General features: G+C 34.0%; 3 protein-coding genes across 7 annotated transcripts; 1 reads left to right on the forward strand and 2 right to left on the reverse strand.

Annotated features, from left to right (window-relative positions):
• Positions 1-2,371: 2,371 nt before the first annotated feature.
• LOC126828544 (cellular tumor antigen p53) lies at positions 2,372-53,134 on the reverse strand. Of its 4 annotated transcripts, XM_050558367.2 has the most exons (14): positions 52,941-53,134; positions 48,736-48,864; positions 32,599-32,736; positions 32,212-32,335; positions 20,279-20,374; positions 18,055-18,125; positions 16,743-16,821; positions 15,626-16,142; positions 14,199-14,293; positions 13,689-13,810; positions 8,215-8,442; positions 7,827-7,920; positions 7,318-7,600; positions 2,372-6,880 (listed from the first exon to the last, which is right to left on the reverse strand). In XM_050558367.2, the coding sequence occupies exons 2-13, from the start codon at positions 48,771-48,773 to the stop codon at positions 7,325-7,327; spliced, it is 1,878 nt and encodes a 625-aa protein (XP_050414324.1). In that variant the 5' UTR covers positions 48,774-48,864; positions 52,941-53,134; the 3' UTR covers positions 2,372-6,880; positions 7,318-7,324. The 4 variants fall into 4 exon arrangements, with proteins under 4 accessions (XP_050414324.1, XP_050414323.1, XP_050414325.1 ...); XM_050558366.2 differs by having other exon boundaries at positions 2,372-7,600; XM_050558368.1 differs by lacking the exons at positions 48,736-48,864; positions 52,941-53,134 and adding an exon at positions 36,432-36,551 and having other exon boundaries at positions 2,372-7,600.
• On the forward strand, positions 36,748-69,736 carry LOC126828545 (WD repeat-containing protein WRAP73). Its single transcript, XM_056102421.1, has 14 exons — positions 36,748-37,134; positions 41,421-41,516; positions 41,707-41,763; positions 43,391-43,507; positions 45,120-45,192; positions 46,152-46,255; positions 46,482-46,568; positions 50,360-50,494; positions 65,385-65,462; positions 66,403-66,493; positions 67,557-67,682; positions 68,191-68,274; positions 69,078-69,182; positions 69,508-69,736. Exons 1-14 carry the CDS (start codon positions 37,066-37,068, stop codon positions 69,621-69,623), a joined length of 1,338 nt encoding a protein of 445 aa, XP_055958396.1. The 5' UTR covers positions 36,748-37,065; the 3' UTR covers positions 69,624-69,736.
• A 675-nt stretch (positions 69,737-70,411) lies between these two features.
• Positions 70,412-81,294, reverse strand: LOC126828543 (tumor protein p63-regulated gene 1-like protein). 2 transcript variants are annotated; one of them, XM_050558365.2, is made up of 4 exons: positions 80,876-81,294; positions 78,939-79,024; positions 75,370-75,546; positions 70,412-74,673 (listed from the first exon to the last, which is right to left on the reverse strand). In XM_050558365.2, exons 1-4 carry the CDS (start codon positions 81,257-81,259, stop codon positions 74,328-74,330), a joined length of 993 nt encoding a protein of 330 aa, XP_050414322.1. In that variant the 5' UTR covers positions 81,260-81,294; the 3' UTR covers positions 70,412-74,327. The 2 variants fall into 2 exon arrangements, with proteins under 2 accessions (XP_050414322.1, XP_050414321.1); XM_050558364.2 differs by having other exon boundaries at positions 78,939-79,030.
• Positions 81,295-144,179: the final 62,885 nt, after the last annotated feature.

The following is a 144,179-nucleotide window of genomic DNA, read 5'->3' on the forward strand; positions in this document are numbered from 1 at the left end:
CTCATTATATGGGGCGGCGGGCAAAATGTAATTTTGGGTACAGAAACCACCTGGTTTAAAATAGACCTGAAAAATGTTTTCTCATCAGGCAGTCTAGTTGATGTGAGGAATTAGCCAATGAAATGGTCTGTTGCGGCGAATTCTTGGCGAGCTCTGCACGGAACTGGGTAAATCCCTAGAAACGTCATCACTGATTGATTAATCAATGTATGACGACATAGGGTCAAAAGCTGCTCGTATGACCACTGACGCGACCTCCCAGTACAACTGGCCAGACCTTCATGTAGTGTAGGCCATCGAAAGTATAAAAAAAATGAAACGAAATATTATACATCTGTATTTTAATCAGATTGCTTTTTCATTCAGTACTAATTTCGTCATTCCAAATATAAAATTATAATGGTACTTTTCAAGAGATCTGGAAATGTACATAAAAACAGTAAATCAGAGACATGTTTAGATATTAGTTTATTCTAGTCTTCATCAAAAAATTCAAAATCAAAGTTCATAATATGAGCGGGATAAATATCTTCTTAGTTGCTAATCAACAGCTCGCATATATTCTTTGGATATGCTTCAGATACCCATTCACATTGTAAATCTTCATTCCAGCCTTGTATCGTAGGGTCATCTTGTTCGATCATTGGTTTTGCAGTCTGTCTCCATATTGTTGCATCATATTTTTTTGCGTTTAATGTGCAGCAAAAGACTACTCAGACAAGATGTAATAAAGAAAGAAGGGTTTGTTATTTTGAATCACAATTAAAATTCCCCCAGAAAATCTTTCTTCTAGTGTAATCTGCTGGTGTAAGTTGCCTTCGCCGTACATGGTACAAACAATTTTTTCTAAACGAGCAATTACGTCATCAGAAACATCATTTGTCTCTCCCAGCTCTTTAAAAAATGTTAGAAAGTTGGAAAAAGAAAGACAGATAGTCATTACCACTGAAAGCATGTAGGCCAAGATATTCTCGAAACTTTTAATACTAATCTTGATTGGATCAAAAAATATATCAAGATTAGCATTGAAAGTGTCGAGAATATCCTAGACATAACAAACCACGAGGACACTCATCTAACACAATGGAAATCTTTATAAACATATTTAGAGATGTTTCATCAAACTCTTAAGAAAATCATCATTTAAATCGAGGACGTGAACTCATTTCCCGCCAATCACCACCACCCCCACCACCAACACACACACGCACACCAGCAACCACACACACCGGCAACCACCCACCCCACCTCGCCACAAATTAAAACAGTTGTCCAGGGGCATCATAAACACCTATTTAGAGGTTGGCAGTCCTAGAAATTTATGTTTTATTAATATATAACATGATCATCATTTATGTCAACATAATCACATTTTCACCCAATTGTAGACATTGGACCACCCATATCTCGAAAACGCCCCCTCAAACGTCTGATCACCACCCAGATTCGGAATCGACGCAAAAAACTGGTCTAGAAAAACTTGGTCTCATAAATTCACAGCTCGGGTGGCGATTCCCCCCCCCCCTTTAGTTTTCTCCCATATGGATTATGGAAATAGTCTGCTCTGTGATCTGCCAGCAACTACTCTTCAACGAATTCAAAATTTTACTGCAAAAACTAATTCTTGGTGTTAGTTCCGACCATAGCTCTATTGCTGCTCTGAAAGAACTTCATTAGAAGGAGAGTTATTGTGTTCCAAAGTCTCGATCAATCAAATTGCTTACCGCTCTGCTTACCCTGAGCAGAAAAGGTATTGATGTAATAAAACTACATGTATACACAAAATTTCTTCACTCCCACTTAATTAGAACTTAAGTTATCGTGTCCCAAAGCATCAACCAATCAAATCGCTTATCTCTGCTTACCCTAAGCAGAACATTCTCATCTTCGAACAACATCAAGGCATTCACCTAATAAACACACCAAGTTTTGAACATTCTAGCTCAATTAGGAGAGTTATTGTGTCCCAAAAAGTGTGAGGACAAACATACGTCCATTTTAATAGTCCTCTGCTTTCTTCGAAAGGCGGGGGGCAATAATCAATATCTGATCTACACATGTGACTTGTTCATATAAATATATACACCAGTTTAACAATTATCACCATGGTTTTCCGCCTACGAATGTACAGTGATATATATATACTATGGAAGATTGTTGCAGGCATTTCAAAATCCCAACAAGTTCAGGTCAAGAAATTGTTGTCGAGGGGGTGAGAAAACGCAACAAGAAATCATGATTATTCCCGACCCCCCTTCTTGCGTTTGTTACGTTTGAAAATCTGTTTTCTCTCACCTGGGACATTCTGTTTGTGAGAACAATGTCAGAACACTACAACCATCGTAGTGCCCCAATAAAATAAACATGAGACTGAACAAATAGTATTATTTTATTCTAAATTATGTTAATGTTTATGATATAAAGATATATGGATGGCACACGTATTATGAAATGGTAGATATATTTTGAACACACATCCCGTAGCCATTTATGACAAGAACATGAATTAATGTATAAGAGGGTGATGTTTCATCAAATATTTAAAGTTTGTAACAACTTATCAGTTATCTTGTAATTCAAATTTAACATACTTAAAAATAAAAACCTTTAGTAAAGAGTGAACTTAAATTAATTGTGAAAGTAGCACATAAATGCTTGTAGTACATTTCATTGCTCTAAAAATACACATTTTTTACTTTTTCCCTAGGAATTGTTACAAATGCCATTTAAATTATTTCATGCTTTTTTCCTGCTAGTTTTAAACAAAGATAGGTTGCCAGGCAACAAAACATAGACCCACAGCAGCTAAACCATCTGGGCAGTTAACAAGAGTTGTTGCATATTTGTACTTTTGTCGGTAATGAAACATTTATAATACACTTAAATCTGATTAAGGGTAACATTCAACTCAATTAGAATTTGTTTGGCTTCTAGTTTTGCTCCATGGAAACGTTTAGTATACAAAACATTTAAGTTCATGGGTTAGCTGTTCAAGTTCTCAAAAATCATTGAAAATCAATATACTTTTTCGTCTCAAGACCTTAAATTCTGTGTATCAATCTAAAGTCAATCGAATGATTACTTTGGCCTGTACAGCATAAGCAAGATTTTTCGAAGTAATCAAGGGCCATAACTCTGGCAGTAACTATTGGAAATCCTTCATAACATATAGGTGCTTCGTCTCATGACTATTAACACTGTGTATAAATTTAAAATCAATTGGATGATAACTTTTTTGTCTCATGACCTTAAACACCGTGTATAAGAAGTTTAAGACAAAAAGATATTAACTTTAGCCTCGAAAGCGTCCACAAGATACTTCAAAGTGATCAAGGGCCATAACTCTGGCAGTAATTATCGGAAATTGTGGATAAGCAACCGACTTCTTCCTCTCATGATAATAAAGTAAACAGTGTGTATACATTTAAAGTCAATTGGATATTAACTTTTGCCTCTAGAGTGTTCGCAAGCAATTGTGGACGACGGACGACAATATAAGACTACATTTCAACGTGGGCATATAAAAAGCAGTGAATAAATCAATATAAGAACAGCTTTAATTTGGTAACACTAAATCATAACATACATATACTTGTAGTTTTAAAAAAATATAAAAGCACATAAGATATTGCAAAACATTTATAAATTATAACTTGTAAGGCTACATATTTACTGAAAGAAACAAATATTTACAAATCATAGAAAACTTTGAAAATAAATAATTAGCATATATTATGCAATCTTTATAAATTAGATAGAAAAGAAACATTTTATCTATACAAACAATTGTTCTCTGATAAATAATCTGCAAATATAAACTATATTCAGACTGGTATTTAAAGCGTTCTAAAACTAAAATGTCTGATAAAGAACTTGACAGCCACAAAGACTTTATTATCTACATGTATTTTGTTCAACTAAAATCTTCACACATGCCACGATAACAGAACCCATTATGATTTCTTACATAATACATGCAATTTTGTAATTACAATCTACTTAGCCATATAGAAATGTTCCAAAGAAACACACATTTCATAAGTTTGTATCCAATTTTAAATTATTTTTTTTACCTAAAGTAAAGATGTGTTATACATGAAAATGATTTCGTGATTTAGATACATAGGTAAACAAATTCAAGAATTAGAGCAAGTAAATGAATGGTTACTTTGAAAATAATATAGGTTTTATATTCAAGCATTTATTTTAACAATGTTTAATAAATGCCTGAAGAGCCGCTATCGCAGTGAAAACGTTAGCATAAAAATGTAGTTTTATTTTGCCATCTTTAATTTCAATTATATATTACTAAAGAGCAGCTTTAATTAACTATTCTACTATATATATATATAGACATGTATTAAATAAATACTTGAAAGTTGAAATGTTAGAGCAAAATACTTTTGGGATATTTATAGGTATCGGCAATATGGCAGTGAATCTAACGGATATGTTCAACAAGTAGTGCTCTCTTATTTTTGAAATCACATGTTTGCTGTGACTACTTCCAGTGTCAATTTGATATAAGAATTGTTTTCCTGTTACAGGATGCTGTATCATAACAGAAATACTTCAGATGTTCAAACCGAAGCAATTATAAGGGAGGAAAATCACTTTTTGAACAGATCTATAGGAAGATGAAAAAGACAAAACATCTAGTTGCAAATAATAACCCAAAATATTCAGTTTCAGGTTTAAAAGAAATGCACCAATTTGAACATAACATTGAAAACAACACGTCCGGTTTGTAATACAATTGCTACAAACAATCTTCATATAAAATAATGCACACCGTTTTATGAACACATTAAAAAAACACTTTGCAGTGTTAAAAAGTTTGGAATGTTAAAAATTATTTAATAATATATTACTCATAGAGTACACAACACACATTTTAACAGGATATACATTATTCTAAGTTTCTGCTTACTATAAAGTAGCATTTAGGCAACACAAATAAAATAAGTTGTTTTTCGGGCACCGACTACACCCAAAAATGGTTGAGCTTGCAGTCTTTTTATTGGTTTTGATGAAATAAAACCCCAACCCAATTCCCACTCAACCATCGATATGCAAGTCGTAAAAGAAAAACACATGCCTTCATGTGTCGTACAGTATATCCATTCAGGTGTGTTAAAACTGGGTAATATGAAAATACTTATTTATGGGTCTTTATTATCGATATTGAAAGAACCTCCATTTTTGTATCATATATCAATTACCTTCCCTTAAAGATGCATTATGGGAGATTTTAATAGAGAGTTGGCCATTCTTGCTATAACAGTTCAAAAATAATCAAGTAACGTTTTCAATTCGTATCACATTTATTTTTACTACAAATTAAAAAAAAGACTTTTATTATATAGATAAGAAGCGAAAGTTTTAAAGGAATGGACCAAATCAATGAGGCATAATTATAGCCGACTTCTTCAATTGAAATAAGAAACATTGATCCAATGGCAATGGGGCTGCATGGGCTGCAATTCAACTGGGGTGATGTTAGCTGCGATGTTTATCAATTTCCATAATTTTTCTGTAAACGCAAGTGACAAAAGAGCGTATAATACCGACATCTAAACTCTCATTTTAACCACAAATAAACATAATATCAAGGCCGTATATATCGAACTTTCAATCAAATTGACCGACATATGCAGCCTCGCTCAACAGCGGCCTCGCTTCGTACTCTATCATTCAGCCTCGATCTAAAATTTCCCAGAGTATGACGTCAACGTAACGGTTAATCTCAGCTTACGATGCCATTTAAAAATTTAATCAATCAATGAAATCCTGTTTAAATCCAAGCCATCCGTGGGTCTACAGAGTTGATTTTGTGCTTGTGTAAATAAAGGTCTAATTTATAATTTCTATGACATCTGAAGCCTAAATAAAGACTTGCAATAATCAGATTTAGCTCTTGCATAATGTATGTTTCATTGTCCATACAAAACATTGCTGACAACAATAATTATAGTTGAATGCGTATATCAATATGTTAATTAGAAACAGACTTTCCTTTGTCATGACTGAAAACTTACCTTCGGCTAAATATGATTGAATGTAACTGTATGAACAGATCTGTCTGGGAGAAATTGTCATGTGAAAACAGGAATGAAATCATTTGTAAAAGGTCCTTGGGTGAAACGACTCACTCGTATTTGCATGCTTAATGCAAATTGTGGTCTCGCACAAGATTTACTTAGCTACAGGGACGACGGCGTTGACAAATAGTAAGTCTACAATTTACCACATAATTTGTACCACTTTTTGATCGTCAAGTCTCAAGTCCAAATTGAGAAAGGCGGCATATCCGTTTCCCTGTTGACTATTATTGGAGTTGAAAAGGCGAAGACAGTGACTGAAGTCATTCCTATTGCTTTGCAACAGTGCGATTATGGTGATCTGGAAACTGGCAAGAACATAAAAACAAGTGATGCTTTCTGTTCTCATAAAAAAAAGGACTGTCCTCCAGCCCATGCAATTTTCAGTAATAGCCAAATTTTATTTTGCACCATCCACTAGCCAGCAATGAATTTAAAAAAAAAAAAAAGCTGACCTCCCCTCCTACAAGAAGCTGTCAATTGCCCAAAAAACAAGACATTTATTTTGTGTGGCCTTACTTATAACATAAAATTAATAAATTTGCACATTATATGCACAGATGGATTACACCCATATTCCTTCCAGTCTAACACTCACATAATTCAATAACATATACTCTATAGTTTTAGTATTTATCTTACTTTAACAATATCACTAAATCTAGATTGTATGGACGGATATTGTCTGTAGCTAGCACAATATTATCAGACACTTAACAGACTTATCTCCCTTGAACATTACTACATTCTTTCTGTACACTGCTCATCTCTTCATCTCACTAGAAGAGCAAAAATTATATTCAGAACTTGACATTAACAGTTTCCCACATGCCTGGCACAAATAACAGATAATCTGACTGTGAAATTTGGATACTTACTTTCTCAATTGAGTATGTCAACAATTCATGCTATTTGATCTATTAAAATAATTTTATCTTCAAGTGATAGTATTAACAAAGCTTAGCAAATAAAAATTGCCTGAATAGCAAGTTTCTCTATAAATACGGTCAAGAATTGGCATACCATAATTTTCTCACTAAAAATACAATTTATGGAAATGCACAAAAAGAATGTAACAGAGCATAATAATATGCTACGATGATCGTAAATAGGAAGTATTGATAATAATAATCAGCAGCTAATTTGATATGATGCTGATTTTAAAAAAATCATTTTTAAATGATTCATGCAACAAATTTGTTAATTATTAGCTTACATTGGTATCAATCTAGTTTCGCTTTCTTACTAGATGTGGTTTCATCATTAACAGATATCGTGTGTTTAAAGGTGTAACGAGTCACCTCATAGTACCCGGGACAATAGGTACTGTTCTGTGAGATACTGGCCTGAGAACCAAGGCTGACTGTTGAAGCATTACTAGCATCTCTTTGTAAAGATTGAGATGTCCCGGATAATAAACCTTGTGATTGATGGAATTCAACTAATGCTTTCCATATTTTGTTTCTGTGGCTTGTACCTATCTTCATGTTTTCTAAATCCTGAAATAAAATAAATATACGATGTAAGTAGTGATACATGTTGTATTATACTATGTCCACCAGACCCGACAACTACAATTTTAATGTGGTAGAAGCAGAAACCAAAGTGCATGTCCAAATTTCATATATTTTAGTGTTATACTTTCTAATTTTTTTTATAGTAGTTAAACGCAAATTCTAAAACAATTGTAACATTTTGATAAAGTGAAGATTGTGTCATACTTACATCTAAAGTAAACTCATCCAACTGGAACATGTGGTTTAAACCTTTCTGTTGGAAATTATCAATATAGGCTGATAACCCTAACTGTGACAACCATCTACAACACAATCAACAACAAATATTATTTCATAGTTTATTAACAACCTTTCATGACATCAACCAAATCTGGTACACACATTGTAAAATCACCTTAAATCTAATACAGTGAATTCTTTATTGAATCTCTTCTTTTTATCAATCCAATTCTCTGGTAATATATTAATTCAATACAATGCTACAAGACAGACATACATATATTACGACAGGATTTACTTATAAAATCTTCCAAAATCTACTTGGAGCACTGAGATTTATCATGGTAAAATCAGAATCATATGGAGTAACTACATACCCAGCTACAGAATTATCCGATAACGTCAAAATACCATTTCTACCAGCTGGTTCTTCTTTAACTAAGACATTTTCACCAGATAATACTTGTACTTCTTGATTTAACTGTGAACTAGTAACATGGTTCGCATCTGTATTAAATGGTAAACTGCCTTGTCTTGTTTCACCATTTTGAGGTGTAAGAGCACCATCTCGGTTAGGTATAGATACCATTCTTGTTTGGGTTACCCTAAAATAATTATATCAAACAATAAGATCATTGTGAGACTGTTCAGTTATTTTTTCTACGGCCAAATGTCCAAGTTGTTCACTGAATGTGAATGACTAGGTAATAGTTTACTTGTCTGTCATAAGTGCAGACCATGCTTGAAAGAATGTGTTGGATAAACATGTATTTTAATACTGAGACAGAAAGAATTCCTGAATAGCTGCAGCTAGAGACAATCAAATTTATCTCCCCTTAAAAATCTTTCAAAGTCTTCAACTGTTTGAACTATGTGGTACGGTTACACGTCACATGATCATCAAACTATGAAATATATAAACAGGCCAACAGTGAGGCGGATGTGCCCCACCAAAATCAACACGACACATATTGATTAATTGCACATTTATCTTTTTCAAAAGTATTTGAGCAATTGAACTGATCATCTATCTATACTTAGTCTAAGTATAAAATGTTCACGATCAAATTCGGTCAAGGTTTTGAAGTACCTGGTAGTGAAACTATATTCACTAAGCTTCATCACTCTCCCTCAGTTATAATCAAAGTTATGTCCCAAGAATAAACCAATCAAATTGCTTAGCGCTGTTTAGCTTAAATGGGAAATGTTAAACAGTGAACTTGGTCAAGATTTCACCTAATGAACATCTACATCAAGTTTAACCATTCTACCTCAATTAAAAGTAGGGTTGTTATGTTCCAAAGTCTTGACCAATCAAATTGCTTATTGCTACATAGCCTTAGCAGAAAATGCTTATTATCGAACTTAGTCAAGGTTAGTTTCATCACTCTTACTTAAACATGCATTATGCAAGAGCTAAATCTGCCTATTGCAGGTCTTTCTTTGGGTCTGAACTGTTATCTAAATTATGAATTGGACATGAATTAACTTATCCAGAACATAATCATCTCTCGATGCCATTATTAGCCTGCGATATTTACTGGATTTGAATACATTTTGTGTTCCAAAGTCTCAACCAATCAAATGGCTTATCACTCTGCTTACCCTGAGCAGAAAATGCACATTATCAAACTTAGTCGAGTACTCATGTAATGAAATTATGCACAAAGTTTCATCACTCTCAATTAATTAGAACTAAGGCATCAACCAATCAAATTGCTTATCTCTGCTTACCCCAAGTAGAAATTGTTCATTTTCTAACTCCATCAAGGCATTCACCTAATAAACATTTTAGCTCAATTAGGAGAGTCATTGTGTCCCCAAAAGTGTGACTGGCAGACCTCGAAAGACAAGGGACAATAACAAAGATACTGTTAGGACAGGAATCAATCCTTCATTCAATGTAACTTAAGTAAATCTTTAATATATCCAAGATTATTCAATCACATTGAAGACCTCAATAATGCTCAAATAAATGTCTCAATATACTTTCATGGTATCTTGACCAATTTATTACTCTCCAATAAATGTCTCAAACTTAATTGGTACCTCGATCAATCCATCATACTCTATTACTACATGTATGTTCTGTAGTTTTAAGATTTGAAGTAAAGTAATAGATATGAATCTTACATAAATACTTTATTTTTCTTAGCTTTTGTTACAATTTTTATTTTATGCCTGTATAAAGTATAACTCCTTCATGTTCCTCCATTAAAAAATGGTACTTCATGATTTTATCATACATCAGGCCATATAAAAAAAAATATTTTGGTTCTCAGAAAAAAGGGCTGCATGTAGTGCATGATCTGTTTTTATTTTAAAAAATAACGAGCGGTTGCCATGCAAGAAACGTCCACATTTTACAAGAGATGGACAGAACAAGCTAATAAGCAAGTTTCGTTGTTATGGTCTGACATTCGTCAATATCAAAAGGAACCAAGATCTTTTCCGATTTTCAGGATATTTAAACACAATCGCAATTACGGTGTAACAGTGACATGACCTCTAGGGGGACCATAAGCTAAAAACATGATTTTTAGTACAATCAGGGACCACAAACCAGGAAGTTAGAGTCCGATACATGCCAATATCAAAAGGAACCGAGATCTTTGGGATTTGAACATATGTTTTAAGTTTCGTCAAAATTGTGACCTGTAGTTAGGGTTAGGGAGAATAAATACTTTTTTCGGAAAACCAACAAATGCCTGGTGGTTTTATATATCATTGGACAAAAAGTGCATTTTTAGGTTGGTGCGGGCCATTTTTGTTTTTTCAATATGGATAATACATGTATATACACTTTTAATTATTTATATCGCTCTAGTCTTCTGGTAGTCCATTGTTTATATTATACAATCGTGTATTGGTCAGTAAAATATTATAACATCCTTTAAAAATATAGTCTCCATAAGATCTTAACTATCATATCCTTCCTGCCAGTGCCATTTTTAATAGTGCATCAGTGTCCTCCGCTTCAATTCTGACTTTGTGAAGTTTTGAAAACAAGATTTTATGTCTTAGTAACTATCCGTTTCTGCCAAATGTCTGGAGCTACAGTTAATCGTAGGTAGGCTATCTCACCGAGAAATTGTTTCTAGGTTAATTAATCTGACTTATTGATGCCTCCGTCAGCGGACCTCTGTGTCTCTTACAAATATCCCCTAGTTCAAACATTTTGCGGGTTCTCTTTTCTCAGCTCTTGTTTCGTCCTTATAGATAGTTCCTTGGCAACCTTAACAGTTGCCAGAAATGCTTTCTCGGGTGCCTTCACTTTTTTACCTCTATTTACTCTCTCAACCATTTCCAGGAACTTCGATTCTCGCCTTTTTCAATAAACTCTTCGAATACTAGGAGTCCATTGCTAGCCACAACATCCTTCACTGACGTTATCTTGAACAGTGGTCATCCCACCTTATGCACAGATCTGATTTTCAGCTTGGCCAACTTGCATTCACATCTCAGGTTTGTCAAAGGAGTGAATTGAATTTTAGAGTCTATAATATTGCCGGATTTAAAACAGTCCATAGCTCCTAGTTGTTGGTCCTGTGATCATGGCACAAACTCAGATTTCCAAAGTCAGTTTTTGTACCGTTATGGCAAACATACGTTATTTTTGCAGATTTTGGCCGCCATCTTGGATTCATGAAAAAATATTATTGCTGGAATTGAAACCAGAGACCCCGAAAACACTATAATAAGGCATATAAGCCAATACCGAAACATTATGGTAAACACGTTATTTTTGCAAATTGTGGTCTCCATCTTAGATTCATGAAACAAATTTTTATTGCCGAAATTGAAACAGGTGACCCCGAAAACCAAATAAAGGACATATTATAAGGTATATAAAAGCTCACACCGAAACTTTACATATGTTAAAACCTGTTAATTTTGCTGATTTTGGCCGCCATCATGAAAAAAGTGGCCCGCACCAACCTACAAATCCATTTTCGTCAAAAATTCTTCCAAATTTGTGATTTTCAGCTTGTATTGCATATAAAACCACCAGGCGTTTAAAATTGACCTCGACACTACTGTAGTGTCCACAAACAAAATACATGTATGAACGGACACACGGACGAAGAGGCTCTAAAGGAAGTGGCTCTAATAAGAATATCTAAAGTACACAACCCTGATAAATGATACTGACAATCATAAATGATACTGGATAATCATACATTTCTGGTAAGAAACATGATGAGATAAATGTAGTGCCTTGAGTTGAAATGCTATGTTTATGAGAGTCATTTAGCCCAGTTGAGATCCTTTAACAAAATAAAAAAACCCACAAAAAACCCCAACAACTCCTTCCTGCATCAGACTTTTGGTAAGGATTGTCCGAGAACCAGAATATTATAGACATAATTAATATAGAATATGATAAAGCACTTCAGATTTTAAGGAATAAATTATGTTCTACATATATATACAAGAAATACAATTATAAATATAATAAAATTATGAAGATACTGGCAGTGAAATAATTCACATCATAACTAATTACTATTATACAGGGTCTGTAAACAAATTAAGATCTTGGGGTTTGTAAACAAATCAAGACCATATGGTTTGTAAACAAATTAAGACGTCAAATTCAAAGACTTTTCCTCGCCAAAATTGATTTATCATGGCCTTCTAGAACAGAGTATTGTAAAATATTACCAATTAAATTAGGACATTTCGGAGAGTTTTGTTGATATCTTTGAAAATTATAAACAAATCAAAGGGATTTTGAATAACCGAGGAAGGGTTTTAAGGCAGGGTTCAATTAAAAAAACTCGATGTTGCAAACCAGTTAGTAGTGCGACCCCTGTATAAAGCAATAAATCCATCTTTTTGTTTGCATGTACATCATTATTTCTCACGGACATGCACAACCGTAATCATTAAAAGAAAGTAAAGCATACTTTTAATACAAACAAATAATTCTACAGTCCTTACAATCCATATCCCTTTCTATATAAATGATCAACTCAAATTAAGCTGAATATAATGTACTTCTGTTTAAAATTCTATGAGGTTTGTTTCTTAAAAGTTTATTGCAAGATATTTGATCTATATATAACGAGATTTGAAAAAAAAAATATTGTTGAGCATGGACGGAAAACTAGCCAAGGGTAGATAAAATATCAAAAGACACCCAAACAATGAAACATCTATGGAACAATTTTTTTTTTTTATATAAAACTTGTGAATTAAGAATGATTTTTTTATCTTTGTATTTACTCTTTTATGTCTCATATCTAACTGACTACAAAATATTTTATTTAATAAATGATATGAAATAAATACTATGAATAAGTGAGAACAATGATAAATGTATAATACGATAAATAATAATCCAACAACATGGAGTAGGAAGCCATTAGGATCTGTGAATCTTCGGGTATTTGTTTGGTTTTGGATGTTTTTTGCGTTTAGCCATCAGTTTTGCCTTTGTTTGTTGGTTAGATAACATAGCCAGCCATCTGCAAATAGTCAATTTCCATTTTTTAGTTCTACTAGTTTTTCTCAATACCAATGTGTCTAATGCGATTTTTTTTTTTATAGAATTTGCAGGTGGCTGCTAGATTTCTACTCCCTTCACTTCAATAATATTATTAAACATACCAGGCTTCGAACTCCAATTCTTGATGGAAATAATAATTATCTTAATCACCTGAAATTTATCTTCTTTAATAAACACAATATTAGCCACAATTTCACACATTACAGAAAAGCTAAAGCCAAAGTAATCTCAAAGCAATTTAAAACTGAAAAGCGTATCTTGCAACCACCTACATAAATCAAGTTCCAAAGATTTCCACAACTAGACAATGTCTTCAAGTTAAATAAAGAATATACGTACTGTCGTTGAATCTCTACTTGATGTTGTTTGTAGGTTTCGACTTGTGTTGCAGGCACCATGGCAGACAGTTCCAGTGAATCTCTCAATTTACATAGTATCTCATAATTCTCTCTCCCTCTAACCTACAAAAGAAACATGTATAGTATAGATAGATCAAATTTATCTTATCGTATATTTTATAGCAATAATTTATAGCTACATAAGAGTAGGAAGTAAAAATTTTGTGTTTTCAAATTATCTAGAAAAAATTTGATATGGATGGAATTTGAGGCGTCCAGCAAATACACATGAAAAATATTAATCAAAATTCTTTAAGTATAGCAGGCAATTCATCTGAATGAATACATCCATCAGCTGAATATATCACAGCTAAGCCTTTTGAAGCAATGTGAATTTCATTGTACACAATGAATAAACATCTTCATATATACATCATGTCATGTATCCGATGATATACTGAAATTTCATGTTAAAAGCCTATAAATTGTTTAAAGCAATCTAATTACTTACTGTTAATGTGAATACTTCATCATCACCAATTTTACGTTTTTTCCCAGGACCTATACTTGTAATTTCTGTACCAAGTGTCATCTTGTGTGCAGCCACTGTAAAGTGAAAGTAACATTATGAAATGTTAATTTTTTTTAACTGAAAATCATTTCTATATCACATTGTACATATCATCACTTTTTAAAAAATGAATAGTAGTAATACAAGTAGAGAGAGAGAGAGAGAGAGAAATGGGGTTTAACACCCACTCGACACAGACTAGGTCATTTCGAGACAAACATGGTTTAATTTTATTTCAATAATTCACTTGCGCTTATAGATCGGAGGCTCAGTGCGAGGGGGGTGTCTATCAAATGGGCACAAAACCAGGCCCAACTTTTCTAGAGTAAAATTTTGCGTAGAATACGATGCCGAGTGGTAATCAGTCCACCGTTGGGGCGTTTTCGAGATATTCGGGGTCAAGAGAGAGAGAGAGAAATGGGGTTTAACGTCCACTCAACACAAACTAGGTCATTTCGGGATGAACATATGGTTTCATTTTATTTCAATAATTCGCTTGCGCGTAGGGGTCTTTAGCATTGGGAGGAAACCGGAGGACCCGGAGAAAACCCACGAGGTTGGACAGGCGACCCTACTCCTTGTCACGTACAACCGGGGATTCGAAACCACGCCAGTTGACTCAATCACAGGTCGTATGATACAGCACGCACATGCTAACCATTCGGCCATCCAACCCCCCCATTCCGGATCAAAGGTCAAATGAGTTCATTTGCACTGAAAGTGAATGCACAGCAATTCTTGTATCATGACAAGTCAACAGTGAGGCTGATGTCTCTCTTCCCCCCCCCCCCCCCCCCCCCCCCCCGAGAAATCCCAAAATAAATAGATGACACATATTAATTAATCGCACATTTATTTTTTTTTCAATAAATGGGGTCACAAAGAACAAAGGTGAATTTAGCAAATTTACATTTTTATTGAAAGTGTGATTACTTATAATCATTTTCAGCTTATTTTCATGATACAAGAATGACTGCACATTCACTTTCAGTGCAAATGAATCCATTTGACCTTTGACCCAGAATATCTCGAAAAAGCCCCAACGGCGGACTGATCACCACTCGGCATCGTATTCTACGCAAAATTTTATTCGAGAAAGGTTCGGTCTAGTTTTGTGCACAGTTGATGGACCCCCCCCCCCCCTTCGGCACTGAGCCTCTAGACTAGTAGGTTTCTCTAGCAGTGGGAGGAAATCAAAGGACCCAAAGAAAACCCACAAGGTTGGACAAGTGCCCCTAATCCTTGTCACGTACGCCAGTTGACTCAATGAGAAGCCTTATGATACAGCGCACACATGCTAACCATTCGGCCACCCAACCCTCCAGTAATACAAGCACAATCTTCACCATAAATAATTCATAACTTACTTTTTTTGTTCATGGGTTTAGGTGGCATGGCAGTTTTTTCATCGGCTTTCCTATCACGACCCGGGCAGGCACAAATCCTGACTTCAACAGCTCTCCTCCCTAGCACCGTACTGTCTTTTTCAAGGCTAAACACAATCTGAATGGGGCGACGATTGGGGCCACCAACACACGACCCTAGGCACATGAATTGAAATAAATTTGTCACCCATTCTGATCCAGCTTGTGGAATCTCGTGTGGAATGATGACGCTTTGTCTACTCGTGTAACTGTCCTCTACATATTTGGCCAACTTATGTTCACAACGAACGAGATGGGTGGGGGCAGGATGATGTTCGTTGTGTTCTTTTGATGTAGCATGATTAGGACAACGTTTCACTACTTCTTGGACATGTTCTGGTTTCATGAAGATGGGCATGGCTTTGATGACACATCCTTGTGGAGGACTGCGTAATGTTTTAAAACGTACTGGACAAGTTGTTGCCATACGAACATACAATTTCTTTAACAACTCTGAGTACTGAAATAAAACAAAAGATCAAAGTTTAATCTAATGTTAACAAAACATAATATTTGTGACAATGAAATTAACAATACCTATGAGAAAAGCTTGTTGTAAGTCCAAAATACTTTTTTTTTTACTGTGCTGTGCAAGTAGCAGATGATCTCTCACATTAGCAGTGACCTAGGGAATTGTCGTACCATATTTATTTATTTATTTAATAATTACAGCACTTATGTCATTAGTTGAGAAATGAAATGTGGTTGAGCATCCTACATGACAAGTGAAGATGGGCATGCACTATACAGTGTACTATGAGGTAAATTTGCCCTGATCACCGACAAGGGGGAATCATGTCAGAAAATTCAGATGTACTTTCTCGGTCCACACTGGGATCTAACATGGGACCTATAAGTTAGCAAGCCAATGTCTCACTCACTGAACCACAGCGGCTCCCTCTTTAGTTAATTGATAATAACTATTAATCACAATCAACTGTTTTCAAATGGCACTTCTTTTACTTTACTAATTTTGTCATTGTTACAGATATGGGTACAATGCTTAACAATTCATTCTTGTGAAAACCAGTATGTCTGGGATTTGGAATCTCGTACATACCGTCCATGTTGTTGATTTTGTTTCTTTTGATGGCTGTGTGAAGCTGATTTCAAAACCATAATCGCCAGCATAATTCGTACTAACAGAAAAAAAAGTGTAAATTAATTCAAATGTCAAAAAGGATTAATCATTTAGACTAATACTAATCATATTTATAATTGTATACATTTCAATGTTCAGTTATTACTGTTTATTTTAGGGATTGAGTTTTTTTCAATGGAGTTGATACCTGTCTATATATTGAAGTGGTGACGTTATTGGGGAGCTTGTAAACTGATAACAGTATTTATTTTGGTATTTATGAATTGGGCGGTCAGGGTCTGCATCTTAGGTCTATATCATTTTATCATATTTCTCCTTGATAATAGTCAACTTTGTCTGGCTATTTGCCATCTCTTATCAACTATTTACTATACTTACATATATGTATAGTAAATAAACTAGTTGACTTTACTTACTCTACTTATGTCAGATAACAATAATATATGTACAATATACTGTAATACACTGAAAAAGTGCACAGGATGTTTTGTTCCTCTTTCACTTTGAATAATTTTGTTATCTGTTGCAATCCGAAATATCAAATTATTATTATTATTATTACAGCATATTTATAGTGCGCCCTTTCATATAAAATGTTCAGGGGCACTTTACAAAGTGACAATGTAATTATAAATAAACAACAAGATAATGGACATGTTAACGATTGTATACAGATTCAGTTAAAAGCCTGATTAAATAAATGTGTTTTAAGTTGTTTTTTTTTTTAAAGAATTTAGAGATGTACAACATCTTAAACTAAATGGTAGATTATTCCATAAAACAGGTGCTTGATAACTAAAAAAGCGCTGACCATAAGATACTAGTTGAACAGTTTTGGGCTTTAAAAGTAGTTTATCTGATGTAAGTAATGTTCGGCCAGGTGTATAAAGTTCTAAAAGATCTGAGGGGTAAACAGGAGCTAAATTATTTAAACATTTAAAAGTAATAAAATCTTAAAATCAATTTGATATTTAACAGGTATCCAGTGTAAATTATATAAAACAGGAGTTATATGGTCACATTTCTTAGTTAAAGTAACAAGTCTAGCTACAGTATTCTGTACTTTTTGTAATTTATCTATAAGCTTTAAAGGTAAACCAACTAAAAGTGAATTAAGGTTATCTAATCGAGAAGTGACCAGAGAATTAACAATAGGTCCTTCAACATGGCTACATTCTGTTGAATATGTTTTATGCGATATTTTCCCTACTCTAAATTTACAAAATATTCATAATGATATAGTAATAAATAATATTGTGTTAATACTTACTTTGATGGGACGGTTGGTACAGGTGATGTAATGTTTCCATGAGGTGAATATGGTTGTGGTGATGTGATTGACTGAAATTCAACATAAGACAATGGCAATTTAACTAAGGTTAAATACAAAGTTTGATTGGCTTGTTGACCTGCTCTAGTCATGCTGGTGTCAGTCACTGTTCAATAAGCTGTTCTCAATTGTATATCATAAAATTAATTGAAACCTCACACATTTTGCATACATTCTGCTATTGGTCTAATGGAAAGTTTGACATAACTAATGTACCGTATATAAAATTTTGCTTAATTGACTTGTTCGGGGATTGCCACCAGCGAGGTGAGTACATGTAATTACTCACGCATAATGATTTGCGTGAGTAGCCATTTCCATTTCATGTGCCTAATGGCAATGATCCAAAAGAATTCTGTAGATCCTCTTCCCATGACAGGAAAGTTGCTAGGGAAACTGGATTTCCCTTTCCCATAGTTGGGCGTGCTGATGGTATTCGGATAAAGCAACAAAACCAGCTTGAAATCAAAAGAATTACTATAGAAACGATAACAACATTCTGCATCTGCTCCAGTCTTGATTATCCAGTAATTACTTGCGTCTCGTGGCAAGCCCTGCTTGTTAATATTACTGACAGTTATATCAATGTAAGTGAAATATGTATAAGTAATCTAGTCTTCAGTGATGTGATCTATTGTGTTTTTGCTTCAACAAACTGACATGACATTTCAATCATATATATCATGAAGTAGGGTTAACATAATTAATAAGTAATTTCAGTGATTAAACAGATTGTGAGTAATCAAGGTACATAGTGATATCACTGATCCACATGCGATGATACCAATTTAATTAATAGGTGTATCGTTATATTGCTCATAACATTGTCATTCACTTGGATTACACAAGATTCTTCAGACAACCCATTTCAATCTGTGTCATCTTTCAGAAACATATTCTTATCAAATCGTTCATTTATATTATCTATTGATGTTATCAACTAATATACATACACCTTAAACCAACTAAATATATCTTAACATGCTTATATTTTAATTCTTTAATTGAATTATTAGTTTAAAAAAATCTTTACAGTAGTAAGTAATGTATCACATGTTCTAAATCTGTATTGATTAAACTTTTCAATGGAAGTAAATCAATTAGTGTCTAATAAATGTATATTGAAAATAAAAAGTAACAGAAACATTGTGTAGCAAAGCTTTGTTTATTGTTAGGATCAATACTATAAAGTAAAGCCCCGCAGGAGAAGAATATTTTATTTTGAACATGATGTAGTTTAGGACTTTATAATACCAGACTAATCAATAGATAAACAATAGATATAGCATGATGTCTTATTTTACTCAATGTACCAAGTCAATACGCACCCTTTCATTAATTCTAGCATTTTTTTTTTCCTATAAAAGCCTTCCTGTTATAAGTGTTATATTCATTCCTTTTAATTCTACATGCTTACATAAAATTTAATACAGCAGAAAGAAGTACATTTTGCATGTGTATGCAGTCAGTCATTGGTAAAACCAAAGCTGACAATATTTTTTAACAAGGCATTGACCTAATCAACACATACACCAAGTTTGAACATTCTAGCCCAATTAGGAAGAGAGTTATCGTGTCCCAAAGCATCAACCAATCAAATTGCTTATCTCTGCTTACCCTAAGCGGAAAATGCTCATCTTCGAACTCCATCAAGGCATTGACCTAATAAACACATACACCAAGTTTGAACATTCTAGCTCAATTAGGAAGAGAGTTATTGTGTCCCAAAAAGTGTGACGGACAGACAGACGGACAGACAGAAGGACAGACAGACAGACAGACAGACGGACGAACCCATTTTAATAGTCCCCTGCTTTCTTCGAAAGGCGGGGGACAAAAAATATAATCTTTTATTGATAAACTAAATCGTCACCCTCAGACATACCAATCCATCAAAATTCTGTCAATATTGTTAATATTATATTTTTATAAAGTAAACCTGTCTGAATGACATTTATCAATCTGTGTAGTTATAACAATTCATTAGACCATGCCCATAGGGCAAGATTAATAAAACATTAACAACATGATTCAGATGGATGATATTCTGTTAGTGAGGATGTGTATCTGTTGGTTTTTTTTGTCAGGATTCTTAAATAATCAATTACTTTTGAATGTTTTAATAGTCTTAACTTGCAGGGATTAAAAAGTTTCAGATACTTACATCTGTATATGGACTGGAAGCTGTACTACCAATAATATTGGTCTGTGAATCTGGTGACATACCAGCTGTCGTTGTTTGAGCAATCAATGGGTTCAACTGCAAAAGAAAATTAAACATTAAATATACTAAATTAATTAAATTATACATTACAGCATGTTTTGAATCAACAATGTTTACCAACTACATAATAATGAAAATATTACCACTATTTCAACAAACTGGTCATCAACAAAGGTGAACATCTTGCATCTGTCATGAATGACATACAGCCAAACATTAAACTCAGTCTTATAAAACAACCAGTTGGTTAAGACGGTCAGTTAACAATGTACTGTTATTCTACACCTGTATTATACCACAACCCCACCAGGGATCTTTCTCTTTTAATAGGCTGAATTGAAGCTTATTATCACAAGTTGTACGGTGTTAATAATTAATGACCAATTGTTAGCACTTGTTATCTGTCGCCACTTAAAACACCTGGATTGGCCAAAATAATCAATATAGATCTCCTCATGACTTTTCATGGATCATATAATAAGGCTTTTCATTGATCATAGGCAGTTCTGGAAAAACCACAATAACGCCATTAACTGTCTCAGGCATTGTGAATCATCTAATGAATATAGGAATATTTTTTCATTAGTAATTATCAAATCAAAGCTTAAACCTGCGTCATCTTTATTAGAAAAAATAAAACTGTATTATCCCCTGAACTATGTGTACATATTCCAAATTCAAAGAAAAGGGATATATGATTTTTTTTTTGAAAAAAATGTAAATTCACAATGCACAAATTTAGTATTTGGTCATTTTCCCCATTTATTTCTTCTTGTTAGTGAATTAAAATTTGAACTCAATAAGGGGATTGAACACTGTGTGAGGTCTTATCTCTTTGTCATCTTATTAATTACATTGAGGTAATTTAATCAAGTAATTCTGGCAGTAATTAGATAATTAACTAAATTTAAACAAGAGATGAGACAAGATAATACTAATGAAAATTGTCTCACGAAAGACATTAACATGATGTGTACCTTGGTCATTGTTTACATTACCTTTACTCCTTGTTTACTAATAAAATCTCAAGATATACATGTATTAACTAACATAGATGTATGCAAGGTGTCAGGAACTTCATTCATTGATATAAATCTATAACAGGTTTATTTATGTGTATAAAGCCAATTTTCAGGGAATTCATTCAAATGTTTTCTCTAGTTTATATTCTGACTGAATGAAAAGTAAATCCCAAAATAAAGGTTAAATAAACTTTACGATCATACAGAAAAGAGTACATCAATACGCCCAAAAATGAATCAGACCAACCAGTTCGATGGTTCTGGACAGTATAGATGTCTATTTGCAGTTTAACTATTTCCCACCTCTATCTTTAAGCATTGAACACAAATTAATATATAATAATTCTATGCTATTTTTTTCTGTACAAGCCAGTCCATTCCTAATGAAAGCAATTTTTATGTTCATATAACAGTCCGTGAAATTTACCTCAAAACAATACATTTTTGATATCCATACTTTAATAAATGTGATACATGCACATTAAATTTTCATCTCACTACAAGGCAAATACCGATACCAGTTACATAATTTATTATTAAATTCTAAACACACTTAACCTACATGTATATAAATATGTTCTATAGAAATTATAAGAAAAGTAAATATACAGTAGAGGTAAGATTTATAAATAGACAAATGGGTATATCTATCTACTCTACTGCTTTCTTGTGACATACTACAAATATGTCTATATACTTTGTCACCTGTTCCCACATTTTAGAGACCAATATACATATCAACAATTAATTTGTTTATATATGTCAAAAATGGATTTTTCTTTTAAATTTATGGCGGTATATATTATTTTCTGACAACTTAAAAGTCATCAACAGTCAACACAAAGATGACTAATTTATATAGTGTAGGTCTTTATGTACTGGTACCAAAATATATTTCATTAATTGTCGTAAAAATATCCAATTAACTTGAGTAACCTGAATTGAACATCAATGGATGAAGATTATGTAACAATTAGAATCGAGAGATATTTTGTTAATTCATTTCACAAAACATTTGAGTTGATGATATTGATGATGTATCAGATAACAGTCTATATATTGTCATTATGTATATAAACTAAGGAATTTCAGATTGAGTCATTCTTCAGGAATTTTGTTATCAGTGGATGGAATAGAGAAAATTTACATTCAATATAAATACTGCAGGTACCATTATTGATTAAATGTCTCACTTAAAATAATAATTTACAAATAAAATCATGTCATTTAAAATGACTCCAACCATTGTTTTATTTTGAGTTGAGAAAGTAGGTACTGATTTGTATACCTTGACAACAGAAATTTTTATATGTCAAAATATACATGCCAACACATGATGAAAAGAACTTACCCGATAGGTTGTAAACCCAGTTCTCTCCACCTTGATCATTCTGGACGGAATTTGATCAATATATCCAAAAATTTAGTAAGAAACTTTCCCAAAGCAAATTTTAACTTTTATCTCAAACCATTTTCTATAAATTAATCACAAAGTCAAGATTGAAGGTAGACTGAATAACAAGCCTAATCATGCCCTGCGCGGTAAACTATTGAAACAAGTACAGGCATGCTGGATTACATTAGTATTGTATTATAATATATGTCATAGGTATAGGGGAATTTATTATGATAATGAACAGTCCAAGCAGAGTGCGCTTAACTTGTATAGAGCTTATGGGACAGGGCTGACTAGTAAACTTGTCAATAGGCCCGACTGTCAATAATCAATTGAGATCTCCATGACTACAAACACACACTGTAACGGTCCAATTCTATCCCAGGTGACAACTTAAACAGTGTATAAGAGGCCAAAGGCTCAATTACTGTAGATATGTTATGTTATGATTTGATCTTTATGGTACATGTAATACCCTATTATTATAAGTTGATCGACTAAAGAGGGTGAACAAATCTTTTTCAAACAATATACTCAATCAATTTGGCCTAATATTTTCACTGTTTTTAAATACATGTAACAACTCAAACTTTCAAAGCACATTTCCAGACCTCAGATAATAGTTTTACTTTCTTCAATTCATTTATTTCTGTAGAATGACTACATCTGCAAGCAACATATATGCACATTAAACACATGTACATTATACATCTAGACAAAAGATGAAATGACATTATTACAAAACAGTACTTAATTAAATATTGATCCAACTAAAATCAAATGATAGGCATGACTGTATGACATTATGTAGAATAGTTCAGATCTACTAAATAATTCATGTGTAAACTGGTACTAAACATGGTATAATAATCTTTCAAACTAATCCATACCATTAATATAGCTAACTTGGTTCTTTGAGAAAGATCGAGGCCCTTACTCAAACCTAGTGCATGTATTTTATAGCCACTATAAAATGCATGTACGTAACTTTTTTTTTTTACCAACAAAAGATGTTAACGAGGAAAGATTACTTTCACCAAAACAATAAATGTATTACAATATTAGTTTCGAATAATATTGTATTCAAAATTATATGGAAATTCCAAATACTGACCTAGATTACATAAACACTCACAAAAATTTATCTACTGTTGATACTTTCATTTTGTTTTCTTAAAGATGCATTATGTAAGATTTAGATAAATAGTTTGCCTTTCTTACTATAAATGTACTAATTCCAAACCAGATAATACAATATGAATATATTGAAAACTTCATTCAAATTACTTTATTCTCAGCAAAGTTATCACTGTTTGTAATTTTCACAAGATGTGGCATAGATTGTTTATTATTGTCTTCTTTGATTGGCATTTAGTAATTGAACATATTAACACAAGGTACAATTTTATGGATACACAATTATTGAGTTTGATACTAAGCGACGTTTCGACAAGTATACTCTTGTCTTTATCAAGCAAATGATTTAATTATAGGCTTGTCAAGTGAATAAATGTTTAAATAATAGTTTATTATAACATTTGAAGCCAAACTAAAGACCTACAATAGGCAGATTTAATTCTTACATACATGTAATGCATCTTTTAACTAAAAGTTAAAGGGGCATTATGGGAGATTGGATAAAGAGTTGACAGCTCTCGCTATAATTATAATAGTTAAAAAAAAGATAACGTAAATAGAATATGCTGAAAAATTCAGTCAAATTGCTCCACTCTGAACCAAGATATTAGCTTTTGAATTTCAGGCTAGCCTTGATCATCATTACTTAAGTCCAGATTAGATGAAAAACCGAGTTCCCGTGTATACATTGACAAGCACGTAAAAGATCCCTTGGCAGTTGGAATTCGATATAGGAGTAGGCCATTGTGCCGTTGCCCACACAAAATTTCCCTCATAGCACACTGTATGACATACGCCCATCTTCATTAGTCCACACGGAGCAGAACAGTAATTTCTTACTAAAGACGGTACGATAAAAAACAAAGTCTCTATTATCCATTTTTACAATTAATAATTTTTCAAAAAATGTATACCAATTAGGGCTGCAACAATACGTCAGGCCACGATTCGATGCGCATCATGATTCATAGCCTACGATACGATTAATATCACTGAAAATTCGAAGGCATACTTTTATGCAGTGGCGGCGCCAGCCGTCGGTGATTGGAGGGGCAAAGCTGGGCAAAGGCACGAGCTTCAACTAGGGGTAGGGGGCCTCTCCCAGAAAATTTTGAAAAACAGGTTGCCAGAAATGCAGCCTGGCAGTATTTCAGGCACTGATCGATGAGGTAAAGTGTCAAACGAACGGACTTGCGAATCACGACGAAGCCCACTCAAGAGCGTCAAAGTAGGGAGTCCTCCCCCAGAAAATTTTGAAAAATAGACTGCTGGAAATGCTGTCTTACAGTATTCTGTCAGGCACCGATCGTCGAGATAAATAGATCTGACCAGATACCGTCCGTCGCCTGATCACTAGTTTATCCGACTAGAGAACAGAATGTCAAACGAACGGACTTGCGAACCTCAACAAATTCCCCTTGTGAGCACCAAAGTAGCGAGTCCATTGGGGACCTAGCCAAGAAAATTTTGAAAAATAGAGTGTAGGAAATGCTCTACAACATGCAAGTTTATGACTGAGTGGGATACGCCCACATTTTCGAGAGATGGATAGAGAACAAGCTAAAAAAGTGATTTTTCGTACAATCAGGGGCCATAATTTAGGAAGTTACGGTCCAATATGCACGAATATCGAAAGGAACCGAGATCTCTGGGTTACAAACTTACATTTCAAGTTTAAACAAAATCGGATAAAAATTGTGACCTCTATAGGGTCCACAACCTTGATATACCATATTTTTACGCTATTTGAGAACGAAGGACAGCCATTTTGTCTGTCAGTTTTGGGCCGATTTTCACGAAATTCGAACTCAGTCATCCTTAGGGTCTAACGGTGATATAATAATACGTTTTTTTTTAAATCGGATAAAAATTATGACCTCTATGGGCTCCACAAGCTAAAATCGTGATTTTTCGTACAATCAGGGGCCATTATTCAGGAAGTTATGTTCCGATATGCGCGAATATCGAAAGGCACCGAGATCTTTGGGTTATAAACTTACATTTCAAGTTTCAACAAAATCGGATAAAAATTGTGACCTCTATAGGGTCCACAACCTTGATATACCATATTTTTACGCTATTTGAGAACGAAAGGCGGACATTTTGTCTCTCAGTTTTGGGCCGATTTTCACGAAATTCGAACTCAGTTGTCCCTAGGGTCTAACGGTGATATAATAATACGTTTTTCTAAATCGGATAAAAATTATGACCTCTATAGGCTCCACAAGCTAAAATCGCGATTTTTCGTACAATCAGGGGCCATAATTCAGGAAGTTACGTACCAATATGCGCGAATATCGAAAGGAACCGAGATCTTTGGGTTATAAACTTACATTTCAAGTTTCATCAAAATAGGATTAAAATTGTGACCTCTATAGGGTCCACAAGCTTGATATTAATATACCATATTTTGAAGCTATTTGAGAACGAACGGCGGCCATTTTGTCTGTCAATTTTGGGCCGATTTTCACGAAATTCGACCCAGCCATCCTTAGGGTGTAACGGTGATATAATAATACGTTTTTTTAAATCGAATAAAAATTATGACCTCTATAGGGTCCACAAGCTAAAAACACGATTTTTTGCACAATCAGGGGCCATAATTCAGGAAGTTACGGTCCGATATGCGCGAATATCGAAAGGAACAGAGATCTTTGGGTTATAAACTTACATTTCAAGTTTCAACAAAATCGGATAAAAATTGTGACCTCTATAGGGTCCACAGTCTTGATATTAGTGTTGAAAATCGATCAAGATCTGTGATCGAATACTTTTGTTTGCTATCCATATACTACATGTATTTGAATAATTCGGAAACGTGAAATTCTTGAACAAAATCACATCAAAAGTTTATACTCATAATTTCTTACTTATTTCAATGTTTATGAGTGTCTTTGTATGCCGAGTATGAAATCTTACTTTCGATTTGCAAATTGTTTGAGGTGAATAAATTTGTGTATAACTACTCCTGTAATCCGCGGCCCTCCCACTTATCATTTTTGCTCAATCAACACAAATGAAAAAAGTAAAATAAAAACATCTAACATTAATTCCGCCAAGGTTGTTTGCCTCATTCTGATAATCTACTGCTATTGAACCAATCAGTAAGTGTGAATATACATGACCTAGGTTGTTATGAATAAATTTCATTGCAGGAAGTCTAAACACAGTGTTAACTTGTATCCCGTAAACCCAAGAAGTAGCTTCTATCTAGCGTAAAGCAGCAGAAGGAATGAATGAATATTTTTTTTCTTTAGACTACTGTTTTCGTCTACAAATTGTGTCCACAAACAAATTGTGGATGGATGGACGTGCGGACGGACAGGGGCAAGGACAATATACGTCCACATGAAAATGTGGGCATTTAAAAATACTTGTTTGATTAATCCTTTTCTAAATTTTACAGCTGCAAGCCTAATTATTAGCAACACAAAAATACGTACCCTTATAGAATTTTATAGTTATTAATCACCATTAATTAGCTTATTATATTCAATGACAAATATCAGTAGCTAGACATAAATCCTATTACCCTTCAAATTATATCATATTAATCCTTCTTAATATTCTAATTTATTGATTAAAGATAAAGAACTGTCAAAAATATACAATGCCAACCTTAACAGATGAGACATTTTTATACTATAATAAGCCAAATTAAAGATCTACTGGAAGTCTGACTCAGAAAAAATAGTCTAAATTACATATACATGTAGGCTACTAAATTCACTAGATTTATTAGACACTTTGAAAAGTTTTCAATATAAGGAGCTGAATGTAAAATATTAATAATAATTAAAAAGATAGGTTGCCAGGCAACGAAACATACGCCCACAGCAGCTAAATCGTCCGGGCAGTCAACAAGAGTTGTCGCATATTTTTACTTTTTTCGGTAATGAAACATTTATAATACACTATAATCTGATTAAGAGCATGAAGTAATTATCAGAAAACCATTAGAATTTGTTTGGTTTTTATAAAGTTCTGCCCCATGCTAATGTTTTGTATACAAAACTTTTAATATCATGGATTTAGCTGTTCAAGTCATAAAAATTCATTGAAAATCAATATACTTGTTCGTCACAAGATCTTAAACACTGTGTATCAATCTGAAAATCAATAGGATTCTTCGTCTCATGACCTTAAACACTGTGTGTAAATTTAAAGTCAATCGGATATTAACTTTGGTCTCTAGAGTCAATCGGATATTAACTTTGGCCTCTAGAGTCAATCGGATATTAACTTTGGCCTCTAGAGCGTCCACAAGATTTTTCAAAGTGATCAAGGGCCATAACTCTGGCAGTAATTATCGGAAATCGCTGAGCATCAATAGGCTTCTTCGTCTCATGACCTTAAACACTGTATAAATATAAGTTAATCGGATATTAACTTTGGCCTCTAGAGTGTCTACAAGATTTTTCAAAGTGATTAAGAGCCATAACTCTAGCAGTAATTATCGGAAATCGCTGAAAATCAATAGGATTCTTCTTCTCAAGACCTTAAACACTGTATAAATTTAAGTTAATCGGATATTAACTTTGGTCTCTAGAGCGTCGACAAGATTTTTTTAAGTGATCAAGAGCCATAACTCTGGCAGTAATTATCGGAAATCGCTGAAAATCAATAAGCTTCTTCTTCTCAAGACCTTAAACACTGTGTATAAATTTCAGGTCAATCGGATATTAACTTTGGCTTCTAGAGCCTCCACAAGCTATTGAGGACGCTGGACTGCCGGACAGGGGCGACACCAATATATAAGGCCACATTTCAATGTGGGCGTATAAAAACAAGCCAACAGTGAGGATGATGTCCCCCGCCGAAATCCCAAAATAAATAGATGACACATTAAATAATCGCACATTTTTTTTTTTTTCAAAAGTATCAAGCAATCAAACTGATTATCAACTATACAATAAGTTTCATCCCTCACTATCAGATAGAATCAAAGTTATTTTGTCCTAAAGCATTGACCAACGAAATTGCTTAGCTCATTGAACTGTCAAGACATTCACCTAATGAACATCTACATCAAGTTTATACATTCTACATGTACCTCAATTAATAGCAGAGTTGTTATGTTCCAAAGTCTTGACCAATCAAATTGCTTATCGCTCCTTTGCCTAAGCAGACAATTCTCATCATCGAACTTAGTCCAGGTAATAATATGATAAAACTATACACCAAGTGTCCTCACTCTCACTGAATTAGAACTAAAGTTATTGTGTCCCAAAGTTTCAGAAAGATATCTTGAACGGTTTATGAGATATGCCCCGGAAACGAAATCGGGCGGACCCCATTTCAATATCCCTCCCTAACTTCGTTCGGCGCGGGATAATAAAATTGACGGAAAGATATAAATGTCTTTAAATTAGTGATTAAATATTTTATTGACGTGACTAGCACTCTGTGACCAACGGTTCCAAAACTGCTGCCTGAGATAGTCTCGATCATGAGGTAAGCCTATTGACTAATTGACACTACTTCACGGTATTTTATTAACCACGGCACTCTATAAACACAGTCTCAAAAGGATACAAAGATACTAATAAATGTGAATACTTTGATGAAGCGTACATTGTATTACTAATAATTTAGACCAATTACATGTATTATGATCAAGTCTTCCGATGCCCGGCTATTTTGCAACATATATTTTAATCAATAAATTTTTTTATTAAATGTGAATAAATCGAAAACGCCAGTTACCATTTGGTTTTCAATGACCAAAGTAACCGACATTAGAAGTAACTGAAATAGAAACAGCATTAAACTCAAAATTTTTAAATTCCATCTCAATAATAAATAATTACCTCATGTAGCATGTATATTTCACAAACACAGGTCATGAGAAACAAACAATTAATTAACCACGGCCTTATAGACAGAACAATTTGAGCCTACCTATCATAAAACAGGTGTTGAAAACCTGGATTTGAAAAGAACAATTTATTTATACATGTATCTACATGGAGAATGAACTCTGGAAATTAACACCTCCATCTTTAATCTAAGCATCTTAAAATTGATACTGTATGCATTAAAATAAACACAAAACAATAACTGAATTCAATCTATGTTTCTATAATTTAATCTAAATTTAAGACTTATGGTACTGATACTATGTATGGCATACTGCCAAAAGTTCTTGAGATATATTTTTCTTCATTAATTTAACATGGAACCACATAAGATAATTATTAGCCGTATTAATCGTCATTATTTCAACGGAATTTATCATTGATACAGTGATGAAATAAAATGGGTTTTAACATCCTACTGTTCTGCTCCTATAATACTAGACTAATGAAGATGGGCAAATTGATACAGAAGCCAGAGCTGTTTGCTGTCAATGCTCCATATATAGCACATCGAAACCTGGCATTCTGATCGATGCCCAGTGACCGCCCTAGACATTCGCCAATGGCGACAATTATTTTCATTGGCGAATAAAGTGATGATACTGCGAAAAATTTGGCGAATGAATTTTAGAGAGTGTTATTTCGTAAATATGCTAATATTAAACTTGAAATCGTCTCGTTCAACGCTTCTTTCGATAGACTCGATGGAGTGTCTATTTTTAGTACATTAATTACTCTAGTCTCAATCTTATAAGTCGCAAATCAGTCAATGTTCCAATGTTACGCATTAAAAAACGACCGAAAGATCGAGTCTCGAGACTATAAAACACAGTTACCCCCTTTTGTGTGGCACTGCGTTGTTTACATTCACTTCACTACAAGTTTTCTTTACTTACGCAGCAAATAAATAAAACGCACAATAATGACAACTAATACTAGTAAACCCAAAACAAGGATAGATTCCTTTTTCCTTCCTACGACTAATGTTAGTCCAGAATCTACTTCCGTGAGTGAGAGTGTCATCTCGGACGCAAGTCCTTCGTTGGCTTCATCAACATGTGGACAAAAATTAGACCTTTAACCGAGACCGTCGAGCTAACCCTCAATGACCTCATGCTTATAAAAATGGATGGACCGGAAAGCATAAATTTTGAATTTGTCAGAGCATTTGATCAGCGGTGTCTTAAAGATGGGTTCCCGCTTACAAACTGGGTGATTTAATGGTATATATGGACCAAAAACATATTCAAACTAATTAATTTGTCATAATTATGCTTCAAATATTGCGAAGGAATGCCCTGCTATTAAAATTCGATCAAACCAGGTCATGTTTACGTCACGTCTTGGGAGTCAGAGGAGAAATCATTGCATACATAAGTCGATGTTGTCTTTAATCGCTTACTATTTATTACAAATATCGAATCCAAATTAAATTCTCGGATTATCTACTACCCGCGTCTTTTTCCGTCAATTTTATCTCAGAAAGTATTGTACGTCTAACTCTTCATAAAGTTTATCAACTTGTACATCAAGCGCTCAATGTTCGCTTGTGACCTTTGACATCGTGCGTGCAGAAGGTCATAATCCTTGAGCTGTTGATTAGGGGAACCCTTACATTTTTGTCCTGTATACGCTCCATGAGTGTTTTTCGGGGAATCCAGTATTTTTCTAGTAAGATTGGATATCTCTACTTTCCATATATACCAAAATTGCAATACTTTTATTGGAAATAACCACCCATAAATACTTTTCTGGGAACCCATCTTTAAAAAGAATCGTTGTGTCTTTTCTGTTATGACGATGGAGTAAATTAAATCATCTGCATTCATTCTCTCAATAATGTGAACTTTTGCATGGACAAGGAGATAAAATAATATTCTTGTGTACTATATAAGTACATATTAAACATTTATTTTCATTTTTAATTAACAAACATATGAATAAAAATGATATAAAATATTTGGCTAAAACTTTCTGAATTGGCTAATAAAATTTTGATTTGGCTAAAAATTTGGCTAAAGGTTTTAAGAGTCTAGGGCGGTCACTGGATGCCCATCTCAAAAATCACTTTGTTGACGTGTTTGAATACATCCCCATTCCCCAATTATCAAGGCAATATTTATTTCAAATCAGGATACCTTAATTAGTGTTAAAAGACTATCATTAAATCTTTTGTCGATAACTTTCAAAAGATGTAATATTTTAAATCCAAATTAACATTGCAATGAGAAACATCAAACAATACAATAATTCTGGTTTAAGGAGTATATTTTGCATGTACATGTATAATTTATTAGTGGGAGAAAAGAGTGGGATGCGTTATGATGACAGATCTCGACAATGTCAAGTTTCAACTTCAGGGGTGGGAAAAATGTATCAAAAAATAATAATTGTAACAATATAATTACTTTGAAAATAGGGAAGTCTAAATTTACATCAACGTTAGGTAATTTAACTTACAATGTCTCCAATGGAAGAATCTGGATTTCTAATTGCATAGCGATCTACTTGAAAAGTAGTTCCTTCTTCTTCTTGTTCACCATAATGATAATCTAGGTCACGAGAACTAATATGGGTAAATTCTCTGCAATTTGATAGAACTTAGTAAATTTAAGAATATTTTAAATATATGATTAGAGTTGTCTCCCTTATGATAGCATAACATTGCAACATCTACAATACGGTATTTGTATGTTTTATTAAAATAAATAAATTCAAACTCAATAAGAATATAGATACATTAGCCGGCTCAATATAAACACTCTGGTTTCTCCTCATTTTTAGCGTAAATCTTTCACAAATTTCATATTATTTTGAATGATCATCTTTAATATATAAAACACATACCCATTTGTTGTAACATCGCCTAAAGTACTCCAGAGATAGTCAAATGTGTCCTGTGACATAGGTGGATGAGATGCAGCACTACCCGAGGATAGCTGTGAAGATGACATGGTGCAGGCACGGTTGAGGTATTTACCATACCTGAAAATAAAACAAAATAGAATTGATAAATCAATTTGAATCAGATTATTCTGATCATAAAATCGTGAGGTGCAATTTAAAGGTAACTCACTAAGTTTATTAATTGTGGTCTTCATCAGTAAACCCTATTTTATTTCACTGAGGTTATACTGTATGGAGTCAGATAAATGCACAAAAAACCCAACATATTTAGCTAGTCACCCAGACAACAGAAAATAAAACAGGTATTGTAAGCCACAGGAGCACTATAAACAAAGTGAATGATACATGTATGAGGGATGTCTGTGATATCGCTTATGTGGAAGCAAAAGTTAAAAAAAACTGTCGGTCAGATGTTTGAAGGGACCAGTTGAAAGCGTTTATTGGGTGGCTCATGTCTCTAGTGACACAGATTTAACTTTATTAATTCAATCTATATACTGATATTTGCAATCTCCAGTACATGTATGTGATCACTTTTATGGCATTTATAATAAAAGTGCAGGAAATATTTATAATTTTAGCTACATATGTACGGGTGCCAGTTAATTCGTCCACACGCAAAGTTTGCCACAGTTAAGTCGTCCACAACTAATGGTTAAATCGTCCACAGCTAATACTTAACTCGTACACAACGGCCGAGATTACATGTAGTTCACAACTGTCATATTTTTTGCTGGGCTATGAATACAAGCGAATCTCTGTATCTAATTCTTGTAAGAGCTTATGCTGCGAATCTCCAAGGATTCGCGTAAAAATGGTCTTAAAAAAAAAAAAATCTCAGTCCAACTATTAAATGTCAGTCATGGGCAGTGTTCTTAATCGGCTGTATTTTGTCAGCTTTAGCCGATCGATGTTTAATCTAACAGATTGGTAAAACAATGTACCGACCACTATTGTATCATAAATCAATCTACTTTGCTAAATTACAACAGGTTAATCATTACTCGTTGATTAAGAAGTCAATCAACTTGCTTGTCAGCCACAAGTCATACCTTAGTGAGAATCGGCCATATGTGGTTCACAATCCGAGTAATTAGCACATTTAACAGTGATTTTGATAATCCGGTTAAAAAAAAAAAGAAAAAAAAAGCTTGCTGATTATTTATAATAGGTTCAGTAAGACACATGTCAAATCAAGACGATCTTGGCATGCTTTGTGAATTGCACATCTTCCACGCTCTGTCCGTGTGTATTCCAGGTACCGGCAGATACTAAAATAATAACTGGATCATACATTGATGGATTCACTGACCAGTTGTTAGGTAAATTTAAATCTTCACTGAATATAATCCTCTGATGGAACACTGAATGCACAGAGAGAGAAACTGTGGATATTCCCCCCCCCCCCCCGACAGAATCTCCAAAACCATGTGACATATCGGTTGGAATTAGGTCAAAAAACAAGTTCTAAATAGCATTTATTTTATACACACATGCTGACAGAGGCTTAATTTTTAAAATATTATTGAAGACATTATTGAAGACTATATCATAGTCGTACAGAATTTTATTTTATAGCAATTTCAGTTATGGTTGTCACGTGATCATTGTGCCGTTTGTCTATCATCCACAATGAATAAAAACTTTTGTTAGTAATGTGATAAACAAAAGACTACAAATTGTGTTATGAAGAAATGCCATGTGGTGCTGTATCAGCTCATTTTGGCTATGGCATTTTCTTATACTGAGAATAGTAGAAAAATGCTAATATATTAGATCATCGACTGATAATACACGAATGTTTCATCAAATAAATGAAAACAGTAATTTTTTCAGGAATATTACCGACGTGAACTTCAAGTCGGTAGGTGAATTAAATATGGAAAATATTCAAAAGGCGTATGAAATGGAGTAAGGAACTAAATGAATACTACAAGTTTAGGTTTGATTCTGAAAATAAACGTGTAATTCACATCGTTCTTGAAGTGTTTACCAAAAATTCCATCTGATCGTTTTAATTTTATCATTTTGTTTTTTATACAATATTGCATGTATATGAGAATCCTCTTAGATTCTCGCAAAAAATGACGAATTTCTAGCCCTGGTTTGTTAATTGGGGTTATGAGTTTATAGGGTCATGGGTTAATGTCAGAGGTAAAATAGGCCACGAGTTGAAATAGCCGGCATCATTGCCAAAGCGAAAACTGCTAAGTCTAGGAATCAGACAACTGCGCATGTCAATTGCCAAAGCGAAAACTGCTAAGTCCAGGAAGCAGACAACTGCGCATGTCAAATGGAAGTGACAGCTAAATAGTAAATAAAGTAAAGAACCATCGGACGGCAAAATATACACTGCGAAGTTTATAATAACCAAAGTTAAGTAGTTTGTTTATAATCGAAGAAATCCGTTTAAAATTTATGATGGCTCACACACTAACGTCACTAAGCCGCATGGATTAGTCAATCAATGCTGTGTGGACAACTTCACCAGATTTTCGTGTGGATGACTTTGCTTGTGGGCGACTTGACTGACATTCATGTGTACAACCAAGCCTAAATAAATGAGAAGGATCTGGCCACATTTGTTCAAATATATATGCAGGTACAACAACTTCTGAACTTAAAGTAGCTAAGTCTCTAACTCAATATCATCCAAAATCTTCAACATTGAAAACACGATTTATTTGTCAACATTCATGTTGTGATCTTACCGGAAAAAGATGGCCTTTTGATATCCAATATACGACAAAATAAACATTTTACCATTGGTACACGAATCGTGTACCATAATGCGCTTCCAGCCCCAGCTGTATCAAGAGACTCGAGGGACGAGGCTAGACACATTGCACCAAATCAAACGGCGTATGTAGACTGGAATAACCAGACGCTAGGAATTTGCACTCGCTTGAGACTGCTGGCTTATTTCACCGAACATAACTGATTTGAAATTGGAGGAAAAACGGAAACCATTGAATGTAAATCAGTTTATATACATTCATATTACAGTATTATATGCGTTGCGACCCACTTTTGTCAATTTCTAGGTCCCAAATGTTAGCGATTTAGCTCCTTTAACTAGGCCCTAATGCACAAGTACAAAAAATTTTTTTAACCATGTGAAAACTTCATAATATGTAACCTAGTGGCATTATGTACTTTCCTAAACTGGCAGGTGGGCCAAATGGTTGCACTATGTTAGTCAGTGTATGACATCATCAAAACAAAATAATCCTCTAGTATAGTACTAGTAGTACAATTCGACCACCTAATAAGTCTCAAATATTAGATAAACATGACATGTAAATACAATACATCGTGACTATCATAATCATAACATATACCAATTCTGGCAGTAACTTGCTAAGAATAAAATTAAAACTCATCCAATAATGACTAAACTTTAAGTTTAAGACATGATTTTGACAAAACTTCGCATAAATTTTAGCCTATATTATTTTCAGTCATCATTATGAACGCAAGTTTGGAATACTGGGACCAATCTTAACAAATTAACTGTCAATGGATTCACTTAGGCAACGTTTTATTGTGATTGCAATACAACGCTTGGCGTAGATCATTCCGGTCTTGTTATATGACAGTACTCACTGAGTAGGGTTGGTGTCAGCCAATTTTATTCCCTTCTTGTCCTACTTGCTTACATTTTTCAGCTATATTCTGGCTTTCTCGAACATGCAATATAGTTGCATAGAGTTGAAAACATAACTTTGATCTGTAATTATTTCAAATTTTGAGATAAAAAATATATTTCTTACCCGATTATTTCTGTTTTTAGACACTTGAGCGTGACAACATTAGACCACGTGTTTTGATAATCGGCATGCTATGACTTATGAACAAATTCATACGCCACCAAAATGAAAACAAAACACTCATCTGTTGATCTAAGTAGTCAATATATTATTTTAAACATTAAAACAAATATATCGAAACAACAATAGCATCGAACAGTTTATAAATCATCACAGCAGATAACCTTGCTCGAAAAAATTTGGAACTATTTCGCACCACCGCCAACCTTTTACGCAAGTAGCCACGCGCTTGTCATTTTTTGGCGGGAGATGTTGCGCTTGGTCAATTTTCATTCAGAGAATCCCCATAAATGTATATAATGAACAATATGAAAGTTCGCTGACATCAAGAAAAGGCATCAGTATTTTAAGATTATGCTTATATTTACTGTTTGCATAAATAATTAAAATAAGAACAATAACTCGTATCACGCAGAAAAGAACATTGGCGCTGCTTTCAAAATGGTGTCATTCGCGTGTTCACACTTGTCAAAAATGTATATTGCCTGCATTAGCCTCTACTATTAATTCTCTACACTAGATTCTGTACTTACTGGTGACACTAAAACACAGACACACGACTATGTTTCTATAAAATATGAATTTCTCTGAACTCTTCCACCAATCTGGACAGTTATGTCGATTTTCGCCGGATGGAAAATACTTGGTAAGCACTGACTGTGACTGTTTTAACTTGAAGGATTCGTTTATTTACATATTTTTTACCAGGCAAAAAACAAATACTGGACATGTGTTGAGTTTTAATTATTTGGTATAATTAGGCCTAGTAACAGCCTGATTAGAAAAGTCCACCTGAGTCAGATATATTTGATTAAGATATAGAAGTTCAGTTTCAAATTCTTAAAATTAGTTCAACTTTTAAGTCTGCACGCAGTGCAAACCTAATAGCTAATCTCTGGTGCATGGAGCAGGCCAATCTGTTTCACAGTGTATTACGAAAGTCTTCTAATCTATACTAATATTTGTGCCTGTCGTTTGTCTGTCTGTCTGTCTGTTTGGGGTTGGCAGCTACACTAGGTCTGCCCCGAGTCTGAAATTTGGGGTATAGCCATAGGGGTAGCTCGGGCCGGGTAGTAACATAGGCCAGGTGGCGTTAGTCTACGTACCACTTCCGGTTTCGGGGTTATGACCCCCGAGCGAAGCCGGGTATCCTGCTAGTATCTCTATAAAAGATGACTGCCTTCAACACATGACGTCATATCACGCGGCATCAATCATTGGCTCAATGGCGCGTGCATTGTTTACATAAGATGTTACTGATTGGAGCAGAATGTGAGAAATTTGGCACCTTTTACTCATTTTTTTAATAATACCCATTTACACTAAAATAGGAAATAATTTTTACCTACAAATACTTCAAATGTCTTTATTTTTCTAATACATGAAAAAGATCTTTTAGAATTTAATTTGTTGAAGGAAAAAAGTTAATATTTGTGCCTCATTCAGTCATCCTTGTCAGTGATTGTCGCGGCCTAGCAAATATTCACTGCGGATCAGTGTGGGAGCAGGCATGTTGTTGGTGTTGTTTATTATATTACAGATTTAACCTCCAATAGTACAAGGAGGGGGGGTTGAATGGTTAGCACATGCGGGCTGTATCATAAGGCCTGTCTTTGAGTCAACTGGCGTGGTTTTGAAACACCGCTTGTATGTGTCAAGGAGCCTGTCTTAGAATATGTCTTCCATCAGGACTCCATATAGCTTTACTTAAACCTGCTGGTCCTTCATTTATTTTACATATCCATTCTGGTTGCTCTACTGACCATACCTACATTATGAAAACAGTATAATTTATGTGAAAAATTCAGGGCACCTTTTTCTAAAGGATGATCTAATATTTTTAAAGAGGCATTTTAGTCCTTTGCAAACCTACACAAGTAATATGTTTTTGAATTACTATTTGACAATATAGCTACACCAGTAGTATTAAAATTAGACAAATCTGCCATTACACAGCCTACATGTAGCTTTTTCAAGATTAATTCAATCTTAATAAAAATAGCCATTACTTGCATTCTATTTATTCTGGGGGTGGTGGGTAGCTGAATGGTTAGCACGTACGCGCTGTACCATAAAGTCTGTCATTGAGTCAACTGGCGTAGTTTCGAATCCCCAGTTGTACGTGGCAAGGAGTAGGTCGCCTGTCCAACCTCATGGGTTTTCTCCGGGTCCTCCGGTTTCCTCCCACTGCTAAAGACCCTTACGCGCAAGTAAATTATTGAAATAAAATTAAACCATATGTTAGTCCCAAAATGACCTAGTCTGAGTCGAGTGGATGTTAAACCTCATTTCTCTCTCTCCAATACAAGGAATATGATTATGGACAGGTTGATTTAATTAAATTATTTACACTTAAATGGGTTGAAAAATTGGTAAAAACACAAAAATAACTAGAACTGCGATGCAGTAATGACGGGTTTCACCGGTGCCCCGTTACCCTTGAACTTATGTCACTTTCCATATAAGCATTGCACACATCAAATAAAATGTACGCAGAATCAACCAAATCCAGCAGAATCAAGTCATTGTATACATTTGTTACATGTAAGTGATCCTGACACAATTACATTACTTCCGGTGATAATGAAAATGTTAAATTAGTTTTATGAAATCAGAAATAGCAAAAGACATCACATGGTGAAAATTTTATGTAAATCGAATAATAATTGCCACTTTTATAGACCAAAAACCTTGAAAAGTGACTTGTAGAAAATCGTCTATTTCCCTGCAACCGTACAAGTTAGAAACCATTTTCTGGTATTTGTATGATCGTATGGGTTCAATCTATTTGCTGATTGGAATCAAATATCATAATTTTAAAAACATTACAAATCAGACTCATTTGAATAAAATATCTGTTTCGAAGGCTAAAAATACAGTTTTTGCCAAAATGACGTTACTTCCGGTGATAATGAAAATCTTAAATTACTTGCATGAAATCGTAAATGGCATTAGGTATCACACACTGGAAATTTTATGAAAATCGAATAATAATTGAAACTTTTATGGACCAAAAACCTTGAAAAGTTACTTGTTGACAATCGTCTGTTTCTCCGCAACTGAACAAGTTAGAAACCATTTTGTGATATCTATTTGATCGTATGTGTTCATTCTATTAGTTAATTGGAATCAAATATCAAAATTTTAAACAAATAACAAATACGACTCTTTGAATAAATTATTGGTTTTAATGGCTCTAAATACAGTTTTTGCCCAAATTACGTCATTTCCGGTGACATTGAAAATGTTAAATTGGTTTGATCTAGTTAAAATTGACATTACACATCAAATGGTGTCACTTTTATGAAAATCGAATAATAATTGACTCTTTTACAGGCAAACTAGCGTAAAAAGTGACTCATGCAAAATTACCCATTTCTCGGCAACTGCTCATATTACAAACTAATTTTCACATACATTCTCTTCATATGGATTGTTGCTACGAGTTTATGAAAGTTACGAAGAAATATTTTAAAATATTAAGACGCTGAGTGGGTTGTAAATAGCTTAATTTTACACCTTTTTTCACCTTTTAATCGAAATAGCCCGAAAACGAAATCGAAATTAAAAAAAACTGAGTCCGATGTTTTGTGCGCCTTTGCATTGCGCATCGATTTGGTAATAACAAATTTTGAAAAAATAATATTTGCTTTCAAAAAGTGGTACCGAACTGTCAAAATTATAGTTTTTGTTGAAATTATGCCACTTCCGGTGTCGACAGGAAACTTTATCGGTAACAAAAAAAATGACATTTTGGAACACGGAGAATATGAACTTTGTTTCAAACAAATCGAACGATTCTGAATGAATCTAGGAGCGTAAAACCGAATTAGCCAATAGCGGCCAAGGAAAATTATTTAGACAAAAATTGTTGACATTTTCGCTCAAATCAGACGACCCTTTAGCCCTGGATAAAATATCATCAAAAAATATTCATTAATAAAAAAGTTTTTTGTAAAAATTTAAATTTTCAAAATTTGGCGCCTAATATCTCCGAAGATTCATCGAAAATCAAGAATCTGAGGAACCGTAGCTACGTGCCATGTCTCTGCCTATGTCAAAATGTATCAAATGTTAAAATCCGGCAATTATTGTAAATGTTACGACAAAATTTCAAAAATTAACCACTTCGGTGATTTCGAACGTTTCGCATTGTCACAGAACGTTCAAAATAGCTTTAATCTCTAAGTCACACCCACTTTCCCAGTGAAACCGAAGATATTGGATAAATCCGACAGGTAGTTTCTGAGATATGATCAAAATGGAAAAAAAAAATAATAATAAGAATAATAATCCGAACAAAAACAATAGTGTTTCACACAAGCTACACAGTGTGAAACCCTAAAAAAGTCCTTGTAAACCAAAAAGTCACTGATAAGAGCGGGCAGCTTATCTTCTCTCTTTGTCATAATAAAAACAAATTAAAACAGGAGGTCCAACTGACTGATGTTTGGCATTATCAGTGCAGATAGAAAAAAAAACCCGTTGGGAAAAAGAATCCGCTTGCTTTATGTTGAAAAGTGAAGTGCTTGTGGTAAAAACCACATAGTTGGACCCGTGGAGCAGACATGATCAAAGTATATATATATAGGCCTAGAGTGTTGTATCTTTGTTTAATTGGCTAATAAAAAGTAATTACCATGTAATTTAAAGAATACACTCCACTTAAGGTAATTGATTTGTTTCTTTGCTTAATCAATTACAGTGACTGTATGTATACTTTAAAGTGAAGGATCTATCAAAAATGTCACAATATTTTCAAAATATACACTTATTTAATTTGATATGGGTTGAATGATATTTTTAGCTTTAAAATAATAAAAGTTTACATGTGACCTGCTTACCACAATTTATTATTTCTTTTCTTTGTGTCTTTAGGTTTATTCCAAAAAAAGATAAAGTAGAGGACTAGTTATTATAAATTTTTTTCAGGCATCAGCGGTTGACTACAGACTAGTCATAAGAAACACTGACACTTTACAGATTGAAAATGTTTTCTCCTGTATTGATTCAATCAATTATATTGAGGTGAATGTCTTTCATATTATTACTTCTAAAAAATATTTCCTATCAATACCAATTATAGTTCATGGCATATTTATATGAACATTCTCCTTTAACAGCCTTTATGAATTTTTTTTATTTATTTTAATGATATTGGGAGAAAAGACATTGTGATGTGATAAAGTTTTTGTAATACTTATATTATTTTTTTCAGTGGTCCAATGATTCTGGTTTTATTCTATGTGCTATGTTTAAAAGATCTGTAGTTCAAGTAAGTTGCCAAACTGGTCTTGTTTTAATTCTGATTGAGGAAACTACAAATTACCATTTAAGGTTTATGCACCAACTCAACCTACACTTTTTCATTTAGGGCGATTTCAGTCTTTCAAACACACAATCGACTATGTTAATTTAAACTTTTCAGTCACCAAGATTCATCATATTTAATTTTGTTAATAGACTGTCTTGGAAAGTTATTACGATCAATGAACCCATTTAATTTCTGTTTGGAAAAACAAACTGGGACCCCAAGTAAGCCTACATGTACCAGCAAGAAAAGGATAAAAGACAAATTCAGTTACAGTCTGTGAATCTAATTTTAATTTAGTTTACTAATTTTTAATAAAGAGGCATTATCATTTTTGATAAGGAACTAAGTGTATTGATTATTTTTTTTTATATTCATAATTCACACTAACTCAAAATCAAAATACAGTCCCCTTCACAGTTAGAGCAAAGCATTTTGCATGATTGTCCACAAACCACCTTTGGATGTATGACTCCTAATCAATCCCAGTCCAATTAAAATTATACCAACATTTTGTTCCGTAGTATATTTCTTTATGAAAAATTGCATTCAATAATGGGAAAGTTATAATTGGTCAAAGTTCTGTGATACTGTTGTCACATGTCCAGAACGCACTTTTCTTTCAAAAGGTCTATTGTTTTACTTTAGTGACCATCAAAATAAATAGAGAGAGAGAGAGAAATGGGGTTTAACGTCCACTCGACACAAACTAGGTCATTTCGGGACTAACACATGGTTTTAATTTTATTTCAATAATTCACTTGCACGTAGGGGTCTTTAGCAGTGGGAGGAAACCGGAGGACCCGGAGAAAACCCATGAGGTTGGACAGGCGACCTACTCCTTGCCACGTACAACCGGGGATTCGAAACTACGCCAGTTGACTCAATGAAAGACTTTATGGTACAGCATGTACGTGCTAACCATTCAGCTACCCACCACCCCCAGAATAAATAGAATGCAAGTAATAGTTATTTTTGTGTTTTTACCAATTTTTCAACCCATTTAAGTGTAAATAATTTAATTAAATCAACCTGTCCATAATCATATTCCTTGTATTGGAGAGAGAGAAATGAGGTTTAACATCCACTCGACTCAGACTAGGTCATTTTGGGACTAACATATGGTTTAATTTTATTTCAATAATTTACTTGCGCGTAAGGGTCTTTAGCAGTGGGAGGAAACCGGAGGACCCGGAGAAAACCCATGAGGTTGGACAGGCGACCTACTCCTTGCCACGTACAACTGGGGATTCGAAACTACGCCAGTTGACTCAATGACAGACTTTATGGTACAGCGCGTACGTGCTAACCATTCAGCTACCCACCACCCCCAGAATAAATAGAATGCAAGTAATGGCTATTTTTATTAAGATTGAATTAATCTTGAAAAAGCTACATGTAGGCTGTGTAATGGCAGATTTGTCTAATTTTAATACTACTGGTGTAGCTATATTGTCAAATAGTAATTCAAAAACATATTACTTGTGTAGGTTTGCAAAGGACTAAAATGCCTCTTTAAAAATATTAGATCATCCTTTAGAAAAAGGTTCCCTGAATTTTTCACATAAATTATACTGTTTTCATAATGTAGGTATGGTCAGTAGAGCAACCAGAATGGATATGTAAAATAAATGAAGGACCAGCAGGTTTAAGTAAAGCTATATGGAGTCCTGATGGAAGACATATTCTAACTACAGCAGATTTCAATGTAAGCAAACTCAAACACCAGTGAACTACCAAGTTTATGTTACATAAAAATATGACCATATTCAATGTTTTGTTGAAATTTACAAGAGTAATAATAAAATATGATTTTTGGAAGAATTTAAAGCTGCTGATCATCATTTGCATTTTTCAGATAATATCTAATTTAATGCAGCTGATATATACTTAAATTGATTATTTAACACTTAATAAAAAAAGCAAATAACTCTCCCATCTTGGATGCAACTGGATTAGAAAGAGGCTCATCAAAATAATTTGGTGAATATTATATGTGTCGATGACTTGTTTTGACTGTGTTTCATCCTTCTTTTTTTGCACCTACCGGGCTAATAAAGATGGGCATACGCCATGTATGCACTGTGCTATGACTATTAGCGAAATTTTGCCTGGACAGCAGCATTTCCACTTACTCTTCAGCAAATTCCAACTTTAAAGTGTTCTTTTACATGCACACCAATAGGTACACAGGACTTCTTGATTTAGTCCCATCTGAATGACTAAACATTGTTCCTTGCCAAGTGGTCCTTCCTACATCATTGAGAAGTGGAAACTATGCTTGAAAATCCTGGGGATTTTTGTGAACCAACACCAGGATCGAATCTGAAACCACCTTTATAGTCAGGCAGTGCCTTAGTTACTGAGCCACCATGGTTCCCTCTTTGAATAGCATGCAGAGTGTTGACAAATTTTCAATTCATCATATATTTGTAAATAGTGAACAGAATTGAACCATTTTTGAAGTGATATTTCTTTTAAGAGACCCATCTTTCACTATAACATAGTTTACAAGGGATTGAAAATACTTCAGCTGAAAATGAGAGACTAAGTTATTTGTGTTTATCAATTTTATTAATATGCCAATATTTATCCCATTTCCAAAAATGCGTTATCTCAGCTAATTCTCAACCAATTGTAAAGTTCATTTGAATTTAAGGGCAATAAAACTGTACCGAAAGATCCAATGAAAATGATAGTTTCACATCCCTTCAATAAGTGAGATACTAAACTAGCTATTTGGTTATGAGGTATAGTTGAACAAAAATCATCCATTTTTTCGTTACAAAAAATTAGAAATTGCGTTCAAGTACATACTTAACAAGCCTCATATCAAAAACAGTAACAGAAAGCAACTTACCATGTTTAAGACACTGAGTTCGAATGAGTTAACATTTTATTTTTCATTGTGTTCAAAAGATTAGTTTCATATTATGTAATGCTCTTTTAAGAAAGTGGAAAACACCTGTATTTAAATTAGATAGTGTCATCATGTCTAGAAATACACTCAGCATATTGAGTCCACTTAATAATACAAATTTATAGATAATCCTTTTAGAGCTTCTTTAATCTTATTATGCCCTTGGATTAAAAGCTCCTTAATGACAGTATGGGTTATAATCCCTCTTAATTTGACTTTAAATCTTTTTAGAATGAGCATAGAGACAATCAAATTATGTGTATTATTATTTGTAGCAGCACCCCGTTAAGGTCTGATAATTCCGACATATTTCTTCATTTAACTGTGCAGCTATGTGATTGATTCCAGTTATAATTAATATTAATTAGTATCTATCATCTTGTTTTATAACTTTTTTCAGATAAGAATAACGGTATGGTCATTATTATCTAAATCTGTTTCTTATATTCGATATCCTAAACAGTGTGAAAAAAGTAAGTACTGGTATAATGATTAAATTAAATGATTATATCTATGGAATTTGTAGGCCATGGGAAGCTATTTAACACTTTGTTGTGCCTGAGTCTTTGACTCGAATGTATTAAAAAAAACAAGAGGAAATTTCAGTTTTTCTCTGTGTTTTGGAATAGGTTTCTGGTACTACTTTTGATATAGTCTTGTGTACCACACCAATTTACAGTGACATGTACTTTAAATACAGGAGCCAGGCTTGCTAGACCAGAGGTTGCGAGTTTGCTCCCTGTGTTGGCCCAGAAAGTTCATTGGTATTTTCCAGTGTTTTTACCCTTGTCAGTGGTGCAGGAAGGTTTTCCTGACATGGACAGCTGTCTAGTCTTTCAGAATCAGATGGGATGAAAAACCAAGGTCTGTGTACACATTAACGTGCACGTAAAAGATCTCCTGGCTGTTGTAATTCGAAATATAAGAGCATGTTGTCGTACCTCTGTCCAGACAAAATTTCCCTCATAGCACACTGCATGGTGCATGCTCATCTTCATTAGCCCAGTCTGAACAGAACAGTAGGATGTTAAACCCCATTTCATTTTCATTTTCATTTACCTTGAAAACAAGAACAAAATGTTGAGTAGACTAAATTACTTGTTCACATAGCTTATTTAATCCCAATAGCAGTGTCAAAACATCCACAGAAAGTGCGAGATACTGTCTAAGCCATGCCATTTTGAAATAGAAATTTGTGAATGAATCTGGTTATTGTACTGGTTATCGTACTGATATTCACTAAAAATAAAGCTTTCCAGGATCAAAGTCAGATCTCATTTCCCAAATAGAGCATTTCAGTCAATAGTAACACTTTCAGTGCAGTGTAACAGTTACATAACTTAATATATATATTATTAGGAATAAGCAAATTTTTAAAACATTTATTTACTGTTAGATATTATAAAAATCTAATGATCAATGTATATTACAGGTGTAGCTTTCAGTAATAATGGTAAATTTATGGCATTAGCAGAGCGGAGAGATTGTAGTGATTTTATTAGTATATTTGCCTGCGATAACTGGACGTTGTTAAAGGTACAATGTACTCATCATTTTCATTCTGTGTTCTATTACACTTAAATATCGTTATTATTAGTTATTATTCTCTGATTATAATACGAATAAGATATAATATAATAAAGAGGTATTAGATGGGATCAAAGACAGATATTTTACAGTTATACTAATACTATCGCCATTGATAAATGTATGGTTCGTATACTCTGACATAAGCTAAGTACATTATAATATAACATTTCAGAATTTTGAATGTGATACAGACGATTTAGCTGGTGTAAACTGGTCCCCTAATGACTGGGTTTTATGCATTTGGGAGTCTGAACTAAAGGTAAGTACTTTTCAAGCCAAAATTAGAATGTTTCAAATTTTAGTGTTATGTATGGGGTGGCTTGAAATAAATTAAAATTTGATGACTGTAACTAAAATTAAATAATTTAGAAGTAGGACCACATATTGCAGAGATAGTAAACACATTAAATGGAGCAATAATTTGGGTTTGGAGCTCACAAACTGATGTGCTGAGCTAGAATCAAATATGGAATGTTTAAATTTCTAATCCACGTCTGTTTTCAACATGTTATAAGGGTAATCCCTTTATCACATTATTTCGTTATTCTGTCCATGTTTAATATTTGACTAATCACATGTCAATAACAAGAATAGTTTTGATATGATAATCCATCCTATTAATTTGATTTATTGTCATTATTAATGGTCATGTCAAACAATTTTGGTAGTACAATAATGGACAAAACCAATAGTTTTGCTTTCATTAAAGCAGTATTAATTTATGAGTATATGGTTTATTTTAAATGTTTATTTGTCGAGCAAAGGGAAGTATTGTTAGGGTAGTGCTGTAACTACTCCTTCACCCTCCAAAATCTGAAAACATTAACTGATAAATCTTGAGCAATCCATCTGTAATTATTCAGGCACATTATATTTACTTTCAGTAGTTTGTGAATACATATGCAATATTACAATGTAACTTATCCATTACACTCATAGCCTTACTTCCACTGAGTGAAACTTTTCCAGAAGAAGAAAAAATTGTAGTAACCATTTACACATTAAATATTTAACCATTAAAAGATAGACAAAACAGAATAATGAATCTATGGATAAGACAAAACAGAATAATGAATCTATGGATAAGGATTAAACAGTATTTAACCTTTTTCCCTCCAGATATAAAACATTCTTTATATGGTATCAGGTTTTAAAATTATTGTAGTCATCTGATAATAAGATTATGAATTTACCAGACAGTACCAGTAATCTTTATTAGATTTTTGACAAGAGCTTTTTTTATGGCCTGGAGTTTTAAAGTCAAACATGATTAAATGTTAAAAATAACACCAGTGTTGTAAGTTAAGATTAAATGGGGAAGGTTAATATTGAAGTGTAAAGGTGAATTGTTGATCTATTGGTCACTTGACTGCACATCATTGATCTGGAGTTAAGTTTTATTGTTTGCGGGCAAGCTGATCCATTGTGTCAACTATTCACAGAACATGACAGTAGATGGATGAGACAAACTAAATCACACGCTGACCTTACTTTAATAACCAATATTTATACCATAAATCCAATATTATTATAATACACTGCTTTATTCATAGAATACTATTGATCAAAGTGATCTGCACCAAGACAGGTATAAACTCTACAGTTAATACAACATCCATGATCTAAGGTGCTTTTAGGTTTATTATTACAATAAAATATTAGGATTTGTGGGAAGAATGTTAGGTAACAAGAAGTAATATCCGGTATTCAAGAAAGCATACTCTACATCATGCATGTCATTTTCCATATTTTTATAGCTAAATGAATGATAGTTTAGTCTGGAATTTACTTTATGTAAGCTCTGTGCAGTGAGCACCATACAAAAGCTGTCAACAAGACATGCAAAAATTATAAGTGTATATAACCATTATCAGGTTGTTATTGGTCAACGCTTGATCAACCTACTTCAATGAAAACCACATTGCACATTACAATAACTTCATTAGCCAAGATATCCTCGCATAATTGTACAATGACGTAAGAGAGCTTTATCATTTGGCAGCACAAAAATTTCATGCTCTGTTTTATTTAGGTCTATTTTAGTAGGAAATCGGCAACACAGATAAGACAATAAGATTAGTAATAAACAGTAATTGTATTCCATATCAAGGCTCATTTAATAGGCTACTTAATTATATCATGTTCCGATTTAAAGTTTATACCTATATAAATTGACTGAATGTTTTATTGACCTCTTGACATTACAGAGAGGCATCAAGGAGGATAGTAAATGACTGTGTTGATAACAAAGTAAGAGGACACATGTAGTAAGTTTTGCAAACAAAAAATTCTTCCAGACAATGTTCACATTGTACAAACATAAACATGAACTTTTGCCCTGTTGCAGTTTGATTTGTTCATTTGCAACAATGGCTAGTTATATTTGAAGATCAAAACTTCTTAAAGAAAGTATATTGTGTACATACCTACAGCCAGGATTATATGTAAAACTTGATGTATTCATGATTGGCAGTAGAATATGGACGGACCACAATTGATGACAGAACCCTTTAAATATTAAACATCTATCTTCATATTGCCATGACCAAATTTTTCTGAAAATATAATAAGAATATTTTGATGATGAATTCAAATTCTTTTCATTCATTTATTCTGAAATTGGTGAATAAATAATTGTGATATTAGATTTAACATTATTATGATCAGTTTTTTGCGTTTTATTAATAATATGCCAATATATTGACACTTTTACATTGAAATCATCTGGAAAAAAACATTTGTGTGTCTAAGAAATAAATATTAATGGAGAAATGAAATACTATCTGATGATTGATATCTCCTTAAACCCAATTAAATATTAAATTAATCTCCCCTATACAATGTTCTATTTGATATATTGTACAAAAGGTTTACTACTGTGTCCTGATTGTCACAAACAGGGGTGACTGACCATTTCCTTAGAATTTAAATGAAGTAAATTGTTTTTGCTTTGATAGCTCAAATTGACCACATCTATTTATACCTACTTACAAGGTGATAATATTTAAACCCAGTAGGAACCCAATGGGGTTGCTTTGATACTTTATCAAGTCACTATCAACCAGTTTTATTATCATTTACAAATGGTAGGGGTCTTCTCACTTGATTTTCTACTCTACGAGTTTTTGCAGTCTTTAATTTTAGGGTGACTTTTTCGGGACTTATTATATAATTTAAGAAAACACATTCGATAGTCAACTTTAGGATTTTCTTAATACAACCATTGTCATCATATCTTCATATTAAAATAGTCAAATCTTTGTATAAAAACATAGATAATTAGTATTGTAAATGCTTGTAGTTTAGACAACTTGTCATTGTTGATAGATCTTAAAATATTTCTCAGCTAACACAATAATTATAGAAGTAGTGGTTACTGGCACGTATAGTGATGAAATTTTATATCCAGTGAGATTCATATTTCCTTTTAAATTATTTCTATTGAGTGAACATCTGTGTAGGTTGTTAAACATACCAAAAAACAGTTGACCGTTTCAAATAATAGAATACAATATGTAATATATGTATATCTATTGACTTGAAGTGATATGAATTTAATGTTTAAACAATTTCATAATAAAAAAACAAACAAAACTTTTGTCAAATGAAGAATACTAAGTACTTATTGTCAGGACTATGCTTAACATATAACAGTGATAGTCACAGTAAAAAGTAACAATTTTTTCTGTTATGTATTGAAATGAAGAGTATTACAATGTTTTCTGTGATTTTGTCAGAATGAAGAGTATTACCATGTTTTCTGTAATAGTTCAGAATGAAAAGTTGCACATTTTGTCTGTAGCCTGAGGCAGTGGATAGTATCACATTTTGTCGGTAATGAGGTAGTTAAAAGTATCATATGTTGTATGTGATTATTGTTGTTTAACAATGTAAAACACCATATGATGATGTCTCCAGTGCTGTTATGTGATATTTGTCTCTAGAATGTAGCATGATATATCTGTAACTGTTTTATTTGTTCTGACAGTTGTTACCAGATTTATTTTGTTATCGTTTTAAGGTTATAAAGATTGAATATTATTATTTCAGTATAAAGTATTGATATACCATCCTGATGGCACATGCCTATCAAAATATTCAGCATATGATTGGGCATTGGGTATAAAATCTATAGCCTGGTCACCTACTTCACAGTTCCTAGTTATTGGTAGTTATGATGAAAAGGTTAGTATCAGTTATTAGCTTTAATTTTATGATTGTTGTCGCTCCTGTCCATTTCGACCTCCAATTTTGACGAAACTTGAAATATAGATTGATCTGCCAAAGATCTTGGTTCCTTTCAACAGTTTTTTCATGGATTATGGCCCCTGATTGTACCAGAAATCACGTTTTGTACGAAAAATCACTTTTTGTACGAAAAATCACGTTTTGTAAGAAAAATCACGTTTTGTACGAAAAATAACGTTTTGTACAAAAAAATCACATTTTTAGCTTGTGGACACACAAGAGGTCACAAATTTCATCTGATTTTGATGAAACTTGAAATACATGTTTATAACCCAAAGATCGTTTCGATATCCTTGCATTGTTTTTTTAGCTAGAGGTCATAATTTTTATCCGATTTAAAAAAACGTTAAAATATATCACCATTATAATGTTGTTCGAGTTCAAATTTCAAATAGTGTAAAAGTATGTAGATTGTGGACCCTCTAGAGGTCACAACTTTTATCCATTTTTGATGAAACTTGAAATCTATGTTTATAACCCAAAGATCTTGGTTCCTTTTGATATTCAGGAATCATAAGACCGTAACTTCCTGGATTATGGCCCGTGATTTTACGAAAAATCGCTTTTTTTTTTTTACCTTGTTCTCTATCCATCTCTTGCAAAATGTGGGCGTATCTTGCCTGGCAACCGCTAGTTTAAAAAAATGGCACCCACAATTTATATGAAATGCAAAGAGATAATTCATTTTGTGTACAGTTATTGAACTCTGTTCTGGTTAGTTATTCAGTTGGTTGTATTGTGTTTAGTATTTAAGACAACTGGCTATTTGTGGAAAACATGGTTACTCTCTTCAAATATTTACTACATCAAAGATATTAACACCTTTAAATCAACAACAGTTTATTATGCTGTTTATAACCGCTATGTTTTCATGCAATTGCTGTTAAAGCTAAGGTGTCATAAACTTGTATTGATCTCAGCAGGTAGTGCAATTGTTAAGGCGATTTTAAAGCTATTGTTTCTTAATAGAACTAAAGCTTTTCAGTACCACTCACCGGAACTAATGAACTTACAAAAAGTGACAGGTTCGTTTGATCATTATATTAGGATACCATGATACTAAAGTCCTTCATTAGATGAAGATTTATATCTTTCTATTTATGTCGTTAGTTGTTATAGTGTTACCATAGCAATAAAATAAACATTGAGTTCAGAATAAAGTTTATGCAAATTATTTAACTTAGAATCATAAAAGATAGATATTTATAGAATACATATGTTGTAAAATAAATTTAAATTTATAATTCTAAATTTAAGGAAGCATTTTGCATTATGCTATTGTTTATTAAACATAATTGTAGCGCATATATTTCAAACGAAGATAAGCAGTACTAGAATTCGATCTAACCCCATTTATATACACCAGATTAGTATTCATATCAGTATCAAGCTTTTTTTTTATAAAACTTGTCAGAGTATTGTGATGCAGATATTATATTTATCAATAGCCTACTATATGTTGACTAGCTAAAGAGATTTATAACTACCTTGGTTTTATTTTATTAGTGATTTTGAATTGATCAGATTCGAGTAACAGAATTATTGTACTTTGAATAACACAGATTACATTAACACAATTATATAATAAATCTGTTTGGTCTCAGGTTTGTCCGTGCAGTACATTTACATACACCCTTTTCTCACGTAAGTAGCTGAACTCTCCTAAACAACTTGAGTAGCAGCTTAACTAAAGGTAAAAGTTACGCTGATCAAAACTTTATATCGTCAACCTTAAAGAGACACAAGGTGATAGAAGGGGGCTAATTCTATTTGGCTACAATCTTTTTATTCATCCCAAAGTTTCAAATGATAGTTTTTGCAAAGTTGAGATGTTTAAATTAATTATCTGTTTGGAAATACAACAATGTATGTAAAAGATAAAATCACACTAGAGATTTATTACCAATAATAAAAATATCTATGAATATTGCAATTGGCTAACCCCCAACACATGTCTTTTTTAGGCCTACACAAAGATATCATTTTAGTCACTTTCTTGAAATAAACAAATTAAAACTGCAAAATTATGGTCTGTGATTATGATCTAAATTAACTGTAAATTACCAAAATATTTCTTCTCAATGTTTTAGAACAATGGTAGTGGAATTATATTCCTTCAATTTATATAGGATTACAGTATTCTGTAAACAATTTGTTTAGATGTGACATGTTTTAACTTGAATGGACCTCACTGATTGTCCTTTTAACTAATTTCAATTTGTTAGAATGAGACAATTAGTTATCTGGATATGCAAATTATAGGCTATTATTTAAAAAATATATTCTACTTATTACTTTGAATTCTAACAGTGACCTAATGATTTTACATGCAATTATATGATGCACACAGCTTATATGATAGAAGATATTAAATCTTTCTTACCTTAGCTTAAAGTCATCATTTTGTTTAGAAAGATGCCTGAATACCAACTAAAAAAAGTCTCTGTTAACCAGGATATTATATACTTTCCACACATCAACTGGTAACTTATTGAAGCATACAAAAACAGTAGAAGTATACTCCGTTAACTTACAATAGATTTATAATAGGTAACAAATACTGGTACACAGGTGGTTGAATTTCTCACACTCTGAAACACAAGCTGTGTTGATAACAAGGCTATCTCTCTTAAACCAAGATACACTGTCGATCTTACCCCTAAAATACCTCACTATATATTTCAATAGAATCATTTAACAAAAGTTTACTTCAATACCAGAATTTTAAACAGCCAAAGGCTTGAAAATATCTAAAACAGTCTATGGCTATTTAGTTAATAACTTTAATTTCAGATTTTCATTTTGTAAAACATGTTCCTTGTCCCATGAAATTTTTACAAAACAATGTTTCCTTCATTAAAAGTAGTGTATTAGAACCAAAATAAAAGAAATGTATTGTTTAGAAACCCCAAAGTTTAGCACTTAATAAATTTGGTTACTTATTAACATTGATGCAGTTAAAGAATTGTTTAAGAGATGTCTGATGTAAATTATTTTGCTCATTAGATCAGACAATCGTACTCACAGACAACCGATTTTGAAATCTATAAATTTCCATTGTTAACAAGGATAAATGGCATTATAAATTTAAATCATGGATGATTTGAGAAATTTTACACTTGATTGATCTTAAATCTGTAGATTACAATAAAATCTAGAACATTTGGGGGGAATCCTGGACCAGGTTGTCTTATGAAAATTAAATCCTGTTGATGACAATAGATGTTTGTTTCTACATCATTACATTCATTATACTACTGTCTTTATTTGTTATTTGTAACTGTGGATTTTATGAATTATGAACACATGAATAAATATTTGTTGTTGTTAAGTAAGACTACATCAATTGATTTTAGTAAATACAATAAATAAATTTATTAGTGTACTGTTTAAATTATATAATATATGTTCCTCATGTCAGAATGTTGACTGTCAATCTCCTTGGCTCTTCAAAATCAAATTCAGAATTGAATTTTAATGAACACCTTACCCTGTCGAATAGCTTTCTGATCTAGTTAAAGAAGCTTGTGAGAAAAAAAAATAATGACAAATAATATTGAAATTTCCATCAAGAGTGTTATCTCATTAGATATCGTAGAAAGTACTAAAACTGTTAATCATTAATTACAAATTGCACCTCAAATTTAGAGCATAAAGCAACAAGTAATTTGTACCCTAAAAACTGACTGTCATATAAAAATGATGTGCATTTTGATTTCCATTTGATAGATTTCTTTTAGCTTAGTACACTTCCACTTTCCAGTTAAACAATTACAATTATAAACAGTTTTTAAACAACAGTTCATAAACTTGAGCTGACAAAAATAGCATTTACTAAATTCAAAACTAGTATACAGGAAATATTTGTTTGAATAAATACACTTGCAATAAGTCAAGTTCACCCATACTTAATCGCAGACATTGCAATTAAGTAAATTTAAGAACTCAAAATTAAAACATTATGGAATAATGTCATTTTAATAAATTCTGGCATTTTGAGTTTTGACTTAAGAGGCACGTGCCTTTTATATCGACTCTATGAATGAATAACTAATTGATGCAGTTTTATGTTTTATTCCTTGGATAAGCTAATAGTATCATATTTACCCTATAATTCACTGATTTTTTCCCCCAAGAATTACTTGTTGACGTGTTCCCCCATTTTGTATACCCCAGTTCCGATATGATGTGTATACTTTGTGATAAGATATAGAGTGGTTATCTTTTCAGAAGTTAATATGACCAGGCTCAAGAAGGATTTATTATTTACAATAGCAATCCTTAAAATGTATTAGATAACATAATATACTTTGAACTGAGTTTGATGTACATATTTTATAGATACTAACTACTAGCACATCCAAAAAGTTAAAAAGATGAAGCATTCTTTTGAAGACTAAGAAGTACATAAGCTAATCTGGTATTCTTATCAGAAATATTGAAAATTTTTATTTTTTTAAAAGATCAATATGTATGTCTAACATGATTGTGGATTATTTTTTTTTAAACCATTAAGATAAATGATATAAAAGGTTAACGATAAAGGTTCAAAAGATAATACAATGGTAAAACAATTAAATGTTGAATTTGGGCATTTTTGGCACAACTACATGTATGGATATTTTTAGCCAAGGAATTTTGATTTTATTGATCTAATAACTTTAAAAATGGAAAATGGATTATTATTGTGGGTTTTCTCCAGATTCTCTGGTTTCTTCCTCACACTTGTTTATAAAGAAGTCTGTACCCATGCAATTTATTAAGTTAAATGAAATTAAATGGGTTTTAACGTCCTACTCTTCTGCACAAACCAGGCTAATAGGCCTACACCATGCAGTGTGTTGTGAAGAAAATTTGCTTTTCTTTGAATTCAGTTTTGGACAAATTCCCCAAATTTGAAGGGTCCATATCTTGGGAACTGTTTGTACAATTCAGAATATCAACTTTTCCAGTCAAAACATAACATAACATCCAAATCGCAATAAATACTTGTATTAGGAGTTCCAAACGCGCTTCCAAAGTTACATATTTTGGTTCCATTTCATCCATAGGGTGAGTTTTCAGTCTTGTTTTGAAAATGCAGTCAGACTTTGATTATTTTACATGATGGGTAGTGAATTCCACAATTGAGCAGAAGAGTACTGGAATGAACGTCTGGTCATTTCTAAGCTCATTGATGGTACTATTAAGAGATGGTACTATTAAGAGATGTCTTGAAGAATATCGTAGACATTTTCCTGGAATATATGTGAAGATGAGATTTTTGATGTAGGATGGAGCAGAGTTGTTAATAGCTTTGTAGGTCAACAAGAGTATTTTAAATATTATTCTTTGATGCAAAAGAAAGCCAGTGAAAGATTTTCAGTATTTTGGTGATATGGGCCATTTTCCGAGTTCCAGTAAGTAGATGTGTAGCCGGATTCTGAACAGGTTGCAAACATTGAATTTGTGATTTGGGAAGTCCGTATAGTAGAGCGTTATGAATGATAATTCAATCTAGTGGTTATTAAAGCATGCATCAAAAGTTTGAGGTTTTCAGAGCTTAAATAATTTTTAATTTTTCCTAGTTTATAAAGTTGATAATATGATGAAGAACAGACTGCAAGAATAATATCAAAAGAGAGGTGTGATTTAATAATGGTGCCAATATTCTTAGCTTTGCTGGTGGGATTAATGGTCTTGCCATCCAGTTGAAAGGTGGTTTATAAACCAAATATCAACAAAATCAAAGGGGGTATGGTTTACCTAACTGGGGATTTATCACGAATTGCCCTGATATTTTGAGACTAACACATTTTTTTTATTTCAACCAAATATTGGCAAAATCTGAAGGGGATATGGTTTAACAAGGAATGGCCTGATATTTTAACATTTAACATAGCAATTGAAACTATTCTTCATCAATTCTAAACAAAATATCAGCTAAATTCAAAGGGGATATAGTTCAACAAGGAATGACCCAAATAATAATACCAAAAAAATCGTTTCCGAGTCACATGTCTATGAAAGGGTATAGCTGCCAATATTAAATGCTCTGCTAAAATGTCTTGTCGATTGATTATATGTAAAAAGTACAATGTACAAAGTCCTAATACCGGTAATGATAAAGTCAAAGTACCTTGACGGCCAAATGTAAAACGTCAAAAGTAATATATCAATGGCAAGTATTTAAAATGTCAAAATACGGGTGTTAAAATTCCAGTTATCGTATTATACATCACTGGAAAGTATGTTTCTGTGCTCCTTTGAATCTATCAGTTATTTCCTAGCACATTTATGATTGCATACTTTAAAAGAGAAAGGAAAATCCTTGTTTGGTAGAACGAAATGTGTCACTGTGCATACCTAGGGGTGATGATTTTCCGTGATCGCGGAAAAAACGCGGAAATTGCGGAATTGTCTACTCAAAACGGAATTTGAAATCTCACACGGAAAAAGACGGAAAAGCCGATATTTGCTGATACTAATCACAAACTCAAAACAATTTTGCAGTTATCCAAGTATTTCATCTTTTTATTCATAAAAATCGGAAATATTGAATGATATCGCGTGGTTTTGTTACTGTCTATTTTAGTATTTAGCTACTTTCATTTCATCATTTAGGAATCATAATTTTAATCGAAACGAAAACCTGTCTTTCATGTATCCCTGTATACAATTACTCTGTAGTTGAACTTGAATTAAACATTGTAATGTATATATGTCTTTAAAAAAAACTTCTGTCACTTCATAAAAGTAAAAATCGTTTCATTTACTTCTTATTTTAATGCCGTACGGTAGTAACTACGAAGATGTCTGGATAAATCGCGACTACAACTAGCAGCTGAGAAAAATGGCTTCGTCTGCTAAAAAGATGAAACAAGCTCACAAGATGTAATTTTCTGTTATTTAATTCGGGAAACAGGTTTAAAGAATAACTAGTCATTGAACATTACAAGTCATTCACAATTCAACATTTGTTATCATTGGTTTAAAATGATCCGTTTTGTAATAAAAGGCATTTTAAGATGTTTTATTCATTTATTCATAAAATAACATTTTATCTCGAAAAAACGGAATATGGTCAGCTCTGAAACGGAAAATAACGGAATTAAAAAAACTTAAAACAGAATTTGCTATTTTCTGAAACGGAAAATCATCACCCCTACATACCAATAACGAGATTTCGTTGCAGTTACGGTTGTCCACCGAATTTCTTATACTGTGCGAGCTTGATTTCCTTATAGTATGCTGGCTTACAGTGTCTCAGGTTGATCTCGGCGACGTTTCCGTATATGTTAATAAGTCACTCAAAATGCAACACGCTCTCACGTCACTAAGCGATGCTTGGTTTTCGGGACTTCGTCGCTCAATTATCAGATCCCCCACTTCTGAAACCGCGGACAAAACAAATAAATTTTATGTGATTATACTTAAAGCCAGTAGTTATTATACACACTTTATGGCAGGTTCACGCCAATCAATTTTATAAAAATGATTGAGTTGTCTTCTCTCATAGTCACAAATATAGACCTCTCGCTAAAACGGCATTGCCAATTATCAAAAACACTCTTAATCCCCTCAAACGCCAGTGACGTCATAGTGACCAAATGCATATTAGAAATGTTAATAACTTAATTACCATATACACAGCTGGAATGTGTGTACTCATTAATTCCTTTATCTCCTAATAAAATGAAATAATTAACTACAGAATATTTTTTTTGTATGTAAATGAACAAGACAAATTGGCATAGCTTAAAAGAGTGATTTAACTTTAGAATTTGTTTTATTAGTGTCATAATCAAGACAGTCACTATATTCCTGTATCATTTTGATCAGAATGTATTGGAGTAATCCAACAATACACCTATGATAATATAAGCTTCCAATCAAAACAAGATGTGTATGAAATTGTTATCGACGCGCTAATATATGAGCGCTAATGAAAACAATATAGATAATTGATTATGTCGGCTTTAAGAAACAAATGGATTTCAAGTAATAATAATATAAATTTAGTTCATCAACATTTGCATTATTTATGTTATTGGTAATCTAGAAAATAGAGGAAGAATATTTAATATTTAGAGTGATCCTGTAATGGTAGTTTTTTTCAATTCGGGGAAGATTTGTGAAGACAAATGATTGCTATAGCCACATCATATATGTTTATCTGTATTTATCTCACGCAATGCACTCGTTTCATAACTTCCTGAATTATGGTCCCTGATTGTACGAAAAATCGCGATTTTAGCTTATGGACCCTATAGAGGTCACAATTTTTATCCGATTTAAAAAAACATTTAAACACATCACCATTCCACCATAAGGATGGTTGAGTTCAAATTTCGTAAAAATCGGGCCAAAACTACCAGACAAAATGGCCGTCCCTCATACGCACATAGCGTAAACATCTGGTAAATCAATGTTGTGGACCCTCTAGAGGTCACAATTTTGATTCGAGTTCGATGAAACTTGAAATACATGTTTATAACCCAAAGATATTGGTTCCTTTCAATATTCGCGCATATCGTAACTTTCTGAATTATGGCCCATGATTGAACAAAAAAATCACGATTTTAGCTTGTGGTCCCTGTAGAGGTCACAATTTTTATCCAATTTATAAACAAAATGTGTGAATATATCACCATTACACACTAAGATCTTGGTTCCTTTTGATAATCGCGTTTTTAGCTTGCAGATTCTCTAGAGGTTACAATTTTTTTCCGATTTTAAAAACCATTCTAATACATCACCATTCCACCATAATGAAGGTTGAATTCGAATTTCGGGAAAATCGAAATAAAACTGCCTGACAAAATGGCCGCTCTTTGTGCACAAATTGTGTAGAAGTGTGTTATACATGTACGAAGGTTGTGTACCCTCTAGAGGTCACAATTTTTATCCAATTTTGATGAAACTTAAAACACGTCTTTATATCCCAAAGATCTCAGTCCCTTTTGATATTTGCACATTTCAGGCCATAACTTTCTGGATTATTGCCCCTGATTGTACAAAAAATTGCGTTTGTTTTTGGCTTGTTCTTTATCCATCTCTTGCAAAATGTGGGCATATTCTGCCTAGCAGCTGCTGGTCTTTACAAGATGTTCATAATGAAATAGAAATGATTGTGTTGTTTATTGACAAACTGCTCAATAAGATTTAAACAGTAACTGATATAATAAACGGTAACGATTGAATTGCTGGAATGGAACCTGTGAATTTATTTTCTGTTTGAGTATTCCGGAACATTCAATAAAAATATGCCATAGACCATAACAAATATTTATTGCAAATCACCATTGTGATCTTAAGTTGACAAATCTGGGTTTGAATAATTCATAAAAACAGCCCACTCTTTCCATGATAGTTCATACTTGTTAAATTTATGAAATAAGGAGCAGTATCTGCCTTTGTGAACCTAAAACAATTCACGGTCAACCAATTAAAGATAATTCGGCATTAGCAAATTTACTCTAAAATGTTATAATCTATTACAATACTAGCCCAGAAAAGCGTTAACAACGCTTCTACGTACATAGAATTTTTTATTTTTTATAACTAATGGTAATGATTATTAAAGTCGGCATGTCAGTCCACATCAGCCTGTGTATAAGATGTGTAGTCCCTGTGACGTCACAGGCCAATCAACTGAATTAAGGCTATAATTGAAAAATTAAGAAGTGTTTTAGAAGGCCTGACACATGTAAACAGTCGTATATCAAATAATTTTGATGAGAATGGTGTGCAATTGGCTAAAGTGTTTATAATAAACATTGCCTTCAAGTGCATACAACTTTCATATGGTCATAAACCCTAAAGTTCTTTTATTTACATTCATCGGTAATATTGAATCATGTAAATTACAGAGTTTTCAAGTTGGTAGTTTCAAACCCAAAACATACAGGAAAGATGAAGTTTTTTTATTTCAATTTGTCAGTAATATTGAAATAAATGGAAATTTACAGAGTTTTTGTTATGATTTATTTAATATCTGTAATACAACAGCGAGAACTGACAATGCTTTCCAAGAACCTAGATGAGTAACCAAGCACAGCTAAATCTTACTGTGAAATACATACAATATGGTATAAAAATACAATAAAACAGATTTGAATAGATGTTTTTTTGTGTTAAGTGTGTTAAGATATGTGGTATGATATAATGGTAATAAGATAGTATAACGGTAGTTTGCCTCACTGGCAATATGATATCTTTTTTTCACCTATACTTGTTGTTCAGACATTCTGAGGGAGCACGTGCCATTTTAATAATTAATGTCAAGATCATTCTAACATAAATTATGTAGTTTTATTCTTAATTTACATATTCTGTTATCTGAGATGTTTCTTTTAAAAGGTACAAATAGACAGGAATGTTCAAAAATTTGATATATAATGTTTCTTTAATGTTGTTTCTTGTTTATATTCTAAACTTGTTTTAGATTTTGAAAGAAAAAAAAAACCAATACTAAAGCACAACCGAAAAATTGTTAGCTATTAATTATAAATGATTATTGTTATTATTATTACTACACATTTCTATAGCACACAACTACCACATAAATGTGCTCATGTGCGTTTTAAAAAGACATATTACAGATCAAGACAATGGGGACCACGTGGCTAAGTGGGTAAGACGCTGGCTCGCTAGCCTGGAGGTCGGGTGTTCGATCCCTGCATTGGCCGAGAAAGTTCATCCAGATTTTCCCACGTGGTTTCCCCTTGTCGGTAATGCAAGACAGAGGGACTGACAAGGACAGTTGTCTAGTCCTTCGGATGAGACGAAAAACCAAGGTCCCATGTATATATTGGAATGCATGTAAAAGATCCCCTGGCAGTTGGAATTCGATTTAAGAGTAGGCGATAGTGCCGCTGCCCGGGCAAAATTTCCCTCATAGCACACTGTATGGCGTATGCCCGTCTTCATTAGCCCAGTATAGGAGCAGAACAGTAGGACGTTAAACCCCATTTCATTTCAGATCAAGACAATATTACATTTACATAATAAAATGTTTCTGATGGTCGGTATATTTTCCCAGTTAGGACTCCTTGGTAAATGTAATTTTTGTACAAGAAAAAAGTTTTTTGGCGCTGGCAAATAAATGGTCATGCGAAATTTGGGAGCAACGGTGGCTCAGTGAGTAAGAAGTTGGCACTAACCTGGAGGTCCCATGTTTGATCCCTGTGTTTGCCGTAAAAGTTCATTGGGATTTTCTGACGTGGTTCCTCCTTCTCACTGGTGCCTGGCAAGGGACAACATATAGTACTTTGGATGGGACAAAATATTGTAAACATTGGCCTTGCACGTAACAGATCTCTTGGCAGTTAGACTTCGAGTAGGCTGTAGCCCCTCATAGCACACAGTATGGCGTATGCCCGTCTTCATTAGCTCGGTCGGAGCAGAACAATAGGATGTTAAGCCCCATTTCATTTCATTTTCTGGAGTTGTTCCTCTTTGTTAGTGACAATGTCACTACTGCATTACAGGGGACAACGTATAGTCATTCTGATCGGACAAAAAAAAAGGTCCCGTACACAAATTGGCATGCATGTAAAAGATCCCTTGGCAGTTAGAATTTGATTAGAGTAGGCTGTAGCGTGGCTATCCAGGCAAAATTTGCCTAATAGCAAATTGTGTGGTGTATCCCCATCTTCATTTCATTTCATACATAATTGATTTAGGAACTGGTTATTCTAGTACACAAATAAAGAGAAGGGGAAAAAGGCTTCACTCACCACTATGTATTGAATAATTTTATTGTTTGTATTGTGAAAAGTTATCTACAATGTATTGCTAATATATGCTGATATTGACAGTTTTATAGTCATTTACATCAGATTCAAAAGTCTATGAGAATATATCATGATAAGTAAATAGTGAAGCCAGAAAACTACTTTCAAAAACTTTTTACGTAAAGACCTACATTTGTATAGAGTAAATAATAATCAACAAGTTGATACAAAAAAAAGTATGTTCATGTCCACACACGAATAATTGTGCAACTGCAAATTATTTCTTTAGACACTATTTGAATTTGTTGAATAATAGATTTGATAGTCATTAATAGAATTTTTTAAAAGAATATATTATTTCTATCAAACATGTCTGAACAGTATTTTAGTAAGGATCATGAAGGGTCTGTGTGTGTCTGTGTGTGTCCTTAAGAAAAGGGGTCGATATGATAAGACTATATAAAGCCATTTTATAACATGATACCTTTTATCATCAACAGGCCATTATCAAAATTCAGGGACTAAGCTGGTTTAAGTATTTTATTGTGATTAAGTCAAGCATTTCCAATATGTCATGCCTTGCATCTCTGTTTTCAATAGGTTCAATTCAATATAACGGTATTTGTGGCTATTATAGCTAAAGCACCTATACATTTACCTTATAATGAATTAAGAAAAACAGGGTTGTAAGTTCAAGGGAGCATTTCAAAATAATCTACAGGTGATTTTTTACAGATTTGCTACAAGATTAACATCCTTTGTTTCTAGTAGTTATTGATATCTAGATAAAATATACCAATATTTCTTTCAACTTTAAATTAAAAACAGTACTTTGTTTTTCATGATAAATTGGAATTTTTAAAGTGCATTGATCCAGTCATACATTTATAGAGAAACTATTATGCTAATTTCATTGATGGTTAAAGTGGTCATTTTAATTATAAAGTGAATATTGATAGAGTGATTATTAGTTGAGGTTGAAACTGAAGAATCTATTGATAACAATACATGTTTAATGGTTGATTTATGTTAGCCTGGTAATGTTCAGACAATTGCCATGAAAAAAATGATAAGTTTACACGGTATTGCAACAAGAAATCATTTATAGTTCAGCTTGATTAATCTCATACTCATATTGTTTATAAATCTTTTCTACTATTTATTGATTCTTTTATTCATTTGGGCCCTATTGCACAAAGTGTATAGTTGACTTACACACAGCTATTTTGAATGTATAATCAATTATTCTTGCACCCAGTAGTACAAAAGAGCACTACTCACCCTAAATAAACAAATGTTTTGACAACTGAACCACCTCCAGAAAAAAACAGACAAGTAGATAGAGGCGTGTTGGGGAATTGGGTGACAAATAGTATAATGCATGAGCTTTAGATCATAAGGTCCATCATTGAGTCAAGTGCCATGGTTACAATTCCTCACTTGTACCAGACATGGAGTAGGGTCTCCTGGAACTCCAGTATTCACCTTCTTGTAAAGACCACCATGACCTATGCCCAAGCAAATTATTCAAATATAATTGTACTATTGGATATTATTGATAATGTTATCAGTGAATTCTTCTGATTGATTTATTAATATTACAATGAAATAAACTGTCAACTTATAAATTGTATAGAAAACTGAAATGATCATCTTTGACTTCGTTTAATCAATGGTTGTAGCTATGTATTTGACCTCTTTTCATTTATCAATCAATAAATGATATTGGGAAATTGTGAAATAAAGTTTATTTATGTGTGTAAATATATGTCTAGTAAAAACTGTTTGATCTTTTGTCTTATTACTAATACGCTTTATTTGTTTTATTGATTAAAATATCCATAAAAACACACATAACCCTTGTATTATATATTGTTCTAATTAAGTATTCATTTGTCTATTTACTGGAAAACTATTGTCTATGTGAATTGATAATCTTGTTAACGTGTTTGAGATCAATATATGCTACTATTTTAGCAATTGTGAAACAATCCCTCCTGTAATTTTTCAATGAATCACCTGTTAGCGTTATATTCAGTAAGTAACTATGATGAAGGAATTCAACTAGCCATAGTAGCCTCCCCTAAAACTCCCCTCATTGTTTGTATTCATGCTGTACAAGGGTTCTTTATTGACTCTTCGCTATCCAAAGTCAAATGTTTGTACATTGGTGCCCACTTGCTTACTTGTAATGACTTTTTATTGTATGTTAGGGGTGGGCTTTTTGTTTGATTTTCAAATAGTTGACAGTCATGCTTATAAATATATGCATAGTTATAAATTATTTGACCTTTTAGTGTAAAAAGCTGAATATATTAAATGATTTGAAAAAATTCCCAGAAAAAGGAAGAGATTTATAGATTGACATATATTGATTGGTACAGAAATTTGACATGACATAGGATCCACCAGATATAGTTATAATTGTCAAATCCCTGTAAATATATGAATTGTTAAAATATTTTTTGGCAACCCATTTTTAAATTATCATATATATATATATATATATATGTACACCTCATAGAATTACATATAGACAAGGATAGTATGTATTGTTTAATGGTCGAGAGCGAGACATTAAGTAATATATTGTAACAACAAGAGGGCCGTAGGCCCGAGTGTTTTTACAATATATTAAGCAATGTCTTGAGCTCGAGACTATTAAACGATTTAAAATTTAGACACTCCACGTGCTTTTACAGTGAAATACATCACACGAGTCCAATATTTCACTAGTATAAATAATGTACGATTGGCAAGTTGCCCGTACGATTATTTGAAATAATGGGACGCCAACATCAAAGGGTGACGTCACATCTGTATTTTAAATATATATACAGACTAGCTATAGCTATGATCATTTAGATACTACTGAACAGTTATAGTCAAAATATTCAAACTTTTGCCGGGTTCATGATAAAGATATTGCTTTTGTCATATTTGAACCCTCTGCTTATTATAATGTGAAACCAAACAGCACAGCATTTTTGATAACATTATATTATTTTGAAACCTATCCAAATGATTAGATTGGACAGGGTTGATGTTTAGGGTAAGTGGACATGTAAGAGTTATCTCCCATGTAATCATTATTTTATTTTGTCATTCAGGTTAGAATATTGAATAATAGAACATGGCAAAAATTGATAGAGTTTTCACATCCTGCAACTATTGATGAAGAGAATGTGGTGAGACATTTATTTATTAGATTATCAAGCTAACTGCCAATGGGCTTTCATCTTACTTGCTGTCCATCGTCGGCCTGTCCGTTAGCTTTTTACATTTTTGACTTTTCTCTCAAACCATTTGGGTGTTGCCAATTCTGATTTTTTTTTCAAATTAAGTTGAATGGCTCCTTAGGGGTGTGGTAAATTTAGACATTTTCACACATTTTGGACTTCTTCTAAACTGCTAGGAGGATTTTAAACATATGTGATAAACAAGCATGGATGGTACTTTGCAATTAAAAGCATCCAAAAAATAAATGAGGTTCACCAGTGTACTTATTGGCAGGCATTTAAAAGAACCTTTGACAGTTTAAATTAGATGAACAGCTGGCAGAAACATTGCTATCAGAGCAAAAATTCTTTCATCGTAGGAAATGAAATGGATTGTAACGTCTTACTGTTCTGCTCCAACTGGGCTTATGAAGACAGGTGTACGCCATACAGTGTGCTATGTGGGAGATTTTGCCCGGGCAGCAGCACTATGGCCTACTCTTATATCGAATTCATACTGCCAAGAGATATTTTACGTGCATCCCAATGTATACATCGAACCTCAGTTTTCATTCCATCCAAATGACTAGACAGCTGTTCTTGTCATCCGTCCTGCACCACTGACAAGGAGAAACCACACCGGAAAATCCTGATGAACATTCTCAGGCAATTTAGGGATCGAACATGCGACCTCCAGGCTAGCGAACCAGCATCTTGCCCACTTAGCCACTGTGGCTCCCCTCACATCGTAGGACACTGGGTGATGTCGCCAGGTTCTTGAAAAAAAAAATAGGATGTTTAACCCCATTTCATTCATTTATTTAACCTTTTGCCTGTCCGACCATCATTAATATTAGAAGAAATGAATATAATAAGTAATAATGTTTGAATTCCGATTTTCTATTTCTAGGCTGTATATAAAGAGATAGAAACAAAAACACCTTCAGCACCTTTAGATCTAGATCCGCCCACAGCATCATTATTTAATGCACAGAGTAGATGTAAGATTATAATTCATTCAATCAACATACATGTTCTTACAGACTTTTATGGTCTCTATAGTTCTATAACTTGAATCTCTTAAAAGACAACATTGCTGTCTACTAATTTTACATATTATGTAATTAACACATTCCACATATAATTTAACATGGAGATATTTTGGTAAGGATTAATATGTTTAAAAGTTTTGGAGAATCCATACAGATGTTTTTCAGCTAAATGATAATTCCTGTGAAGGCTAAGAGTTGTTATATGAGATTGTTATATGATAGAAGTTCAAAACCAACTATTCATAAAAAAGTACTAACTTTTTCTATTTTTCTTTACTTTTCTGATCCTGTGGCAGTCAGTTCTTTTTATGGATGATAGTGTGTTTCGAACATCTATCCTCTTAGTATCTCGTTTTAACAGGAATCATCAGTCGGTAAAAATAACTGTTTTCCTTCATTTTTGTCACTTTCTGATTCTTCAAAAAAAAATTAAAAATTATATTTGGAATGTGTTCAACCAATTCTATAACAAATGTAAAATTGGTGGACACCCAAAATTGTCCTTTAATTCTCTACTAACATAATTTAATTGTTTTAGTCTTGGCTATTCAGATCATTTGGACATGTTCAAAATAGATCTAAGATTATGTTCAAAATTTGAGACAAATATGTGAATCCATTAACAAGATTTACAAGTCATACAACTTTTAATATTAGTTTTAAACACACATTCACAATACATTGCTCTATGTAGGTCTGTGCAGAGCCTGATGTTACTTTGTATATTATCGGGATCGTCAGATTCAATTTAAAAAATAAAAATTAAATAGCATTGGCATTAATGTGAAAACTGTTTTAGGATTGGTTAAATCTGCATTCCTTTCTGTACACTAAAAGTGACATGCTCAAAAACATAGACTGTCAAACTATTATAAAGCAATTTTCTGCAATAAAATGCAGCAAATTTCCCAATAGAAAAACTACTTTTTAATGTGTTGAAATATTCTCAAGACAGCCCTGGATATGATAATATAATTTAGATTTATATATGATTTGTATAACTATATTATAGATGAATGTCAAGTGTTACCTGTTGAAGTACCAGTTGTTAAACCTAATGTAAATAAAGCCCATCCAAAGATAGGTGTTAGTACCTGTTCCTTTAGTCCAGATAGTAAATATATGTTCACTAGAAATGGTAACTATTATTTTATATACTGAGATGCAATGAAAACGCATCACTGCTTGTAGGCTGCCATTTACCGACACAGGAAAATCAGCAACAACCAATGGATGCTGTAACAACTTTTTTTTTCAGTGAATCATTGGTTCATAGGGCAAAAATTAAAATTCAGTAATGCTGCCGAGTCAGAATTGGTACAATTCAAAAGCCATCTGGAACGCAACCTGGCAACAAACAGTATCAGCACCGATAAACCCATGTGACCCCTCACATTAACAGTAGTGGAAGGAATGGCCAAGATGTCTATGAAGTGTAAACTGTAGATCATAAGATATCTTATATACAAGTCATGGTTTCACTGTCTAACCTCACAAGTCTATATAAGAAATTTTTTTTAAATTTTGAGCCTGTCGCCCGAATGTCCCAACACATGATGGGTTCCAGTAAAAGTACTGAAAACCAGATGAAAGTTATCTAACAAAATATTTATAGCCTATTCATGTAGTATAATGTGTATTTTCAGATAATATGCCTTGTGTTTTATGGATTTGGGAAATCAAAAGATTATCTCTGTGTGCAGCATTAATGCAAGCAGCTCCTATCAAATGTAAGAAATTCAACTTTCTTTGATTAGTATTTAGTAATAAAGTATATAAGATAGTTTCGCATTTTGAAATAAACAGTTTCAGATTTTTTGTCCCCCGCCTTTCGAAGAAAGCAGGGTACTATTAAAATGGGTTAGTCCGTCTGTCCGTCACACTTTGTGGGACACAATAACTCTCTTTCTAATTGAGCTAGAATGTTCGAACTTGGTGAAGGTGTTTATTGGGTCAATGCCTTGATGGAAGTCGAAGATGAGCATTTTCTGCTTTGGGTAAACAAGAGATAAGCAATTAGATTGGTTGATGCTTTGGGACACGATAACTTTAGTTCTAATTAATTGAGAGTAATGAAACTTGGTGTATAGTTTCATTACATCAATACCTTGACTAAGTTCGATAATGAGCATTTTCTGCTCAGGGTAAGCAGAGTGATAAGCAATTTGATTGGTCGAGACTTTGGAACACAAAAATTCTCCTAATTGAGGTAGAATGTTCACACTTGGCGTCGGTGTCTATTAGGTGAATGTTTAAACTTGATGTAGATGTTCATTAGGTGAATGTCTTGACGGAGTTCAATGATTAACATTTCGAGCTGAAGCTAAGCAGAGCTAATCGATTTCATTTGTCAATGGTTTGGGACAAGATAATCTTGATTCTATCTGATAGAGAGTGATGAAACTTAGTGAAAAAAATAAATGTGCGATTAATTAATATTAATTAATTTATTTTGCAATTTCGGCGGGGGACATCAGCCTCACTGTTGGCTTGTTGCCTTATGTTTCTGTGAACCTATGTTTGTTATTTGTAGGTGTTAAATGGGATCCTGTCAGAACAAGATTAGCTTTATGTACTGGTAATAATAAATTATACATGTGGTCACCAGAAGGCAGTTTATCTGTTGATGTACCAGCAGGTAGGTTAACAGAATTTATCACACAGAACTGGTATCTTTTTTTTCTGCAGGGTGTTTATTCCATAAAGCTGGGGACATAGGCGATCAGAGGTAGCAATGTAGGATGTAGGGATTGTAAAAATCAAGCTAATATAGTGAGTTAAATTAAAAAGGTTTATCATTTCGTGTCCTGGATATTTGGTGAATCTAATAATTGCAAGATATTTGCTAAAAATATTGTTTTGAATAAAAAAAAAACCCAATAATTTTCAATTTAAAACATGCCCATTATGATTACTTTGTGTATTTTGATTAATAATGAAGAACTTTGTTTTGTGTATTACAGGTAGATTTAATGTACAGTCTATAATATGGCATCCAAGTGGGGATTCATTACTTCTATTAGATAAAGATATGATGTGTGTACTTATTAATGCAGACAACCGAGAGAGAGAATCTTAAAGGGAGCATGTTATTTGTTCTAATTTATATATAAGAATCTATTAAAAGTGCTTTCGCAAATAATTATAAAATGTATCCATAATATGGAAATTAATAAATTTATTTTTGATCTATCTGTATGACTAGTATGAGTATGTTGTGAAAAGACGAAGCTAATGGCAGACCTATAATGCAATTAAAAATCAGGGAAAAACTAAGTTTAGTAGTTGTGATAGGATTTCATACATAAAAAAATATTGGTTCTTCTAATCAATGTGAGTCTCTCTGAAGCGAGAGATTAGCGATTCAAATTTAGGTTCAAGTACGATAATAAACAAAGTCTTGGTTATCCATTTTTACGCTAAATCATCCATCATGAAAGGTAATCAAATCCACTAGATATCGCAGGCTAACGATGACATCGAGAGTTGATTATGGTCTTGATAAGCTAATTCATGTTTAATAATTTAGAAAACATTTCAGACCAAAAGAAAGACCTGCAAATAAGCAGATTTAGCTCTTGCATGTTTAAGGTATAGGATGGTTGCGATTATATCACTGAGACAGTTGAATACCTCAAATGTGTTCCATAAATCTGTGGGAATCAATTCAGACGGACTGAATATTTTGATTTGACAATTTCAATCAAGGGCGAGTATGTATGACATAAAATGGAACTTACACATGGGCATGCACATGGTAGAAAGATAAAAATGTACCAGTACAATAGCTTTTTGAAAATGTCCTGAATCGTGGAAAACTAATACATGTAATTCCAAATCTTGTTTTTGAACACAAAAAAAAAAAAATCAAAGTTATAAGATTTTAATAAATATTGAAAACATGAACCAATCATATAGAATTATTGATTATGAAAAAGAATTGATTGATACAATCTGTATGGATGGATTTAGAAGTATTATAGACAACACCATATATTAATGCAAATACCACTTGTGAAGATATGAATTCATACAACAGCACACAAATTTATATTATATTCCTTAATAGCAAGAGAAAGGTGCTCAGTTTGATCGTTTCTAAAAGGTGCTTAAATCTTCTTACAAATATTCGAGTGCATGTACCTCTCATAATCCACCTCAATAGAAGTATAAAGTTAGTTCATATACTGTACTAAAAATTTTCAAAATTTCATGTACAATGAGTTTAATAAGATAATAAACCTCATACGAATTCTATCTTTTCTTATAACAGTTGAAAATTGAGATCAATTCATTAAATTAATATTAAAAGAATTCAACAAATTTTAATTGCAAAGTTAACTTGGGTATAGCCATTGGGGTGTGACCTTGATGACATTTGCAAAATTATCTTGATAAAAATAAAAAAGATAGGTTGTCAGGCAACAAAACCTATGTCCACAGCAGCTAAGTTGTCCGGGCAGTCAACAAGGGTTGTCACATATTTTCTCTTTTGTAAGTAATGGAAACATTTACAACACACTAAAATCTGATTACGAGTAACACATTTATTAGTTATCAGAAATCATTAGAATTTGTTTCGATTGTGTATCTCATGAGCATAAACACTGTTAGTATAAATTTATATTAACTTCAGCCTCTAGAACATCTAAGATTTCTCAAGTGATCATAACTCTGGTAGTAATTATCAGAAATTTTTGAAAAGCAATAGGCTTCCTCGTCTCTTTACCGTAAACACTGTGTATAAATTTATTAAAGTCAATCAGATATTAACTTAAGTGTCTAGAGCGTCCATAAGATATTTTAAAGTGATCAAGGGCCATAACTCTGGCAATAATTATCCGAAATATTTGAAAATCAAGGATCTTCTTCGTCTCATGATCGTTAACACTGTGTATAAATTTAAAGTCAAACGGATATTAGCTTTAGCCACTAAAGCGTCCACAACAATAGTGAATGCAGGACCGACCGACGGGGGTGACGGCAAAATATGATCAATGTCGGCGTATAAAAATCAATAAATTTTTAACCTGTAGTAAAATAATAAATCATGATAATTTACAACACTAGTTATGTGTGTTTGTACACCAAAATTGTTATATTTTGCTAGAAAAGATATAGGAATGCCATTTCTATCTACATGTAATATTAATAAAAAACAATTTATATTGAACTACGTGAAAACGACAAGAATACAAATATACTGATATGCAACGTCAAGAAGAATACAAATATACTGATTTGCATTGAAAACACACCAATGACAGTAAGTTTTGAGATAAAATGCACAAGATGTGATTTTTGGTATACCGGTAATTGTATACTGGCATAAACAACTCAGAGACCACAACAACTTTGATTACAGTGAAACATAGGCACCAGGGGTAAAATGAGTCCGAATTGGTCCAATATAAGGTTGCCTGGCAATCTTTCCAGGAGAGCTTTGTCGGCTATGAACAGTAACACTATCAGCACTGATGAATTCATGTTGGCAGCTAAAAACAGCAGCAACGTGCGATCCTAAAGATATTGCAGGATAATGTGCTGATCTTGTAGAGGCATCGTCACTTGTTGCCACCCAGGTTTGTGGCATGTTGTTGCGTCTTCCATAAAACTAAATTCTACACCCCTTTATCTGAATTTGTTACATTCAGAAATGCAAAATTAACAATCATCCATTTTTAAAAATGGTGTATTTTCATTGCGTTTCAGTATATATAGCAAGGAATTTATCATAATAATTAGCAATAATAAAAAAATCTCCATCATTGATAATGGTCTAATTCTGTAGAAATCTAACAATATATAAAAACCAAATTGCATACAACTACAAAATATAACAAATTAATTTAGTTAGCGACAAGGATTTAAATGTGTGGGATTCAAATTTGCATTACAATATAGTTCAAGAAATTAGAAAACAATGATTTAACCCAATTCAATTTTGAAAACTTGTTGAATATGGTTGGTTATTGAATGCACAGATTTATCAAAAATTTAAAATAGAAAAATCAGATTTGTCAAACTTCTAACTTTTGTATTTTATATTTGTCAAAATTATCGACTATCAAAAAACCTTGAGATATGTTAACTCAGTTAATTATTCCCCCTTTGGGCCAGTCTAAGACATTTCCTGAGTCAAAAATGAACAACATCATTTCTCAATTTCAATGAAATCTAAATTGTCTCGTTTCAGTTTTTATCAACAACTCCCAAGAAGAATAAAATTTACAAAACAAAATAATACAATTTAGGGAAACAGCACACCAGTTCAGAGCAAGGTTAATAATATTGTTAGGTTTCTCAAACATGAACAAATAAACAGCACTATAACACAATAACTGAGTAATGACAGCTCAACATACAAGGTGTGCATTATCAATTACTAACTTTCTATGGTTTACAATTAAACACAAACCAATCTTATACTGTTAGTCGCATGAATGGTGTCCATATATATATACAAAAGCAAAATCATAACAAATATATATATCTATACATTAAACAACAATAACAATTAAATTATTACAATTAGGTTATTGAACTGATTGATCTCATTTAGAATCATAAAGTGAACTTTAAATAAATATGTTGTGTTTTTTAAAAAAAATTAAGATTACCTCAAATGCATATATTCAACAAAAAATCCTTAATTTGGATTTGTAGGAGGATATTTTCATAGATAGTAATGACTCCTAAATGTTTTTTTAAATGCACAGATAAGGAAAATAATACCAGTTCTTGTTACTTGTTTTGCAGACATATTTAAATCCCATTAGTTGACTTTCTGGACCTGATTGATATTTAAATATAATAATATCCCCCCTGAGACAAGACATTTCTCCGAAATAATCAATTATGCTAATAAGGTGAATTATATTATTATCTGTTTGATATTTTAGACATGCCAGACCAATTATAAGATGCACATCAAATCAAAAACATAGCACACTTGAAGAGTTAAACAACTTCTTAAAGTACATTATATGTACTTATTACCAGTGTATTATTCTCATTACATACACCATGATATATCACAGGCATTTAAGCTTTTGTCGTTTAATATCAAGAAAGAATTAGACCCGACAAATAGGAGTGTTACTTGAAATTTTTTATGTTGGCTCTGCTCATCAACCATTAATTTAACCAAAGTATATCTGAATCCTTATGATTTCAGATTAATTTGCACATCAATTTCTTGTTCTATAGTCCATTAATTTCTCTGATATAATGTGATTTATTTCAAGATATCAATTGTTTTGAATAATGATTCTAATAAAAGATTATGCCACTAAAGGATTATTATTTTAATAAGAAATGTTATGTAGTAATAAAGGTTTTGATAGATTTATAACATGAGAATTGCTCTATTTGTTATCAAAGTTCACAAAATATAATGCATGAGCAAGAAAAACATAAAAATAATATATATTCAATAGTAACGGATCAATGATTGCATTAATACATTTTAATACACTGCCTAAGGCACCAGAAATCATGGGAATGAATCCCTAGCATAGAGAAAGCTATCATGCCTGAATAGGTGTGGCTGTCGACACACTGAATCACTTTAAACTGGCTTTACCTGTATTGTAAAAGTTTACAAAATTTACCAAAGTGATTTAGAGAGTCCACAAACAATGTTTATTTGAAATGAAAAAAGAAAGAAATAATTTATAATATTTTACAGATTTCTAAACAAGCTACTAAATAGAAACAAGTAGCCTGTTTAAAAATTTCAGTAATTTCTGTTTTGGAATAAGTTGAATCAATGTCTAAAGATTCAAAAGCTTATTCCATTTCTATCACGGAAAAAGCCCATACCACTATCATTGTGTACGATAGTAGCGATATTGGCATAACTGTTAATAAGTATGGGACCTTCTACGACTGTTATCTTCTCTCCTGGTCGTTTTTCTTCGTAAGCTTTACTGATGGCCTGAAGCAAACTTTCATAAAACTCATCAACATTGTAAGTAGTTGTTTCATTTTCTTTAGGATTGTAGAGGACTGGGTGATGGGCAAAAGTTAACCAGGGAATATCTGTACACCATGGATTCCAACGCTGACCAAATGTTGGTTCCGAGCCTTTATTCCATCTAAGCTGTACTCCACCATGTTGTCTGTCACTAATAGATACAAAATGAAAATAATAATACTTTATTATATTCTTCAAAATGTATTTACATTTGATCACACTCGTAATTATTTAACTATTGCACACAGTAATTTATATATCAAGTCTTCACATTTTTGGAAGTTCTACACGTCAAGGGTTCTCAGTTTTAAGGAATTGCTATGCCTTTCCTTTGTAAACTTTCAAGAGAGAGAGAAATGGGGTTTAACGTCCACTCGACACAAACTAGGTCATTTCGGGACTAACATATGGTTTAATTTTATTTCAATAATTTGCTTGTGCATAGGGGTCTTTAGCAGTGGGAGGAAACTGGAGGACCCAGAGAAAACCCACGAAGTTGGACAGACGACCCTACTCCTTGTCACGTACAAACGGGGATTCGAAACCACGCCAGTTGACTAAATGACAGGCCTTATGATACAGTGCACACGTGCTAACCATTTGGCCATCGCCCCCCCCCTTTTAACCTTTAAAGATTAGCAATAAAAAGGTAAGTAATTGTTATTCCATATAGTTATTTTTATTTTATTTAAACTCAAAATTTTCTTTCTTTTAAAAACTTATGGTTATTTGGGTACGATTGCAATTGTGGACATCTTAATTGTAAAATGTTTCAGATTTCTGTAAGGCTAATATCTAGGATGATGTTGAGGAGGCTGTATGCGAAATACAATAATATAATACTTACGGCATTATAGAATAGTCAGGGTATTTGAAGTCACCAATAGCTATAGTATCAATACCATGTAACATTACTCTACGGAATTCATATAAGGTTTGAGTTATAAAGTTATATTTGAATACCAAGACAGAGTTCTCAGTTAACAGTACCACTTTTTCTTTTTCCATGTTCCAATGGTCAATTCTACCAATAAAATAAATAAATTATTATAAGTAAAAGTCTTTAATGAAATATGAAATGAAATGGAAGGCTGTATGTAGTTTTGTAGTACACATTTGTCATCAACCATTTACCCTATTATTGGTATTAAGAATTAAAGCGGGGCCACGGTGGCTAGTTTGTTAAGACACTGGCTCGCTAGCCTGGAGGTCAGGTGTTCGATCCCTGCATTGGCCGAGAAAGTTCATCAGGATTTTCCGACGTGGTTTCCCCTTGTCAGTGGTACAGAACGGAGGGCCTGACAAGGACAGCTGCCGAGTCCTTCGGATGAGACGAAAAACCGAGGTCCCGTGTATATATTGGAATGCACGTAAAAGATATAAGAGTAGGTGATAAAGCCGCTGCCAAGGGGCAAAATTTCCCTCATAGCACACTGTATGGCATATGCCCGTCTTCATTAGACCAGTATAGGAGCAGAACAGTAGGACGTTAAACCCCATTTCATTTCATTTTAACAATTAAAGCAATCTCCAGGTAAGTAACAGAAGTGCAATATTACTACTTGATATTGCCATGGACCTTATAAGGTCCATTATAGCATTGGCTACTATATACCTCCCCTGGAATATTATAGCTAAGTCCTTAACTGCAACAAGTCATACTTTCAAATTTGCGCCTTCAAATGTCACCTCTGAGCATGCATGCTTCCAGCAGAGATCAAAGCTTTTAAGACCTTCATTTACAATTGGCATTGTTCGTCTTCTATAAGCTTACTTACACTTTACAGAGTCAGTGAATTTTCTTTTTAAATTTAATACGAATGTTTGGTTACACATTTAAACAAGAGCATCGCTAACGCAGCAATATACGTCCACATTCCTGTTTTGTTTGATATGGTCCAGTTTGCATTGAGGGTCTGTGAAATAAAACTGGGTTGTAGGACTGCTATCAGTTTAACGTTTCGTTCACATTAACAGAACACAATTTTTATTTTAAAACAATCGATGTCTTTATTCTAAAAGCATGACGTTTAGAATAGGTATCCCCATTTCAAAAGGATCGGTTAAGAATTGCGGCCTGTAGGCAAAACACAAGACACACAAACATTAGGCGTGACTCTGTCCCAAGGGGTTGAGCATGCACCAAAAATAATAATAGAGGCCAGCCTTAGGATTAAGGAATAAGTGTAAAAACGTAGCCTTAGGCTATAAGGAATAAGTCTAAAAAAAATTTCAAGATGATCGATTAAGAAATGCGGTCTGCAAGTGACACACAGACATAAAAAAAGAAAATGGGCGTAGCTCTGCCCCTGGGGGTTGGGTATTCACCACAACTAATAGGGATGTTCCTTAGGATAGAAGGAATATGTATGCTAAGTTTCAAGGTGATACGATAAGAAATGCGATCTGTAGATGACAAACAAATAAATAAATATAAGGGATGGGCGTGGCTCTACCCCTGGTGGCCGGGCATGCACCAAAAACAATAGGGATCATACTTAGGGTATAAGCAATTCATATGAAAAATTTTCAAGACGATTGATTAAGAATTGTGGCCTGTAGGTGACACACAGACATAAAAAGAAAAGAAAATGGGCGTGGCTCTGCCCCTGGGGGTAAAAAAACAATAGGGGTCATCGTTAGGGTATAAGCAATTCATATGAAAAAATTTCAAGACAATTGATTAAGAATTGTGGTCTGTAGGCGACACACACACATAGAAAAAGAAAATGGGCGTGGCTTTGCCCCTGGGGGGTGGGCATGCACCCAAAACGATAGGGATGTTCCTGAGGGTACAAAGAATAAGTATGCAAAGTTTCAAGATGATACGTTAAGAAATGCGGCCTGTAGACGACAAACAAACAAATACAAAAATGGGCGTGGCTCTGCCCCGGGGAGGCGAGCATGCACTAAAAACAATAGGGATCATCCTTAGGGTATAAGGAATAAATATGTAAAGTTGATACGTTAAGAAATGCGGTCTGTAGATGACAAACAAATAAATAAATATAAGGAATGGGCGTGGCTCTGCCCCTGGGGGTCGGGCATGCACCAAAAACAATAGGGATCTTCCTTGGGGTATAAGGAATAAGTATACCAAGTTTGAAGAAAATCCAGTAAGAATTGCGCCCTGTAGGCGACACAAAGACACACGAAAAGAAAATGGGAAATGGGCGTGGCTCTGCCCCTGGGGGTTGGGCATGTACCCCAAACGATAGGGATGTTCCTTAGGGTACAAAGAATGTGTATGCAAGATTATAAGTTAAGAAATGTGGCCTGTAGACGACAAACAAACAAATACTAGAAATGGGCGTGGCTCTGCCCCTGGGGGTCGGGCATGCACCAAAAACAATAGGGATCTTCCTTGGGGTATAAGGAATAAGTATACCAAGTTTGAAGAAAATCCAGTAAGAATTGCGCCCTGTAGGCGACACAAAGACACACGAAAAGAAAATGGGCGTGGCTCTGCCCCTGGGGGTTGGGCATGCACCCCAAACGATAGGGATGTTCCTTAGGGTACAAAGAATGTGTATGCAAAGTTTCAAGATTATTAGTTAAGAAATGTGGCCTGTAGACGACAAACAAACAAATACTAGAAATGGGCGTGGCTCTGCCCCGGGGGGTCGGGCATGCACCAAAAACAATAGGGATCTTCCTTGGGGTATAAGGAATAAGTATACCAAGTTTGAAGAAAATCCATGAAGAATTGCGCCCTGTAGGCGAACCACAGACACACACACACACACACACACATACATACATACACACACACACACACACACACACACACACAGACAGGGGCGACGGCATAATACGTTCACATTATGAATGTGGACGTATAAAAAGTAGTCTATTGAAATGTGGATTGATAAATTGTATCATCAGGTGGCCTATTAGTATATAATCTGCTGATTTTTTGCACACAATCTAACTCTTTAAGTAATACTAATATGAACAAGCAAGATCCAATCAAAATATCAGTCCAATTTAAAACAATTTTTCCACCGATTCCCAACATTCACCTGGACGTCAGACCACAGCCATGCCAAATATGTGTTCGGATACTGGGGCTAAATATTTCAAAGTATAAATCATAACAAAAAAGGTCATATTTGCTAGTGCCAGTTTTAACCAAAATTGATCATTAGTTTTGTCAAATCAAACCTGGTTTAATTTTTATGAAAACGAAAAAAATTGTTACTGTACAGTGCAGTTGGCATTACGACTGGTCCCCTGTATCCATTCACTTGATTTAATATTTGTTGTTTATTGATGGTTTGTGTAGTGTGTGTCTTGTCTGCAGGTTATCGGTTTAGTTTGTGCATAGTGTGATCCTCCTGTACTTATTATGACGGAAGTCAATAATCAGCAATACAATTATATATTCAAAATACAAGAGGGTTTTTTTTTACTTACTCTGCCAATAGCCATTCTCCGAGAATTTTTCCATCAAGGTCTGGTTTCACTTGATTTCTACATTCTTGAAGAGCTGTCTCAAAATTCTGTCCCTTGATATAAATTGATAGTAAAAGGTCTGAAATTCTCTTAGCCAATGATAATTATTTGTTTCTCACTGTGAAATTTTTAATGCTTGTGATATCTTATATTTCTTTCAAATCACAATATTGTACATGCCAAGCACCACATTAAGACCAGTAATTACACTGAAATCTTCATGGTTCTGCAAAAGTATCTTTACATTCTCAATATACACTTAGGCCCGCTTTACATATACATGGTGTTATCATGTGGTGACTGAACGTAAACAATGTCGCGTTCAATGCTGTACAGAAAAAAATCCTCACTTACAATGCATTTACGTAGGATGCCCCATACTTTTCAACTATTGTTACGTACACATGGAAATACACAAAAAAACGTGGTGTTTTTCCGCTGACAAAAGTGTGTGCATGAAAAGTGGACCTAACAGTCACGTCACTTCCTTTAAAAAAACATTCCCCTTGTCAGTGATGCAGGATGGAGGGCCTGGCAAGGACAGCTGTCTAGTCCTTCGGATGATATGAAAAACCGAGGTCCTGTGGATATACATTGGAATGCACATAAAAGATCCCTTGGCAGTTGGAATTCGATATAAGAGTAGGCGATAGTGCCGCTGCACGGGCAAAATTTCACTCATAGCACACTGTAAGGCATATGCCCGTCTTCATTAGCCCAGTATAGGAGCAGAACAGTAGGACGTTAAACCCCATTTCATTTCATTTAAAAAACCAAGATCGTAAAATACTTCAATATTCAGATGTGTTGTAAAACCTTTACCACCACATGGTGTATAAAATATATGTTCCTTAATATTCATTGCACAATAAATAAAATTCAATCTTGTAAAATTAATTAGATCAGTGAGCGTCAATAAAAAAATGTCACAATTGTTAACCCCCAAACATATACTGATGTCCAAAAGAAAGTATACACTGTGCATTTTGTCCTGCTTCAAACAAAGTCTTTTTCCATTGTATGCGGTATTTGGGTACAATGTCCATTTGTTTTGCCTTTTATTTCCTTAGAAATATTGAGTTTGGACGCACGAGACATGTTCAGTGTAGTTTTATCACATTTTTTTTATCTAAACAAAACATAGTCATATTTTTAGTGTGTATACTTTCTTTTGGACATTAGTATAGTTGGTTATTGTTGGTTATCGTATATCGACATTTACTTAGACAAAGTTTTGAAGACAATTTAAAAATGTACTGATTTTACAACAGAGGGTTTTTTTTTATTGTGGGGATATTTAATAGTGTAATTGATTTTATTAAGCAACAAGAGCAAACACTAAGTGTAGCGGTAAATATTTTTTATAAATTATTTATTATTATTATTATTGGTCAGTTTTGAGAACCTGGTATGTAAAACTTGTTGTGTGGACAGTTAGTACCGTAGTAATGATATTGCTAATCTTTCAAAATAAAAGTACATTTTTTTCACTAGGCCTATAGAATGAAAAATTTATCCAAAAGACAGAAACTATCCTCTTGGCCACTGGTTTTTAATCTTAGTGATGAGAAATGGGTGATTGATTTTAAGTGGCCTTAAAAAATAATTGTGTTTATTAAGCTCTGCCTTTATGACCTAACATTACTTAGTCTACGTTGGCTGAATGTCACATGTCTATTTAGGATGTGTTGAAACGGAATGGATTATTTCGCAATACTGCATAATGACCTAGTAAACTTAGTTATTATTTATAAGCTTACATGACTAAGACTTGTTTTTGATGTGTAGCTGAAAGATCTGTCATAATTCATGATATGACCAAATATATTTCAACTTATTAAAACATAATATGAAAAATATAAATGAAATAAAAATTCATCAAATTTAAACAAACTTGCCTTGTAGCTAAAGAAAGTTTTAGCAACAACATCTGATTTGATAAAATTTGGTCGCATAGATGTACGACTTGAAGTGCTTGATGTACTTCTGCTGCCAATTACGCTACCAGGGCGATTTCGAGAAAGTCCGGGTCCTGCGTCGTCATGTTGTTGTAAATCATTTGATGTCGTAGATGTCCGGGTATTGCTTTGGTCACCCCCAGGTCCAGCAAACGCAACTTTCGGTTGGTCTGCTGCGTTTTTATTGCTGTCATTAAGTTCTAATGTTGCACCAACGAACTGGTCTTCCTGTGCCGTCTTGTCTTCTTCATCTAATGGAATGACTTGTTGTCCACCATCAGCCGAAGCCGAGTTAGTTTTCTCAATTTCTTTCCCATCGGCCATTTTGGAATCCAACTATTGGAGTTATCTTCCCTTGCAAATGACGCCAGGTCACGTGCGCGAAATAAAAGACGTATACGTCATTGGACCGACTGTTCTTTAGAAGTCCACTATCTCTGATTTCTGAACAGTCAAATTTGAGAATTAGTAGGGAAACTGCTGTCTGATGACAGCACAATATGTGCTACGTACGTAACGTAATCCAAGTGCCAAAACGTCTGTAGGCTATGGCTATATGCAAATGACTCGATTTTTTCATATTATCCATTCGGACAGAAAGAAGGCTAAATAAATTGTTTTTTCATTATCAATATCATAGGTTTTTTTTTAAAGATTTAGATTTCAAAATTGCTGGGATTGCAGTTTTGGCTGGACCTTAGGAAGAACTCCATCAAAACTTGCGTGTGTCCCTGACTGTAACTCAAACAGGAGCCCGTCCATTAAAATGATTATAAGTAATATAAGTGTAAGTAAACAAGATCAACATTCATGTTATAAATATTGGAAAAAATAAACAAACACATATTTGGGTGATTATCCCATGGGTGTGCAAAGTTGAATGTTTTTGTGACACTCGAGTTTTTTTCTGGTTTTTTTTCCTTTAATTTTAAAATTTAAAAATATTGCATGTAACTCCCATTTATTTTTAAAGAAAATTGGGATAAGAAATTTGGATTTATTTAATAGTTTATACATTTTATAAGATCAGACATTGGAGAGCTGGGGCCCTGTGGGTATGCTTTTCAATGTCACTAACACTACATGTAATTTTCAAATTGTTCTTTACTATATTGATCAAAAAAATAATCATGCCAATCAGGGCGCATAAGCATCTACTAGGACTATTGTCAGATTCGGTATACAACAGAGTCGTTAGGTATGGTTGTAGAATCTTTAAAATTCAAATTTTAAATTGTCACTATCAAAATGCTCAACACCGTAACACTGAGAGTTTTCCCGCAATATAACTTATCTACTGAGGCGAGGGTCACTTCACCACGTGCCACCGACCATCTCTGTCAGTCTGGCCTGTCCAGCTTGAAAAGAGCTCTGTTAATATTTTAGATTTAAAGGTAAATAAAATCAAAGTTCTGATTTTGCTTGCGTGTATTAATTCATAATCAACACCGTAACGTGGTTTTCTTGCATTTGTAGTCGATTTGATAAGAAACAATGTATATATTTGAATTTGAAATGGTGTACAGATACCTAATATACGTTAACGGCGTTTCTCACACATGCGCTCTTGGCTCAAAACATCATAAACTCCATGGTTCTCAACACCGTAACGCTCAACTCCGTAACATTAAGTTTAGTTACGGTGTTGAGAAACCGATACGGTGTTGAGGTTTGGTTCACCAACGCTTAAATTAAATCTTATCTTATCAACACAATTATGTAGAATAACATGTAGTTCCTCTAATATTTCACCGGAGTGGATATTCTCCACTCGGATGGCAAACATCCTAGAACAATAAAGATAGTTATTCGCCATTCGTTTTGTACAATAAACTTAACATTCGAGTAGATTGCTTGTACTTTAATGGAAAATACAGAATCCGAATCCCTTTCTAATGGTCATTTGTTAATTGAAGGGTGATAGTGTAAACAGACGTCCTCGTTTATAGCGAAGCGAAAGATAGAGAACCCGACATTTTGTATAGATGGGAGTAGCAGAAATGTGAGAAGTTTCATATTCTATGATGAAAATGTGTATCTTACTAAACCAGGAACATTGTAAAACGCATTTATTTGTACTGTGTTGATCACAAATAAGATAAACTATAAACCTAATCCAATTTCATTCCTGTAGAGCGAAAAAGGCAGGTACTATTGGAATGGGCTGCCTGTCTGTCTGATCCGCCCACCCCACATATTTCATTGTCAACCTCAAATTTTATCTGCAACCTGTATATTTGATCTCTTACCATATATTTCATTTACTACCAATCAGGGCCGTAACTAGCTCTGAGCAACGGGGGTGGAGTGGTGGCGGTGGGTGGAAGGGGAAAGTGTTCTCAGGGGTGCTGTAAAAATAACGGACAATGTATGTCTAGGGGGGCTTCGAGAAATTTCCTGCACTCTGGGCAGCCTCGTCAATCGTCTTTCTCCCTTTCACACGGAAGAAATCTGTAAATTTTCATGCAAGACCCCTCATTTGAAGAAAACTTGAGCAGAAAACCTCAAAATAGCACTCTTTGAAGATCTGAAAAAGGTAAAAAATCCAGAAATCTGGATAAAATCCGTAAACACTGAGAATCCGATATCAAATATACCGATGATTTGTTTTGCACATGGGGCGAAATTTTTTTATGGTCGACCAATTTTAGTTACGGGCGTGCTACCAATATATTTCATTTCCAACCGTGTGTTTTATTTGACACCCGTATATTTCATTTACTACCCATCTATTTCATTTCCAACCGTGTGTTTTATTTACCACCCGTATATTTCATTTACTTCCCATACATTTCATTTCCAACCGCATGGTTTTTATGCCAACCGTATAATTAATTAGTGTTAAATCAGTATTTTATCAAGATTTTAATGTGCTCCCGGGAATATCGACCAAATATTCAACGAGTTTTGATTGTGTCTGGAATAAAATGTTCAATAAATTACGTGTTCTTGAAAGGTTTAATATATCAAAAGGGCTATTGAATATATTTTTGTGTAAAGTAGCAAACTGTTATGTAAACATACTTTTTTTTTTATAATGTCTAATATAAGGTTATTGTTTATTATATAAAGCCACCAATTTATAAATATCATTCTGAGCATTATCATTTCGTATAAGGGCATATGTTATCTCAACACCGTCACATAATTTCAACACCGTCACGGGAATTCAACACCGTCACAGAGTGTAAAATCTCTCATTGCTGCTTTTTTTTTAAAGTTAAAGAACCATTTTATAAGTGGACAGAAATATTAATTGATCAGTCTGTGTTACTGAATCAAGAAATCAAATACAAAATCATGTTTTTAGTGCGCTACACTTTAATACAATTACAAAATATGGAGCGTTTTGAGGTAAGTGGTATAAACTACAAATTACAGCAAAGAAAGTATGACGATATGAAAAGAAATATTAAGTGTAATCCCCTTCATCTTTTCAGAAGGGTGAATGTTTTTGCGTTTTCTGGTTAATTTAAAATATTTTTTGACTATACAATACCGTTACGGTGTTGAGATTTTGTAAAACACGTTCCACTAAAAGCTTAATTTTTTGTTTTAAAATTCTAAAGACTGCATGTCAATTCATAACATAGGACGTAGAAGATACTACTTGTCGAAACAAAGTCAAAAATGTATCGCTTCGAGATGGTTCAATAATGCGGAACTCTGATACCATGAATGCACACTCACGAGATAATTACCCATTTATGGCAACTTTTCTACTCTCTTGATCATTTCCTTAGGTCACATTAATATAAAATGTCCAAACTTATCCTTAAAACCTTTCTTTATTGAGAGGACTTCTTGATGTAGTATATAAGTTAATTGTTTGAAAGAATGGGGAAAAACACCAGATATTTGGATAATACGATACATAATATAGCCTAGGTCATCAACATAAATTTTGTCTGGTTAAAGCATGGACCTTATTATAAGTTCCATGGTTAAAGCTATACCTAGATTTCGTTTCATGATAACAAGGTAAGTTTATAAATTAACTGCATTAGGGTCAACCCATTCTTCTCTCATATAAACACGGAGTAAAGTTTTAATTTGCATAGTTAACATCAAATCCCCGTAGCAAAAAATCTAAACAGTCAACCCCCTACAAAATTATGATGAGGATATTGCCAAATGGGGTCCCCATTGTGCCTATAAAGATTGGAACCAACGGAATGTTGAGCAAAAAGCTACAGCCTGTGATGTTACAGCCATTTAACATTGAAGTCAATGGGCAAATAATTACTAGTCTGAATCCATCTTAGCGTACCTAAATGAATGGAGTTATCTCCCGTTACCTATTATTTCTTCGTTGGGCTGAATGCTTTCAATTTGTTAATCCTTTGTAATTGTTTATTATTACTTCTCCATAGGCGTAGGAGCCAGGGGGGCAGGGGGGCAGCTGCCCCCCTAACTTTCGGGCAAGCTGACTTTTCGGGCAGACGGGTAAAGTGAAAAAAAAAATATTTCATCTACTTGGCAAAATAAAGTGCCCGAAATCTAATAAAACACTAATTTTACGTGCTGGAATAGCAGTAAAACGCGTTTGCGGCCGTCAAATATTCCAAAATTTTCTTGGGCGGTCCATACAAGGTCAGCTCCGCTTCTTCGTCTTTCGAAGAAAACCTTCGCCGCTGTCTGTAAACCTGAAATTTTTCGGGCATTTCTAATTTTGCTTCCCTAACTGTCATCGAGCCCTAAAAAAACACTAATTTTACTTTTCTTTTAATTGAATACCACGAATTTGTACTGAGTTGACTATGGATTAAAACATTTTGTCTGGAGCCACTCTAATTTGTGCGACATTTTTCGGGCATCGATTATTATTTGTGAATGCAGCTGCAACAGTCTGATTGGGTGGTTGGCATTCAGAGTGCGATTTCGGTTACAAAAGCATTGGATACTTTTGGAGTTGCTTACACGGGCTAGAATAGCAGAAAACGCATTTGCGGTGGTTAAATTTTCAAAATTTTCTCCGGGAGGATGGGTGAGGCCCCCATACCCCGCGACGATTGACTGGTTGTTTGGAATTCGGGTCAGCCAGGTAGGCTATATTGGACCAAATTGAAGTTGCTGTATTCACAGGCTGGAATAGCAGTTAAATTTTCAAAATTTTCTCCCAACAATCCCGTCTCCGTGGACTGTGAACGATTGATTTGAAGTTGCTTTGTTCACGGGCTGAATTACCAGGAAAACGTGTTTGCAGCCGTCAAATATTCCAAATTTTTCTTGGGGGAGGGGGGGGGGGGTCCATGCAAGGTAAACTTCGTTTCTTCGCCTCTCGAGGAAGACCGGCGCCGTTGTCTGTAAACCCGAAATTTTTTTGGCATTTCGGGTTCTGCCCCCCTAACTGTCATCGGGCCCGTACGCCTATGAACTTCTCTCATCTTGTGAATTCTTAATTAATGATTAATCTGTTACATGGTTTCCAATTGTTAACTATATATTGCACCACATTTTTGTTATATATCATTATTTGCTTGATAACGATATTTGTATGTGTATCGAAACGTAGCATGTTAATAAATTCAGAAGTAGTATATCCATATAAGTGTTTTTAATTTCCGAATGCTCTATATCACAACAGATCAATTTCTGACAATGTCTTGACGCTTGTGCACTTTTTGTTTGTTTTGATAATTCTGAGATCTAAGAATTTTGTACGATAATACATAGTTTTTACGGCTAAATAACCCGACATCATTTTGATGAAGACCACACGTTTGAAATGATGCGAGACTTTCCAAATTCATTTATTTATTACTAGAAGAATGCTCGGCTTCGCTCGGGGGTCATAACCCTGAAACAGGAAGTGGTAGACTAACGCCGCCTGGCCTATGTTACTCCCCGGTCCGAGCTACCCCTATACCCCAAATTTCAGACTCGGGGCAGACCTAGTGTAGCCGCCAACCCCGAAAAGACAGACAAACAGACAGACAAACGACAGTCACAAATATTAGTATAGATAGATATAGTGTTGCTTCGTTTAATACTTTGTTGGACAAACGACTAATTTTATATTTCATAAGGATATCTGTATCGGTATTCAAAGGCCAGTTTAAAGGTAGAAAAATCCACGTAACTTAAAGCGGAAATTGCAAATTTTTAAGTTATATTTTTAAAATTTATTAAAATAAAGCCTGAAAATAGATGGTATCCATAAACAGTCCTACCTTGTTAAAGAATAATCCTATTAATCCTATAATTCACTATTGCCAGCTGAGAAATTGGCAAAAATATCATTTTCCTCTTCTTTTTTAAACGTTTGAATATCGCTACTCCATGGTGGTGAATAGAAAACAAGGGAGGTAATTGTGTTATTATTTCCTGTCTAAATGAATCTTAAGTGTGAGAATGGCACCTTTGATCGTATAATTGTGAGTTGACAACCTATTGAGCAAAAGACATGGAAATAATTAAGTTTTGACTTTCTTAGAAAATTTGCATTTTCCGCTTTAAGTTATTAAGCGAGATTATAATGACTTCTTTTAACCGGAGTACATGTTAACCGCACACCGTCAGTCTTAAGAAATTATATTGTTAATATTAAATATTCGTTCGGTACGGGATTATCCAGCAGCAATTCGGGTAATTCGGAACGAATGGGACGGGGCGTCTTGCCAAGGTCTACAATAATTCACTTTAATTAAAACACCATCAGGTACAAACACGTAAGTAATCTCATAGAATCAAATCAGAACACTTTCAAACCATACAAAATTAATATCTTCTACTAGTCAGTCTTTTAAAGGACAACATTGGTGTCAGTCATTATAAAATATGTGATAGAGCTCGTTAAATACATCCAAAATATAATTTTAACACAGAGATCATTGCTACGGGAGATGTGTAACAAGCACGTGAAGGAACGGGAAGTGACGTCAAACATGACAAACACGAGTTGTCCTTCTATATAACTGACTGAAGTAACGAGCGATAACAAACAAACGATCGAATTTCATATGTAATAATGACTGACACCAATAGTGTCCTTTAAGTCAATTGACATGACGTATTGAGTAGTCAGACCAGATCAAATCCACGGTAAGCGTTCGTTCGTTCGTTCGTTTCTAGAGTTTTACGTCCACTTCTACCTAGGGTGATATCGTAGACAACCACAGTAAGCGAAGTGAGTGGCATACTCATGTGACCGTGAGGTCCGTCAGATATTACAAGAGTCTGGAATGGTTCTTCAAATCTTTAATACTGGAACTTATAATAATAATTATCTACATACACTTACAGGACCGCGGATAACCGACTAGTACCTTATGCTACTAAGTCGGATAGACCTAAATGACTGACGTATCAAGTACAATCACATATTTATATGGAATTACTTCTAATCACTTGGCTAGATCAAGTGTTGACATAAATAAGCATTGATGTAATAATGTACAATATGAGAAATAAAACAATGGTAAATAAAACAATTAATAGATTAATCATACGATTGGCATGTTCACGAGACCGGCTATTTTAACAGTACAATTACTTTCTGTCTGTAAAAGTTTTACAAACAATATGGGATTATAATAATTTAACATGTCATTAGCATTACATGACATTTCATCATTGGCTAGTCACCTTTCAATAGCACACCTATAATTACTGTTTTAAAGGAATGGAATAGTTATTGTCCCGAGAGTTTAAATAAATTCAATCTGAAGGCTTTCACTTTTAAAATTAATAATGCATTATCTTAAATATTCAAGATTTAAATTATACTATAACCTGCACGGTTATACTCATATCAAACAGCATACATAAATAAAATAACAAATTCCCGCCTCAACTAAAACAAAATAGAGGCGATGAAAATACCATATATCCTAAGTTTTGGGATAACAGAATAATACAAAATATAGAAATTGAACACATACAAACAAAATTTTACGTAATTAAGTTATCTCCCTTTGATCAACCCTACATTCACTCAATAAGTAAAATACAAAAATGATTATAATTTCCGACATGATTAAGGCACAATAAAAATACGAATAGGCACTGCTTCAGGAAAACATTCCAAACAAATATAAAGAATAAAAACATGAAAATAATCTAATGCCGATCCCTGTCGATGAAATCAACATGATCACCTGTTATTAACTACAGAACAAGATTAAATAAGGATAAATTCACCAAATAATTGTTCCTACGAAAATATAATGAATTACAAAGGGTACACATAAAATGAAAATATTAGAATCTAGCTGTTCCCGCCACATACACAGTATAGTAGCAGGCCTCAAACTTTTTTTCCATCGTCAGCTTTGATGTTGTAGTGACATAATAGTGTATAAGGTTACTACCACCGAGATGGTCACGGATATATTTCTTTCCGATCATTTTATCCTTTTCGTATTGCTTATTCATGTTTTCCACTAGATAACAAACCTCATCTCTCAAAACTCCGTGTTTCGAGATAAGAGATGGTCCTATATAGTTCCACGTAGCAAAGCCCAACGCGAATCAGATCGGGCCTCAGTAAGCAAAATTGACAATATTTTTCATCATAACAACGATTGATTATTGTTATTTAAAAGATTTCTGCCACACCCAACAACAATTAAGCATATAATTCTACCTGAAACGGGTATAAATCATCGTATTTAAAATCAAGGCGTTAAGCGGTTATTAAGATCGCCATTTTAAACGGCAGACGTATGACGCTATGAGATGTATCAAGGCGGGGCTAAATATAAGGCTTTTATAATCAGCCAATCAAAAAGGCAATCGCAAGTGGAGAAAATGTAAACAAACATAATGACATTCATCTAATCTATCCGCGAATCATTTCGGAAAATAAAATCAAATTACGGCGTTAACGTTGAATTAAAATCCGAACAAGGAATTATTTTGGACCTGATAATAAATGGCAAGAAGGATGCTTTTGCGTTATGGTAAAAGTTGCGTAAAGGGTTTGCGCATGTCTAAAGCATCGTAACTATGAATGAACTTCGATGGCGGTGTATGTCGGATAAAACCAACGCTTCATTAATTTAAACGCGAATATTTTGAGTTAGGATATAGTTGTGCCACTACATTGGCCTCTTTAAGTTTAATTAGTCATAATAGTTTAAAATTATCTTATTTTTAAGATGTTACATGCATTAATAAAGAAATTGAGTTTGCCACTTGGAAATAAAGGCATCCAATCGTACCCGGTAGCTATAAACAAGCACGTCAGTATATCTCAATGTTTTTAGCTACGTTCTCGTAGCTAGTTTTCCACGACTGTCCTATAATAAAGTTTAATGCGTTAAATTGATTTGTAAAATTTGACACTGTGTTGATATTCCATTGTAGATTTCGGCAAACATTTATACTACCATGAGAAACAAGGCCTGATTTATTTTTTACAATTTCTCTCATATACATATTTGAAGTTATTGCGTTTTAATCGGTATTCTTCGGGTAGAAAATAACGTCACGTGCATCTTTCGTATACACAGTGTATACCATCAACGCCGCAAGGCGTTTGGGATTCTAAAGTGTAGACATTTACAGAATTCCTATGAATTTCTCAAAGCCAAAAGGCCCTGTGTATAATTGCTAAGATGTTGTTTTATATTCGTTATACATTTTTAAAATAATAAAGTTTACAATATCCGCCATTATAATACCACTATTCGATGACTGCAATTGAAATCTATTGGAATTGAATTTTCTATAAAAAAAACTACTTGTTTAGTATGACTATAGTGGTGCTTTCAAGAGGACATAACTTGCATGCGAAGTTAGAAATTCGTGATTTTTGGCAGTGGCAGGTATTCGATCAGTTAGAAATCCATGCTTTTTGTTTTCAATCATAATTTTAATAAACACTTCCGAGCTCTTAATTCGATAAAATTAAATTGGAAGCAGTGTGTCTTCAAAATGTAATAAGATCGTGTGTCTAAACTACTGGCTTTTTTTCTTGCTTATGAGCCCTAGGATATAAATAATTACCATACCAGCAGCAGACGTGAACTTGATTGAAGCTCTTCTTTCTAGTGGATTATTGAGACAAATCCGAATGACTCTTTAAATACAATTATAATTCCAGGTTTTGAAGAAAATCTATATAACAGAGCATAATTTCATTTTCTGAAATACGAGAAGATGGCATATCCTGTTTGACTGGCTCTTTATAATATTTTACAGGGACAAGGCAATTTGAAAGAAAAATGAAATATTCGAACATTTGGCAAATGGGATGAAAATGTAAACGCTCATTCGTGATATTAATAATGTGTGCAGAAATCGTTACCATACTTGACCCCCAAGTATTTAAAAGGTCACAGCGGATTACTAGTTATAGATGGAACAATGGCCAATCCATATCTGGTGCAAAACCACACAGGCTTACATTCTTGTAGCCAGACGGCCAAAGATTAGCTGGACACAAGAAACTGTTTACCCATCTTGATTGAAAGAGCCACCGCTATTCGGATAAGATTTGTGTGGACAACGATATTTCCATTTTTCATTCCGCTCCTTTTGTGCTGTCATTTTTCTATGACAGTTGAGTTTAATTGTAAAAGATGGGATATATCCATTTCATTTCGTAGCAGTGTTTATTCACACGTATTGACGATTTGATGGTTTAACATTGTTCAATAGTCGACAAGTCTTTGAACAACGCCATCTATTGACAATGACGACTTTGCTTACAGCAGTATTGACGTGATATATGGTGGTAAAGCGTGTACGTATCATATTAGGAGATTTAATGACTAGTTCTTAAGAATTTCATTCTTTTATGCCACTTTAATTCCCATGACTTAATATTGTACTCAGCTCGACTGATTTAATTTTATATCTTTATTATGAAGTAAAATCAGAAAACTTGGCAAGAAAAATATTTGTATAGTTTCGAAATACTGAGTAAGAGGAAAGATAAGACGTTCAGCGCGCGTATTTGTTTGAAAGCATTGTCTGGTTTGTATTTAACTAGACAAACATACCTAGAAATGGCAATAATATCATAACATTGGTGTGAGCTGAAAGACAGACATATAGGAACGAAAACAAACGCCGGAAAGATTGACTTAATAAGCTGATTGAAAGTTGAAAATTTTATTAAAAGAAACCCACTGTGTTACAAGTTCATTTTTGGTTTTGATTTTTTTTTCCGTTGGTATACACGTCAATAAATACAAACCCTTCTTTATTAGAAGGGGGGGGGGGGTGGATGGCCGAATGGTTAGCAAGTGCGCGCTGTATCATAAGGCCTGTCATTGAGTCAACTGGCGTGGTTTCGATTTCCCGGTTGTACGTGACAAGGAGTAGGGTTGCCTGTCCAGCCTCGTCGGTTTTCTCCGGGTCCTCCGGTTTCCTCCCACTACTAAAGACCCCTACGCGCAAGCGAATTATGAAATAAAATTAAACCATATGTTAGTCCCGAAATGACCTAGTCTGTGTCGAGTGGACGTTAAACCCCATCTCTCTCTCTCTCTCTATTAGAAAGAGTTATTTCCCTTACATAGCAAATTGATAAGGCGTTGCTGGGTGGCTGCCATTATTATAAAGGTTTATATTTTGTAAGTTTCTGTTTGATGCAACTTTAGGTCTGCATCGTATATAAATTATCCAAATTCAGTTGATGATTTAAAAATATTATTTACTAATTTGCCAGCCAACCTACGAAAATCCATTTATCTGTCGTAAAACAACTAAAATTTAAGTATTTTTTTTTTCTTCAACCTAACACTGTAAATCGTTTGATGCTTCAAGAATGTTTAAACGATAAATGTCTGATTATGCTGTTTTTATGAGTATTTCAAGGTTGTGTTTGGCCAATATATACAAAATATACCTATATCTTGGACATTTATTCTAATTAAATATGTCTGTTTAAGATTTATTGTGTGCCGTTTATTATTGCTATTAATATGCCATAGACCATGTGCTGGCCAACATAAACATTTTACATCTTTAGTGATTGTATATGGGTTTTCTTCTTCTTTTAAAATGGTGATCTATTATACTAAATGTATGTGTTTGTAAGTTTTCTACCAGTCAAGACGGCTCTACGGCTGGATAATTATAATACAACCCTATAATATAATTTTCAGCCCTTTTATCATTTTTCTGAACATACACCAATATTTCATAGTCATGTCTTAACTTCAATTCACAGATGGTCCGCTAGAGTTAAACATGAATTGATATGCAGTCATTATAGTTTCTTTGTGTGAGTTAAAAAGAGGAGTTTGTTTGCCTCTTATCTCTGTTAGAAGTCTTGACAAGAGAGAACATGGGAATTAACTCAGCTGTTTAAAATGGACAGTCAAAAGATTAATATAAAGATTAATCATAACTTAATCAATACAAAGTTTTTAATTAAAATATTCCAGAAAATTGTTTCATGACCATATTAATATTTTTCTCGACCTTGTTTTGGGGATTACAGCTTGATGTTTATTGATGGGTGATTATGATGGATGTGGCTATGATATGATATTACAGGGAGACGTTTATTATTTATAACGGTCACAGTAGGGGGACACCAGATGGTCACTTTGTCCAGACATTGTCAAAATCAATCAGTTACCTTTTTATCAGGATATTTTAAAAGTTTACGTGATGTTTGGATTGTGTTCATGTTGAAAATAATTAAATTTATAAAAATTTTATGAGTTTAAAATTGTTTACAGAAATATGCTTGACATTTTAAACTTCACGTTAACAAGTTATTTAAAACGCAAAAAATGAGATAAATGAAGATCAAACATATTTTCCCTATCTTATTGTATTATCCCTCATCCCTTGTACCAAACCAACCGCTGTTGCTTTCATTCAAATTATAGTGACTTTCTATTTTGGTTGTATATCTTCATTTTGGAATATGTATCTAATTGTGCCCTGTTATTGCGACAGTTGTTTTAGCTGTGTCGTGTGGTGCAGTTGTCCGGCATTGTATATTAAATGGTGAATAAGAGAATGACCACTACTTTTTCCACGAGATTATATCATACTAAATGTGAGCATTCCCCAAGCACCCATGCTGAATAATTAAAACTTCCAAATTTTCCCAAGGATCGCCATCCACGCAGTTCTCAATAAAACTCTAATAAACCTATACGATGTGTGGTAGGCTGCAGGGGTTAAGGTCCTTCAAAGTCCAACCGCCCCCAAGGGTTTTCCTACACGTGTAAGCAAGCGATCTTAATCATTTTCATTGATAAACTGGAACGACTACGAACTCCCATGACACAAAATCTTAGAATATGGTGAACAAGGCGTGTTGTTAAGTTTTTTGGTCGTGTGGTGTAATGCAAGTAATGCGACACATTAATAATTAGGTTTGGAAATGAGCAATCGGGTGATTTATATGACAGTGCAAATATCCTTCTATCCCCTTTGTTCGTCTATAAAAAGAGATCCCTTAACAACGGAAGCGGACGTTAAATAAAGCTATTTCACACACACACAACTATTTCTATCTTGGTTTTGTTTAATGCGCAATTATTTCATAGAGTTACGCGTAGAAGATCATGTTCAGGTCACAATGCATGGTCCCTGATAGGCGTAACCCTTTAAGATGGAGTGATTGTATTATGCAATTGCACGTATTGCTCACACCTCTTATCACATTAAATTCTTTAACATCTGGGTGTCCGTCTCCTGTAAGTGCAGGTGAATACATATCTCGAGTAAAATGATTGCAATTATGACAAAAACATTGCATCCTTCTTCGAAAAAGGGGCGCTCGTGACGTGACGAATAGGTGTATACAAACCATGATGACAATCCATATGTAAAATATGTTTGTCGTTTGCAAGTTGTTGTCGAAAACGATATATTGGTGCTTCAGATGAAGATGTAACACCTTATTGTTTGTATGCCCATTTTCGGTGATTGACCCAAACAAAGTATATTTCTTGTGGTTACATAATGAATGAGTGCAATACGAAAGCCAGTAGTAAAACGAATGTGTTCATTGTCAGACTTCCAAAATATCCATAATAAACAAGAGTCGATGGTCAATTACGTTACGGCATGTCTGACAGAATGTAACATGTTACGGTTGGATATTATTATTGTTACATATGACCAGGTGATATTCTCACAGTTTTCGGATAAACAAAAGCCTATAAAAGACAATAATATAACAGTGTATTGACCAACGTTAATAGCCGACCATTCCTTCACCTGGGACTTCCTTCCCTCTTTATACTGTGACCGCTACATGACAATAGCTCAATGATTGCAGATTGAGTAAGAGTCGTGACCGCAGAAGTAGTCTGTATTCAAGTCACGGAACACCCCAATGGGAAGATAAGACTAAGTTCATTCAATTTACGTTCTATTTAATTCAATAGATGATGGCTGGTCCTGATAGCGTTGTCTATTTCACATTAGTGACCAGTGGTCAATCAATATACGGTTGTATTATAATGTCTATACGGACACCGCTGCTTGAGATGTTCATCTTGAATGCAGTCTTCACTATCTCATTTGTTCATCTCAAGAAGTACGAATAATGTAACAAACAACATCATCAAAAAAACATTGCTAGCCTATTTAGATAGATTAAAGAAATCTTTCATTTATTCTGTAGAACGGGGGCGCCGATGGGTTCAACGTTTTACCCACCCTAAACACAATTATATAATTAATCATCATCAGAATGACTTATTAGTCTATATTGGCGAATTTTTGAAAGAAAACAAATTCTAATGGACATTAACCTATAGCCTATTATTTCTTTCAGAATCAACTTCCCAACTTCTTTAGAATAAAAATCTTATTGAAATGTTGTTGTTTTTTTTTGTCTGTGAACATTCTTTTAGTATTGATTTAATCCAAGACGTAGATTAACATGGCGGGACTCGACGTGTGTCTCAGAAAGATTAATTTACTTGGTAAGAATACTTCTAAGAAATTATAAGAAACTTATTGGGTCTGGGATTTGTTGTGGAAGGTATATACACATAACGTATGATGTGTAGATACCTCAGTCAAGACAATTAACCCGATAAGAAAATTCGCCTCTTTGATATTAGTCAAAGATGTCTAATCTGCTTAATTTTCAGATAATAAACGCTGACAATCATAGCGGCCAAATTGGACAAAGTCTAATCATAACATGATCCAGTAGAGAGTAGTTAATAATAACCTTAATTAACTACATATCTCAATATAACTGACCCTCAAAGGGCAGATGATCATAATAAATATTTATATCTGTGATGTTTCCAAAACCAATTTAAATATTCAATATGGCCACCCATGCGCCATCTTTAAAGACGTGTACCTTTACTTTAGTGTTTGTATGTTGGATTTAAGAAAGAGTTTTCAATAGATAAGCTAACAATAACATAACACATCTGGGGCACATTTAGAATAAACTTCAAAATTTTTGTAGTTAAAATGACAATGAAATGAACTTTGACCTCGGCGAAAGTTAGCATTTCAACACGAGTGGAATCTGTGATTAGCAAAGTTAAGTGTTTATGGTTCGTCTTTGATGGCTGAAAACTATGGTGTAATAGTTCACACATCTTAAATACTCTGTAATTCAAAATATTTTTAATGACCAATCACGAATTACAACATTCGCTTTCTTCGAACCTCTTTCTGAACACCGTCAAATGTAATGAACAATGTTTGTTAAAACCCAAGACAAACTTCCTGGCCAAACATACCTTTCTAATGAGTAGTTTAACATACAAAATGTTGACATGATCTTTGACGACTAACCGCCATCTTTATTGTTCAGGTGTGTTTGATAAACAATATTGACCATATTTATATTTCCAACACAAACCTCTCAACTAATATACTATGACCTTGTAAAGTACAATAACTCCCGTGTTTATCAATGGAATATTGATTTGTAATTTTAATCATTAAAACTGTCGAATCGAGATTATGTACATAGCCTCCATTAAACATGCATTATGCAAGAGCCAAATCTGCCTCTTGCAGGTCTTTCTTTAGGCCTGAAATGTTTTCTAAAGTATTAATTTGACATTAATTAACTGATCCAGGCCTTAATCAACTCTCGATGGCATCAGATTTCTCCGATATTAAATAGATTAGAATAGTTCAGCGATACTTTGATTTAATCAAATATGGAGGACCGAGACTTAGCTTCGATCAACCAGTACGGTGGTTGAAATTATTGCACACGTCTGTCAAACCTTCAAAGGCCAATATCTTCGCTTGCAATAGAGTAATTTGAATGAGATTTTTAAATTATTCATTTTACATCATCTACTTTCGAACTATTATAGCAAGAATGGCTAGCTCTTTATCTAAATCTTACATAATGTATCTTTAAGTTTTTACTCTGTTTGATTTTTCGTATATCACGTTTAGTCTATGTGTTCTTAAATGAGGACTACGATAAGCTATTAATGGATAGTTAGTTTCGTACCCGCGAATATGCTTCATTTTAAAATTTAGCCATTTATCCACAATATACTGTTTTGGTCACGTGTCTACTTCTGCTTTCTACAACTTCCAGACATTAAAATTCTGATCCCAATAACTCATTCTACGACCATCTATTGCGATCCACATACGGGTTCGTAAAGAATTAAAACAAGCAAGATGACGGATTAATATTTCCCGCCTTTCTTCAAGCTAATCAAAATGAGCCATGGATCTATTGAATTCTAACAAGTGACGCCATAAGTTTTCCCCACCACAATTATCAATACGTTGTGCAAATGTTAAAAGAAAAGAAGATTAACCAACTTGAAATGATTGTATTAGCAAATACTTCAATAAAAACGGCTGTTTTATAACAGTTTTCTAATTACTCTATATCGGTAAATATTTAAAATGCTGGCGGCTTAAACGAGAATGAAAACAACCCTCCGTCATTAGATGACGGGAAACTGTTGACGATTGTCGTATAAAGAATGGATATAGTCTGTCTGTATGATGACTCAGTAAGCGGTTCGATGGATTTTTTTCGGAATTAGAATTAAAACAAACGACCACACTCTCACTGGCTGTAGACTTGATCGCTTGAAACGAGTTACGTCCCCTGAGACAACATTTTGTATTTTGACGATTGACAGATATGGAGACAAGTGATATTTTATAATTAATCGGAATGCTGACTAAACAGAGACACCCGTTAGATAACCAATAACAAACATGAAATCAATCTGAAGAATTTAATAGCAGAAGTCCAGCTTTAATACGGGGGATTATCTCGGCTTAAGTGATTTGGACTATCCACGTGACCTTTTCCCAAAAACTATTCCACAAGAGAATTTGAGTCGGGGTCCCAGCTGGAGTAGCCAACAGCTAATTTCGTAAATACAGACAATGTTTGAGTTTTTCATTTACCAGAGCACGATCGGGCTGAAGGGGATCACACACCCCTTCAGTTGACCCCGAGACTATCCATGGCATTATTTAATATAATCAGTCTTTGCAGACGACAGTCTAAGCCGACTAACAATTTTGTACAGATTCAAAGACTACAAAACTCATGACGTAATGTGAAATGTTGTCTTTCAGCTCAATAATGGGTTGGTGGCAGATTATGCATTACGTAATGAGTCAGAAAACCACCGCTCTCTGCTGTACTTTTTTTTTCTATTTGTGCAGTCGGTTAACTTTGTTTTATGTCCCATCTTAACTATAAATATAATAGACATTTGTAATTGAGTACGGGAGATAACTCAATATCTTCGCCCCCATTAATTCCTTAATAAGATGATAACGCATTTATCTTATTTTATTGCCGTAGAAACGACATGCCAATGTGGTAAGCAAATTATTTCACAAAATATCGCAGCTCATGTTGATTTCCTCCGATATTCAAAGCTAACTATATATTTCTACGGTTGAGCTTAGTTCCACACGCCTGCCATTATTCAATGTTGATTATGCTACATCAAACGTTTGAATTGATTTCTTACGGCGGCTTACAGCAAATAATTCAATCCAGATCCATTTTATGGAAATCAATATAGTTAATCAATCACCTTGATGGGTGTACGGCTAATATGATCAGTATTTGCTGTAGGTTAGTCTATGTTTAAGCTCAGTGTATTCACTGTATCAGAAATTGGAATAAGGAATATTGTGTTGGTTTTAACGGCGTAGACAAGACACGGGACATTGAAAGAATGGAGATATTTCCCAAATTATTTAAGTGGAAACATTCTATTCAGTTAGTAATCGATGGTGATCGAATTTTTTCCTAGTAAAACACAGATCCCCTTAAGCCAAATCAACATACTTCGGACGAAAATAGCAACCATGAACGATTGAAAATATTCCTAACCTCACTTCGCGATGATACAGATAAAACTTCTTTGTTCTCCGATATTTTTCGCTGAACACATTGTAAGAAAAGTGTAATGTCAAATGACCGCCACCGAAGATTCCAAGACGGGTTTCTTTTACCCATTACTTCAGGCCTCACAAGAGTATCATCCAAGTTGATATCAAAACGGTTTCCATCTACTTGTTCTTCCGGTTTCCAAAATAATGTGAACCAAAGTGAGGTGCAAATTCCCATGACCCCCAACCATCTCGCTCACCCATTCTTCTATTTTCCAAAAGAATGCGACCTAAAGTGAAGTAGACTCCCACCCCCACGTTCAGGAGAATGTCCACAATAGGAAACAAAACACTACAGCTTACCCGGGTTTCGAATTTTAAAAGAATGAAACCAATTTAAATGGACCCCATCTCTCTCTCCTTCATATAACTGTTTTAACGTCTGCAACTATGTGATAAATGCTTTCATGGTCATTTTCCACGGAGATCTTATAGACACCATCCATCATGTCTGAAATGCCAATGAGTAGAACAATTAATGACATAGGCTAATTCCAATGGGTATATTCATCCTCCTGATATACTCGGCTACTTCCGTAAACATGAATTAAAGAGGATGCGTGATTACTGAAAATATATATAGGTATTAGGTAACACAAGGGCAAACTCAGTCATATTGACTTGGCTACTCCATGGTGGTAGGGCCACTCTGAAGGTTTGGTTCAAAGTATGAAGAAAAAATGGAAGCCACGAACTTCACAATCAAGTGGTACTACGTGTTCTAAAACGACTAAACACCCCCGTATCTAACCGGAGGAATGGTTTGAACTTCGGGTTTATAGATACTAGATGCTTATGACCCCATTATATAGTCATTCACCAATCTAGCTTTATACAAGGCTAGAGGGTGTCTTTATTTTTTTATTAAAGACATAAGTCTAAATCAGATGATGATATGGGCACTAAGCATACCGCAAACAACATTATTTCTGATGTAATAATTCATATGTATCGTCTGTAAGGGTGACAGTCTAATTTATCCTGATTGCTTTCTATCAACAGTAAAAAATATATTCAATTGTTTTACCTACTTATATACAGTTCTATTATATCAGTAGACTAGAATACTGACTGTAGTATGATAACAGATAGAACAATAATGATGTAGATATCTATTTTTGGTGCACCCGTCTGGTGCGCTGACGTCATCTGATTAATCGATGCTAAGCCAATTATAAAAGTCTGCATGTTAAGTAAGTGAGTAACGTTTATAATTAACGTCCCACCAGTAATACATATTTGTAGATAATAAAATAATAATAATAATAATAATCCAAAAATGACCAGTTAAAACACATTGATATAAATTAGTAAAATATACGTTAATTGAATCAAAAAAAAATCTAATTTGAAAGAATCAGGAAGAATATTGAGTATGCTTATGCCCGTCCATACTTTCAAGTTGGTTTTGGTATATGAAAGAATAAAGGCCATTTTATAAATATCACTCAAATCACTCTTTCGATAAAATTTCATACAATCTTTTATTTATTGGTGGATTTGGTTTTTGTTAGAAAATCGGGAGCTGTAGTAGCCCGGAGAGTAAGACGTTAGCTCGCTAACCTGGAGGCCTCGTGTTCGATCCCTGCGTTGGTAAAGAAAGTTCATCTGTATTCTCCGGCATGGTTCCACCTTGTTAGTGATGTAGGACGGAGGGCCTGGCAAGGGACAATGTATAATTGTTCGAATGTGACCAAAAACCGAATAAATATTGGCGTGCACGTAAATGAACCCTTGACAATTGAAATTCGAAATAAGAGTAGGCCGTAGCGCCGCTGTCCGGGCAAAATTTCCCTCATAGCACACTGCATGGCGTATATGCCCGTTTTCATCGGTGTAGAAATGCAGGACGTTAAACCCCATTTCATTTCATTTTAGAAAATCTATAAGGACTTACTAGAAATTTCTGTGTTTTGAGTCCATCATTCCTATATTTAATGACTTAATGTTGCCCAGGGCTGTATACCGAGATGGTTTGACACAGGAAATATATCTGTATAGGGAGTAAATTGGCTTTAGAAAATGTGACTTTTGCTCTGGGATATATACGGTACTAAAACCGGGCCAATAGGGTGGCCATTGTTTCCACATAACTGTTATATTATTGACATATTTCAAGTTAAATATTTGTTTGTGGACAAGTACCATTACTCTTATTGACATGGCACTATGCTATTTTTTCCAAAGTAATGTGTTAACATTGAAATGTTGGATTTTCGAGAGAGAAAATATGGAATCAATACATTGTACATTCCACGGTTTACAACATTCTATTTATAAAAAAATAAATTCAGATTATTTTCTAGTTTTCTGTTCTATACATTTCAATATTTTACATCCGTCACGGCTTGCGTGTAATATGCGTGTCATTTTTATGTTCTTTACATTTGCTTTTCTGTTTCATAACACATCGATTTTACAGAAAAAGAATGGACAAAATTTATTTCTTTTTTTCCCAGTCGTTTTGATCACCAGTCAGAAGTCAGTGATCAAACATATAGATTTCTGATATTCTATTTTATCGCGTGTCCAAAACCCCCATTTCTTATCACATAATTTCATTGAAATGGAAACGACAAAAACATCCCCTTTCGATCAGATTTCAGACAATAGACATTGTCTACAAGAAACGCATCTCGCGATCTGCATTTAGGATATTAAAAGGGAGAATACAATACTTCCTAGAGAAGATCGGATATGGGCAAATCGTGTTTACTATGAGTAAGAATGGTCACTTGAAGAACTGGACTATAGTCATCGGAAGCAATACCACGACTAGAAGTTTTAAGCTCCCGGAGTTCGATTTCCAAAGTTCGTGATCGATTCAGCTATGTTATAATTCCTCAGTAAAGCCGTTGCCGTGATGCCACGGGAAGAATTAGCACGCCAAATGCCAATATTGGTGGGTTTAGGATTACGTTAAGTTGAAAACCTCTTTGCTCTTATTACCGTATTACACTGTATCTAAACGTTATGGTACCGACCGACCACTTAAGCTTACAGCTTTATCGTCACCAATACAGGTGCACTATTTGCCATTACGTATAACACATAAAATGTAAAAAGCCTTCACCACGGCTCATCGCGTGAGGAAGAAAAGCTATTACGTTTCACTTTCTATCCAATAATCTAGTTGACTAATTTAGACATATTGGTAGAAAAGCTCGATTTCACGCAATCCCTGTATCAACTAATTCGTCACCTCAGAATTAAAGTGTTCTATCTCCACTTTTAGGAGAAATGGAGTTATTATAACCAGTAATTAAAATAACTTCAATATTTTACAGAAAACAAATTACCAGCACATATTTTAAAGAATTATAGGAGTAAATCACATAATTTTATTGTCCTATCTCATTAATGAAAGCAAAATTTAGAGTTATAATGTTCTATGTCCGATATCCAATGACACTGCCCAATAACAGTCACGTGATCATTTTCCAAAATGGCGTCTGCTAGGCTTAACCTGTCTAAGGTCATTTTAAAGGATGATGAAGGATGATGAAGAAGGTGATGTTATGAACAAGAAAGAGTGAGTACATTTGAAAACTACAAACTATATCACTAAAATTGTAAAGGTAGAAACAATTAAAACATTAAAATATACTAAAAACACTCTGATTAGTGTGGCCTTGGAGATAGAACAATCTAAATCTAATTTCATCTTATTTTCAATTTGGCGCGTAGACATAGGTTTTTAATTCTTCTCTCATTTGTCATTCATTGTTGTATGTCAAATTTTATACTTTGTTTCATTTTAGGTCTGATATTGTTAGATTTATTCCTAGTGGAATTCAGCTTACACCCAATTAAGGGTATTGTCTGATAGTTCATCTGATACAAATTCGGACATTGATGATGAGGTAGCTGACCCAACCTTTGAAGTTAATGCTGTTGCAGAAACAGACCTGGAAACGTCTGTAAATGAAGACAAAATATGCCTTTCCTTCATTTTGTTATCTAAGTTCATATAGGCACGGATATATTTAGTTCCGACACTAAAATCAATGTAAAAGAAATGAAATGAAATGAAATGAAATGGGAGTTTAAAGTCCTACTTTTCTGCACATGAATGGGTTAATATTACTGATAACTGTAACACTATCTTAGTATAACAGAGATCAGTTTCGTAAATATATGGTTTATTTACATAGGAACAGAATACAACATTAATACATCAATACTACAGAAACTAGACTATACTGGAACTAAACTACACCGTAGCACATATAACTATAAACTATAACACATACTTATGGAAGAACAATAACTGATTTATTTGGGCCACGTTGTTGTTGTCATGCATGGTTTCTGAATTGTTGTTATTGCTTGTCTATATATAATTGCTCTACACATTTGTTACTGTACTTGCTTGAAAACGTTGAGAGAATACTCTTCGAAACATCGCCCAAATAAATCAGTAATTGTTCTTCCATAAGTATGTGTTATAGTTTATTGCTCTATCCAGTTACTAAATGCCTCTAAAAGATCACATATAACTATATTAAATCCCCCATTCTGCCCCTCTGCCAAGGCAGCGACTGAACGCGGGTGAGTCCATGCACTCGTCCAAGCCTCTCTTCTCCGCCCGTCTGTGGTCCTCTTTAGTTGACTGCCTAATTGTCAGTAAACTCCTCAATATATACCCTCGGACGATAGATAAGACACATGGTCAAACATACAATTGTCTCTTTTATCTAGTCACGGCATGCTTACTGACCAGTGCATATTCCTTTGAAGTAAAGCGGAACGTGTGCACAGATCATATGTAGCTTGTAAAGGACATATTGAATTAATTACATGTTTAATTACAACACAGACAATCGTGACTTAAGAACAGTGCATACAGAGTTAAAAGGTCAATGTTATATTTACTCTTCAAGAAAGGTAGGGGATATTGAAATGCAAATACCTATGCAGGTTGTGATATGATAAATAGTCATGGACATTTGACATGCTTTAAGAGTATGTTCACAGATGAAGAACTTATCGCCCAAACAGAACCACTGAGTTGCATTGTCAAATGTGACACTTAAGGAAGGGTTGATGAAAACTGCCGCGTGCTGGTTTATCTATCCATGTTTGCTTTCCTATCGGTTCTTGCATAAGATTTACTGTTTAGCGTATCTTTGCTTTAGTGTGTTACGTTTAATTTGATCGGACATAAACGTCAACCGACAACACTGCAACATCCTTACCATGTTTTATATAAAACAAGTCACACGGAAAACTTTCTTGAAGTAAGAATAGTTGATCGTAGATCCGAGAGAAATATTAATCCAAATCTATTGAGCCCTTTGCCAAAAATCAAAAGTATTCCGATATCAAGTGGATCTTTACTTAATCAGGATAAAATTAAAAACCTCTCTGCAATGTAAAAATTTATGCCTGCTGTAGATCGACAGTATGTTAACGCTATTTGTAGATTATGAATAAGTAGGGTCGCCTGTGCAACATCGTGGGGTTTCTCCGGGTCCTCCGGTTTCCATGTGTTAGTCCCGAAATGACCTAGTTTGTGTCGAGTGGACATTAAACCCCATTTCTCTCTCTCTAGATTATGAATATTTCGAGATGTAAATATGTTATCAATAATAAAGACTTTGTTGTTGGTGTTACTTCATCTTGTATAACCTGTTCATGGTATTTCAATATTATTATCACAAATTAACTTTATTACCTTGGAAACAAAAAGACAGGAGCGAGTTGTTTTGACAAATTTAGTAATAAAGGGTAATTAAGTGCTTGTATTTATATGACACAGATAGTCATTGACATCAGGGTTTTGACAAATTCCCTTTCAAAATTGAGGGGGTGTGGCGGTCGAGTGGTCTAACACATGTGCTTTACATCATAAGGTCTGGCATTGAGTCAAGTGACTCAAGCTTTTATGAGACAAGGAGTAGTGTCCCCTGCCCAACCTCTTGGGTTTTCTCCGGGTCTTCATGTTCCGACACACTGATAAAGACCCCTACGTGCAAGTGAATTATTAAAATAAAAGTGTATCATATGTTAGTCCCGAAATGGCATAGTTTGTTTTGTGTGGACGCTAAGTTCTCTCTCTATAACTTGAAAAGGTTAGAACTATAGGTTGTGCTTATTTTCATATTGTTTGGCCAAATCTGCCAATATGGGCATGTTACCATGCTCAGAAAGACTATCTTATAGGATAATATTTGTTTCAACATTGTCAGGTTCATGAATGTAGTTTAATTATACGGGTATGCGTTATGAAAGCACACACGATTCTATTCCAGTGTTAAATGTAAAATTCCCCTTGGACATAGAACAATTTTTCTCATCTGAACTAACTCTTTGTTAAAATTTCAAAAAATTTTTGTTCTATCTCCACTTTACCAAAAATTGAATGTGGCCCCTTTTTTTAAAAAAAAGATGATGGATTCAAATTACACCATAACAATCGTTTTGTTAGTATTGTCTGTCATTAAGCAAAATTTGACATAAATACGCATTTAAATTTCTCGGCATTGAAACACAACATTTTCAATCGCATTTTTCTCAAAACTTGAAAAAATGGACATAGAACAATATAACTCTTGGGTGACGAATTGTTGCTGTCATTTTAGCAGACGAACCCAGACCCGTATTTGTCTATATCTATTAAATAATTTACAATAGATAAGAATTTATCTGTTTCTAGACTAGTTACTTCTCAATTGTTTACAGATATACAGTAGGTCGGAATAGTAGCATGTTTAACCGCTAGTCCAATTGACAATCGAAGATAAGTCTTTTAAAATATATATTTATTCATTAAGGGGCCCACTTTCCAGAATAAACGGCAACATAGCTTTCAGATCATACGGAATGAAAGCATAATGGTTCTAAATTTAAGTTGGTCAATCGTAACGTAAGTTTTGAATATTGGGTTCAAGCCCCATATTAATACACCAAACACTTAATGTTCAATTTTTGCATTGAATAAAAGATGGAGCCACGGTGGCTCAGTGATTAAGGCGTTACCTCAAGCTGTGGCCGACAAAGATCTCCTCATAGCATGGCGTAGGTTTATATTTAACCCGGTTCGCAGAAAAGTAGGACGATAAACACCATTTCATTTCATTATTCATTTCGGAATAAAACATACTATATTATAGCCATCTACATGTCTCAGATATAATCTTTTGAAAAAAAGATTCTGTTAGAATTCAAGATGGAGTTTGTTAGGAACGGATGAAGTTAACCAATGGTTATAAATCGAGAATGTTGCATGTAACTTACGTTGTTAAAATTTCTAAATTGAAATGTATATTTAATAATTAGTTTCGTAGGGCGACATAGTTACTTTAAGACATAATTACAGTTGTAATGGAAGGAGTTTCTAGTTTGTACACGGTTGTTTTGGAAATGACAATTATGGAATTCCATATAAAACTCATTTTAATGAATATGTTTCAACTATTACTGATAATGTCCAGAATAGATAGTCTAGTAAAGCCATCATTTCTGTCTGTTTAAAAAGCCTGTTGCTATTATTATTAAAGTGTCTTTTTTGAATTTTACATGTAAAGGATAGAACTGATTAAGTCTTTAAGAGCTGTTAAAGAAATCGTTACAGGGTAACGGGATTATTTTTTCAAGATTAATCTCCAGAATTGTAAAAAAAAAGGCTAGTTCTAAATATCCGTTTTCTGCAGTAGTCTCATGGAGATAAGAAAGATTATAAGAACTTCAGACGAAGTCGTGGAATAAAATTGTTTGCTATGGCACCAAGAAAAATCAAAGTGTCTACAAGTTTTGGAAAAATAGATCTTCAAAGACAGCAGGGATATTTGGAAACATTGTTCTGTAGAAGATATAAGGAGACGTTGACTATCAAGATGCTTCTTTAATAATATCATCAAGTATTGATGTATTATATGGACTGGATTGAATCTATTGACAATATCTCGAGTAGTTTATTTCGCATTCTACAAGTTCTTTTTGTCTCCAACTTGGTACGGGATGAAACATTCCCTCGACCCATTGTCTTTCTCCCCTTATTCTGACTTCTTGGCGTGTTTGACGAACTTTGATTCAATGTCCGAACTCGACAATATAAATTTCCTGCCATTGGTATTTACAGTTAAGATGTGATTTCAAGCTTCGGAATCTGAAATTGAATTACATGACTGACTCGAATAGTGTCCACTTCACATTGATTTCCAAACAAGGGCAATCTTATTTCAACAACTTGAATCTTGCACGAATGCTGCACGTCGATATTCAATGAAATAGAAGTCTAAAATAAGCAGTGACAGATGTTAAGAATCTTTCAACGATCAACCCTTTCCTTCGTTACCCACTTCTGTATTCATTCCTTCTATTTGCCCGTTCCTTTCTTTTCGCTCGTCTTCTCATCATCGAAATGTTCGAAATTTGATTAGTCTTTGAGATTTTAAATTTCTAATGGACAGTTGATGTTATTAAGCTATTTCTAGGCTTGATATCTTAACTTAACCCCACGAACATTTAATTCCGAAAGTAGTCGCCATTGTTTATTTCTGCTTGCTGGTTAAGGTCAAAACAACACAGCCATCTTGAATTGAACTATGGAAAATCACATTTTTTATTTTGATATCTGCTCACCAAAACATTCCGAAGCGACATGACTGGATTCTAATTTCAAATTGCGTTGATTGAACGGCTATTTTAATAACCTTTCGCATTTTTGTTGCGATGAAATATGAAATTTAATACATGATTTAATGGGAATTTAATGAAAACGATTGTGGTTTGATATTGATAATATTTGTACATGAAGTGGCAGATGAAGTATGGCATCCTGATGAGCGATGCATACTACCCTTAAAACCATCTCTGATTATTTGCATGTTTATCTTTTAATCTCCTCTCAAGACAAACACCACCACCACGTCATCAACTTGGTGACTATATTAAATCAACAGGAATGACCTCGCACTAACACACCCTTGAGGGACCTGGAATGACATGTTTCGGACAATAGTTAGGTTTGTTTTGTTTCACCTTTGGTCTGTGTGCCCGGGTTAAACGTGAACATGTCGGGGAATCGTCGCTAAGGCTGTCAAAAAGGATGACATCTTGTCATATATTTGCACATCCGGTTTTCACTGTAGTAAAATGTGCCTTAACGCCATTGAATTGAGTCGCGTAACGCTTTTAACATGTTACCGATAAAATGGTTAAATTTCACGCACTGACCTGTATACCAATTGGTTTAAGTTATATGCAGAATACTTTCAGGATCGTGATGGAATCGTCATTTTTATATTTCTGAAATTTAAGATGCTGAAACAGTAGGTCGAAGGAATCCACAGAAATTATATTCTCCTATACATATATATGACCAACATGCTTATTAAATTAGTTTTAATTATGATATAAATAAAGCCCTTTGTTCATAATAAAAAATATTTTAAATATTTCCAAAATACACCTGTTCTTAAAACCTCCAACAAAGAATGCATTTACTTCTAGAAGGCAAGTCTTTACAAACAACCTTGGAGTTGAGAAATTTGTCATTACAGATTTTAGAATTTGAAGCATTCCACTGACCGCTTTCTTTATCGAACATGGTGTCAAAGCTATTTCTCAGCGACCACTGTCTCCATTAAAAGTTGAATACAATATTGAACGCTGACCATCTGACCAATCCCGTGACCACAACATCAATATGTACACGTCATTCAGTCAGTGGACACAAGTGGTGTGCACTACCCACAGTGTATTTGCCATTCTTCTTAACCAAATACTGATAGTAACTCTATATTGAAATAAAGACAAAAAATCCGTGTTTTGACAACAGAAAATTGTCGAAGTTACAGAGAGACTTTTTAGTTCCAAACTTTACCCGGTTCTAAAAAGCGATGGCTACTATGCGGGTATTTACTCTGCTTCAAAACTTTGTTTCCGCCTCTTATTATTATGTTGACTTTCTCTGTGTTTTTAGTATTGACATATGATCGCACATCATATAGAATTCAAGTTATTGACATTTATTTCTCTGGGTTTCTAGTTGATATTTCTTTCGCAGTTTCTTAAAGGTTTCTAAAATTAATTTCTGAAAATCTATTAAAACATGCACTGCTTCACCTTATCTATGTAAGTTAGCCATCGAGATCGCAGTTACAGATAAATCCAATGATATTAATCCAATTGTTTTGTATACAATCTGAAGAAAAGATTGAAATTGATTAGAACTAAAGAGCCCATAGCCAGGTTGTAGCAGATGAAATTGTTATTTTAGGGATAGTCTTTAAATGATAAAAATATACGCGTATTTTAGGAACATACACTATACTGCTCAAAATCTAAACTGAAACAAAACTTATAGGTGTTCAGCTGTCCCAAATTGATTCACCTTTTGATATTAGGGTTTATGGAAGTTATTACAGATTTTCCTAACTACTGGACGCTACGAATCTATATTTTGAATAAATTTGGGGCAAGTGATTATATATTAAAAACGCAATGAGAACTACACACGACTCTCTCTCCATTAAATGAAATAAGAATACAATAATGGTTAACTACGCCCAAATAATTTCACATGTGAAATGTAAACGAAGAGAATCTCTGATAAATTACTATTGCCAAGAAGTGATTTAACAAAAACCTACGATGACCATGTTAACACTTGAGACCATTTATTGATGTTCACGTTGAATAAACATAACATATACGGTCTAGATTGTCTTTCATTGTCGTCCTTTTACTAGCAAAATATGAATAATGACAGGAAATTCGTCTATTCTTATTGGAACAATTGCTAAATCATTTGACACCAACGTTAACCCCATTCACACAATTATAGGCACAAAAAGACCGAACCTTGGAAACTGTTTCTTTTGTGGTATAATAGTTCATTTATAATCTAATAAAACAGGGATCGAATGGAAGGCAAATACTTTGAGTTTCATCTGGCGATATGACAATATATCTATATTTATACATATACACGAAATGTAAACATGGCATATTATTGTAAACTTTTAGAACTCTTTATCATCTGGTCAAACTCATGTGACCATTGTCCGTATTTAATTATTGACCATTGACCGTATTGTCCGGCTGCCCGCACGAGTTCAGGATAAGTTTATTTCTGCTTGTATTATATGGAGATGATTGGGCATGAAATGGGAGTCAATTGTGTGGTGAATGAAGTGTTCTGAAGCGACTTTATGAAGGCATTCTTGTTTTAAAGAATACTGTATAGTACTATAGCAAAATCTCTGACATGCACTCATAAATCAATACTAATTATGACACAATAAAATTAATACTCTAGCACCTTAAATAGACACAATATACGAATAATGACCATCATTTATCTTTTGTATACAAGAAATGAATCTAGGTTAATGCCTTAATTATTACCGAATATATTATGGTTCTTATTATTCACCATCTTTATATCGAGAATCAAAATATGAAATAATATTGTCCCTTCCCGCATGTATGATGAATAGGTTTATCGCATTCTAATGTTTTTCAAAATTCGAGTGGTTCAAGGTAGCGCTTTTCAACACCCCAACTTTTTATTATTGTATTTTTTTAAATTTTTTACGCATAAATCTATATTTTACTTCTTAGCAATAGATCTTCTTGGATATACTAAAGTCAAAATTGTTATTTTGAAAATAAGCGGAGTAATCCATAAATAAAATCAAAATTGAAAAGTAAAATAATTTACAAATGCTGTATCATTTTTACTGTATACCATTGCGCAATATATTATCAATTATGTATTTGTAAGGAATATCACTCTTGATGTTCATAAAAATCCGAAAAACTAGTAAGTTGAGTTTGATAAGGACCCCTACAATTATGAACATCACCAGATTGCTTTCAACATTCTTGCTACTGTAGCCATTATTACATGGTAATACATTATGAAAATCTCATTTTCTATAAGGTCACAAAGTTCAAATTCTCGTCAACAAAAATGAGTATAAATAGTAAGTTAAATGGTTGTTTCCAATAATAATAAATGACTGTTAACAAGAGATAGCCTGGATTTTGACATAACATGGACTGTATTCTTTAGGACTGGTAACGATTATTTTCCTAAGTCGCTTAATTCTTCACCGCTTGTCATGTGCTAATCATCTTCCTAAAAACAGTGTGTGGAAGCGGAAGTTAAACCCTGATTATCAAGAGGATGCGAGATGAAACTAATCATACACCATAAATACGGATTGTATCAATCTCCAACTGTCGAACAATCATTTCTACACTCACTGAAACAATTTTCAGAATTGTGCCAACCGAAATGAGGTGTCAACTGCCTATGAGATGTGAGAATATGGTGCCATTTGATGCCAGTATTATGCGCAATGCTTCAAGGATATTATTGAAAACAAATTGCAAAATATTAACATTATTAGCCAAGAGAGTGTCTGTCACACATAATGTTTGTAATGGTTTATTTTTGAATTTTATCTATAAGTTTGTTGTTTATTTTATTGAACTACGCTGGTAGCCCTATATACTAATCGATGGCGACGATACTGTCATAATAATTCAAACTTAATGCTATCGCGGATCAGCTGAAAACTGCATGGAATTATGTCTTTGATACTGTTCTTTATGCCTGTAGAAATTCGCTTGCTTAAACAAAGCCAGATGTGAAAATTCCGCGACAAGATTTTGCGGACAAATATTTGCGGATACTTAAGAACGGATCACTCTATTTTTTGGGTCTGCAAAACGAGGAAAGGCCCGAGGGTGATAGAAGAAGAACGGTATCTGGCCAGCTGCCGCCGCCATACTTCTGTGATTAGAAAATGATAAATCTAAGATTTCATTAGACATGTCAAATATTTGAAGACACTTGAAATTTAAATAGAAAATTTTCTAGGGGAAAAGCTGACTATTTGTCTTGATGGAATTTTATTACAAGAAATCGTCTGCTTTTGGTATAACAAAATGATCAAACGGCCTTCTTATAATGTAGATAATCTAGATTAGGCTATTTAATTAGCATTCCATTTCTCTTTCATCTGTTATTAATTCAGTGTATCAATAGCTCGCTATTCGTGCAAGGAGTGGGTTGATGAATCTTCTAAGATCTTACACAGTTCGTCAATTTCTTTGAAATAATATTGGCTTTTGTAGAAACAAATGAATTGTTAGTATAATTCAATGATATAATAAACGTACTTCATTATATAATGATGATTTTGTTCTTGTAATGACATATCATCATCAAACTCTCGTGACCATGCATCCTACTTTAAAAGGCAAAATGAACAAGAATATAAGTATAACTAATTTTAAAATGAAATGGAGTTTAACCTCCCACTGTTCTGCTCTGACTGGGCTCATGAAGACGGCCATATGCCATACAGTGTGCGATGAGGGAAATTTTGCCCGGACACCAAGGAATCTTATACGTGCACGCCAATGTGTACACGGGACCTCGGTTTTTCGTCCCATCCGAAAGACTAGACAGTTGTCCTTGTCAGTCCCTTCGTCCTGCACCATTGACAAGGGGAAACCAATATTATGTTCAAATATCCTTAGACACGCGTAATTATTCCAAATTTAAGCAATTAGCTAGTTAAGAGTCTGGTGTATTTTACGAGGGTCCGTTAAATTTCTTGAAAAACACAAAACATTTCACTCAACTTACTGAAAGCTTAAATGCATCCCTACAATGGTAATGTAAATGTTGTACACAATTTGATTTAAACATGCCGGATATAACTGGATGTAGTAAAAACAGGGTACTCGTAAATTGAAATGTATTTCTTTTTACAAATTAATAGCTCTATTATTTATTGTGTAAGGGAATTGAAAAGGTTCTTGGTATTTTTATTTGAAACTGATTGAGAGATTTTAGAAAAGGAAGAAAAAATCCTGGTAATTTATTGGTAATCTGTTAGATAAAGAGACGCTAAATGATTCATTAGCACCAAATAATGATGACTAATATACCCCCCCCCCCTCTCCCTATTCTCCCCTCTGACAGTTAATATGGATGTTCTCCCCACCTCTTGTCGATACCCCATTGTATCATCACGTTATAGACAATGCATTGTTTAGTAAATATTTGAACAAGTTTTAACCTATGTCAAAGTTTTGTCGCAAATGAAAGTCAGAGTATTCACCAACTACAATCTCATCTGGAAGACATTAGCTACAATTAGTCTTAATTTTAACACAATAATTTCTACAAAGAATCATTTAGATGATTGATGCCAAATTTTCCAGGCATTTGTGATTTTATTTTTCTTTCTGTTGTGATTTTAGGAAATTGACTTGGCCTAGGGCAGAGGCATTTAGATGTGAAAAGACGCGAGGACATGTCTATTTGTTTTTTCGCAGTCTTTGACTAAACGCTAGTCGTTTGTGTTTAGATGCTAGCTATGGGGATCACCACAGGTCGAAATGTCATTAAAACTAATGGCATCGTTTCATACAGAAGTGAAATAATTAATGTGCTAACACGTTTTAGTTTTATTATCAATAATCTTTCTAAGTCTTTTATTTTTTTTTGCTGTGCTGGAAGACATGTGCTTTAGTCCATGTCTGACCAGGGAATACTTCTTTGTGGTGGACCGATCTATCCCTCGAGGCAAGCGTTTTGGTAATAGTTTTTGACAATTGTGGTCGATTGAGCTTTGTAATGAAATCATTATCTAAAATAAAGAAAATATTGAATTATAAGATTAACGTGAGTGTATGATATTCCCAAAGCAACCTCGTGCTAAAATACTAAGAAACGCTTCAAAATGAAATCAAAATTTTCAAAGATTAGAGATAGATCGGACTTTAAGACGGAACATTGAGTTTTCTTCGTATCTTGTTCCTCTATGGTTTTAGCAATTTAACCAATGCAGTTAATTGTGTGTGATTCTGTTTGTTTAAATGTAGTTAAAGACAGTACCTAAATCTTATACCAGTCCCCTAACGTGGATGTTTAATTTGACCTAAGAGTTATTAATTTTACAAGATTCGATTTACACGTTCGTCACACTTTAAAGATGTCTCCACAAGGACTATAAATGTTTTTTCCGCGCTCTTTAGGTTAGCATCAAATCTCCATCATACCGTCTTTTTCTTTTATTGGAAATGATTTTGAAAATGGAATCTTTAACCCTGTCTTGCTAAATTGCCATAAGCCATCCATTACAGTGAATCCCAATCATAAATTCAATAATCTGTGTTGTGGAACTGGCGACAGAGATGTCTAGAGATGATAAACTGGCAAAAAAACCTAAAGAGATAAACACACTTCCGGACAAACTTCCATAGTTCCGCATTAAAGAACTCCCTACAAAGTGATTGGCTAATATTCCCAATATATATAATTAGGCCTATACAGCAACGCTTTTAGTTATCTGTTTTTGTGGAGTCCAGGAGCCTAATTATAATCAAAAGCTAATTTCTCACCTCTAGTCATCACAGCAACTATATAGAGTATAAATAAAGCAATCAGGTATCGATTGATCAAATATTGCCACCGTGCATGTCTAATATACAAATATAACATAGAGTGAGAGACGATGATAAATACCATTTCACTCTTTAATAATACTTTATCGTCTCATACATCATCTGTAATTAATCAAAGTACACTCTCTACAATCCTGAAAACTCTCTCGTATTACTGAACCTTAAGCATCTCTTCAAAATTATAGCCTCCATTATATCTTATAGATTCAAATCAAATGCATTGCTCGACGTAAAAGTAACGAAACCGTTTATGGACTTTCAATACTCTCTACGGAACATGAATACAACCTACCCGGGGCTAGCTCTTTTTACGACTCTTTGATTTTCTCTAACCGATTCGGTTTCCCTTTTACAAACCTATTCCTTAGATTTATCTAAAGTTACCATCGTGGTTATAGGGCTAAAAAATTTATTGAATCTCTTATATGATACACTTCTGAAACGATTTCTTCACTATCAGAGTTTTTGTCATAATTCCTACTCTGAAATTTCTGACATCATTGAGTGTTTTGAATGAGCCGTATCATTGGGTGTTTTGAATGAGTCTTAACCCCATTCAAATTACAATGTATTCTTTAAGTGGCATTTAGCGATCAGGGAACAAATTAACAGAACACAGTTTTTATGGGATACAATCACTAGTTTATTCTAAAAGCACGACGTTTCGACAAGTATCCTCTTATCGTTATCAAGCACAAATGACAATTTAGTAAACTTGTGGACAATATATATGAAATTAATAAGAAACCATCTGCATGGATTAAGAATAACAGTAATAGAAATAATCAGGGTGTAAAGGATATTTAACAATAACAACAAACATAACAAGGTAATTAGCTACTAATAAGCACTGATACTGCATGATTAGAGGGTTATTAACAGTTATGAAGCCCTTCAAAAGGGTAGCATGTATGGATAGTGGGAAGTTGATAAAGCACAGGTAGTGAGGCCATGTGCATGAAGTTAAATAAGATTGCATTATATAAGTACAACTATAACAATACACAATTTGTACTAAGAAAACAAGAACAAAAATCCTCTAAAAATATAAGGGACATGTTGGGAGAATCTATAATATCGAAAATTTATTAATGAGATGGGGTGGGGGCGGGGATTTTAGTACAACCAAAGATGGCTTCATAGGTAAATTATGTTGTGCATCTTAATTACATCATCATATGCCCTGGGGATGTAGAGCCCTAAGTCCCTATTGAGTTCAGGTGAATGTCTTCTGATATTTATAGCTTCTAGGATCTTCCTGGTTTTCTTGTTCTGTTGGTTGGCGGTTAGTATCTGGACCTCATTCCATTTAACTCTGTGTTGTGGGTGATTCTGGAGATGTTCCGCTATGGCTGAGTTATTAGTAGCGGCCATTTACGCCACGTGTTTTGTAACCTGAATAATTATCCCCCGTTACTAGTGAAAAAGCAGATCAATGAAACTATCAAAACCACCAGTAAAGATTATCAAAAACCTGAAAAATCACCCATCAGAATAACCTTGCCCTTTTATGGTAATTTAACATACAGAGTGAGCAACCTACTAAAGAAATCAAACATTGACACCACATTTTCGGTCCCGACCACCCTGAAACAGATATTGAAAGCCAACGGCAAGTTGCAACCAATTCTCCCCACCCAACCCAAAGGAGTCGTCTTTCAAATGTGGTTTGTTCCTGCAAGGCTACATATATCGGGGAAACGAAACGACCCATTGACAAAAGGATAACGGAACATAAGTCCAAAGCCGCTACTAATAACTCAGCCATAGCGGAACATCTCCAGAATCACCCACAACACAGAGTTAAATGGAATGAGGTCCAGATACTAACCGCCAACCAACAGAACAAGAAAACCAGGAAGATCCTAGAAGCTATAAATATCAGAAGACATTCACCTGAACTCAATAGGGACTTAGGGCTCTACATCCCCAGGGCATATGATGATGTAATTAAGATGCACAACATAATTTACCTATGAAGCCATCTTTGGTTGTACTAAAATCCCCGCCCCCACCCCATCTCATTAATAAATTTTCGATATTATAGATTCTCCCAACATGTCCCTTATATTTTTAGAGGATTTTTGTTCTTGTTTTCTTAGTACAAATTGTGTATTGTTATAGTTGTACTTATATAATGCAATCTTATTTAACTTCATGCACATGGCCTCACTACCTGTGCTTTATCAACTTCCCACTATCCATACATGCTACCCTTTTGAAGGGCTTCATAACTGTTAATAACCCTCTAATCATGCAGTATCAGTGCTTATTAGTAGCTAATTACCTTGTTATGTTTGTTGTTATTGTTAAATATCCTTTACACCTTGATTATTTCTATTACTGTTATTCTTAATCCATGCAGATGGTTTCTTATTAATTTCATATATATTGTCCACAAGTTTACTAAATTGTCATTTGTGCTTGATAACGATAAGAGGATACTTGTCGAAACGTCGTGCTTTTAGAATAAACTAGTGATTGTATCCCATAAAAACTGTGTTCTGTCAAATTACAATGGTTTTGAAAATAAAATAGTTTTCTTAGATCTCCCCCCGAAATTATCTTCATGTAGTAATCCATATGATAACCCCCAATTGCTTGGATAACGCAACAACTAGCAGCACAAAAGTTAATTTTTTGGTTTCAAGAGAAAATCATTGATAATATTCAATCGGACTTCATTATAATTCTGTTTTAATTTTCAGACATCACAAGAATTTAAGATTGCCTAAATTGAAATAATGCAATCTGAAATCAATCGAAAAATTCTCCAAATTACCGGGCTGGTCTGTAGCAGATTTAAACACATCTGTGTAACCTATATTCAGGAACTCATGTCAAATTTCATTAACCCCCATTGTTCAAATGATTCTAAAATTATCATGATGAAAAAAGGGGGTGTAATTTTGAGTGAACTTTGTTGAAGTTGATGAATGAATAAATCTGGTTTAAAGCCTAGCTGTTGTATCATCAGACATCCTGCCGAGATCCTGCAGCGCCACCCATGGTAACAGGCTTTAGTCGTCTGCTTCGCACATTGTTTGCAGACCGTGGACACGAAAAAGACCAATATTAATGGTCTCTCGTATGATTCATTAATTATATTGATAATTTCTCAGTTAATTTTCTTTACGCAAACTTTCCTCACAGCATTCATTTTCCTCTCCATGTTAATGCGAGGCAATCGCAGTGTAATGAACAATAGAAGAAGAATTACACATGATGAGTTATTATCTCCCTTGTTTACACAGACGATACCAGACAGGCTTGGCGCGGCACGTTTAACGATTCTCCCGCCTTTTAACTATCTCAATCCATATAATTGCTTGCGCCAGTAAGAGAAACGCAACCTTTATCATAATAGTGAATACCCCATGTGCCAGAGATTAAAATCGAATAAACAAACCCCCCTATTCTGTTTTTACAGACAACCAAATATTATAAAGAGGAGGGATCGCCGCTCTACACAAACTGACCCAAGGTTTTCGATTGGAACTCTTTTGTGATTTTTATCGTCACCTTTGTCAATCCCAGTTCAAACAACGAAACGCGGAACTCCAATCAGCTTTAAAGTCTCACGACAACTCGGCTTAATTGATAAGGAAATATTCCTAAATCTGCAATTGTTATATCTGCTGCGTTTTGCGTCAACAGTAAAAATGGTTTTGGTTATTAAGCTTGCCGTGTTTGTCTTTCATAAAGCGATGATATTTGTCATGTAAAGATAGCTTAAATCTGGCAATTATCTCCTAAAAAATTGTACACATTCATAATCTGAAAGTTTCCAAAATATTGCTCAAATAATTTTAGTGGATTTGCATACGTTTATGATTCAGTGAGATGGAATATTTGATATCGTAAGATGAATAACGGTGAATTAACACGCGGTCTTTTAATTCTACGATGTGGCTGGTGGAAATGTAATTATATCGTAATACCATTACGCCAATGTAAATGATTCATTTTTAATGAAATATCAGCTACTGGGAGTATTTACTCTGTTCAACACCAAGGACTCTTAATCTTTTGATGAAAAAATCTGTTTTTACTACTAAAAGTATTATAATGCAGCAGCTACATAGCCAAGGGGAACTACTCACTGTGAACAACATAATATAGATTTGTCTTACTCATAAAGATATTTCATGAACTCAGATTCCCGGTGCCTTTTGTCGCGAACTGGTTATAATAAGAGCCTAAAAAATCAATGGCGCAGGAAAGGACCCTTTTCAAAGAAATAAAATTATGAATAAAAGAACCCAGATAGCCAAAAATTAACATAAGTCTGAAAATGAATACGAAACCGTTTGCTACTATTTTTCATCTGTTTTATGTTGTAAAGAGCTGTGTCCCCAAAGTGAAAATCAGTCACTCTTAAAGCCATCTCCTACATAGGAGTCCAATTTTACCATGTACTGTCGTTTTATGGTTTATATCATTGTTATAGTAAAATCCGCTAATCTCTTACATATGACATCAATCTAATGTAGGGTGGAGATACACACGAACAGATCCACTCACAATAAATCTCATAGTTTTGTTAATTGGTACCAAGAAAAGAATATCATTCACCATCGATAAAATATTCCTCTCTAAGCGACCTTATAACGTATTTGTTAGCCTTCTGACCAGTTTCAACGTAAAAAGAATGTTGGTCCATACATCAAGCGTGTGTTTGAGATAACTGGCTTATCATGGTTAATAAGTTACTGGCGGGGATAAATTAGTTTTTATATAATTCATATCAAAAGCAATGATACTTTTTATCAACAGACATTAATACCTGTCTAATTCCCGTTTTACCGCTAAATGTGTTTTTTATCCTCGGTATAAGTAATGTAACCTAAACCACTCACATCTCACCACTGGCAATTTGTCACTACTTAGCTACATATTGGGATGTTACAAAAATTACGTGTCAGTTATAGCAATGGCCTTTTGAAGAATGCTGGATTTGGCAGAAGGAAGGCTTATTTCCAGAATGTCGGCACTATGTCTGAGAATTTTCGTTTCTACTGTTAGAATTTGACAATAAGAAGTGTTAAGTGTTGTGTTCGTAATATTACTGCATGTTTCATGGAATTATTTAGATACTGCTCTTACAAATTCATGACAAAATGTTCACAGAGGTTTACTGAAAATGAAGGTCTGAAGAGTGTAGTTTTCACACCGACAGCGACGACCAGTGGCTATAGACTATAGTTTATTATTTTACACCATAATTTAAACCGCAAATTCCCTCAGAAATAATGAAACGCACATGCTCTTAGCAAGCGGAAGCCGGCAATTTCAAGTCCCCAAAAATACTCCAACTTAAAAAGTAGCCTTCTCTAAGACCGGTAGTAAGCTAGTATTTTAAACTGGTATAGTAGAGTTACATACGTTTAGGTTTGTCGCTTTTGCTATATTCCTAGACCTCTTTCATTGGATTATATGTTGATATCTTCGTTAAAATTCATCTACGTCTACAGATAAAACCAGAGCTGACGTCCCTCATTCCTCGCCATATAAGTTAAATTGGTTAAAAACAAAACACTGGCGACCTTTAAACTAGCTTAACTTTGTCGTACGAAAGCAAAATACGACCGTTTTTCTTTTTGGGTTTTTTTTGTGATTTTTTTTTATTGAGCAAGAGTGATTTAATCGTCCGTTGTGGTAAAGTCCAGCATACATATTTTATCTGAAACATTATTCCTAAACGACATACAATAAAATATGTAGGATCTGTTAAAAGTTATTTATGAATCAGTTCGTAATGAATGCAAATGTGGCATGTGCCGCCAAAAAAATCAAAAGATCTTCTTTGCTGATAGTGATCAAGGGATTCCTTAATTCCAATTGCTGCCAAATGCCAATTAAATACCAAATAATATCTCCAAACAAATGTGATGTCGGAAACAATTACAACATATAACTTGCAGATCAAATATGAGATCATATAATTGTAAGCAAACACCCACTTTTCATTAAGTAACAATCTTAGATATAAATAATCAAAATGTATTTTAGAAGCGTCTGACACTAGACGCCATCTTTAATTTCTTAAAACGCTCAATGGTGATCGAGGTTCACCCGGCAGATTCTGAAAGAGAACACTCTAAGCTACTAAAATCAATCATGAAAAAATACTTTGTATACAATTTCCAGGTTCACTCGAAATATTGGGTTTGACGACCGGACTACAACCTCAACTATGTCATGTAGCAATTTGTACTCTATTAGCTCAGCTCCCCAAGTTCTTGCTGTACTTCCAACATTTTGACTTTAAAAAATCTACAAAATTTGTTTTTCGCATCCAATATTCTAAAAACGTATATTATGGATATCCACAAATGTCTAGCATTACGTCATATAATGTTCAGTACAACTTTTAAAACAATATCAGTTATACCATTTGCGACCAAAAGTGGATGAAAAAATTCTAGGAGGAAGGGAATGAGACATTGAATTGGTACCCAAGGCTTCTATATTTCTTTATTATACTTCCATTAAATTATGTTATTTTTCATCTATCGGCTAACGTATCTGTTTAACCGTTGAAATGTTATATAAGTATTTGCTAAAATTGATTCAGAACATAGAATTTCTTGTCCAACATGTGATCCGAATTGATCAAAAATATTTCTCACATCATAGTTATCTTTCCTGTCTTCCATTCGTAGAAGATGTTTTTCTCAATTTTCCCATCATCACCACTGAAACAGGCCATGTGTTTACAATTTGTCATATAACAAATGTTTAGATACATTACATACCAACTCTTATATGGTATATATAAACATAACCTTTTACCAAGGTGACGACCTTCTGGATTTAGAGCCCCTCTCTGGGGCTGTCAACCACAAACCTAAACTAACCTGCATTTTACAAGTGACATACCACCGTTAGTTATTTACTTCAATGTGCATTTCACTTTCCTAAGTTTTCTTTGGGTGTCGTTTTACTGTAGATTTTATTTGAAAAATGTTGATCTTAAGTTTCGTCACCTGTACTGGAGCCATTGGATGGATACCTATCTACGCTAACAACAACAGTGGAGTAGCGGTTCCTTGTCTTTACTCCTAATATATAAGGATTTGGTCGTGCGCGGCAATGTCGGCCCGACCAACGAGCACTGTAGATGCGAGCCGTGCGAGCCGCGAGAACACCGCAGGTGAGAGCCCACGCGGGGGGGGGGGGGGCTTGTGGGCCATCCCCCAGAAAACTTAGAAAATTGACTCCCTTAGACTCGATTTCTGAGCACTTAAAAAATAGTTTCGGAGATTTGATACACTTTTAGTTTTGGCATCTAGTCACCATGTTAAACGAGGCTTTAGCTGTTTCCAACAATATAACATGTGATAGAACTGGTTAAAGTTATATTTGGCATGTGTTTAAATTAGGTTCTATCGCATATGTAATATTAGTGGACACGAACATTGTCCTTTAATAAAACTAATAAACGTTCAGTTAAATGTCATGGCCGCAGTATGGGAGTGGAATGGGATTTAATACCCTGTCAACACAATACCTCGGTCACTTTGAGACTAACATACGGTTATTTTTCTATTGTCACATGTGCAAAGCTAGGGATCGGATTTTGGCCCGCATACTCTTTATAAAATTCCAGCATCAAGGGTTCTTTATGGTGACCGGGATTGAAGAATTCCGAGGTTCTTCTAGCCCAACACATTCTAGGTGTCCATACCACTCAACTACCACGGCCTCTAGCAATACCTTGTTGAAGACGGGTTCTAATGGGAGTATGCCTGTACATATAAATTTAATACAGTTTTATAGTTTTCCCCCATGGTTTCATATATGTTGTTCTGATTTAAAGGTGCACGACGTACACGTTAATATCTTATCAACATACATCTGTCAATAATATGTAAACATAACAGATAAAGTTTACAGATAGTCGACCATCTAGACATACTCACCTGCCGCGACTGAACAAATGTTTATCACACCACAAAATGCAGCCATTTTCATGTGATCAGTTTCTGGCATACATATGCAAATAACACACCCCACTGTCCCTTAAAAAACAACATGTATTACCAGGTGTAATGTGGGTAATTACTTTTGAAACGACTTGAAATGTAAAGTTTGCCACAATCAGATTAAATCAGGTGTTATTTACCTGTCGTTTTAATTTTAATATTTTATGTCTGACGTATTTTGTTTGAATCACATGAAAATCAATAAACAGTTGGTATACTGGGCTGCGTATTATGGTGAATTGTGAGAAAGTGTATATGTTAATGATTCTGAGTGGGTTATGACTTATAACATTCGGAATACGATTGTCTGATATAAATAGAACTGTTAAATGATAGAAAGTTGGTTAGATTACATTGTAGTGTAAAATTAATACATTGATACAATAATACAAAACAAAAACAAAGGAAAACAAATTGTAGAAATCAGAAAAGATAAAGGAAAAGAAGTTAAAACCTAATTCAAATAGGGCAGTGGATTATTTGAGCAACTTCAATGTGGTAAACAGAATTCTCAAAAGAGTGGGATACAAAAAGTGTACATGATGTTTCGTTGACGTTTAAAGCTGATTGGAGACAATTGCAACACCCGAGTACATTCCGTATCCGATTACGAAAATTAACGAGGACTCCCGATTGAATAATATCGTATCGACATTTTTATGTCGACAAATATACTACCCACTAAGCAATCTGATTAAAACACAGATCCAATTTCGTTTCGTTTTTATAGTTCAAAATTTCGATTTTACTTGTCTTTACTACACTTGGATCTGGAAGCGTTGTTATTTAACTTTTGTTCTGCTTGAAATGAGGGGTCAGCCAATCAAATGGTCTGTCGAATCGAGCGTTTGACCTTTTTGCGCGGAACTGTGGGTAGACATTAGCGGCAATAGAAATCAAAACAAAGCAAAAGTAGATAAAAAATACATGGCGGTCGCTAATTGGTTAATCGAATGACTGACGTAATCGGGTCAAATGTCGCTTGCTCGGTACCTGACGTCATAGAACGTGGACTCCCACTATAACTTGTTAGATCTACATGTAGTGTAGGCCATCGAAAGTATAAAAAACGAAACGAAATATAGATCTATATTTTAATTAGATTGCCCACTAAGCGAATAGAGATCCAATTTCTTCACTATTCATGTAAGGCGGCTGAAGAAATAATGTAATCGGCTAATATTTTTGTTGCAATCATTTCAGCCATAACACTAATGAATATTCAATCATTACAGTTCTTTATGTACTGACATCTTGATTTCTCTAATCAATCATTATCAATCATTCTTGTCACATTGCATTCATTACATATATAAATATAATAAAATAGAAGTAGGTAATGTCCGTATAGTCTATTTCATATATAGGTCAAGGTCATACCAGATGTGTCATAGATAACACTTGTGGATCTGAACAAACCAATTCGCCTTGCAGCATTAAAAGAGAAAAGAAAACTGTTATAATTTGGACATCTCAGTACAATAATTACGGCTAGGTTATCAGGACATTGATTCTCAAGATCTGTCTTTTACACTATTTATAAGGAGGTTTTGCGACGATTAGTAGTGGATTTTTCTTTCCTCGCACAGAAACCTAATGTGTATATATTGCATTTCCTGGTAACTTATGGTTATGGTTCTAAACCATCTATGGCGTTTGTGTTGTAAGATCAAGATGAATGTTAAACAGGTAAATCCGTTAAGTTAAGTTATCTCGCATACCGCATCCAGATTTCTTCCAGATTTAGTCACGATAATATATACCCATGTAAATCACAATGGAAACGAACTATTATCTTTTTAACAACATTAAAATGAATCAAATTCCAAACCTTATTGATATTACCAGGTAGTGGGTGATAAGTAGGTGTCAGTGATTTAACCACAGTTTCCTATTTTATATTAAATAATATCACATCATTTTCTCATTGATTTATAGTGTATTTCATTTATTATAGAGTGATCAAAATATGTGATCAAATTGACATCGTTATACCTCTCAGCATGACGTTATAACAACACAATATGGCGGCGACAATCTGTATCCATGTATACCAACAATTGATGGCTATGCTCAATATAGCATTGTTCAAACTCTGTGATGTGTAATGGACACGGAGACTGTCAATTTCAGAGGTAACAAAGCTGATTATTTAGTTACTAGATTAGACCTACTATGTTTTCTATACTCGGTAAATACGCCACCAGTGATCTATGGCTTGTTTCTATTAAGTACCTGTCTGACATTGAATTGAAACGTCTCCTAAGTGTTCAATTCACCGTGTTTATGACAAGTCAGATGAAAGGTATGTCAGTAATTTCAATATGTAATCTATGTCAGATACTTACAAGTGTTTCAATTTACCTGGGGGTAAACATCATAAGTATCTGACATAGACTCTAGTCTATATTTTATTAACAGAATATATATACATACTAAGATACCTGAATCCTGTGTATTTCTTTACATGTTACTGAGACAATATTGGTTAACTCAGCTAGAAAATTTCATTTTACAGACAATAATTTGGACATATTGTTTTGTGTGAAGTATTTATTCAATTTAAGGGAACTGAAACCCTTAAATTTAGGTCAAAATAAAGTATTACATTGTGCTGTTATTTCGATTAATAATGGGGAAAACTGTTGTAACAAATTGATAGTCCAAGGTAGACTTGTTTACTTATTTTAGTATCATTTCTTTACTTAATGTGACTACTATGCCAGTTCCAGGTGCATTAGATATACCTTTCTATATACAAAGGACACAACTTTACAGATACAAGAGATATACCTTTGCAGATACAAAGAGCTCACCTTTTGTAGATACAAGTGATATACCTCTGCTGCAGAGATATACTTTTGCAGATACAAGAGATAGACCTTTCCAGATACAAGAGATATATCGTTCAAATGTAAAAAGTTTATAAATTGTTAGCCACGTGAACCTTCCAGATACAAGAGGCGTGCAACAGATGCACACAGTGCAATTAAAGATGACATTGCTTTATAGAGTATATTCAGTAATGCAGAGATTGTGATTGGTCGACCCCAGATCAAGCTTCCATTCCAACCCAGTGATACTGAAATTTCCGGATTTTGATTAACGATAAATTTGTTTGTTATTTAATAAAGGTTAAGGTTATTATTATACTTCATAATTTCGTAAACATGTCTTTAGATGTTAATGGAGTGACCATCCGAATAAACGGGAACAAAAATAGTACATTGTGTACTTAATTTTAATTAGATTGGTGCACCCCAACATGACACAACTTACAACCAGAGAATTATAGCGACATTCTGTGTATGGACATGAGAAGGTATTTAGTATTTGGAAGTTTTTACAATTTTAGGAAAACAAACGATAATGTTACAAAATAAAGTCGCGTCTAATTGCTTTCCTTTGACACTGTGACGTCAAAACATTAATGACGGCAATACGCCCATGGTCAGCATGAACATAGGACTCCAGCAAACCAGTAAAGTTTTGTAGCAGATTTATCTATTGTCTGAATTATCTATTGTTCATAGAACAACCCGTTTAATTTGGGATTATATTAAAATGGGAATGTACTTTGCTATAAGGTTACGACTTGTCTGACACTTATTCCAACTTTCTCAACTCCTGATTGCGGAATAGACAATAAAAAAAACCCCAGCATATAGCATGCTAATTAAATTTAGAACTCTCTATAGAGTTAGTATCATGAACCACTGTTGACAAAACTGTCTCTTTATATCAAAGTTAAATCCCCCAACTTGTCAGAATTAGAGTCAGGTGTGGAGCTCGAATTTATAATCTAGATCGTCTGGCTTACCATTATTCATATAGTAGGGATGGAGTAGGGAACCAAACTGCCATCCCAAATCGAATAAAATATTGTGTATCAAAACACGCAAAAATATCGAAATCCACTGCTGTCTTAATAGTGTTGACCATATCCACGGCCACGTCTTGGGTTTATTGTGTTGCGCTTGGTATTGTAACGGCTGCTCTAGTTGGGTAAACGTATGCCGCAACTCATAAGGAATGTGTTTGATCCCGGGATTGTGGTAGCCTGTCTAACTTCGTATGTTTCCCCGAGTACTCTTGTTGTGAGTTAGTCACTTCCTGGCAAGAAGGAGCCGTACCACCAGGAGTCGTAACCTGTGATTATCCTTACCAAACTCTCTTGTAACCGGTTTAAACATTTGGTACTCACCTTTCAGAAGTCGTCTCGTAAACAACAAAATAGAAATCGTCTCGTAATCAATGATCTCAACCACCCAACATAAAAGTTTATTTAGATAAGGTTATATTTCATCAAGAACATAATTGAATTATATGGCTCTTGTCACTATTACTGTCGTGAGTCTTGGTAACACAATAGGCGCACAATGTAACTCGAGTGATATTTATATTAAAATATGTAGATCGTAATTAAATTATAGGAAAATGATATCTTAACATAAGAACAGATGATGTTATGTCTACCTGGGTGAAGAGTTGGAAAATGACAGTGAAATATACAAAAAAAAGAGAACAAAGTCGATTTAATTTTTTACTTATATACAAAACGGCAACGATTTTAAATTTCGTATTGCATTGGTAAGTACGCTTATTTGATTTGGCAACATGTGAGTAGCACTGCTATCAATCGATTTGCATCTAGATTTGTGGATGTCGTTAATCATTACGTTGAAGATAGTGGGATTGATAACCGAACCCTGTGGCATGTCATTTTTTTTTAATTGGTGCACGCCACTAAAGAATTTACCAAAGTTCATAAACCAATTGTTGTAATAAAATAATACCATAATATGTTAGTCTCAAAATAACAAGCCAATGTCCCTCTATATATTTGGCTTTTAAGTTTATTGTACGTACATACCAATGCATACACGACTGGATCCCACTTTTTGTCTAGTTTTGTTGTCACTTTAAATTGTAGATAATTATATCAGATAAACACAATGGACGTGTGTCTTTCTCTTTTATACCTACACTGACAAGATTTATTATTATAATAGGAGGGATCCGATGACGCCACATATCTAAGCGGACGTACGTTCACATGAATAATGTCATTCTCCCACTCTTCATCCAGGTAGACATAACATCATCTGTTCTTTATTTAAGATATTATTTTCCTATAATTTACTTACGATCTACATATTCTAATAATATCACTCGAGTTACATTGTGCGCCTATTGTGTTGCCGAGACTCGCGACAGTAATGGTGGCAAGAGCCATGTAATTCAATTATGTTCTTTGTAAAGAACCTAGGTCGTTACCTCACCCCAATTTAACATTTTAAAGTTGGTGAATGGCGGTTAATTGATTTTTAAATTCTATTCAAGTAATACAGAGCCTTTGTTGACGATAGGTTTGCACAGCAGGTATGACCCCTTCTTCATATTTTGCGTGTAGATTTAGTATGGTTGTTTCTTAACATTTTACGGACGATCAAATTTAAATAAAAGAACAAAACTGTCTGTCGCGACCCCCCTCTTCCTGTCAAACTGCACATGAATATATGTACTATACAAAATTGTTCTTTTTATCTAAAAAGAAAAGATATCGTATATCAGCCTTTGATAATATTATCTCTACTCACGCCATTCCGACATTGTACCGCTATTGAAAATCCACCATATTAAATTAAAGTTTTTTATTGAAAGAATTTCCCTTCGTCCACGACTCCGACAGGTTGTTTCAAGCTTGAATGACACGACCCACCCCGTTTTTTGTAGCGTCTGTACCCCGCTACAAGATCAAACAATTAAATATAATTAGTTTTTAGTTGCCAGCTAATCGCATAGTCACTTTGATTTATTACGGTTAGGAACTCAACTAATGTAATTTAATATAACAATTAAAATCTAACATTCTTTTTCGGAGGATCTTTTGTACGACTGTCACACGAATACAAAGATTAATGTAACAGTTTCCATTTACAGCATGTATCATTTTGCGTACGTTAGTTTTAACCGAAAAAAAAGAAATAGCATTACACTTGAAGGAATGTTACATAAACACTTTCATTGGCAAAAATAATACACATTGATTAAAATTCGCAGTGTATTAAGCATGCTATGGAGTGCAAGGGTGGTAAAAAAAAAAAATGCCAAGCCAAATTTGGGTGAATGTGTTGGTTTTTGTTGTTGTTTCTTTTTGTTTTTCAGTCGATTTTGACCTTGTTCTTAATTAATATATTACATCGAAATTTTGAAATCTGTCATGCAGAGGAATTATAGAGGTCTGCCCCCAACATTATTGTTGAATTATCCACCTTTTTAAATTCTTTTCGGCCCGTTTCTTAACGATGGCTCGGGGAACGGGCTCTAAGTCTAGTCGTTTGGATGGGAAGAAAACAGGAAGTCCCATGTACACGTTGACGTGCGCGTAAAAGAACCATTCTCAGAGTAGGCTAAAAACTTTCCATCATAACTCACTGCATGGCGTTTGTTCGTCTTCATTAGCCCTCCCTGTTGGTGCAGAAAAGTAAGACGTTCAACCCAATTTAATTCCATTCCACTAGAATGTTCCATTGTTTCTATTAATGGCAAATCAATATAAATATGGAAACAACATTATGTAGATATTAAATTAATCCAGAATAGTAGCCACGTTTAATGAATATCACGAATAACATAACATCGCACTGTTTGAACCGCGCATTAATGCCTTATTAGCTACGTTATCTGTCATCAAACGTATCTAATACCATCAAAATTACAAACATTTTATCATTTTAAAACTGAACTGACATAATATTTGTCTTCTATGTGTTGTAAATAGTTCGTGTAAATGGTCAATTACATTTATCTATTACATCTTCTGATCGTAATGTTAGTTAACCATTTGACATTTCAGATGCAATATCCGACTGGCATCATGCACAACAAATAGCCTACATCAATTTACGAAATTATTCCATTTATAGACCTCCATATGCAGCAATTCTTTCATGAAAAACTTGAAATTAAGATTATATGCCTGGTGGTATACCAATTTAACTTATTCGCATTAATGTCATATGAGCACCAGTAAAAACAACGGTTAGACAGGTAAATGGGGAGTACTTATGCTTTAGATGAATTCTATAAACTTACTCTGTATTACGAGAAATCGCTAACTTCTGATCTGATCAGGGGTTTATTTTAATGACAAAAAAGGCATTCCCATTTCATACAATTAACTATCACATCGAGTAAATATATGACCCACAGTGGGTGTGTGTGTGTGTGTGTTCGTCTCATTCATTTACGGTCTCCAGTGTGTCTCAGATGTTTGTGTCACTTAAATCCATAAATTTGTCTCATAAAATTTTAAGTCCATGTGCTTTTCTTTCGTGTCCGTTACTTTGTCGCGCTGGTTTGGGATTAGCTTTTTGAGTGTGTGGCGCAGTCATCCAGCCTTGACTATTTGAATAAACATAAATATATGCTTGATTTTCATGAGTTACTTTTTCATATTTTCCATGATTGCCTGACACAAAGTAATACCATAGAAATGTGTACACATATTATAATAAAGGTGCACACAAACAACTTGATGAATGGCGACGTTAAACTGATATTGTCAGATTTATGACACCTTTCTAATAGATAAATAACACTAAATCATGAATTATTGCTTTAGTAATGCGGATATTACTTTCCTTTCATAAATATACCATTTAGACGAACGAGGCTTATTAATCCAATAGACGAACGCATAAGACGTCTGCTAGACGTTAGCCGCCATATTGTGTTTAAGCAATTCAATAATGGCTGACGAAATTATGTGGAATAATTTTCTCATTTCAGACTGGCGCAGGTGACCAACGGTCAGACATTAACGGCTTATTTATGTAAATAAAACAAATTATGGTCGAAAACACCAGACGGGGGCTTTTGTTACCGTAAGAGACCAATGTTTAATTCTGAGTTACCAACTTGTTGTAGATGGGATATTTGAAATATTAGTCTCGGGCTAAATGAAATATACGATACAGGTTGGAGGTTAACTTATATGGCGTTGTTATTGAATCGAAATAGTCTCGGCAATATCGAACACTTGACAATTAACCAAGAGAAATACACCCATACATTCATTCATTCATTCCAGAAATATCGCTTGGACACATTTTGAATATTATAAATTGCATAATATTTGATTGTGTCATAAAAGTGTCTGTTCGCTTCTACTTAAATATGCATTAAATCAGTTATCTATTTCCTTATCTTAATCCTCGCTTCTGTTGGTGTTTTTTACAAAGGTTATTACAAAGGTTCTCTGGTATTATAAAATATGACAGCTGAAATGAATATCAAGAAATGGGTTTCGAACGGCGTTGAAGTTCTTCTTGTGACATTAATGTTAATAAAACGTACTGTCTGATAATTTTGACCACAATTTAAAATCACACATAAATTTGTGTTATACATTTTGGAAAAGATAATTCCAGGATTCAATACATTGATGACTAATCAGAATAGTTGATACGTCAAAATTATACAGATGGGGAAGAATGAAGATTCCTGTTGATCTTCGTCTGCTCAGTTATGCTCATTGATTATAACATCTTGATAATTATGACTGGATCCTTTTTTCTAAAATGTTACCCTTACTTTTGAACAATGGTCTGAAATCATATAAATAATATTTTTCTAACTCGGCACTCTTTGAATTGAATTTATTTCATATTGGACCATCCTCGGTATCCGCAGTGTTTTTATTCCGTTATAGTCCACTATACCCTGGGTTTCCAAGATTTCAAATTATCTGCCCTGGCCTTGATTGTAGCTAAAGTCTACGAACCAATCAAAAAACAGTTTACAAACCAGACGTTCGCGTTCGTTTTTATAAGGGTAGATAACCATATTCATGTCCATTTACTGAAAGATTTATGACAATGTATATATTTTTAATTCATTAATATTTAATTGTATAATCAAAATCTGTAGTATGTTTCGCTAATTTCAAATATGAATAACATCTATATGTTTGACTTTTGTTATTATTATTACTATTCGTTCTTTGTTCAAAATGTTTCATTCTGTTATGTTTATTATTATTTCACTTTGATTCTCAATAAAACTCTTGAAGCTACATAATATATATACTAAACAGCAAAACAAAAAAACCTCAGTACGATTTCAAAATCAGAGAGGCACTTTAATCAGATCATTCTAGAAAACGACTTACTAAATGGATCAAAGCAATTTTTTGTGAACAATATGTTGACACATAAGTGATTAATTCATGACAATTCCAAGACATTACTAGAAGGTTTAGAGTCTGTACACAGTCTATACATCAGTATCTGGTGTATCCACCGCAAGTGTCAATAACAGCAGCGCAGCATCTGTACATGGAGTTGACCAGACGATTGATGAACGCCATTGGCACCTGGAACCACCCTCTCAGAAAAGCATGTTTGGTCTCGGTGCGATGTTATTAAGTCTCCTCTGAATTTCATCCCAAAGATGTTCAATCGGGTTTAAGTCTGGATTAGGGGTGGCCAGTGCATAACGTTGATACCGTTCTGCTTTAGAAAGTCACGAGTAACTCTGGCGGTGTGGGCACGGGCGTTGTCATGCTGGAAAACGTTGTTTCGATGACGTGCGAAATGTGGTATGACGTGGCGTCTGAGAGCTTGATCGATGTAGTGCACTGCTGTGATGCCACCTTCTCTCCCTGGAACACCACAGTACCCACTCTCTGGTTCAGGCCGATTCCACCCCAAACCATTATGCTTGGACCTCCCCATGAGTTTCGTTCCATGACACACTGGTCAGAATAACACTGGCCACGTTGACGCCATATTCTGGTCCTGCCATTTGCAATTGATACGCAATACCGACTCTCATCTGTGAACAGAACAGTTCTCCATTGCCTGTGTCGCCAGTTCTGGTGTTGTTGGGCAAACTGTAGAAGTTCACGTCGATGGCAAGGGGTGAGGATAGGTGTTTTCTCTGGTGAGACGTCGGCGCACTGTATCGGTACTGATAGGTCTTCCGTGTATTTCCACTGTCTGACGTGGTGTGAAGGGATTCTTCACGCGCTGTCGCACAACATGGCGGTCTTGTCGTCTTTTGGTAACCCTTGGTCTAAAAGTTCGGGGGCGATCATCCGTGGTGCTGGTGACCCGAAAACGTTTCTGGAGCCCGTGGATGGTCCGAACATTGGCCTGGAAGTGATTTGCAACGGCTTGGGCAGTGTGGCCAGCGTCGAGTCTTCCAAGCGCCTTGTATCTCTCGGAGCTGTCGTGAGTCGTGGCATGCTGCTGACGTTGTAGTGTGAATGATTTAACCAGGTATCGGGGTGCATTTTATAGCGCTGGTCCCGGTGAATAGCACGTGCAGCATGAGTTACATGAGAACACATTACCATCTCAGAAGTCAGGTTGTGTTTTTGAGAACATTTTCTCGGTTCAAATCTGTGTTTGGGAAGGAGCCTTATAGCTCAGGTAAAGTTGGAGATTTGGTCACAAATATACAATAAAAACATTTGGCAAGTTTTATGCAATGCGTCTATTCAGGGTAATATACCAACCTGACGTTTCTTTTGCTGCTTAGTATATTATAAATACCTGTCCGGTCCTTATTAATATATTATTTACTAATTTTAATTTGTTGTTAATAAATACGCGTTTAGTATAATTTGGATTTCTCTCATTTAGGTTACATTTTGGATAATTCTTAACCTTGTCTCTTGAAGGCGAGCCTTTGCGTTTTGCCTACTGTATCCGATAAGAGTTACTTCCCTTTACCAACTTCCTTTTCAATTAACGATTTATGGGATTGGTCGATAAAAATAGTACAATCATCAAGGGAAGATAACTTGAAAACGTGTCCCCGCCATAGATTAACCCAGGGGTTAGTGGAGTAGAACGGAATGAAACCACTGGGGATACCGAGGATGATATAGGACCAACAGTCTAATTAAAATTATACCAACAGTTCGTTCCGCATTTGTTTTCCGTGTTTACCAATCAAAACCCTTGATACATAATAATTTATATTCTGAAATTTGTTGATTATAGATGCTCAAACAATGGCCTACGGGGATGAATTTATCGTCCTTCCAACCGCATCCTAAGGTGGATAATTCTCTTAAACAGGACTGGCTTCCCTGGCACGTTTCTTAGAAAACGTGTCTGCGATATCAAAAACGAACGGCACACCCAAACATATCTACGATATCGCCCAAGCAATAATAGACCGGGAACGCGTTTTTCTTAAATATCTCTTTAGAATAGATGGAGACGGAGTGACTGTCCGCATAAACCGGATTAAACTAACAACTGATTTTAATTAGATTGCTCAGTCACCTCGTACTGTTAACGTTTAAATACGTTTATTTTGTGTTTAGTTATCAATATATTATAGCACACATCAAGACTTTAATACATCTGGACGTCTGCCTAAAAATAAATTGCATGATGGTTCGATTGTTGAAACACTGCTAGTTAAATTTCAACAACTTTCTCTCTCACTCTCTTGAATGCTTACTCCACGAGAAAGTTAAATGAGCGATTTTAAATGAGGCATGATTCTCTGCCATTCTAGACGATTTATATTTTAACTGATTAATTTTCAAGGTTCATAAGTTCAAAGAGAAAATTGATGATGGCTAAAGGATATTCAAGTATATGATTTTTACAGACTGGAGTGGTCCGCAGCAAATGATGTGTAAATATACTTTACATCAGCTGTCCTTCTTCCCAGACAATTGCTAAAGTAAAAAGGAAAGATTTAATAAATTACTTTTCTTCGTCAAATTGTAAGCTGTCTATGGAACACTGGGCGCTGGAAGCAAGATGGCTACTCACTTCATCACCAACATCGATAGCAGAATATAAGATCCAAAAAGAAATTATTTTTTCTGGCAGCTAAGTTTTCGTTCGTTTTTTTTTTATAAATGTGAAGTTGATAGAATGTCGTAAATGACACATACATACAGTCGTGTTGCATTTGTAGAGGTTTGCTTCCAATTTTCTAAAGTGCATTTTGTCACTGTTAAATTCTTTGTTTTCAATTGAGAAAAATAAGTATACAGACTGTTTGACTGGTAGCCGATCTTAAAGAGAGTCCAGGGAATAGACATCTTCCTTAGATCCATTTTGCTTTTCTTTTAACCAATCAGTTCAAGTCGAAATGTCTAAATATAAGCCACTTTATTTTCTTGGCGGTTGTCGGCAACAAGGGAACATGATGACAGTATTAACTTTATGCAGTCTAACGTTTTTTTTATTAATTCAAGTGGCGTTCAGTGTGCTACCATAGTAACCTTACTGTATTAAATTTTAAACTGTCACCATAAAACGTCCTATAATTGAAAAATACTTAAGCTAATAAAAATTAAAATCTAAAATCTTTGGACCCAACCAAAATTCTAACTTTTCGTATAGAATTTTAAATTGTCATCGTAATCTTATTTTATTAAAGCCTCCATGCGCCACAAGACCAATAACTACTTTCCTACGAGGCTTTAAGGGATCTCTTTTGGTAGTAATTTAAACATTAAAGATACATTATAACAGTTCTCACTATAATAGTTAAAAACTAGATAATGTAAAGGGAATTTGCTGAAAATTTCAGTCAAATTGATCCATTCTGAACCGAGATTTTAGCGATTAAATTTTCGGCCTAAATATAAAAAAACAAAACGGAATAAGATCTGTGTTTTAATCAGATTGATTTTGGGACTGACATATGGTAGTGAGAGGAAACCATAGTGAGAAACAAGGTTTACTTTAGACTCGACACAAACTAGGTCATTTTACTGTAATAATTCGCCTGCACGTAAGGGTCTTTAGCTGTGGGAGAAAACCCACGAGGTTGGAAAGGCGCAACTCTACCCCTTGGCGGGAGTCGATCATCATTACTAAGGCCGGTACGATAAAAACATAGTCTCGATTATCCAGTCCATGATTTTATCATGAATGGAAATCGAACAGCAAATTGGAACCTAATCCAATAAACATCGCAGACTAGTGATGACATCGAGAGTTGATTGTGGTCTGGATTAGTTAATAATGTCTAATTAATAATTTAGATAACATTTCAAGCCTAAAGAAAGGCCTGCAATAGGCAGATTTAGCTCTTGCATAATGTGTGTTTTATGACACAAAATATAGGGCTGACACGTGTTCTGGAGCTCGATGTATGATTTATACTTCTGGAATTCAGTAACAATAAAGATGACGGCGTGAAAAAAATGGGATTTACTAACGGCCATAACTTACGTTAGGATTGGTCAACTTAAACGAGATTAAGACCGACCGATGTGTTTTCTGGTAAGATTACGCCATGTCTACATGTGCCTTTAAATCTGAAATTTAACGATCTAAATATAAAAACATAAAAGTTTAAAGGCCTTGAATCAAAATAAATTTAATTCCATATCCCAATGCGCAGCATTGTACAAGAATAAGAATCTCATTTTAAAAAATATATATATTATATATATATTTAAATATCTTGATAGTATGACGTACATCACTGATAAATAAATGAACTATGCACATTGTTTAGCAGCTGTCTTAAGCAAAATGTTCACAAATCTGAACGAAAGAAAAGATAACAGTGCCAGAAATAATACACAAAATATAAAAAATCACCCGGGAAAAAATATTTACGAACTTTTGGTAAAATGACATCTGTGTGAAAGTGTTAAGATTAAAAGACGTTTGAGAACAAAAGGAATCTCTTTTCAAACTAATGATAGATATGATCAATTTACATCAACAAAACACGAGGCATAAATCAACAACTAACATATGTATTGCCTAACTCAGAAACTTTTTATTTGTGCTCTGTTCATCCGACGATGAATTACCGAACTCTGAAACAATTCTCACTCTATATATTTTTGGTGGGGGTTTTTTTTTTGTTTTTTTTTTTGTTTTTTTTTCCTGGAACAATTTGTCGAAAAAGAAGAATATGTATACACAGAGTTGTTGGAAGTGGAGATGTTTTAAGTTAAAACCAGGTTGGATAGCCACATTCTAAAATATCTCAGCTATCTAACCACCATACGTTCATTTAACTGAAAACAAACGTAAAGTAGGAACCCTGTGAGAAAAAACAACTCCAAACCATATCTAGGATAATTGTCGAGCGATCTGCTGTTTTTAATAAAAACATGCTCCTTTAAAAGCATCTCCTCATATCAGAAGACACATATAGAAAATACCAACTCTTTGCTACGAAATCGAAAACATCTCTTTCAAGAAAACCAGCTGCTGTATGCCTACAAAGAAGATGTTGATCATTAGTTTTTTAGTCCTGAAAAGACCAAAACCCATGTCCTTAGAAGAGACCGTGATAAATGCTTTTCTAATGGGCAAGCACACAATCCCTAGAACTCATCATGGCCGTTATGGGATATATTCTCAATGGTCATAAAAAGGGAGCTGCCATATTAATATTAAGATGAATGGACTGCGCGTGTGTGTACATCATACACCGTCAACATGTGCTCCATTGAAAATGACCACGATAAAATGTCAATCACCCAGTAAGTGACAACATATGTTTTACATATCAAAGTAAAAACTGGGTTGTCAAACTCTCCACGATGGCGTTTATCTGACACCTGATAGACATCCCTATAGATGGGTAAACAAGTAAATAATATTTAAATAGAATTTAATTATTGTACAAACTATAAAATATGTTTATTTATTCATTTGAAAAAAAGTTAATACCCAAAAAAGCATATTAAGGTTTTAATTTCCTGCATAACACCCGTGATTTTCCTCTTACCTGTAAAAAGAGCATCCGGCCTAGAAAGGTTTTGCAAGTTTTAGTTTATGGTTGACTACGTTTCAGTCGTTTTCAATTTTAGGATATGGATAATGTTTTTAGCATTTATTTGGACGTGATCGAGGCTGTACATATTATGAACACTGAAAGAACAAAACAACAAAACACAAATATTTATAATTTATAAAGTATGAAACATATTCTTTATTACCTCATCTCTAGTTATATACATAGGGCGGGGTTTTATTATAGCCAATCATATTCATAAAACACGCCCACCTTACATCATATCTTTAGTATTTCATAGTATATAACCTATGTCTCTAGCTGTCAGATACAGGAAATTCCACCAATAATGTATGGTTTTACAATAGGTCTGTATGTATGTATTAAGGTGGAGATAAGCTTACACAGGTGTAAGGTTTGGTCCGAGTCATAATTAATGACTATCATTATATTAGTTACGTCAATGACACCATTTTCTTTGTTCTAAATGCGGTGGTTGCGTAGATTTGGAATTAGTTACATTTTCAGATAATAGTTAGGTCTTGTCTGTATATGAAACTTTTACAGCAAAATAGGAATTTGTAAATCAGCAACTAGTAAAATTTCCGCTATTCTTGTAAAATTCACCTGTCACTCTGACGTAGTTTAGAGAAAGGAAATATTGAATATTTCACCCTAGCATACGTAGAAAACAAGCCTAAATTAATTAATGAGTATTAAGAAAATGACCTTATCGCTAACGTTCGAGATGGTACAAAGTTTTAGGTAATTACGTTTAGGGTAACGGGGTCAAAGGGTCCAGTGGTTAAGGAATAGGACCGCTACTCCCGATGGGGGTTGAAGAGAAGCTAAGAATGTTTGATGCCCGGTCCCATCCCTTTCCTTTTATTCAGTAAATAATTCTTTTAAAAAATTAGTTTAAAAAAGTTTACTTCTACCAAGTAATCATGTAATAGCAGGACGTGTTGTTCACGAAGCAAAAGTGTGCTTACATTGTTGAAAACCATTTTAGTATTAAGAGTGCATTTTTTGAAGAAATTAAAGGCTAATGATTTTTCTCCAAATAGGTTGTTGTTCAATTCCTGATATTGCCTGTTGAAATATTATAATATGTTTGACTAGTTTGTAGTTTACCACAACAGAAATCCACGAGAAATTTCTAAAAGATTTAATGATTCCAGTAATACAGTCAATATTTTTGTTAACAAAGTGGGAATCATCTTGAAGAAAGGTTCTGTTATTGTCGTACCTAATCAACCAATAAAGATATTAGGCCGACATCAGATATAATAAAAGTGTATTGTTTATCATGAGCTAAGTAGTTATTGATATACACAAATCTACACTAGTGCAGGTGTTAATATAGAGGTTAATAAGTACGGTGTAGGTTACTAGAAATACCACCAATCTATGGCATATTGTACAACACAACAATATTTCATATCGCCAAAGGCAGGACAATATTTGTCATACGAAACAATCAATGACGTTCATGGTAAAATATTTGTCTGCAAGCGGTATTCTTTTCATCTCAAATTCTTCCTTTATCGTTATATTATCATTTGATCGAATACTGTGTACCTTTTGTTTCAATTTGTCCATATTTTTATATCGTTTAATATAACTCAACTCATAGATGATATCTCTTGGCGGGAACGATAACAGTCTTTCGCCGGGAAATTGTTAAAAAATCAAAATATGCGGTGAGAGCGATTTTTACGAGATCTGTTTTGAATGTACTTGACGACTCACGATGGCATGTATACAAAAGTACAACAGAAATTAAGCTGAATCTTCTCATTAGCAATATCAATACAAATAAATGAGAAATTGTATCAGATATTTTGACGAATAAAATATTTTTTTATGAACAGGGTGCAATTAAATGAAATGAAATGAAATGGGATTTAACGTCCTACTTTTCAGCACAAAAACGCGGTAATGAAGACGGATATACGCCATGCAGTGTGCTATGAGGGAAATTTTGCCCTGTTCTTATTTCGAATTCCATATGTCAAGGGTCATTTTACGTGCACACCAACATGTATACCGAACATCGGTGTTTCGTCCCATCCAGATGACCAGAAGCTGTTTTTTGCCATGTCATCCGTACTGGATTACCAACAAGGGGAATCCACGCTGGAAAATCTCGAGAAACTTTTCCGATCAATACCGGTTAACGAACCATGGCTCTCTTAGAACAGAGTATTAAAAGTAGAATAGTTGTTAAGGTAAAAGCTGTTTGCTAAAGAATAGTGAAATTAATAAATTGAACTTGGAAATTCAAATATAGAACACCAGATAACACTTATATTTGTGAAGTACATAAATAAAATAAATATAAAGTCTGCCATTTGACACATTTAGTGTCATGTCCTTAACCTGTCAGTTCAACTGTCTTGACAATACAAGATTTAAACATCTTGCACGTTAGTGACAGACCGAAGACGTGACATGATAAATGGCGATATAATATATAGACTAAGGTGTTGGTCACTCGTTAAAATTAGCCACTGGACATCATTTACACGCTAATGGTCATCACGCTTAAACACTTAAAATGCACTTAAAATGACCTATTGTCACCAAAAGTGACCAAGAGTGTCCATAACCTTTAAACTAAGGTAATAAAGCCATGTTAATATGAAGATGAGGCGATTGTGTTAGATGACATGATGGTAACATCTCTATCACACTATCACAATACAGTGATAATATGGTGATAATTACTATAATAAAATAAACCTATTTATATCTGTATGTTATGATCATTTAATTGTTATAATAGTCACTGGGATTATCACCCAATTATACACACATCCTAAATATATAAAACTAAATGATATATATATAATTATATCTTATAGCATCCCCGAAACAATGTTTGGGTGGGGGTGGAGAAGAGGGGTGGGGTGTAATGAATTATTTACAGGACACCAATATTTTATGGAGAAATAGTTTATATATGTTGGGCGTACTTTGATAAGATATCACCTCAAACAATATTACTATAGAAAGTTATGTAAATTTTAGATTGCCATAAATTACTCTTAACATTGATGAACTGAGAGAGAGAGAAATGGGGTTTAACGTCCACTCGACACAAACTAGGTCATTTCGGGACTAACATATGGTTTAATTTTATTTCAATAATTCGCTTGCGCGTAGGGGTCTCATTGATGAACTATAACACATGACACAATTTTATGGAATTGATCAACTATGATAATTTGGACCAATATGCTTTTCTATAAGGTGCATAATAATGTGTATGGTCTGGAATTCTATATTATCCCTTTAGTCTGAAATAATTCTTTAATCTGACCATACGATCAATAGGATTTTATTCAGTAAAATAATGATTATTTGATTACATGTATGTTTTCAAATATTATTATATTCCTGATATATTGATGAGATTAGGGGAACATGCAAATCTTCTCTAGTCTCTGTATATTGACAAATACATTTACAGGTTTTATACCTACATTATATAAACTAGTATATGTATACGACTAAGTTACATATAAACTGACAATCATTAAACATGAAGCTCCTAAGAAAATGAGAAGTGATATCTAGCGGTTAAAAATGTCTAGTATATTTTATGTAGATTTTATTATTATCTACCATAATTATATTCGGAAATAACTTTCACACATGAATAATTTATAAATGCCCAGGGCAGTAATACTCCAAAAATGTAACAAGACTTGAAAACTGAATAAATTGAGATATACAGCTTTATATACAGTGGAAATTACACAGAAATAAAACTATGAATATTATTAATATATGTTTGAATACCTATTATTGTTGTTTACCTACAACATACAATATATCATTTACATACACGTATGTCCATATCAGTGGTCACCGTAGGGTCATGGTCAATACTGACCTACAATAATAACAGGGCCTAATAGTAATATGAGAGTGGACTAGGGGGTGGATATACATCAATTGTCCATGTCACAACAGATAGGAAAAAAACATCAAGATATTTACTCGTTTAAGGTTTCAAAGAGGGAGTGTTCCGTTTTCAAAGGCCAAAAAACATGTACTTGGCGCCATAGGTAACACCGCAGCAAACAACAGACCAGAAGGGACTCTTAAATCTAATCTCAAGTTATGTGAAAACTAGAGATTTATTTTTCTATCTTTATATGTAAAATGATCAGGTATGTGTGTCACGTTTAAGAGTACTGTCTTAAAAACTACCCATTATCATTTATATATCATACTTAACACTATATGAAGGATTCCTTAATATTTACGAACTATGGTTGGGGTGGGGGATCTTTTGGTATGTTCATCTAAAATCACAAAAAATAAATTAAGATCAAAATAAAGAGTTGAGTTGGATGATCGGACATCTTTTTCGATTAGTGGTGAACAAAATCTATAAGATTACAGTTTTGTTTCTAAAAAATTAAGCAAAAGTCAGATTGTGTAAGATTTTATAATTGATTCAGACTTAAATTGTCGACAGTCGAACGCATTTGTATTATACGTGAACCTAAGTTTTAAACTGTAGACGGATACTCTTTATAAAGGAAATCTACAAATTTTATCAAACTTTAATCTGCTACAACTGTAGGCCTAGTTTTTATAATTATCTGTCAATTTTACTGGTTGAGTTCTCATTGGTACTGAATGAGATTGTGTGTCGCGACGCATACGAAACAACATTTTCTGGCAGGATAAATCAATTTCATATAAAAGATTCCACGTAATAAAAAAAATCAAAATTATTTTAAAGAAAAAGTTCGATGAGGATTGTTTTTATATTAAATACAGAAGATCTGAAAGGATGGGATGACGATGTTGTTTGAACCAGGACATGAGGTGTAAAAGGCCCGGGGATATTGTTTTACGATGTTATATCTGACTCAGTGAGCAAATTCATCATATAGAAATTCTACTATTGCTATAGGATTGTGATATGCTAAATTTATCATGTGAAACTAATTGACGTAATAATGTATTTATTCAGACCTACAATAAAAATATATCTTTATTTTCTCGCGGATTCTTATTGAGTGATATTCGTTAAAATTATTTGTATATGCTGGAGATTAAAGGCTCGATGTCTTGTAAAAACCATGTCTTGCTTCGTTGCAGCCCCGAAATTCATAATCCATTTGAAAGACATTGATCGGATTTAGGGGAATTTTTTGGTGTATGCAATTCAATATTTTTCTTAATTGATATGTAACATTTGTTATGTAAAAGGAAGTCTTGTTATTTGGTCTCTTCTGTTGGGGTCAATTACTTTTGCTTCAGATGTTTCAGACAGTCTTAATCCAGTATTGGGGGTTTCAGATCTTCTGATTCCAATGTGTGCTTTGGATATTATGTTGTGGCTTTGGGGGTTTGAGCATTCCTATTACAATAATGATTTTTGAAGGTGTTCTAGTCTATGATTTATTCAGATATTTTATACAGAACAATTCGCCGTTCCTTGATAAACTCTTTTCAAATCCGCTTGCTCCATGATTGTTTCAGATCTGATTGTTACTGGTCGTCTTATTCCAGATCTGATTGTTATTGATCATGTTATTCCAGGTCTGATTCTTACTGAGCATCTTATTCCAGATCTGATTGTTACTGATCATCTTATTCCAAGTCTGATTCTTACTGATCATCTTATTTCAGATCTGATTGTTATTGATCATCTTATACCAGATCTGATGGAAACTGATCATCTTAATCGAGATCTGATGGAAACTCATTATCTTATTCCACCACTGATCTTTTGCATTAATCCAAAATAGGCTATTTCAGACCAGCTTATTACATTGGCTGTTTCGATTTCTCTTGCATTACTGTTGGTTTTCGCTATATTTCAGATATTCTTATTACAAGTTGTTTCCGGTGGTATTATTACTGTACAAGTTGTTCAATCTTATTACAATACACGTTACTACATATCATCTTATTACAGTACAATTTGCAACAGATTATCTTATTATACAGTACAGGTTGCTTCTACGGATTATACTATTACTGTACAAGTTACTACAGATTATCTTATTATACAGTACAGGTTGCTACAGATTATCTTATTACAGTACAAGTTGCTTCACGTCATATTATTACAGTACACGTTGCTACAGATTATACTATTACCGTACAAGTTACTACAGATTATCTTATTACAGTACAAGTTGCTTCAGTTCATCTTTCTAGAGTATTGATTGCTTCAGATCATCTTACTAAAGTATTGACTGCTTTAGATGGTTTCATATTTCCAGCAGAGATTCGTCAAGCTTCGATATTTGTACATTAAGGGTTGCGCTGTTGTACCGTTGTAGTTGTACTGTTGGTTATCTGGTTGTATGTGTATTAGATATTATTTGACCGCACTACACGCATAACAAAAATCTACAAGATTTACCTGCGAACACGACAGAAAATAGATATTGCACCAAATAAACAAATATCAAATCAAGTATGTGCACAATGCCAGTGCTATTTAATGGCGTGTTCTAAGGTATGTTATTTAGACTACTGTAGAATCGAGATTGATACATTTAATTTTCAGCAAAAGATGTGTATTTTTATCGCGAATTATATTTGCTTTAATCTAATTGCTGGAGATGACTGCCCCGTGCACTCTAACAAACCAGTCAGCACCCTACGCGCTTTAGAAACGGTCGTCTCAATGCTAATCGGTCACCCAACGAGGAAATGGTCGGATACAAGATAGATCGTTCCCTTTTAGTGGCGAATCCCGAAAAAATTGCTGGCTCGTTATTCGTTATTGG

Source organism: Patella vulgata, chromosome 7 (genome assembly GCF_932274485.2).
Source record: "Patella vulgata chromosome 7, xgPatVulg1.2, whole genome shotgun sequence".
Lineage (NCBI taxonomy): Eukaryota > Metazoa > Mollusca > Gastropoda > Patellidae > Patella > Patella vulgata.

What these genes read in the sequence shown, in the direction of transcription:
- LOC126828544 (XM_050558367.2), bottom strand. Translation starts at nt 48,773, where the DNA reads ATGAATACATCAAGTTTTACATATAATCCTGGCTGTAG. An exon ending in CTTCCAGTCCATATACAGAT is followed by an intron (nt 18,126 to 20,278) that starts GTAAGTATCTGA and finishes GTTGAATTTCAG; the next exon opens with TCAATCACATCACCACAACC. An exon ending in ATGAAGTATTCACATTAACA is followed by an intron (nt 13,811 to 14,198) that starts GTAAGTAATTAG and finishes TTTCTTTTGTAG; the next exon opens with GTTAGAGGGAGAGAGAATTA.
- LOC126828543 (XM_050558364.2), bottom strand. Translation starts at nt 81,259, where the DNA reads ATGGCCGATGGGAAAGAAATTGAGAAAACTAACTCGGCTTCGGCTGAT. An exon ending in AAACTTTCTTTAGCTACAAG is followed by an intron (nt 79,031 to 80,875) that starts GCAAGTTTGTTT and finishes ATTTATATCAAG; the next exon opens with GGACAGAATTTTGAGACAGC. An exon ending in GGAGAATGGCTATTGGCAGA is followed by an intron (nt 75,547 to 78,938) that starts GTAAGTAAAAAA and finishes TTTTATTGGTAG; the next exon opens with AATTGACCATTGGAACATGG.
- LOC126828545 (XM_056102421.1), top strand. Translation starts at nt 37,066, where the DNA reads ATGAATTTCTCTGAACTCTTCCACCAATCTGGACAGTTATGTCGATTT. An exon ending in TCCTAAACAGTGTGAAAAAA is followed by an intron (nt 45,193 to 46,151) that starts GTAAGTACTGGT and finishes TGTATATTACAG; the next exon opens with GTGTAGCTTTCAGTAATAAT. An exon ending in ATTTAATGCACAGAGTAGAT is followed by an intron (nt 66,494 to 67,556) that starts GTAAGATTATAA and finishes ACTATATTATAG; the next exon opens with ATGAATGTCAAGTGTTACCT.